Raw genomic sequence first — 139,312 nt, forward strand, 5'->3', positions numbered from 1 at the left:
TGGAACACCTTGTATTATATAAAAGGGAAAGATACTTTGCTTGAAGCATTGCTAGTAAATAAATATGGAAGAGTGTAAGAAGACTAAATCAATGCAGGAAAACGAGTGTTTCATCATCCTGGTTATTTCAAACAGTAAGTCCATAGTTACTGATTGTATTCGTGATTGTTTTTGAAAAGTAAATCAATATATGAAGATGAAAAACAAACAAACCCTACAAGACCTTTGTTCGTTTTGTTTTTGTTTTATACGTCACATCACTTCAACTCCCAATATTCTGCATTGCTATAGCCTTCTTACACTCTATATATAACAAATAAATAACAAGTCTATATTCCAGATTTCAAAATATTGATCATCTTACAATTTATTCCTTTATGCACAATTCTTGACAGTGCCTCTTTTGTGGTGCAAAATCATTCATTTAATTATGTCAATGAATGAATTTATTCTGCCCTTCAAAATCCAAACACTGGGAGAGAAATTGCAATTACTTTTTATTTTTTCTTTTATTATGCCATGTTAGAATTTTAAATTAAGTTTTTTAGTCAAAATTTACCTTCTTTAAATAAGTTGCCTTTATACAGCCCAGAAGCCCTATCTGTTATGAACTGTTGACAGTAAAAGTCTGGTTATGGAGACCATCATCAGAAAGAACTTTTTTTCCTCAGAGTTTACTTTCTCTTAGATGAACTGCCTTTACCACAACTAAAAGGCCTTATCCACCTAATTGGCTATTTAATTTATGAACATAGTAATCAACTGACCAGGATGTTTATTATTTGGAGTGGACATAAATTCTGTAGAATTTCAAGTAGTCTGCTTTTTATACATGGACCTTTTTATTTAAAAAAAACTTAATTTTTCTAAGAGATTAACCAATTTTTTATTTTTTATTTTTTTTTAACACATTGAATTGTTATATAATTCATAACACATTAAAGATCAAGCTAGATTTTTCTAGATCAATAATATAAAAAGTTGAACCATATAAAAACAAACCTCAAACAAAGCGCAGAAATGGCTTGTGTTGGCTCGGGTATGGTCCTGTGCAGTTCTAGGAGGCTTTACCTTATTATTCTTTGAGAAGGGGTTACTTATTGTTAATCGCTTGATATGCCCCTACCAAGGAATATCAACGGAGTTGCCTAAGTAATTTTATAAGCCAGTGTTTTTCTTCTCGAGCGTTAGCTTTTCAAATCCCACTCTCCTGATGGTATCACATTTTCCTGCCATGGAAGGTAGATAAACATCTGATATAAAAACAAATGGATACACAATTTGATGATATGACAAAATTTCTTTTAACTTAGACTTTTTGTGAAAGACAATTAAAATCATATTTAACCCAAATATTGAGGAGTGGGCTTTTTTCTTTTTCATTTTGATGCGATCGTTTATACAATCTTTAAATGCATAAAGAGACACAATATCACAAAATCGCCCCTCAACAAAACTGACATAACATGAAATAGCTGTAAAAAAAAAAAAAACTTAATGGTGCAAAAGAAAGAATTATACATTTATAAAGAGGAAAAAAAAATGGTAAAATTTTCTTTCTGAATTTTTGAGATGAGGATTTATAATTTGGATTATTTGGTCTACTGTTCTCATCTCTAGTGTTATTTACAGTTATGACCGATGTAACCTCCAATCTTCAGGTGTATCTTTTTTTTTTATGAAGGAGTGGTCATTTATCAAGGCCCAGAGACCACTCGAGGATAAGGATTAATGAGTGTATGATAATCAATGGGACATATTCTAGTAATCATTAGTAGTGGAAATTTGGTAAATTAGATTACTTAAGGGGACGACTCATCAAGAACTTGTTTACATTGAACTTCAAGATGACCATATTGTAGTCGGTTGGAAAGCAGGGAAATGAGTTCCACAGGTGTGCAGTTCTGAGAAAAGCTTTGTTCAGGTTTAGATACAGATGAAGTGGTGGAAATTATTGATAATGATCTTGTGAAACTTTGGGAATCTGCAAGAAATTTCGAACCAAACTCTTTAACTTGTTCTTGTTCCATCAACCAGGACTGGGTGGAAGTCTCAAGTAATTCATAATTGTATTCTTCATATCACCTGCATTGAGGATTGAACCTTTAACCTCCAGAAGGTCACTTTAATATTACAAGTTAAATTTTATTTACATCTAACTTCTATCGAAATAAACAAGATATTTTAAATTAAAGGTATTTTCACTGTATTTATCTGTTTTTACAGTTGGAACTAGACTGGTTTGTGATTCCTATTTGCTACTAGTAGGCATTTGTGGAGGGCCATTTTTTTTTTTTTTTTTTTTTTTTTTTTACTTGGGAGTTACCACTTATCAAGACCTGAAGGTCACTCGAGGATAAGGGTTAATGAATTTAAGGTTGTAGTGTAGTAATTGTTAAGCGTGTAGAATTTGATTATTTATGGGAATGGCTCAACAAGAACTTGTTTACATTGGATTTGAAGGTTACCATGTATTCAACTGGCAAGCAGGACCGTGTTCCACAGGTGAGCGGTCCTGGATATGACCTAAAACTATATCCGATGGTAAAGCCCCACCTTGCGGGCATTGGGGAGTGTGGAGCCACCCTTTAATTGCCATTGCTCCCAGGTCTACTCTGACCTGGAGGGGTAGTACCTGTTAGGGTCCCAACTATGGGTTAAATAGAATCTGACTTAAAAACAAATATACTCCATTAAAAATCGTTCCTCAAAATAACTAGATTCGGCATTAAATAACCTGAAAAAGGTTGATATGCTGTAAAACAAAACCAACCAACCACAGGTGAGCAGTTCTGGGAAAGAAACTTTATGCATGGAATCTGCATTTAGATTAAAGCCATAAACGATCTACTAGAAATAGTGTCAGAAATTTTGTGAGTGTAATTATGCATTCTTTTGTTCAAAATTTGACAAAATACGCTTGACATATTGTATCATCAAATTCTGTGTTTTCAGAAACTTGTAAGCTTAATCTGAAATATCCATCTCCCATTAATTTTTTTTTTGTCAATTGAACATGAGAAGCTACTATTTGGGACTATTCCTAGGAAAGATTAGCAAGATATTAGTTTGCGTTACATTTAAACTTCTGCATATCAGTACAGTGAGAGAAGCAGTTATCAGGAAGGGAATTCCAAAATCTAGCAGTTTGAGGGAAGAAACTGTAAGAGTACAAAGCTTTCTGGCATTTATGGACCTGAATAGTGAAGGGATGAAATTTTGTTGCTAAGCGGGTTTGTCAGGGATATGTGTCGAGGGGGCACAAGTGCAATGAGTTCATCAGAGCACGTTCCATTAAAATATTTGTAAAACAGGCACAGAAAAGCAACATTGTAGCAATGGAACGGGGATTGGAGCTTAATTAACAAAGTGGGACCTATTAGATTGAAAACTCTTTTTTTTTTTTAACCCTATCAAAAAGGGAGAGGCTAGTGGTAGATGCAGCAGCCTGGATGTGGCAACAATACTCCATGCATGGGTGATTGGTGGCCTTGTAGAGGTACAGTATACTCTCACGAATGCCTGCATGTTCAACTGAGCCACTATTACTCTCATGACACGCCTTGATCTTTGGTTCTCGCTAGTAAAATAATCAAAACAGGTATTCTGAAAAATACCTCTATTCAATCTTTTTTTTTATGTAAGTATTTCCAATGTAAATAGTTCAAGCTGAAGCATAGATCAAAGGACACTTCTAAAAATAAAACTACATCAATTAAAACGATTGCAAAATGTGTCAATAGATTTCTAGAACACTAACGACAAACACAAAGTGGGTGTGGCTGAAGTATTTATTCAAAGAACAATTAAGATATGCAGATACAAGAAATTTATTTGGATTATTCAAACTAGTATTCTCATCTTGGATGTTATCCTCACAATGTTTTGGCCGATGTAACCTTTTGACCTTCTTCAGGTGCATCTTGAACTTGGGAATTATACAGAATTCTGAATTAACACTTTTGCCTGGTCATGACTGACATAAGGAAAACTCTTTGCTCTCATGAATAAAATGCTCCAATTCAAAATTCCATATTGATTCTCAAATTTGAAAAGATGAACCTGCAGGAAGTTGGAGGTTATGTCGGCTGAAACGCGAGTATAACACCCCAGATGAGAATAGTAGTCCAAATAATAATTAGAATGATTCCTTTTTTACATTAAAGATAACATAAAATTTATCTCTCTCCCATGGCAGGAAGATGTGACACAAGGTTCGGAAAGTGGAATTGAAGAGCCAGTGCCATAGAATACTCTGGCTTGCAAAAAATGCCTGGATGGCCTTGTTGGCATTTCCCAATAGAAGTGCTGCAGGCGATTAACAATAACTTAATCCCTTCTCAAAGAGAGATGGCAAAGCTTGGGATTAGCAAGATATTGCAGTCAACTGGGAAAAGGTTATTAGGTAAGGGTCAAATACTGAGTCAAAGTTGACTTTTGAGCTGAAGAAAAATCTCCCAGCTAAGGTATTTAAGCAGAGGACAGATCAATGATGTGTAGAATAAGATTGATTAATCAAAACATGGATTCCATATAAGCTATGCAAATTTGCAGATGTATTATTCATGGTATGCGCAGCATAATGTTGATATATTGTTTAAATATCTTTTAAAAGAATTTAACTACTTAAATATTTGTCTATCTCTGCGATGACGTATTACGCTATTTTGGACATTTGCCATTTTTGCTATGTTTACAACAGAAAATAATGAACACAAAAAGGTACTTATTCAGAATAAGGACCGTGCTATTGTCAGAATTTTCCAGACAGTTTATATAAAATGCTGGAATGTGCTGAACTAAAATTTCATGAGTTTTATTTTTTGTACAAATGGTGGCTCATTTTTTCAATAAAAAAATATTTGTTATTACAAAGATAATTCAATGAAAAATTAATTGAAAAAATGAAAATTTTCTTTTTGTTACAAAGAAAATAGAACGATTATTCAACAAGTTTTACAAAATTTCAAGAAAATTAAAATTCATATGAAAAAAAAACTCATTGTAAGGTAAGTTTCATTTTTTGAATAGCAAACATAATTAAATTTTTAATGTTTTTTTTTTTTCAACTGAAGATAAATATTTAGTTTTTTTTTGTTTGTTTTTTAATAAATAAATGTAATAAATAAATATATTTGTTGCTACGATTTCACTGACTTTATCTCTTGGCACCTTTTGACATTTACATAAACTGGCTGAAAAATTACGACAATAGCATGATCCTTATTCTGCATAAGTACCAAAACAAAAATAAAAACTATCAGTATCTATTCTATGATAGAGATATATTGGAAAACAGGCAAAATATCTGTAGCGTCTATTCGTGGGACCAGTATTTGAAAGTAGTACAACTTTTAGAAGACATCTTAGGAGTTCCATTTCTCTTGGAAAACAAATGATAGTGTTATATAGTGAGATGCGTTAGGATCACTATAACATAAAATAGCTTATCGCAAGATGTCCAGCGTTCACATAGGTATGTTTGCAGCTCATGATGAAAGAATGGAATCATTATCAACAAATAAGAAAATCACTCGCTGTTACATAACAATACACGTTTATTATGAAGACACACACACACATAACAACAATTCAAACATAGTACATTAAAGGTTAGAAGTCCAAGTATGATAACTGGAACAAATGGGAACGATACTCAATTCTCCATTTTGAAAGACACACTCTGTTTTACTTCCACACTGTGTACTTCCGGTCATTGATCCCGCGAGAAGTTGCGAGAATTCCAAGTCTAAGGCTCTGACAAGGGAAGGCAATTTTGTCCAAAGAAGTAAAGAATTACTCCCCTTGCATTATACTTTTGTATCGTCCTAACAGATAGTTAGAAACACTTATGGTGTTTCTGCTTGAAACTGTTAGTGGGGGAGGGAGCTCTAAAAAACTATTTGAAACACAGTTAAGAGAAATTGAAAAATCACCATTTGTTTCATCTGGAGTCAATAGTTGGACGATAATAAATATAAAATCATTAAATAATTCTGAAACGAGGTCAAACCCAAAATTGAAAATGTTGTTTTGGAAATTGAAGACAAAAGAACTGATCTAGGCTAACTCAATTGATATATAAACATGAAAAAACACCTGAGGGTCAGATTGTGTCTCAAATAGTGGAAGACTTGGGTGAGAATCACACACTGGGTCAGCATTAGTGTTAGATTCTGAAGCATTTAATCAGCATATAGAAACAATTTAGCTGACATGCAACGCCTAAAATATTTCTGAGTTTCTCTCTTTAGACCTTGAGCATGTGCAGTGGAGCAAAAGGTGGCAGGTTAATTTTAATGCAACATATATATATATATATATATATATATATATATATATTAGTTGGATTTATTCCTAAACTAATGACCTGATCATTATGAATTATAAAATATATATTTTAGGTATAACAAAGCCAGATTATTATTTTTATTTAATTTAACCATTTAGGTGTTTTTCCTCAAACTAACCACAATCTCTAACTTTTAAAACAAGCTAGATACAAAAAATTTAATAAAGAAAAGAATTTCTTCCACATTAAATTTTGAGTTATATTCTATACTAACAGGGTGACCTGACATTCCCATGGATAGAAAGATCAACAAACATTCCCATATTTTATTGTCATCAAAATCTGTGAAATCGCCCCCCTTTTTTTTTTTTTTCTTCAATCAAATCGATTAATTGCCTGCTCTAGTTTTAGACCTATCACAGTGCACCGTTGGGGGGGGGGGGGGTTGCACATGCCTCTTGCAGTGACTTAGATCACAATACATTGTAGTCTACATTGCACTGTAGCACTGTAGAAAACCTGCTGATTTTATAAATTTTTTATATCTAATGGCTTGAATTAAAGTTTAAAATGCAAAAGTTAAGTATCATACACGCCCTTGTCGTATCAAAGAACCTATTGTTGATTTTATATCCCTGGCCTTACTGCTTGTGTGGTGATAATGGATTGAATTTAAGTTCCAAATGAAGTCAAGCATGATGGTTCAATTGTGCTTTAAACAGAAACATTCATTTCCAACACGTCTCTGTCATATCAAAGAACCTACTGTCGATTTTATATGTTGAACCTTTCAACTTGTGTGGTAATAAAACTTCTCAAATGCACTTGTGATGTTAGCCTGTGTAAGACGTTAACTTTGGTCAAAATCGCTTGTTCCTTTCATCATAATATTTTGATTATGGATTATCGATGCTTATCAAAGACATTCCGATACAAAAGCTATCTAAGAACACAACCAGGCACATAAAGTATCTTCATGTGAAATTTCATAAAAATGGACCCAGCTGTTTTCAAGTCCATAAGGAACAAACTCACACACAAAGTTCCTTTTATATTTATTTATATATATATATATATATAGAGAGAGAGAGAGATAAAGATAAATAAAACAGATGTATGTATATGTCTATGTGGAAATATTTAACTAATAAACTCTTAAACTACTAGTCTGATGACAATGAAATTAACAGTAAATACTAATACACAAAAGATGGTTTATAACAAGTAAAATCTTTTGATGGCTCAATAACACGTACAGAAATATGTTGGCAAGTTGAAATGTAAACTGTTCATTTTAACTTGCCAACATGTTTCTATTACTTTTGCGCATGTGCAAATTCATTCATAGCTTGAAGTGGTTTAGTGTTAAAGCTTTCTTATCTATCTGTCGATAGCGCTAAATGTGTTGGTTTTGATTCTAGTTGAGGGTAGTAAAGTCATTTAAAAAAATTTTTTTTAATTTTGAAATCGACGCTATCTATTAGGTACAATATAATATTTAATAGAGAATTGGCTCTAATAATAAATACAAAATCTGTATGAATTAAAATATATTTGAGCACGTTTTAATGAACTTATGAATTCTGGAATACATATTCTAGGCGTCTCAAGTAACAAGAGGGGCACACTTTTTTTATATAAACTTTATCATTTCCAGGAGCGGGGTACAAAACTGCAGTCTACTTTCTTTAAAAAATAAGTAAAGTTTAAAACTGAAACTATCTGTATCACTTATACTCATTCTGGAACAGGTATTCTGCAAGTGCTTTTATAAGAACTAAACAGCAGCATTTGTCATAAGAGATGCTTATTTTGTTTGTTTTTTCTGATCTATTGCCCTGATAGATGAATGCTTCAACTAGTATATAATACAGTAAATTGTTTTACCATTAAAAGACCACAGTTATCTATGAAAGCAATTAATAAATACTACAATTGGAGGAGAGGATAAGATTCTATTTCAGTGACAAACAGTTGGCTTTCAGTAATCACTCTTCCTCTCCTTGTGTGTAATCCACCTCTCACAAAACTCTGCTCCTACACCAAACTTTATGGATTTGTTAAAAGCCTAGTGTTATTAAAATTAGCACGAGATGAATTGTGTATGAGGCTTTGCGGATAAGCTTAATGTCAGATAAACTAGAGGAATGCTTATCACTGAAGTGTTGCTTATATTTTTGAATGAGATATAGTGTGTGTATTTACACACATAGTATGTTGATGTATATTTGAACACACATAGAGTATCTGTTCCAGGATAGATAAAGCAATAAATATAACGTTAGTTTTAAATTAAACATTTCTTTTTCCTTGAGGATCTGGTAAAGGTTACCAAAAAAAATGTCTTTTACTCATTAGGTTGTTGAAAATATATTCCAAAAATTCATAATCGATTCATATAAACTTAAAAAATAAACTAAACTTATATATATTAAAGTTTTAAAAAGTATAAGTGGAGTCATTGTTAGAATTACGTGGGTGGGAGGAACTAGACAGGGGGAAAATAGTCAAAAGACTATTCGACTAAGAAAAAAAAGAACCTTCACCACATGCTTTGTCATGGAAGTGCACACCAATCGATAACTCATGAATTGGTGAAGCGTATTCGGATGGCTGTTATCACATTGTACACAAGGCGCGTTCCAAACAGCATCTCAATATTTTGGAGGCCGTAAGTGTACTAATGCGCATACTATTGCTGTGTAGGCAAAAGGAGCTGTCGCATAAATTGTACCAGTTTAAAGAACTCTAATTAACCCCCCCCCCCAAAAAAAAAGAGTGCCTACATTGTGTCAATATTCCTGGTTTCTGCATTTATTTGCAGACCAGTTAATCCCCCCCCCTCCCGTCCCAAGTTCTGAAATATGGATGATATATCACAGATTATTCATTCATTTAATTTGCTCGGTGTAGTTTTATTTATTTTTTGTTTCACTCCTCCCCTCCTCTTGAAAAGTGTTGGTCGAAAGGTTCCTCAAGGTCTTTTTTTATTTTTTTTTATAGTTGAATAGTCTTTTGACTATTTTTCTCCTGTCTAGTCCCCCACCCCCGCCATTGATCTTCCTCATAATTCTAATAGTGGCTCCACGTATCCTTTTTAAAACTTTAATAAAATTTTGTACCACTAAAAACTTATATACACACACTCTACTAACTACAACCACGACATACGATTTCTCTCACTATCTATGCCTAAATTTAAATGCAGATTCCATGAATGAAGCTTTTTTTCTCAGAACTGCCTGTCTGTGGAACACTGTTCCACTGGCCTGCTTCCTGGTTGAATACAAAATGGTAACCTTCAAATCCAATGTAAACAAGTTTTTGTTGAGGCGTCTCCATAAATAATCACAAAAATCATAAATGACAATTGTTCGGAAGTTAATTTTTGCATATAAGACAATAATAATGAAGAAATAAGGAAGAAATATTACTACCATCACTACTGATACCAGGTATATGTAGAACAATAACAGCATGGAGCCAAGTCCGGCAGCTCTGCTACTATGAGTTGGAAAGTATTGTGGTAGGTGTAAGTAAATAAAGGGCAATGGTATGAGTGGAAGGTTATCTGACGGTATAGCAGTGCGTTTTAAAAGAATTTAACTTAGAATAATGGATTGTTTTCAATGGCATGTGAATATTGGTCCAGATCGTTTTTTGGTTTATGTGTAACGGGAAGTTGATATTAAGTGTTACGTCTCTGTTGGTAGGAATTATGTAAAATTACATGTAAATAGCAACTGGTACTAGGTAATTGGTCATATTTAATTTTTACATACTTGTTGAAGGAAATATGGATGCAAGTTTTGATTTTTGCGAATGGATGTAGTAAGCATTCGGCAAATATTTACTTTTTTTTTTTTTTTAAAAGGCGATACTGAACAGCCAATCAATATGCCTGAAAATAAGACTTGATGCGGAAGAAAATCGTGATTATTTTGCTGAGGAGTTCATAAATGGTGAAAAATAATGACAAGTGATTAAACAAAACAATTACATTCTTTTTTGAGAACTGGATTTGATGAAAGTAGGTTTCCTGATGAATGGTGAGTGTTAGGGTTTTTTTTTTTTTTTATTTTTTTTTTTTCCTCTAGTGAAATATACTCCTACCTCCTCTAAATATGAATTGTTTGGAAGAGTCACTTTCCCAGAATCAATATAGCAAATTACAAGGATAAATGAAACTGTTAATTTTTGGAAACCTGCTTCAGATACTGACAGTCAGCATGGCCATATTGGAATTATCTCTGGTGCCTGTTTTTATAGTCCTGTAATGTTTGACTGGAAAAGAGGAGCTATAAATTTATTAATATAGTAAGTATGAACATTTCTTATATATATAGAACTAGCAGGCCGCCTGGCATTGCCCAGTCGTAAAATACGCTTAAATATGATATTTTGATTAATGCAGATTTCATATTTATTATATTTGATTGGACCCAATATATAGTAATAATTTAAAAAGTTAAAAAAGGGTTCATGGGCCACCACCGAGAATCAAAATCAAAACGTTTAGCTTACAATTTACTTTTTTCTTTGACGTTAATGCCTGAGTTATGACGACGTGTGCTGGAAGGCTAAAAATTAAAACCTGAACCAATAGCTTTTATGTTATGCAAGCATATTCGTAATGTCGTTCAACCTTTATCTGGCAAATTCCATTTTTTTTTTTTTTTTTTTTTTTTTTAAATTTTCATACTTTTGTACCGATTTTCCTCAGCTAAAATCCAAATATAAAGTTTCCGCCTGGGTTCGAATATCCTATATATTAAGTTTTACCTCTGTAGACCAAAAACTGACAGGAAGGTAGGCAAATTTTTTTAACAAATATATATATGCATACATAAATATATATAGAAAGAGGTTTGTGTTTACTATAACCTTTTTACGCAAATATTATGCAAATATAAATCATGTAGAATATCTTCATGAATATAATTACACATAATAGTTAACTAAAGATGATCATCCCATAAGAAAAAAAAAAAAAAAAATAGGGAATTAAAATGAATGTTTAAAAGAATATTCTAATTAGCTAGATCTTTTGCAGATGAATGCAATTCCACGACCCATATATAACAAAGTTTTATTTTCATTTTAAATAAAAAAAGGGTTTTAATACACAAAAAATCCAAATTTTTGAGAGTATAGATTTATTTAAATATTATACATTAGTGTTTATTTGAGAAACCCAGGTTTCATCTAATCTTATTATCCTGATAGGCTGATGGAATTCATTTTTCTCCATTTGCATACAAAAAATATTCTGTTTAAAGGCTGCCTGTTTAAGTGGCAAGGAAGGTTTTATTGGATTAAAAAAATAAAAGAATTTAATATGTATGTTAATTGTACTTGCTTGGGATGCAGTGAAGTCCTTTTTAGTTTTTATTTGTCATATTTTTTTTTTTTTTTAGCTTAGCACAGCATAATCATGTTGACACACCAGTTCTTGCTTGATCACTGAAGTTAAGCAACTGTGAACTTGGTCAGTACTAAATGGGTGACCATTTGGGACTTCCATGTGCTGTATGTGCTCTCTGCTTATCTGTTTCCATCGTCCTGGTCTTCTTGCCACTGGACTCAAACAGTGCCGATTCAGGAGAAGTGTGATTGGAGATTGCGCAACTCTTGCCTCACAATTACATGTGCATCTGCCCCTACAGGGGGTATCCTTTATCTTTCAAGACTGAACGGAGGCATTGAGAATTTTTTACCTCTACAGAAAATTGTAAGGGAGATAACTCTTTATATTCTGTAATAATAATAATAAAAAAAGAAAAAAGTTGATTTAAATTCTTTTTGTAATCATTGAAAAATTTGTTCCATCAAGACTAAATATTTGAAAATAAACTCTAGCGAAAATAGTTTAGTGTTAATAGCATAATACAACAGTAACAAATAAAAATTTGCTAATCCAAATCAGTTTGATATGTCAGTTTAAACACTAAGTTCATTTTAAATCTTACAACGTAACTTCATATGTTCGATATTATGATGGTTCTGTGAAATCTGGCCAAATGAGCTCGGCATGTTCTTGTGCCATTGACCCTTGAATTTCTGGTCAAAATGAAATCTTATTTTCTTGCAAAAGAAATCTAAAACCTGCATTGCATACTGATAGAATCGCAGATTATGGAATAAGCTATGTTGAGTTTCAATCTCATTGCATTTATTGTGTTCAATTATGAACTACTGCCATTGTTGTTAAGTGAGGTCAAACTTCGGTCCATAGATAAATTAGTCTGGAAGTCAGTTTGTAAACGCGACCCGATAAATGCTAACATGTAACAGACATTACACTTAATATGATGATTTTACTTTGTAGTTGCCTGAATGCATCCCAATAACGGATCCATGATTAGATGTATCTGCTGCAATGTAAAATCTTACCAAATCCGACACATTAGATCTGAGTGATTGCTGAAAGCACTTCAATTATACAGTCTAGATATTACCATAAGGATGAATCGGTTGTGCTGATATGATTGTGAAGTATTCAGCCTTCTGTATAAACTGCTGGAGACACAAGTCTTTAATTGAAGGAAGACTAACAAGCAATAGAAGACTTGGAAACAAATGACTGGACAAGATGATACAAAATGGTGTTGGAAACGGTGCTTGCAAAACGTCAAATATCCCGTCTTTCAACAATGGAAAAGTGATACTAAATGTAGAGAGAGCATGGGTATTGTCATGTTGGCATCCACTTTGCTACTCTTTATGGTTTAAGGAGAGTTTTTCTTGTCTCCACTAGGTTTATGTAATAAACTGGAATTAGTTTTAGAAATTACTAGCCTGGGTGCCCGACATTACCTGGGTGTTTGGAGGTGTGTTGAGCAAAAAAAAAAAAAAAAAAAAAAAAATCGTAAGCAGGCTTGAACCCGTAACGCGCCAGAGGAAAAAGAGGTGAAAAAAAAAACAAAATGTCTTACTGATGTGCCTACTGTGGTTGTGACATCATGGGTGGTTGAAATAACACCTTTTAAGCGACGTCATGAAGGCAAGGGCTGAATGACTTACAAAAAATGTCAGAAAAAAAAAAAATCAACCCTTTCTGTACAAAAGTGCCCGGTTGAGGGTGAAGGAATTAATGTTTTTGGCCAATTTTTCGGTATTTGTCGTCCGAAGGGTCGAGCTTCAAAATGATACTGATCTCATAAAAATCCGTCACCTCTGTTGAAAGTTTTAGGCAGACATACAAACATACATACATACATACATTTAAACAGGCAGGTGAGATTTATTATAGACTAGCGGGGATACCCGGCGTTGCTCGGGTGTTTGTAGGTGTGTGTTGGGGGATAACTAAAAAGTTTTGGTAAGTAGATAGGATTGAACCCAGAACGTTGAGGTGAAGGTGGAAAAGAAAGTGTGAAAAACACCTGACAACTTACCACTCGCCCACAAAGGGAGAGTAACTAAACAGTTCAAATTTAACGATTAAAAAGTGAAATTGACAAGTGTGTGATTTCAATGATCACGCTATAGAAGCCCCGCAGTGAACTTTTACTGCGGGGTAGTTATTTTGGTTTTGTTTTCGTTTCCCAACTTTTTGTTTTGCCAAAATATTGGGGGGTAACCAGCTCCCCATTAAGAGGAGAGTTTCCGTATGAATAGCAATTGTCTGATATAAGGAGTTTCCCCCACATTGATCAAACGCCCATTGCTTTCTGGATGTTCTCGGCACGAAGGTTGGTAACCACATCTTCACTTCAGATCAGTTTCGCTTTTATACGAAAAAGCAGAACGAACACGTGAGAAGCCTAAGTAGCAAGAATTTTATAAAAGTTGATCAAAATAAATCTAGACATGACACGCATTCGCAAATTGTAGATATTATGATCTAGGGGGTATATAAATAGTTCTAACATATAGTAAATCCCCCCGGCCCGCCCCGAGAAGCCCGGCGAAAAAAAGCCTTTCTTGGACATACAAAAATGCACGCGCCGCATTTTCCTTTTATATATATATATATATATATATATATATATATATATATATATATATATATATATAATATAGATGACCATTGCGTCTCTCTTAGAATGTAATTTTTCTTTTGTTAATGAACAAAATCACTGCTTACATATTACACGACTAATTCTTTTTCTGTTTTGTTTTTTCAGTGCAGTGATGTTGTCGACCTCGAGAAAGTTAGTCAGAAGATTGAGATGCTAACAATTGATGCACAAGACAGAGAGCTAGACGTGATCGAGAAACTGACGAGGGAATGTGCGAAGGATGAGAAAAACATTCAACAAGTGATCAAAGTGATTTATAACAAGAGTCTGGTGGACATTGATTTTGCACGGACAGGGGCAGTAATCTGTGACAGACTCTCTAAGATAGATGGAGATGGCGTGAAATATCGAACTAACTTATTGAAACTTTTGCAGGCAGATTTTGCAGGTGAGATTCAAATTAAAAAAGAAAACACAAAAGATACAGCTAGTCTTAACATGTGTCCATTCAATGTGTGCATTTGGTGATGAGAATGCAATTTCAAACTTAAGCATGACAAACCGACCAATGGCAGAGCCTCTTATAGAGACATTTGGTTATGTCTAAAATGGAATGAATGTTGTCTTTGTGTTTGACTCTAATTCATAAAAGGTTTTGCAGTTGATCTTCTGAAAGGATTACCTTTGAATAGTGGTGTTGGACGTGTTTTATTCCCAATACAAAAACTTGGAAAATACCAAAGTGGGTATTATATCCTGAGTTATCCATTTGTGCTGGACATCCATAGAAAGTTTTATAAATTGTATTTTTTATTTGATTTGTAATTTAGAATCGACAGAAATTAAAAAATAAAAATACTAATATGGGAGTTCAGGGCTTGGAGTAGGGTTACACAGTGGTCCACATCGAGGTGTGTCACTAGGAAGTTAAAGATTATAAATTTACTGAAAATTATTTTAATATCAGTTTATATACACCTCCTCTTTTCACTCAATACAAGTATATAATTAAGTCCCTCTCCAAAAATTGAGGCTCTGTCGGTGGGGCATTAGAATATGCCGACTGCCCCCCTGCAGAGGGTAAAAGTCCCTCAATGGGGGATATGATATGGATATGACCTTAAACTATATCCAGTGGTGAGGCCCCAGCTTGTGGGCTTTGGGGAGTGTGGAGCCACCCTTTAATTACCATTGCTCCCAGGTCCAGTCTGACCCGGAGTGGTAGTACCTGTTTGGGTCCCAACTATGGGTTAAATAGAAACCGACGTGAAAACAACAAATATATTCTATTAAAAAGATTTTTCTTAAATCTTCGGATTCGGCATTAAATAACCCGAAAAGGCTTGATATGCCGTAAAACAAAAACAACCAACCAACCAAAAATTGAATACTTCAAATGTAAAAACAATTTAAAAAATAGAGGTATTATGTGGTGTTATGGGCCTAAAATTATGTAGGGTTCCTCATTTAATCCCAGACAACATCTAGTCATTCTCTTAATATTTAATAAAATGAAGAATGTATTCATGTGTAGCAGTTATGATCAAGATTATTTTTATTTTATTTATTTATTTATTTTTTTTTTTTTTATAAATTATCCTCGTTTGTGAAGTAATTATGTCCCAGGTTATCAAAATTTTTTTTTACTGTAGAGTTGAAATTTTTTGTAATGACTAAAATCAGGTTAGAATACACAAAAGGAAAAAAGTTATTCTATTTAGAAAGGGAAATATCGACTCTTCTAAAAGACGCTGGGTATAATCATGTTGATACACCGGTTTTCGTCAGATCACCAAAGTTAAGCAACGTTAAGACTGGTTAGTAACAGATGGGTGACCATTTAGGAATTCTAGGCACTGTATGTGCTCTCCACTTATCTCTGTATTTGTTTCTAGTCATTCTGAGCATACACACTCACATATATATATATACTTCACTTGCTACTGGTATTTTACAATGTCGAGTCAGGAGAGGTGTGGTTGGAGATTGCTCACCTCTTGCAACAAAAATTTTATATCTGCAGACACTCCTACGGTGGGTATCCATAGTCTGTCAAGACTGAAGGAGTCTTTACCGTACATGTGATATATTTTAGAAATCAAGAGGTTATACATTCAAAATAACTTACACATTATGGTAAACAGCAAAGCAGTTCACACAAAAAGTTACATTGTGCTTTTGGCAATGATTTAGTGGTTTATTATTGCAAGACTCATTTATATAAGTTCATATATCACTGAACAAATAGAATTTTAGCAAATTTCACAAGAATTTTTAAGAGGGTTTCAACAATTCTCAGAAATTGATGGATATAAGATGAATTGAGTTATTATGCAGTAAGCAGTACTATTATAAATTTTAAAAAGATATTATTTGGTGTCCTATTTATAGGACAGTATGACCTAATGGGTTAATTCTCTGAACAGAAAAGTTTTGCACCACTTTTATACCCCCTCCTCACGAAAATCAAAAAAAAAAGATAAAATTTAACTAAAACTTATCACTAGAATTCTTATGATTTTGATCAATATACACTACATAATTTTGATTCTAGAAATTTGCGATTTAAAGCTTAAGTTGCCATAAGAAGAAATTGTAATTCAGGAAATCCTGTTCAATTGGTATCTAGTCACTATGGATAAAATTTATTATAAATATGAAGTATTTGAATTTTCAAGTGGGAAGTTGTACCCATATTTTGTCCCTAAAAAAACCTTTAAAATATTAAAGAAAAGCTAAAATTTGGGAATATTTATTGTCTTATACCTATTGTGAAAATTTTACTTTGGGGCCCATGGCTCAGTGAATAAAGGCATTGAATCTATGGTTCCAGTTGAGCATTGTCTGAAGATAGAGGTTTCAATCCTACCTAAAGCAAGCCAAAGGTTTAGTTGGTCAAAGCGTGGTGAGACAACAATAACTATGGAAGGCAGTAATTACTGAGGATACGGTTAAGACTCAACATTCCTATCGCGTTGCAGTTAACCACCTGAAGAAGGCCAGAGGAATTGTTGGCCAAAACGTGGTGAAAAAACTATGAGGATGAGGGCAACAGTTTGCAAGTAAAAAAAATTCTTAAGTATTAATTTATTATGATTGGTTAAATAGTTTAAGAGTAAATCCTAGACATAAAAGGCTTCTTTCAGTCTTGACAGACTAAAGATACCCACGGTAAGGGTGCTTGCGTGTGAAATTTTTGTGGCAGGAGTTGCGCAATCTCCAACCACATCTCTCCTGAGTCGACATTGTTGAATACCAGTGGCAAGTGGAGGGTCAGGACGACTGGAAACAATGCCGAGATAAGCAAAGCACATACAGCGCCTAGAATTCCTAAATGGTCACCCATCTAGTACTAGCCAAGCTCAACTTTGCTTAACTTCAGTGATCTGACAAAAACCAGTGTGTCAACATGATTATGCCATGCACAGACATAGAAATATATAAACATACACACGTAATTTTATAAAAATAGACAAAGAAGTTAGTCATTCCCTATTTTATGGGTTTTTTATAAAATTTATCTACACAGCATTTGTGTGACAATAAAACAATTAGAAATCAATATTAACTGATTTCTATCAAAATCATTGTTTAAATTAGACTTCCCCTTCACTTTGATAACTGACGTTAAGAAAGAAAGAGTATAAATCTGAAAAAGATGGAGCAATTTCTGTAGGAAATCTCAAGTGTGAGAACTCTATGCGAAACAGTATACGTATGAGTTAAAAGAAAAAGCACAGCACAAATTTAGACCTATCTCAAATTTATTTCAACCTTTTATGGGTATTCTCAAATGAGGTGAGCTAGTCAGGCTTGCATCTGACTTCAAAAATGAGAAAATTACAATGAGCACTAGTATTTATTTGAAAAAGACGGAAAGAGTAAGTTGGGGATAATAGAGAAAAATGTATAGAGAAGCAGGAGGAAGGGGTGAAGGAATTTGTTGAATATTTATATTGCATGTTAACAATATCTACTAATGAATCTGTTTTGAATGAAATCTAACTTGGTGTGTGCATAGATGATAATAATAATAATAATAGCAGTCAGTCTTAATCTTAAGATGAAGCAATGATTCACACCGTTCTAGATTTTTCTTTCAGAATTTGATGCAATGTCTTTGATAAATGTCAAAGTTTTGGTCACAGACACCGAATCTCCATTATAATATTGTTTTGGTATTGTGGGAATGTGAATAACTAGATTCAGAAAAATAAATTGAATGTAAAAATAAAAAAACAGGCAGGGTTATTTGTGTAGACTTTGTGAATCGCGAATTGATTTGAATGAACACTAAAAAAAAGCAAATGGTTCTAATAATTTAGCCTCTTTCTTTCTCCGTTTTGTTTTGATTCCTAGTCACTTCCTAAAGCAAGCAAGTAAGTTTTCACAGGAATGTGTGCACTTAGTGTTTTCCACCAATGAAAATCATTTTAAACCCCCAAAAGTAACATGTTTACATGAAAATACTTGCTTTAGGAAAAACGAGGAAAATGAATTGAAACAGAGAAAGAAAGAGGGTAACTTATTAGAACCTTTTGCTTTTTAGTGTTGATTTGAATCACTTTGTGATTCAGTCACCACAAGGTGAAGATTCTTTTGGGGGAGTGCAAAGAAGAAATCGTAATAGCTAACAAAAGTTAAATTTTCAAAAATAAAATATCAGAAAATATACAGATGTGAAAAAGGATTTAAAGTTAGTGATGGTCAGAAAGTGGGTGATCATTTTACATTAAATTTATGTAGAAAAATGACCCTTGCTCAAAAATATTTGGTTAAAAAAATGAAATGTATACTATTGTGACATAATTGTATTAAAAAAGACTTGCAAAAAAAAAAGAATGATGGATAAATACAGCAAAAGATGTTTAAAGTTCTTGTACATAAATGTTCAAAGATGATAAATTGTTTTGTGTACAGTTCTTTTATTACAAAGCCAAAGGAGTTTGAGTCTGTGTTCTGAGTCCTTGTAGAAATGTGAAGATGTTCAATTGAACGAAGCCTAGCAATATTAGTTCATTCTAGGCACAATTTTCCAAAAAGAAAATCAGTTTCTTGTCCAGATTTGCCCCTATATTAAAAAAAAAACAAAAATATAGAAAAATCTGTATGAGGTATGTACTCGTGATGAAATGAAAATATATTCCAAAAATCATAAATTGATCAAGTAGTTTTACTCTTTATAAAGAAAATCATTTTTAGGTGATTAAGGGCAATTTGTAGGCATTACAGCATAAATTTCACAAGTTTGAATAATTCAGTTCCCCCCTTTTTTTTTTTTTTTTTTTTTTTTTAGATTGTTTTCAAAATGGCATACAAGACGGCCACTCTTCATAAAATTTGATTTTATTTAAAAATTTAATCAATTTATGATTTTTGGAATGTGATATTTTATCATGGTTATGCACATCATGCAGATTTTTATTTTTTATTTTTAATCTAGGGGGAATTCTGGACATGAACTAACATTTCTTTAGTATTCCATTCACTAAAGTTTTCAACCTGGATTATTTTTGTGAAAAGTAACTTAAACTCTATATTAAACTATCATATTGACAAGTGGTCATGTTTCTTTAAGATAAGACTATCTTTGTATGCATAATTACATAACATATTTCAACAGCTGACACATTGAATCTTTTGAATGATTCATAGCACATTAGCTTGATTTTTTCTAATAGAAAATCAATATAAAATAAGCAGTAAGATTCAAATCATGTAAAAATGGAAACATAATTTGATAGAATAAAAACTTAATTCAGTAACGTTTCAATCACATTTTCTTTTTGTATGAAAGACAACTTCAAAGCCAATGAAGCCAATTAATGAGTGAACATTTTTCTGTGAGACGAGACTTTATATGAATAGATACACAGCACCACAGAAACCACATTTTAAAAATGCGCTGACATTAAAAAATGAAATTGCAAATCGGCAAAAATAGTGAAATAAATAAAATTATTAATGACACAAAAGAAAGAATTGTGTGTGGTTTAAAATATAAAGGTGAATTAGATATTGTAGTAGAAGAAACACAATTGAAAGCGCATCTGTTTGGTCTGTCAGATGATTAAATCGGGGAAAGAAAAAGGAAGTAAAAAAATAAAAATAGAGTTTAGAGATGAATTCTTTTTATGTGTCATTAATTTGCATAAGAGAGGAATAGCTGCTTTAAGAAGGACGAATTGGAGAGGACAGATAGTTGAGTGTTTGACAGCTGAAAGGAGACGTCAAAGTTGAGTTTTTGTTGTGAATTATGGTTTAAGTGAAGAGTTCTGTCAATTGGGGGGGGGTATGAATTAAGATTTATAAAGATAAGACTAAATTTTGTTTACATCGCAAATTTCCTCCAAATTGAGAGCTGAAAATGAAGAGAATTTTCGTATATTAATCCATTTTCACATTGTAAACTTGATATGTTTGTGATGCCTACTGAAAAAGTAAAACTTTTTAGGAAATGAATACACAAGTAAGAAATCTGATTCTTAAAGTTAGCCACCAGAGTAGTGTATAAAATTATAGAGGCTATTATACCAGCCACATGCTTAACTCTCATTGTTGATCAAATCTAACAGACTCGTATAAAAATGTTTACAACTAGCTGTACTGACCTGGCATTGGCCAAAAATAAAATTAAAAAATTACTGACTTGTTTACAAAGAACTTGAAATTAATTTTGGTTACTTTAAACTGTAATCAAATAATTTTAAGTTTTTAATACTTTACCTTAATCTATATATATAAAAGCGAATATGTATGTATGTACGCTTTTCCTCGATGTCCACAAAAGGCTTCTTTCAGAAGCGCTCGCTCGGTTCACAACTTAAAACTTTTTATATCATCTGTAAATTGTAATATCTCACACTTAACCACGGAGCTCGCCTGTCTATTTAATTTTATTGACTTTCAAACGTTAATTATTCCACATTTCCCACATTGGCACGCGTTACATTCGGTTTTCGGTATAAACAAAAAGCGAAACTCGATTCTAATAACAGGCCCAGAGCCAGTGAAACATTTGTCGACTTCGTTATATCAGACGGGGGAGCGGGATTTTGAAAACAAACAAACAAACCGATTTATTGACCTCATTAAAAACTGTGCCGCACAAAATGCTGACTGCTGAATACCTATCGCCGTCACGTCAATCAAAAACGAGCACCTGTTTTTTTTTTTTTTTTTTTTTTTTTTTTCACACTTTACTATTTTCCAACTGCGCGTCGTCAAGGCTTTGTTTTTTTTTTTTCACACACACCTACAAACACCCGGGCAACACCGTGTACCCCTCGCTAGTTAATAATAAAGAACAAATTTAGATAATTTTTTTGTGTGTGTGTATATATATATATATATACACACACACTAGCAGTTCTGCCCAGCTTTGCTCGGGGCCCTATGTACTGTTCATAACTTTATGTGCATATGTATATATAAAAAGGTGAATATGTATGGTAGGGAAGTGTACACAGATATTTTCACTTTTATAGATATACTAGCGGGGGGTACCCAGCGTTGCCTGAGTGTTTGGAGGTAAATCAAAACGGGGGGGGGGGGTTAAAATAAAAAAAAAAGTTTTGGTAGGTGAGTATGAGGATCGAACCCGAACCCTTGAGACAAAGTTGAAAATTAAAGTGTGAAAAAAACACATGCGGTGTTAACCATTGGGCCACCGCGACATTAACGGAAACATGTTTGAATTTATTTAATTACTTAGAATTTGCAGGTGTACGTTTTAATGTCTTAATGAGGTCAACTTTAACTGCAGGGTTTTTATTTTTATTTTCCCAAGATGTTGCGGGGGGGGGGGGGGCAGCATCCCTTGTCCAATTTGAATAGCAATTCTCTGACATAAGGAAAATATTTCCATACGGATCAAAGCTGATTGCTTTTGGACATTTCCGGCGATGGCGACCAGAAAAATACCACCAAAATTAGTGTCACTTTTATTATAGGAAAAAGCCTCATCCACATGCGAGCGAAAACTGTTGAATATTTATCTTCCCGAAGTGGAGCAAATTAAATTGACAGGCGAGATCCGTTGTTAACTCGGAGATATTATGATTTATGTGATATAAAAAGTTTTAAGAAGTTGTGAGCCGACCAAGCACTTCTCTGAAAAAAAGCCTTTCTTGGACATACACAAAAAGTGAACATACATACACACATTTTCGCTTTTATATATACAGATTTATATATTAGACTAGCTATATAGAAGATAGATATTGGATGCAATATATAATAATTTAAAAAGTAAAAAAAAAAAAAAAAACTTGTGCGCCATCACCGAGAATCGAAACCAAAACGTTCAGCTCATGATTTATTTTACCTCTGTCGTCAATGACTGGGCTATGAAGACATTTATAATGCAACGCTAAAAATTAAAACATAAACCAATAACTACTACATTATGCATTCGTAATGCCGGCGTTCAACCTTCACCAAGCAAGTTTCTTTTTTAATTTTCACACTTTTACATGGAATTTTCCTGGGTAAAACCCAAATATAAAGTTTCGTATGAATTCAAATACCTTACATATGAAGTTTCCTGTCTGTAGACCAAAAACTCTAGGAGTTTGGTAGGTAAAATTTGTTAAACAAAAATATATACATAAATATATATGGAAACAGTTTTGTGTTTACTATAAACATCTTACGCAAATATTATGCAAGTATAAATCATGTAGAATATCTGCATAAATACAATTACACGTAATAGTTAATTAAAGATGATCATCCCATAAGAAAACCGAATAAACTAATAGGGAATTAATTAAAATGAATGTTTAAAAGAATATGCAAATTAGCTAGATCTTTTGCTAATGAATGCAATTCTACAACCAAGATATAAGAAAGTTGTATTTTTTTAAATAAATAGAAAAGAGGTTTTTTAATATGGATATCAATACACACAAAAAAAACGAATTTATAGGAGTGTGTGTGTATGTATATATATATATATATATATATATATATATATATATATATACACACACTTATTTTGGAGTAACTCAAGGAATATATGACACAATCATATTGGTACACTAATTCCCATTGGATCACTAAAGTTAAACAACATTGAGCTTGCCCAATGCTAAAATGGTAAGACTAGTTGTTGTATGTACTCTGAAGTCTGGAGAGTTATGTGCGATGCCAGGCTATTCTTGTCTAAGACATACTATATGAAATAATTCAGCCCCCCCCCCCAATCTCTAAAGGGTTAAGGGATCCATCCATCATCCAACTCAAGGAAAAGAATTTAGTATAATTGCACACAATAATTTCCCTTCAATTTGACTCAAAGTAAGAGAAAATGTCTCCATTCTAACAGTTTTCTTATTTGGAATAAGTACTTTCAGAAAAATTCTGAATGAAATGTGTTTGGCTGCTATTATAGTCGAAGGGCAGGGGGGGGGAACGGGTTAAATCCAATATCGATACAAAAGATAGACTGCTGATTTTAAATATCCAACCATATAACTTTATATCTTAGAAAAATGCTCCAGTAGGTAGCTTAATAATTAAGTCTATCACTGTCAACAAGTTTTATAAGAGGCTTTGAATGATCAGGTAGTCAAATCTGAAATAACATTTTCACCGCTAAACATGCAAATTAAATGGACACATCTTAAGAATTTGATCTATTTTTGTTATACTAGCAGAACCTTGGAAATTCCATGGCAGCTGTAAATTTTTAAAACTAATAAATAAAATTAATAAAATAAAAATAAAAAATAACAAATTTAAAACCATTTTTTAGTAAATTCTTTAACCTTTTAAAGCTAAAAAGAATTGATTTAAAAAAAAAAAAAAAAAAAAAAAAATTCTATGAAAATTCAACACAGAACAGATTTTTTTTTTTTTTTTTTTTCCCTGAATAATTTTTTATGTAAATTTGTAAAGGAACAGATGTCAATTCATTTGCACATTTTCTTTCAATTAAAAAAAAAAATAAATAGAAAAAAACTTAGTCTACTCTCAACGTGCCTTTTTTATTATAAAATAGTCAATTTGAAACCATAAACAGGCAGCCGTGTGTGTGTGTGTGTTTTTTAAAATTTTTTAAGAGGAACTAGTTTTAATTTTTAACTGACTGATAAAAAGCAACTATAAAGGGAGGTAATTCGTTTCTCATTAATTAATGTTTATGATGATGATGATGTTTTTTTTGTGACCCTGGACATTATGGTCGAATAAATTAATATTTAGATTATACTTTACAGACTGTTTTTGAGAGGAGGAGGTGGGATGATGGGTGTGTTCATACTTCTCATGGTGAGCAGAGATCAAGATTAATCTCTTTTCAGACATCTCCACTGCTCCTAAGGTTCAAATCAATCTATTAGAAAACCTCTAGATGGTATTTGCTGAGGAGGCTGGGGTTAATATTTTTTGTTCTTGCATTCAGCTCATATCACTTGTTTTATTGAAATTTGCTGACAATACACAGCTGTCAAAAAGCAATACAAATTTGGCATTAAATAGCCATTTAGGGGTTTAGCATCAGTTTATCTATTTTTCTCAACTTCCAAATTGTTAGAAACATGAATGAATTTCGTTAATTTTTCATGACAAAAATATGTGCTTATGCAGTATGGGACAAAGATAAAATTTACACAGGTGAAAATCACAGTTCCAAATGAATTAATAGAAAAATTCTGTTATATGTATGAATCGAGGGGAAAAAAGTAGATATCTACATTAGACATTTGGACAAATTACTGAGTAGAGTTTTAATTTTTTTAAAAAATCAGGTTTATTACATTTTGATGATCTGCCATTGATAAGGGTGGAAATACTTGTAAATCAGGGGAGATAAGTCGGTCTGTTATTTAACCAATCATCATCATAAACATTAATTAATGAGAAATGAATTACCTCCCTTTATAGTTGCTTTTTATCAGTCAGTTAAAAATTAAAACTATTTCCTCTTCAAAAATGAATGACGGATTAGCAAAATACAATGAAATTCCTCTTTTTAAAAATTGTAATTAAGATTCTACTCTGTCATTTTTTCCAAAATTTTGATGAGGATAATGTCGTATTTGGTATATGAAATAATCAATATATTTGCTAAATATCGATTAGTGAGACATCAGGATGGGTCTTGATTAAAAGTAGATTGAAAAATGAATACAAGTGTCTAGTTTTTCAGAGATAGCAAAGCCCCCGAATGTCCCTAGGGACCATAACTTTTGTAACACCCTTTTATTGTTTTGAAACATTACAGATACTTATTTTTGCTTGATACGTAAGTATATCACAGAACTTCTAGTTGGAATGCGATTTTATCTCATACTGTAGAAGCACCAATAAATGTATTTGCATAATGTCATGTAAATCATTAAAATAACAAATGTGTATGAAAGAAAAGTTTCAGTATAAACAATCATAGCAGTCATCAGTAATATTTTTAATTGCTTTTTTTTTTTTTTTTTACCTTGTCTTATATTTCAAGATTTTTTTTTCTAAAGATGTGTAACAGAAAAATATACCCAAATCACTTAGTGATGGGACGATTCTAAAATTTTTACTGATTCTGATTGTTTTAAAGTATCTAAATGTTTAGTTATGTTTTTGGTATTGGTGCATCTGTTATTGTGCTATTTTGTGATAGTATTTTCAAGTTAAATTAAATTTTCATGTTTTTTTTTGTTTAATAAATTGTTAGATGAAAGTACAAAATAGTTACAAAACACCCTCTCCTCCCCATGTTAACAATGGGTTTCTAAATATTTCAGCACGGTAACGTGCACAAGTATTTTACTTTTTTGATTACAGTTAAACCTCTTGTATATATATTTTCGCAAATGTAAAATACATGGGTTAGGAGGGTGATCTATAGATTTTGGTTTTATTGGCAGCTTAAAATCAATAAATACTTATTTAATCATTCGCACTAGCAAGGAAAAATGAACAAAAATAAAAAATCATTTTTGGCATCGGAAAATAGGTGCAAAATTTTCTGATAACTATTCCAAAACCCTGAACAAGCTTGATTTTTATAATTCCCAATTCTGTTCAATTGTTTCAAAGCTAAAAAAAATAGCAGCCTCCATTCAGTATTTTTTTTTCTAAAATTTGAGTAGTCTAAATTCAACCAGGGTCGTCTGTTTAAGACCTTTGTGCTAGAATAAATCTTACCTGAAACATGTGTAATATATCTTGCACAATGCTTTATTTCCATAACTGGATTTAACTTTAATTTGTGCAATCCTCAAATAGGATTATTTAAATATTGAAACTTTTTATCTTTTTTTTTACGTAAATATTTAAAGACATAAATATTAACGTAAATGGTTTTTAAAGTACATTTATTGTGCACATTTTAACAATGACTTTTTTTTTTCAAACTAAAAGTTGATAGATTGACAAACCAAATTATAGACAAATCGGTTCTTGTCTAGAATTCCCCCTATAATAAAAAATCTGTATGATGTATGTATCTGTGACAAGATGAAAATATATTCTAAAAACCACGTAAATTGATCAAGTAATTTTATTTTTGAATAAGAAAATCAAATTTTATGTGCAACAGAAGAGTGGCTGTCTTGCCTGCCATTTTGAAAATAATTTTTTAAAAATTAAAGAAGATCAGTTAATTATTAAAAATTGCAAGATTTATATTGTAATGCTTACAAATTCCCATTAATAGCTTAAAAATCATTTTCTTTATAAAAATAAAACTATTTGATCAATTTAAGAAATTTTTAGAATATATTTTCGTTTCATCAGGAGTATGTACATCATAAAGATTTTTCTTTATTTTTTTTATATAGGCGGTAGCTCTAGACAAGAACCAGCAAATGTTCTTATAGAGACTGGAGAATGTATCTATAATTATAAAAATTGTTTTGTCTTTATTTATTGCCCAAAGTTTTACAACATAAATGTTCATAGACGTAAAAATTTAACAACCTCTTTCCCACAGAAGAGATGTTGCAAGCTTGTCTCTGCTTTATCATTATTTCTATGGCAAGTGCTCGTCTGAGCTCCAATCTATGCCGCCCCCACCACCCACCGCCGCCAAGCTTTCACGAAAAGCACCGGTCTAGTTGAAACCCCTGTCAATAATTTTCCCCACTCTTTATCTGTGGCTAAACCAAAACGTAGATTCCATGAATAGAGCTTCTTTCTTAGAACTGCATACCTGTGGAACTCTCTTCTGTTTGTCTGTTTTCCAGCAATTTTGTTGTCTTCAAGTCCAATGTAAACAAATTCTTGATGAACCATCCCCTTAAATAATCCAATTTACCAAATTTCCGCTACTAACCAATTGCTACAAAATTATCCAATTGACTACTGTACACTCAATAACCCTTATCCTCGAGTGACCTCCTAGCCTTGATAAGTGGTGACTCCTATATAAAAAAGAAAAAAAAAATTTTTTTTTTACAAATTAAAAAAAAAAATTGCATATAAATAAACGCTTATTTTTGTCTAGTGTCTAAGATTCCTTTAGTGAAAGAAAATATTTTAGATTCAGGTGTAGAAAGCATTACGAGAATGAGATGCACAAAGCTTTCAAACATAAAAAAAGTGAGCATTTTGTGCTGCCATAGTTTTGCACAAATTTAAAAGATCCTGTATGTTTATCCCCCCCCCCTTGCTTCTCCAAATAAGGCATATTCCCACTTGGAGTGTAAGGGGCTACTATTTAGGATCGTGTCTAATGGAGCACTGTGTTGGGTGAGATGTCTGCTCACATGACATTTGGATTTCTGCAGATTAGTACATGGAGGAAATTCAAAAGTCTAGCAGTTTGAGGGAAGGAACTATAAAAGTTGAAGGCTTTCTGGTATCTACGGACCTCAACAATGAAGGGGTGGGATTTTGCTGCCCATCGATTGGGAGTATGTATGTAGAGGAGGCAACTGGCCCTGACGGCATTCCAATCATTGTGCTGAAAAAGCTTCAACTAGAACTTGCCCCCGTACTTACAAAACTCTTTAAGCGTTGCCTAAAAGAGAAGTGCTTCCAAACACCCTGGAAAACCTCATCGGTATGCCCTGTATTTAAGAACTCAGGTGATAAGTCCTCTCCCTCTCAGTACAGACCAATAAGTCTCCTTTGTGTCATGAGTAAGCTGCTGGAATTCATATTAGATAGAGAAGTAATCAACCACCTCAGCAGAAATAACCTTCTTAGTGACACGCAACATGGTTTCCGTTCTGCCAGATCTACAGCAGATGTGCTAACAGTTATATCTCATAGGATTAGCGAATCTCTTGACAAAGGCTTCCTCTCTAGGGCAATTGCTCTTGACATATCAAAGGCCTTCGATAAGGTATGGCATAAGGGCCTACTTCACAAGATTTCCAGCTACGGTATAAATGTTTTCTTGATCATAAAATCATTTCTCTCCGATAGGCTCATAAGAGTAGTAGTTGATGGGCAGAAATCAGAAGCCATCAATATTAATGCTGCAGTCCCTTGGGTCCATCCTAGGCCCAACTCTCTTCCTGATCTACATCAATGATCTCCCAAAACACATACTTAAATCATTCGTTGACATCTATGCTGATGACACAACCATTTATGGCAACACATCAAAGGCCGTAAATGACAAAGTTCTCTCAGATTCTCTCTCCTCTGATCTTGAGCGCGTGGTACAGTGGGGGAGGAGGTGGCTGGTTACTGTTAATGCATCTAAAACCAAGCTCCTATCTTTACATCATCAACGTTCTGATCCCCATCTGGCATCAATTGATATGGGTGGCTCTCGTCTAGGGGAAGCTCCATGTTTTGATAATCTTCTGGGCTTGACCTTTACCCCTGACCTGAAATGGAATACGTACATCAAGTCAGTTGCCAAGATCGCTGGAAAAATGGTAGGATCCTTTACCACTCCAGAAGATATCTCACCCCGATGCAATTCTCTATCTGTATAAAAGCCAAGTACGTCCAAGGATGGAATACTGCTGCCACATCTGGACAGGAGCTGCTAAAAACAGCATATCCTGCCTTGACAGAGTACAAATTGGACTTCGTGGCTTAGTGGGTGGTGCCTTTTTCTCTTCTCTACAACCTCTCTCCAACAGGAGACGTTACGAGCCTGTTTGTTTTATCGTGACTTCCATGGCAGGTGCTCGTCTGAACTCCAATCTCTGGTCCTCCCTCGCCAATCTTTCACGAAAAACACCCGTCTAGCTGAAACCACTGTCAAAAATTTCCCCCACTCCTTATCTGTGTCAAAATCAAAACATAGATTCCATGAACAAAGCTTCTTTCTTAGAAATGCACACCTGTGGAACTCTGTTCCGGTTACCTGTTTCCCACCTGACTACAACCTGGATGTCTTCAAGTTCAATGTGAACAAATTCCTGATGAACCGCCTGCTTAAGACACTTTATCAGATCTCAAACTGACGTACTGTACACACAATAACCCTTATCCTCGAGTGGCTTTCGGACCTTGATAAGTGGTGACTACCTTGTTAAAAAAAAAAAAAAAAAGGCACAAGTGCTATGAGTTTATCAGAGCACATTTAAACTTGGAAAACAGGCACAGAAATGCAAAATTGCAGCAATATGACCTGCAGAAATTCAAATGTCATGTGAACGGACATCTCCCCACTAATCCTCCTCTATTCTGGCATTATTTCCATAGAAGGTACTTGATGAGTGCTAACGTGAAGTAAAAAAAAAAAAAAAAAAAAAAAAAAAAAATGGTATTTAGCTCTAATTTCTGGGTTCTACTTTTAAAACATTAACAAAAAGTTAATCTTGTTCCTATCACTACAAAGAAATATTCCTTTCTTCTTCCATGTGGTTAACATCAAGCTTTCCAAAAGCATCCCATATATGAAACACGTTATCGTAGGATAGCCTCCCTCCAGGCTACAACATTGTGGTTTTCAAATCCGACGTGAACAAATACATGTCATAAACCATCTTCATAAGTAATCAAATTTTTACATTCCGTTCATCATATTCTTCATCATTCAACTGATGATTTATCTATTTCATTGTCCATTATCCTCGAGTGGCTTTTAGTTTTGAGACGTTTTGATTTATTAGTATATATAAAATAAAACGAAAGTGATTAGATCATGTAATAACTAAAATTTTAAGGGAAACAAAAAGAAAAACAAAACAAAAACTTCATAAACTATTTGTTTGATTCATTCATTTCGTATGAATAAGATGATTCAGTTATTAGTCCCCCCCCCCTCCTGACAAAGGAGGAATTGAACCAAGTAATTCACTCCCGTTCGTTTGTTCACACTTTCCTCAATAATCACGCCTTGGATTTTTAAAAAACTTTGATAAACATTAGTCATGGTGAAAGTAAATTTTTGCCAAAAAATATTTTCCAAGATAACTCTGGTTACCCACTTGGGAGCCGTTACAGGGGTAAAAATTGCCTCCAAATCGTTCGTCCGTTCATTTGTTCGCACTTTTCTCAATAACCACTTCTTGGATTTTTTAAAAAATTTGTACAAACATTAGTCATGGTGAAAGTAAATTTTTGCCAGAACAGATTTATTCACTCGTGGAGGGGTGCCCTGTATGCTCGGCTTGTTGGCATTGGTTTCCATATCTTTCTAATTAGAATTTTTTCCTACGAAGACATTGGGTATGTACAGGAAGGATACTTGCATGTAGGTTGCCAACATCCTAAGTGAAAGTTTCTGTGGAATGAATTGGATTCAAACTCGGCACATCCACGTTGTCAGTTCATATCATTAACCATTTAGCCACCATCACCTGCCATTTGTTTGATAACAAAATGCAACAAGATTTTTCAGGAATTTTATTTAGAAATCAACTTAATTAAAAAAAAACAAAAAAAAAGTATAGACAGATCTTTATGATGTATTTGACGGTCAGAGAATCGAAGATGTTGTATTCCAAAAAATTGCGTACATTGATCAAGACATTTTTTTTTTTTTTTATAACTAAGAAAATCAAATTTTATGATGAGCGATGTGGAGGCCGGGAGTAACCATATTGCTTTAGAATGTGTTAAATTCAAGGCTAACAACTTAACTACTGAGATTTTGTTTGTCATCAAAATAATTAAAATTTTTAATCATTAAAAAATTGTAAATTATGCTTTTTTTTTTTTATTTTTTTTTTTTTTAGTTAAAAAAAAAAAACTACTTGATTAATTTACATGATTTTTGGAATATAACATCTTCGTTCTATAACGAGTACATACATCATAAAGATTTTTTTTTTTTTTTTTTTTTTAATTAAGTAAAATTTTAAATAGGAATCTTTGATCAATTTAAAGTTGATTTTTTTTTTTTTTCTTAGTATATAATTGCAAAGAATTTTTTTTCTTCCAGTTCACTTTTAAAGAAGCCAGCAATTTTTTTCCAACTTCCAAACTGGCCATTCTCCACAGAAGAACCATTCTCACTTATTCCTCTCCTTGTTCCTCCTCCTCTTCTTCTCCATCATATTCAGAGTATTTTCTTTTTTCGCAAATACCATTGTCTCATTTCAGATCTGCAGCAGCGTTTGGTCTCTGTGGCGAATAATGATCATGAGCAAAATTGTGAGTTAGTTTTTTGTTCAAGTAGAAAAAAAAAAATCTCACAATCTCATTGATTGACTAAAACCCAACCCAACCGGATTCATTGTAATAATTGTTTCTCTTAAAATTTCAGGCATGAACTCTTCTCTCCCTTTTTCTTTCATGTCTGTCAGTTATCACTATAGCTTGATTTCTTTTCTGCTTCCTATTTTTTTTCCACTCAAACGGTTCCATTTCAAAGTTGAACGCCTTTTGAAAACTTATGCATTTGTCCCATCATCCAGTCAAGCTTTATTTTTTTCACATTAACTTTGCGCAGCAAGTTGAACTCTCATTGAAGTCAATGTTTGCGTGTTATAGAAATCAATATTTTAACAGATCATTGAAATAAATTTCAATAAGTTATTTTTTTTTTTTTTTTTTTTTTTTTACAGAATATAAAGATACCATTAAAATTTTCCTTCAATTACATCTGGGGTCACTGGGGTAACTTATCAGTTTAGGTCCATAAAATGGAAATATATTAGAACAAAGAAAACAAAATTTATTTTATTTTTAAAATAGATTTTCTTAGTTTTGTCAAACAAAAATAAAATTAAACAAAGAATATGTCTGTGAAAAATGTAAAATAAGGTTTAAACATGAAAATGATTATTTTTTTAAATTTATTTATTTATTTATTTTTGGTGAAATCATTCCTACTAAATTTCAGCTTTCTGCAGCGGTTTGGGTGTCCAGCGGCTTTGGACACAGACATTATTAACTTTATTAAATAGATTAATTTTCCTTAATTCGTGAGATAACAAAAAATAATAAAACATTGAAATTTCATGTGTTGATTCACTATTACCCAAACATACTATCTCATAGGTACTTATTAGGGTTTACAGGATATCTCTTATTGGCAGGCTTTACGATTTGTTGGTCTAAATTTTCTTTTCAAACATGTGCAAGAACAAGCAGTAATTATCACTTCCTACACTGATGATTGCGAAAGCATGAAATGCTAGTATATTGAGGTATAAAAATGATTATGAATATTTATAATTATAAAACCCTTTAAAAGTTGAGCCCTGTCTGGAGAATTAAAAAGAAAAAAAGGCGACCAACTAGCAATATTCAATATTCCGACTTCCAGTCATTAGAATACTCTCTGATTGCTTACTGTATTATGCTTGCATTTGGCATTTATGGATGTTTAATTTCCTTTAAGTCCTGTGTAAATTGCTGATAGCCTAGAGGTAACATCCTAGCCAATGAAGTCAAATATTGACTTTTTGACTAAGTTCTAATCTCCCGACCAACACTAATTATCACCTTCTATGCTGATGATTGCAAAAGCATGAAACGCTAGTGTCTGTAAGTATAGAAATAATTATATATTTAAATGAACAACGATTCTGCTATATTCCAAATTCCAAAGTTTTATTGATCTTGTCAAGAATTTGTTTCCAGAATATTAAACTTTGGTACATTTTACAGATCTATTTTGTTCATGGGGAGTAATCGTTATTTGTATATGAACATTGAAAATTGTTTTCCATAGATTCATCAAAAAAATTAAATTTTTTTAAAGAGAAAAGTGCATAATAATGTAATGCGGAAAATTCCTGAAAAAGCAGAGAAAAATTACGTCAGTTGTATTATGTGGATGGCATTTTTGTCTTATGGTGAAAAGCTATCATCTTAATATTACTGTATTGACTTATATTGTATAAGATTTCTTGTTTGTTAGAAGTTAAGGAAAAAATTTTATATATAAAAACCCCTTCATCTATTTTAAACTAATAATTATTATATATGTATTTCATGGTAAATACGGCACAATCACATTGATACATCGGTTCTTGCCAGATTACCGAAGTTAAGCAACGTTGAGCCTGGACAGTACCAGATAGGTGAGCATTTGGGAAGGCTAGGTGCTGTGTGTACCTCCTAGGAAGGTTAGGCGTGGGGCCAACATCCTCACCTAAAAAAAGAACTCCTCACTACAAAAGCATCTACAAAGTTGTGGATGGCCTATGCCTCTCTAGGGGCTCAAGGCTATGGATGGATGAATTTTATGGTAAACAACCTGCTATTTTGTTTATTATATTTTTCTTTTTATTTTCTAGTATAAATTATTCTAAGATTATATCATAAAATCTTAAAATAAATCCATTTATAAGCTTTATTTAATTGCTAAATATTACATTTTTCATTTGCCAATGAAATTAGATCTTTGTGAATCAATCTGAACTATATAAATTTAATTCATATTATTTCTTATATATAGTTTGTTTTTTTGGGTAGAAAGAATCAGTGCAATGTGTGATACTTCTATAAAAGTAATATTTATCGGGTTAATGATTGGTGATCTAAACTTGTATAAAATCATACACTCAGATACGCATATCTTGAATCTTGAAATACTTTCTTAAAATGTTTCAAGAGAAATCTTCAGTGATAGACTACCCCCACCTTTTGTATCATATATACTCAGACAGAAATCCCAACCTGACTCAGAACATGCCAGGTTGTCTCCTCGAAAGTTATTTTGCAGTGTTGACTTTGCAAAAAATCCCGTTTTGACAATCTTCGGCTTTTCTTTTCAGTAATACGACAGCAGGTACCATGCTGATGCATCATTAAAAAATGAGCCTAAATAAATGTTGGGAAGGACACAAAAAAAAACTCCAATTTACTTTTGAGTCTGGATTTTCTTCATTTCCTAATAAATTATTTTCCATGGCTCTGATCTTTATATGATTTAATATATATGTACTAGCATATGTACTCAGCGTTGCACGGTATTACATGTAAAATTTTAAAAAATGAAGTGAAAAGAAACGGAAAGAAACTGGGACATGTGCATGCAAGTATTATGCTTTTCTAAACAGTTCACTTCTTGTAAGTAAAAAAAAAAAAATACTCAAGTTGAGATTGAAACCAAAATCCAAAGACAGTGAGTTAAGTACGACAACCATTAGACCATGATCTTAGTGTTTTCAAACCTAATTATTTTTAACATAATGAATCTATCATGTAAATCATTCACATGTGCGCATTCATGGAACAGTCACTAGAAAAATCTGACGACCTCCCCCTCCCCACATACTAATTTTTCAATTTCCATCCCCTAGCAGCATATTTTTCAGGATGAAAACCAATTAGTTTTGCACATGTCTGAATATCCTATATTCCAAATTTCAAGTTTGATGATCAAAAATCCATTGAGTATATAGGTTGAGAAGTGTGATCACACACACATTCTCACTAATATATATTTTTTTAAAATAATAAATAAAAATGTTATATACGTCCAAATTAAAAATGGCGACTTTCTAAGTAAATAAAAAAAAATGAGCTCCGAGGCAGAGCCAATATTAACCGTATGTATCGCTTGAAAAAACAACAATAACAAAATATATATATATATAAAATATATATATATATATATATATATAATCTGACGTTATTGTTTTTCAGAGGTTGAGTAACCGATGAAGTTTAACGAGGTTAATGAGTGCCCAATATTGAAATAGGGCAAAGTATACTTTCTATTTGTTTTTACATAAGCAGTAATATGTTGCTACACAGTCATGAGCATGTTTGTCAGCTAGTTACCAGTAACTAGAGACCTCTAGTAACTAGCTGACCGAAACATGCTCATGACTGTGTAGCAACATATTACTGCTTATGTAAAAACAAAATAAGTGTATGTATATATATCTCAAGTAAAGTGAGGTTTGTTTGCTTGTTTTTTTTCTAATTTCAACTTTAGGAATATGCTAACAAACAAAATTAAAAAAAAAAAGAAATTTGGACATTATCATTTGCCACATGATTGCATGTTTTCAAAAACAAAACAACAAAAAAAAAAAAAAACATCCTAAATCAATTTGCACTTTAATCCTGCTCAATATTCTATTCAGTTATTTTTAAAGGAAGATAGCAGTCTCTTCCCTCCTGCTAGAATTTATGTAACACCATTGAAGCATGTAGACCTCCATTCATTACGATCAATCAGTCTTTGAGGGCAGCTAAGAGATTGCTTTTTGATTTAAATATTATGTGTAGAATTCATTTTTTTTTTTTTTTTTTTTTTTAGATTACTAAATGTCAACATAATTAAGTACTTAACCCCCATCCCCTCATCTTATTTCATTTATTCTTACCAAAATAACCTTGAAGTTGTTGTCTTCCCCGTTTGTTCCTTGCTTGTCTATTTCTAACCGATTTTCTCTAATTCCCAAATGTCTAGACTTCTTCTTGTTTCTGGTCTTTGCTTATCTTTCCTTTTTACTAACCCTAACATTGTTTTATGTTTGATTGCACACATTAATCATATTAACATTTTTTTAATCAAAACACTCATAAATGTGATGACTGGGATTTGTGTCCTCTTGATTTTGTCTTTTACCATATGAACATAGAATATACTAAAAACTCGTATCCTTTTATTACAACCATGGTTTCACTATATACGGCTATATACGTGTTATAGCAATCATACCTACCTTATTACATTCATGAACATCTCTCTGCTAAATACATTGAGCATGTGTACATTTTTTCTTTCTATTGTAAAGTAAGCTTTTCTTTTTTACATGTTTAAAATTTCTATACCATAATTTTCAATAATATTTTAAAGAAACAGTTTTTCTTACCATTTTATAAAAAAAAATTTTTAGTTTCATTTACTGATGTACACAATAGATTATTAAATGGGAGATGAGCTGTATTATAAAAATTCCCATTTCTTTGTGTGATTCAAATAATGAATATGTTCCCGTTGTTGAAAATATAGGACATAATTAAAAAAAATATATATGGTGGCTGTCCAGAATTTCCCCCTATGTATAAAAAAAAAAAAAAATACAGAAAAATCTTTGTATCTACTCATAATGAAATGAAAAGACGATATTCCAAAAATCATATATATTGATCAGGTAGTTTTATTTTTATAAAGAAAATCATTTTAAGCAATTTTAAATGATTAATGAGAAATCGTTGGTATTACAAAACTGATCTTGCAAGTTCTAATTATTGTAGAGTTATCCATCCTTGTTTCCTCAAGATGGCGATAAGAGACTGTCTCCTTTTGCTTACTTATAAATTTTTTTTTTAGTTAAAAATAAAACTACTTGATCAATTTGCATGAATTTTTGGAATATGACATTTTCGTTCTGTCAGGGGTACATCGGGCAGGTTTAAAAAATGTTGGTTTTCTAATATGGGGAAATTCTGGACCCTAAAATATAAGTCGGCTTTGAAAATGAACGTTTAACAATGTTTAGTCTTATGTATGCACATTTAAAAAAAATCTTATTTAATTACATCAGAATAAAACTTGAAAAATTTTCATGGTTTTTCTCATGCGCATATCAACATTATCAATTACAATTCAAATAATTTTCAAAGTATAAAAAAAACATTAATCACAGAAAATGGCAATTCACTTTTTTTTTTTTTTAATTTGATCAAGCATTATCATTTTTTGGTGTGTTTTGTTATTAATGTATTTCAAACAACCTATGCCTTTTAATTTTTTGTAAGTGACTGCTAAAGAACAAAGGTTGTTTGAATATATTACTCGCCAAAGAAAAAAAAGCTATTTATCCTCTCGATCATCCTTAAACAGTGCAGTGCAGTTTTCTATAGTTTATTTATTTTAAAAATTGTTGGCACTTCGAAACTATTAGAACAAAATTTTATAGTTGATAAAATGGAGTTTTCAGATAAAATTTTTTTTTTTTTTTTTTGTCAATTTTAATAAATTACAATGGTAGCTTCCAAATTATGCAGTAGCAGGTGAAAAATTGTGGCTATCTTTAAATTGAAACGGAAAATTACCTCCCTTATAATCGTCTGCTTCAAATCCTGATTTTTTTCTTTAATAAATAATTTTCTTCCATATCCATTTTTCGTAATTTTTGGATATAATCATCTTTAAAATACGAAGAATACATAGATATTGTTTTTATGTGAAATTTAGTATTATGATTTCCGAAATTTTGTCCTAATAGTGTAGAAGTGCAAAATTGTTTATTAAGCTTCTTTTTTTTCTTTTTCTTTTTTTTCTTTTTCTTTTTTTTCTTTTTCTTTTTTTTTCTTTTTCTTTTTTTTTTCTTTTTTTTCTTTTTTCTTTTTTTTCTTTTTTTTCTTTTTCTTTTTTTTTCTTTTTCTTTTTTTTCTTTTTTCTTTTTCTTTTTTTCTTTTTTTCCTTTTTTTTTTTTTTTCCTTTTTTTTTTTTCTTTTTTTTCCTTTTTTTTCTTTTTTTCCCTTTTTTTCCTTTTTCTTTCTTTTTTTCCTTTTTTTCCTTTTTTTCTTTTTTTTTCTTTTTCTTTTTCTTTTTTTTCTTCTTTTTTTTCTTTTTCTTTTTTTTCTTTTTCTTTTTTCTCTTTTTCTTTTTTTCTCTTTTTCTCTTTTTCTTTTTTTTTCTTGCTTTCTTTTTCTTTTTTTTTTTTTTTTTTTTCCTTTTTTTTTCTTTTTTTCTTTTTTTTTTCTTTTTTTTCTTTTTTTCTTCTTTTTTTCTTTATTTTTCTTTTTTTTCTTTTTTTTTTCTTTTTTTCTTTTCTTTTTTTTTTTCTTTTTTTCTTTTTTTTTTCTTTTTTTTTTTTCTTTTTTTTCTTTTTTTTTCTTTTTTTTCTCAAAAGCCAATACTTATATTTCCAAAGTACATTTTAAGAAAAGCAACAATTATATCAAGTTTGCTGGAACATACTTTTCATTAAAGATATTAACATTCTTATACAAAAAGTATCCTACAACTGTTATGATTTTTCATTCAGAATATAAACAAAATCCGTATCTTATTTTTTGTGGCTATTTTAATTTCCTTCCTTATGAAGGTCAAGTTAGACACAAGGTCAGTTTTTAATGTAGGAAAAATCTAGTTCCCTCAAAAAGGGCACTTTAAATTGAGACAAAAATTACTTCAGTCTTGAAAGATTTCTCCTTCACTGACTGAAGACAGCAAAAATGAAGTGTAGTATTAGAACAGATACTACACTTTGATCCTAGCTAAAGTGTGATTGTACTAATATTAGTTCATTTTTTTCTTTCTTGCAACCTGCAAAGGTAAATTTTTCAGTTCAATTATTTAATATTTTTACCTACAAACTAATCTAACATATGAAGTTATCTTGTAATTTTAAAAGTTGGACATAAATAGCATTTAAGCTGACAAATCAAACTTTGATTCTGACTAGTCAATTTTCATTTGTTATTTTTTGTACCATGTTATTGGTACTATGATAATCACTTCACTACAATTTATTTATTTTTTGGAGTAATGTAATCCTACCCAGACAACTGGTAATATAGAAACATTTTTCAACTAAATTGAAAAATCAAGCAAGGGAATAACTCATATTTTTTTATTGAAGAATATAAAGAGTTGTCTTCCTTGCAGCTAAAATATTGCTTTTCTGTATAGACTTAAAAAATGTGCAAACAAACATAAAAATTAAAAACTGAGAATTATTTTATTTTTAATCAAATATTTTTGTGAAATCAAAACATAAAATAAGGGAAAGTAAGGCAAATTTTTTAATTTTATTTAAAAATTTTCGTTTCTTGCCCAGAATTCTTCATATATTAAAAAACAAAAATCTGTATGACATATGCATTCATGGCAGAAAGAAAAAAATCATAAATTGATCAAATAGTTTATTTTTAAATTTAAAAAAAAAATAAAATAAAAATAATTTTGTAATCTAGCAAACAGCGACACCATCTTGAAAACAAACAACTCCAAATTCAAATTTGCAAGATTTTTGAAAGCTATTTTTAACATGGAGACATTGGGATAAAAACTCAAATTTCCTTAATGATTTTTTTAATTAAAATTAAACTACTTGACATGATTTTTTTTCAGAATACAATATTTTTTCCATCATAGGAACATACATCGTACAGATTTATTTTTCATTTTTATTTTTTTTAGGAGGAATTCTGGACAAACACTAAGGTTTTTGCAAATATAATTATATTTTAAATTATTTTTCACAAGGCCTTCTACCCTGGCAACACTGGAAAGATACAGCAAGTTAGATTGTAAATTTACATTTTCTAACTGGAACCTTAATCAATTACTGAGTAATATAAGCAAAAGTATATAAACCAATCAGATTTTATGGTACTTAATTTGGAAAGATCTTTTCTCTGTATTAATTTTGTATAATATTAGTAAAATCTTAGCGTCTTCCATATTTATTATCACTCAGTGATTTTGATCACTCTGTTTAGTTGAGCATTAGTTGTCCTAAAATGAGCCATTCATGTTTAAAGAGTTCATTTTCAATGAATGCAACTGATGTGTAAGCGAGAAGAAAGAAAAAAAATCTTTTAAAGATTTTAAAGAAAAAAAAAACTTGCAGTAAATTGGTGGGAGTGCTCTATATCTCTGAAAATAAGCATGACAATGAGTAAAGGTGTAACATTTGTTTATAATAAGTTTAAGATGTACATTTTAAATTCTAAAAAAATATTTTTCTGGAGTTTCTGTGAATAAATCTTTATATATATATATAATGTAAATTTATTCACAAAAATTCCAGAAAAGATATATATATATATATATATATATATATATATATTACAAACTTGTAGTTGCATTCCAATGACCAAAGAATCGGCCCACAATTTTTTTTTTTTTTTTTTAATGGGACTTTGTTTGGTCATTGGGATGCAAATAACAAGTATATATGCTCTGAAGCTGAAAATATAACTTTATTGAGCTTGTTTAATGAAAAAAATTGGATCTTATAAAGGATATATATTTAAAATGTTTTATATAAACTCTGAAACATATATGTATATACTGAGAGCTTCAAGAATTGGCAATTTTGGGCAGTTCAAAGTTTTGGTTTGCACTTGTAAAAACAGTACAATGATTTCTCAGAAAAATTAATTCTACTTAAAAAAAAATTATTTGTAATTCAAATATGCTGTCAGCAGATAGTGTGCGTGCATGAAACCATGGTTACAGTAAATTTAAAAAAAAGAAAAACTTATACTTTTAAGTAATATGTAATATAAAATTATAATTACTTTAATATACAAAAATCACTTACCATAATTGTATTACTAAATATTTCATATTTAAACACATAATTGATAGATACAAATTTTTTTTGCATCTGCTGGTTCAAAAATACAATGGTTTCATGATTCCATAGTGACTTTTTTTTTCTTTTATTTCCTATGATTTTCTGCGGCTTTTAATTATGATTGAGTATTATTTAACGGTCTAAGTTCTGAACTAGTGTAATGTACCTTTCCTTGAAAATGTTATACTTTGATTTTAAATGCTTTTTATTCTATTTTTTTCTTTCCAGCCAAAGATACCTTAAGGACCTCCTCTCCTGAAAAGTTCAATGGTCTGATTGTGTTTCTCTGCCAAATTTACGTAACCATGCGGACGATGAGTGGAGAACATTTCAAAGCTTTGGTCGGGCCGATTTTTCAATGTTTAGAAATGCTTATTAATTCTGACACCAGTGATGAGTTAGATATTCTTAGTAGTTTGGTAAGAATATTTTTCTTTTTTCTTTTTTTTTTTTTTTTTAAAATATATTTGCATAAAATGTGCTTAGTACGTGGGCAAATATTTGATTAATTTCCTACTTTTCTCTATGAGAGGACAATAATAAGTAATACCCTTGACCCACTTCTCATAGTAGTAGAGCAATGCAACTTGGCACAGTTATCTTTACGTAGTAACCACTCAGAGTTCTGCATTTCTCCCATCGTTTAATGTAGCTCTAGTGACTTTTCTTGTAGTACATCTTCCAATGATGATGTGACTTTGGAAATCAAGGTTGCATTATCTGGGAAATGCTTTTCATTTTAAAACAACTTCACGGCTGGAAAGAGCTGAAAGTCAGAAGGTGCATAGTTAGGAGAATAGAGGGATGGGGGAGGATTTCATAGCCACAGGCGTGTTGTGGACCGGAGCATTGTCCTGTAGGAGGAGGATAACTTTTACGATAGCAATCAGTTGGTAAGGGAAGGCGAAGGAAGTGTATGGGAGGTAGTGATAGGATAGATTTGTCGAAAGAGGTATTATTAAAGAACTTGTCAGAGCTAAGTTTGGAATTTTTTTTTTTTTTACTATTATAAAGGTGAAGAGTCTCGAGGATGAGAAATAAGATCGTTGGATAATCAGTTGAATCAAGAATATAATGAATGGAATGAATACAATTAGATTACATATGAGTATTGCTTATGACAAGTATTGATTGATATTGGATTTGAAGATGACTGTTGTAATCCTCATGGAAGTAGTCTTGTGGTAATCTGTTTTCCAAATTATTTTAATTTGTTCTTGTTATTGTTTACCTTCTAACTAATTTTTGAAAGTGTTCTCATAATTTAATCTTAATTATAGGCAAGTTCAAATCATTTGATCATACGATATGAGTAAATCAAAACGTATATGATGCTGAGTACGATCCAGTGGTAAAGCAGTGGTAAGATTCGATATCCAAAGAGCTTGTCATGACTACCAAGAAGTACCGTGCTAGTCATTTAAGCACCCTTTTGTGCTTGTGCAAGCAAAGCCTTATTCAAATGCTAGTTATGTAAGAACTGATCAATGAATATTTCCTTCTTTGTATTTTTGGATAACACAGTAGCCATTTTTAAGGACAATTTAGTTCTCATCACATCAGTGTGTTAAGGGGTAGTAAAAAATGCAAATTTGATATCAAATATGGCTAATCGATGCAGATTTAAAAATCAGAGGATATATTATGTATTTCAAACTAAATCCCTTAACATTTGTATTAATTTTATAATTTCCTTTTTATTATGAATATTTGAAAGATTGCAGATCCTCTTTCATTCAAAATGAAATAGTCATGATGGTTTATTTCCAAAGTCATAGGAGTTCGTAAGCTAACACATAGGAACTACAACTTTATTATGTAGACATTTCTTTTTTAATTCTTTAATAATAAAAATCCAGCAACAATACTCAAACGTTTCAAATGAAATCTGCAAGGGAGACCATTCTTGTTGGAGTTGCCTCCCTTGCATATTCTTCCCAAAACTTTTTGCACCACTAGATTATTTATTTTATTAATAATTAAAAATTTATCCACAAGTTGGTAGTCACAATCACACTCGCTGACTTGAGCAGGAACAGTGTGAATAGTTATGGCTGGCCTTCATGCTTTTGGTATTCGATTTTAGACCTGGGAATGGCTGTAGTATGTTAAAGTCTCATCAATTGGAGTGAACCACCTTGACACAAGATGTGAACTTATTTGGAGCTGATTCAATCCCCTCATCCTCTTGATTTCCAAAAATTCAAACTCAACCAATTGGCATATAATCGTATATATACCTATAAAGTTGAAATTTCTTTTCACTCTGACATTAATATTAAAAACCTACATTTCTATTTGGAGATTATTAGAACAAACTCAGTCATATCGGTTAACTAATTTGCATATTCCTTTGAAAAACGAGCATTCATTAATTCATTTTTTATGGTTTCTTATTGGATCAGTGGTTTCATTTAACTATTACACTTTTTATGCATAGTTTCTATATTGTGCATAATTGCATAGAATTTATGATGAAAACATTCAAGCACATGGACGTGTTATATATATATATGTGTGTGTGTGTATATATATAACAAGTGAGGACAACTCAACTTATATACTCAACAATTTTTTTATCTAAAGACTTGAAATTAGGTATATAGGGTATTCAAACATGTGGAAAACTTTAATCAGTTTTCATCCAGAAAAAAGGGCTGCTGAGGGATCAAAATTGGTACTTGGTCATCACACTTATCTGTTAACTGTTTTACGACTGTGGATGCGCAAATTGTTCACATGAACAGCTTCCTTGTGTTAAGAATAAGTAGGTTAAAAAACACTTAAAGATCGTGATAAGCTGGCCTAATGATTGTTGTATTTTACTCATTGTCTAGGTTTTGGTTTCGATCTCAGCTAGAGTATTTTTTGCTTTTTTTACTTGCAAAAAGTGAACTGTTTAAAAAAAAAACAATACTCGCCTGCACATGTCGCAATTTCTTTTCGTTTCTTCATTTTAAATTTTTTTTAAGGAATTTAATGTTATGCTTAATACCAGGCAACGCTGGGTACATAAGCTAGTATGTATTTGTGTGCATGTATGTAATATATATATAAAAAAGTGACCTTGTCGGTGTGTGTGTGTGTGCGCGCGCAAAACGTCTCTACCAAACTCTTCTCTGAACATTTGGTCTATAGGCTTTAAACTTAATGTATAAAGTATTTGGATCTATAGCACACTTTTCATTTGGTTCTTAGTCTATAAAAATAGCTGCTTTGGGGGTCAAAATTAAAAAAAAAATAATAAAAAAAAAAATAACCTCAGCAGAAGTAAATTGACTAACTCTTGAGCATGCATACGTATACATTTTTAGCTTGATGTTGCTTAATTTTTAGCCTTTTTTTTCAATCTGCTGATAGCTCTAATGGTAATGACAAAAGAATGTTTTGGCTTTGATTCCAACTGATGGCATAAAGTAATTTCTTTGTTTGTTTTTTTTTTTAACTTTTGAAATTATTGCTGTATATATTGGGTACAATATAATAATCAATGGAGAATTTGCTCTATTATAATTCAAAATCCGCATAAATTAAAATATCAGTCCTATTTTACGACTGGACAATGCCAGGCGGTTTGCTAGTGTGTGTATAGGATATGATTATGAATATCTCCAGTATCAAATAATCCTTATACACTAAAATTTACTTTATGTATAAAAACCAAAGAGGAGAGATATAACATGAGAAATATTTGGAATCAAGTCTCCATCCAGATTATCTGAAACCATAGCAGCAAGTTTTAGTCTCATTTCCATCAAGGCCAAAGGTTTTGGGGAAATATCAGATATTTTGTAATTCATATGCAAAACTAGGAAAACAAATAACTATAATTGAATGGCTGTAAAAAAAAAAAGTGCCAAAAATAGGCTCTGGATGATCCCCTTAATGTGCAACCTTAAGAGCAAATGTCACATAACGACTCCACAATTCAAGTCATTACCTTTCCAACGCATCTTCATTTGTTGGGCCCCCGATTTATCGGAGAGGGACCTATGTTTTCAGTGGCATGCATCCAATAGTCTGGATGATTGTCAGATAACTGTCCATTAGTTTTTCCTGAAATTTTGCCACAAATTGTATTTCATTAAATAGATGTGCACAGTAAAAAGTTTTTTTGCAAAATTTCCCGTTGCATCCTCGGGGCTCAAAAGTGGTCAAAAATGCCCCAAAATGGTCAAAAATGACACGTTTTGCCTCATAACTTTTGATCCATCCATTAGATTTTTTTGAAACTTGGGGAAAATGTAAAGGCAATGTTGGCCCTCCACACTTCTCACATTCATCATTTCTTGACTATTTTTTGTGGCGTCACATTATGAATTCTTCTTGCCTAACTAAGAATAAGTTTCTTTCGTTTTACATTATTCTTACGGCTAACATGGAAATGAAGAGTCTGATTATATTGGTTATCTGATTTATGTGTGCGTTTATGGTGTGTTTGAATATAACATGTAAATTATCTAAAGAGACACTTTTTCTTTGAATGTTCACGAAAACATTAAGAACATTAAGCTCAACAATATCAAGAGGAACAAAAACAATATTAAATAAAAGATGAGGAATAAAAATTATATATAACTTTATTATATCATCAGAACTATAAGGAAAAGTTATGGGGAAAATTAAGACAAAAAAAAAACCCTCTTCATCAGGCAGAATTATGCAAATATATATTAAAAAAAAAAACTAGCTTAATGACATTTAGATATAAATTGAAAATGAAGGAATAGGATAAAATGGTAATGATTAAAAGTAGGTACAATATATAAGGGTGAATAGAAATGTTAGTATATATGTGGAATATTTTAGCATGTATATTGTGATTAAAATATACAAGAAAGATGCCTTACGCAAACAAATGTTAACTCAGTTTTAATATAATAATGAGATATCAAAGCCAATACCTTGAACAGTATACATTTAATATTATTAATGATTGTGTCGTTCTAGCTGATAAGTATACTTAAATCTGATAAAAACTACTGAAATGTGTACGAAATCAAGATTTTTTTTTTTTTCTGCTACAAACATTCGGATTATAAGGGACTACTATTTGTGTTAGTGTCTAACAGGGGTCTGTGGGAAGCAGCGAGATGTCTATTCACATTACATTTAAACTTTTGCAGGTTAGTATAGTCAGAGAAGCAGGAAATAGGGAGGGAATTTGAAAGTGTAACAGTTCAAAAGTTCAACGCTTCTTGAAATTGAAGATTCAATCAATCCTCCGTGAAGGAGATACTAAGAATAAAATTGCGAATTAGAACTTCACCCGCAGCTGATGGAATGAGAACATGCTACCCCCTTCCCCATCTGGATTAAACAAAGGGTTCCATCCGAAATTCCATGCAAATTCCTGAGTTCATCAGAAAGATTCTAGAGTTTGAAAGAAAGATTACAGAGTAAACAAGATACATATGAAGAAGGTCAGAGCTTACATCGGTCGAAACATGAGAATAACATTCAAGATTAATCCAAATTATTCAGACATTTTCGGAAGGGATTGGATCTTGTAATTCACTCTTGTTTGCACTTTTCTCAATAACCACTCCTTGATTTTTTTTTTTTTAATTTTGCACAAACATTAGTCATGGTGAAAGTAAATTTTTGCCAGCACGGATTTTCCGGGATAACTCTGGTTGACACCCTAGGGGTAAAATTACCCCTCAAATCCATCCATTCTTTCTTCTTTTTTTTTTTTTTTTTTTTTTTTTTTTTTTTTTTTTTTTTTTTTTTTTTTTTTTTTTGCACTTTTCTTAATAACTACGCCTTAGATTTTTTTAAAAAAAATTTTGCACAAACATTAATCATGGTGAAAGTAAATTATACTCGTGGAGGGGGACTCTGCATGCTCAGCTTGTTGTATGTAAACTTTGGAAGTCCGTACACAAAATTTTAATGTAGATTTTTTTAACCTCTTTTTTTTTTTTTTTTTTTTTTTTTTTTTTTTTGTTGACATCTTTTATAGCTTCAATCAGTCGGTAAAGAATTGCAGCTGCAAGAACCCGATAAAATGCAAGAATTACTGGATAAGATTCGATTGAAGATTATTCAATGGTAAGTTGAGATTCTCATTCTGTAAGATTATCTTTTTTTTCTTGAAAATTATGGTGCTCATATAATATTGAACACAAATGAGAATCGCATTCCAAGTAAAAATTCTTTTTTATATTTACATACCATTAAAAAAGAAGTATCCTCACCAAAAATTAGGGAAAAAAATAGAATTTTAATTTAAAAAAAATTTTTTCATATTTTGCGTATCCGCCATATATTATTACTTGATTAAATGGCAGAATACTCATCTCTCCCTAATTTACAGGATAGCTGCTCTTATCAGTGGCAGGATACAATAAAACTGACTTTTATTTTTAATTAAAATTTTACTCCATTTTTCCTTAATTTCTAGTGTAGTTTTTTTGCTTGATACGTAAGAACTTTGGAACTGTGATTTTCAGCTTTATGTTTGATACTGTGTAAGCCCCCCAAATCGTTTTTACCTTTGAAAAAATCATATTAAAAAAAATATGCAATGAAAAAATCATAGCATTATCTATAAATATAAAAGCGAAAATGTCTGTATGTATGTATGTATGTATGTATGTGTGTTCGCTTTTTCTGTGTGTCTACAAAAGGCTTTTTTCAGAGAAGCAGTCGGTCGCTTCACAACTTTTTAAAACTTTTTATATCACATATAAATCGTAATATCTCACAGTTAACAACGAAGCTCGCCTGTCTATTTAATTTGCTCGATTTCGGGAAGATAAATATTCAACATTTGTTGCTCGCCGCATGTGGGTTAGTCTTTTTCCTATAACATCTTGGGAAAATAAAAATAAAAAAAGCGTTCCGCAGTAAATGAAATACTATCCCGCAGTCAAACTTGACCTCATTAAAACGGGCACCTGCCAAATCCAAGTAATTAAATAGATTCAAACATGTTTCCGTTAGCATCTCGCGGTGGGTCAATCGTTAACGTCACAGGTTTTTTTTTTTTCACACTTTAATTTACAACTTTGCCTCAACGGTTCGGGTTCGATCCTCATACTTACCCCCAGGAGTTTCCACACACACCACCAAACACCTGGGCAATGCCGGGTATCTCTCGCTAGTCTATAATATAAATCTCACCTGTCTGTTTAAATGTATGTATGTATGTATGCCTGGCTAAAACTTTCGACAGACGTGATATGCTTTCACAAGATCGGTATTGTTTTGAAGCTCGATCCTTCGGACGACAAATTGAAAAATTGGCCAAAAAACATTAATTCCTTCACCCTCAACTGAGCACTTTTCTACAAGGAAGGATTGTTTTGTTTTTTTTCGCCGATATTTTTGAAAGTCATCCCCTCTTTTCAATTAACTAGCCTTAATTTAAACATTTGTCACTTCTGGTTTGGCAATGGGCGCAACAGCAAAGACATCACTTTCTTTTTTTTCACGTTCTTTTTTTTTTCACGTTCTTTTTTTTTCACGTTCTTTTTTTTTCACGTTCTTTTTTTTTTCACGTTCTTTTTTTTTCACGTTCTTTTTTTTTCACGTTCTTTTTTTTTCACGTTTTTTTTTTCACGTTCTTTTTTTTCACGTTCTTTTTTTTCACGTTCTTTTTTTTTCACTTTCTTTTTTTTTCACGTTCTTTTTTTCACATTCTTTTTTTTCACGTTCTTTTTTTTCACGTTCTTTTTTTTCACGTTCTTTTTTTTCACGTTCTTTTTTTTCACGTTCTTTTTTTTCACGTTCTTTTTTTTCACGTTCTTTTTTTTCACGTTCTTTTTTTTCACGTTCTTTTTTTTCACGTTCTTTTTTTTCACGTTCTTTTTTTTCACGTTCTTTTTTTTTCACGTTCTTTTTTTTTCACGTTCGTTTTTTTTCACGTTCTTTTTTTTTCACGTTCTTTTTCTCCTTCGCGGTATGGGTTCAAGCCTCCCTGCCTACTACCACTTTTTTGCTCGACACCTAACACCTGGGCAATGCCGGGCACCCCGGCTAGTTTCTTATGAAACAAGGTTTTCTAATCCATTTCTGTTGATACGTGAAAAGTGCTTAGTATTAAAATCGGGTTTGGTTTTGTCTACATTCGTAGCTGCTAATAATACCATTCTGGACAGTTGGTGACTAAACTGGCACCTCTATCAGGTGGCTCTTGGTTTGTTCTTATGAGGTTTATGTGCGGACATCCAGCAATACTAAAAACAATGGTTGTCAAAAGATGGATGAACTTCATGGCAACCAACATCCATTTATACTGCTGGAAAGTATAAAGTGTACCTTTTGGTTTACTTTCAGCAACTTTGTAACTATTTCCCTCCATCTCATTAATCCTTAAATTGGTCTTCACGCTTAATAAGCAGTGATTTGATTACTAAAATAAAAAAAGTGGCTTTCAATATAAACTTTAGTTGGAAGAAAGCTGACATTTTGAAAATGGAGAGATTAAAGTGCAAATGACTGCCTTATTTATCTGATGATTGATTGAGGACGGATGTTCTTTGTTGTAAATTACAAGAAAAATATTTCTTGGTTCTCTGACAAAGGAGAGATTGGACCTAGTAATTCACTTCCGTTCGTTTGTTCTCACTTTTCTCAATAACCACGCCTTGGACTTTTTAACAAAAATTTTGCACAAAAAGTAAATTTTTGCCAGAACGGGTTTCCGGGATAACTCTGGTTACCCCTTTAGGGGGCATTATAAAGGTAAAATTGTCCGCAAATCGTTCACTCATGGAGAGGTACTTTGCATGCTCAGCTTGTTTACAAAGAAAATATGGGGAATTGGAAGAATTTATCCTTTTTCTCTAAGCCTTTTTTATTTCCTTTATCGATTAAAATCATATTTTATTTGGGATGTACTCCCTTTTCCCCATATTTAAAGGTATTGCATGAATTATGATACCATAAAAAAGAAATTGCTATTAAACTATAAAAACATGGAAATGCAAGTTTTGTTTTATTTTAAAACTTAGTGAAAACATGGTTGGTATATATTACTTTGCTTGATATAGGCCAAACAGTTGAAAAGTGGGTCTCATAACAAGTTGTTGTCCTGAATTCTCCCTATATTAAAATCATGTGGCTCTGTCAGTGAATAAAAGTCCCTCGATGGAGCCAGTGGTCCATGAGTGGCAACCCATGATGCCTTAGGATGGGATCCTGGTAGTTGAAGAACTTGGAGCTCAGGGTTGTGCACCCCCCACTTCCCAACACATCACTTTGGCCCTTACCTGGGCTAGACAGGTGCTCAGAAATTGGCAAGTTATGTCGCCCCCCCCCCCTTTTTTTTTTTTTTAGATCTACAGAATCAACTAAACATGTAAAATCCTTCATTTTGCAAGAAATATTAAATTTCTTAAAACGTGCTAATCCCCTCAACAAAATATAATGAATGAAACAGTTATAAAAACCTTATACCCTAATAACAAAAAGAAAAATTAAACCTTTTCTTGGCATCAAATGACCTATACTTAGAAATGCTGTTAAACAAAACAAACTCACTTATTCCAAAAATCATATAAATTTTTCAAGTAGTTTTATTTTTATGAAGAAAACCATTTTTACATTTTTTTTTTGTTTTAACAAAACTACTTGATCAATTTACATAATTTTTAGAATATGATGACTGTTGAATAGATGCCACTTCAGCCACAGTAAAAAGCTGTGATACAGAGAAACAGCCTATTTGTGGATGAACTAAATATACAGATAGATGATATGAATCTTAAGAAATTAGAAAACATCACTATAGACAAAAAAAAAACTATCATATGGAGAAAACAATAAACAAATTTCATTTGAATATAAATGAATAAAAAAAAAATTTTTTTCTTTTCTTCAGTTCCAGTCCTCAAGTTCGTTGTTCCTTGTTGGAAATTGTGGAGATCCAAGCGCACAACTGGGAAACTCTTCCTTCTGACATTACCAGATTCTACTGTGATACTTCGGCTGACATTCTAGCTGGAATGGTGGTCTGATTGATGAACGACCCCTTCCTACTCCTCTTCCTCCCCCTTCTCTGCCTCTCTCACTTCCTCAGTGCCCGCATCCCCCCAACCCCCACCTATCGTCTCTTTTTTGGTCACTCATTTAGGCATTCATCATCCATCACTCGGTCGATGATTACCACATTGGCCATTCACAGACTCTTTTATTGATGGCCTTTTTATCTTTTTTTTAACAAAAAACAAATTGAAACAAAAAAGAAAACAATGACGAGAATATTGTTATTGTACACGTGTGCGTGATTGAGCGTGTGTGTATGCGTGTGTGTGTGTCCTTGACTGAGGAAGGTGACACACCCACTTATGCTTTCGAAATGTGCATCCTCATAAGACTGCAGCAAGAAAGTCTCAGTAATCACCTTCTGCCAGTCTTTATTAAATTTGATGCAAAAGTTATTTTGTTGTTTTATATTTTTATTTATTTTCAAATTCTTCCTTTTCTCTTTACTGTCTTTATTTTTTTTCTATATTTGTTTTTGTTTTTTTTTTTGTTTTTTTTTTTTTTTTGGTCTCCCGACAAGAGGGATTGGATCTAGTAATTCATCCCATTCGTTTGTTTGTACTTTTCTCAATAACCATGCCTTGGATTTTTTACAAATTTTTGCACAAAGATTAGTCCTGGTGAAATTAAATATTTGCCAGAATGGATTTTCCAGGATAACTGGTTGCTTCCGTAGGGAGTATTATTGGGGGAAAATTGCCTCCAAATCGTTCATTTGGTCACACTTTTCTCAATCACACCTTGTATTTTTTCAAAATTTTGCACAAACATTAGTCATGATGAAAGTAAATTTTTCACTCGTGGATGGGGATCCAGCATGCTCGGCTTAGTTGTTTTTCTTTTTTGAATTTAGGTAACATTCCCTCATAAAAAACATAACAGCCTGACTGTTTGCAGCAGCCAAGAGAGTTATAGGCAGCCAGTCCTGGAACCAGCAACAAACATGGACCGGAGCTAGATTCAATATTGACTTTAATGATGTGTAACCATTTCTTCAACTGGCCTCCTGGGTGTTTTCACTAATCTTGAAGCAATTCTGGAGCTATTGTTTTGTGGATGAACTCTGCATAACCAAATCAACAAAATCTCTTTAAAAGAGCTTGTTAAGAGGAATGATTCTGCATCACATCACAATTTGGATATTGGAGACAATACGATGCTAGTGGACTTGTAGAATTTGGCGGAAGCAATATAGCGTAAACACTACCAACCTTTTGAAGTTTGCAGCTCTCATTGATCAGATCTCACAGCTGTAAAGAAAGATTGTTTGAACAATCACCTGATAAATTTGGACTTTCATCGCTATCATGATCTCGAATCAAACATGGAGTGAAGTGGGAGTGAGATGTCTGTAATTTTGTGTTTATGTTTTATGTTTTTCATTGTTTTTTTTTGTTTTTTTTTAAGTTCATGTGACATTAATTTGATTATTTTATTTGATATTTTTAATTTTGTAAGAAATTTTCTTGAAAGTGGATCATGTGTTGGATTTATGGAAGCATAAAATACATTAATTTTCACCTATGAAAATTAAACGGGGGGGGGATTAAAGGGGAAATAACTCTCACAGCTTAAATAAACTGTTTTTTAAAGGCAACTGGTGTAGTCTGATAATAATTGAAATTAAATTGAATATAAATTTAAAATAAATTGAATCAACTTTAAATATTTCTGCACAGACAATTTTATTCCAACAAACAATAACATGGAGCTAATTATTAAAATAAATTTTCTTTAATGTAATATGCAAACTAGATTATTCTTTGAAGGTAGATTTCCTTCGAATACATCGTACATATAGAAATCATTTTGGAATATAAATGTGTATATATTCATTTTCAATATGAAAATTAATTAGTGAAACAGTGTACATATCAAATTGTGAACAAACAAATTGACAGGAATACAACTTTATTATAATACAAAATTCAAGGATGCTGGTATGGTCCACAGCGTTTTATAAATATACTAGACCACCCGTGACCCGTTGGGTCAGTACGTTATATTAGCTATGGAATTCATGTATGAGCGTGACACTTGTGGCATAAAGAAAATAGTTTTTTTTTACATAACAGAAGCATTTCTATGAAAGTATATTAAAATGAAAAAAGAATATAGATAGATTTCTATGAGTCGTTCTGTTTATTATAATTGTTATTTTTTTTAAATTACAGTTACTGAATTATAAGTGGTTGGTCATACTTATAGGTAAATATGCACTGAACAGGTATCATAATCCTTATTATAGTTAAATTCAAATTTTGATATATCATCTTTTAAATGAAATTGTTAGTTGAAAGTACAGAATAATAAAAAAAACACTCTCCACATTTTAATAATGGCTTTTTAAATAGAAAATGAAAATAAAATGTAACTTTTTTCATTTAATTTAAGCAAACATTCAGTACCCATTGTGTAAAGGAAAACACTATTTAATGTAATAGAAATGTGTGCATTTACCGATTCAGCTTTCCGTTTGGAAATGTAAGCAGACGACTTTAAAAAACATGGGAAGAAGAAAAAGAAATTATTTTGTAATAACGCCCTCTAGTAAAAAGGTCTGCATTAGTTAAGGGGGATAACTCTATCCAGTTTTACATCGCTCTCTTTTTCTTTCTCTCACACATACACGTAACTATTTCTCGCGTACGTAACGAAAACAGAGGGAGTAGGAGTGTTGAAATCTATTAGAGGGAAAGTGAGAGGTGTTTTCTTTCCATAAATTGTATAGGGTAATATTTCATATTATTAATAGATTCATAGATAAATAGATTTTATAATATATATTATAATTATCTATGAATCTATGTATTATTTGTATATATAAATAACTATTTGATCAAATTAAATGAAATTGTTTGTATTAAAAGCGATATAAAAATTCCGGAATTGGAATAACGGATTGAAGACGTTGCTATTTACGCATGCGCAACCGGATGTTGAAAACCGGAAATCTGATTGCAAACATACAAGATCCATAGACTTTTAGTATTATATAGATATATATGACGCATTCAGTGGAAGAACGACGTAAGTGCCAAAAGTTGAAATTTTGTGATTTTTGTTGCAAAACGCGTAAAAAAAAAATCCTTGCTGAATTCAGAGTATTTATGTAAAAAATAAGTGTTTGAATATTTGGTATACATCTGTTGAAATGTGGATCTTAAGATCATAGATGCTTTTAAATTCTCTACCTAATTATGTTCTATTTGTTTTGGTTTTCCAGACTTGCAAATCAACGAGCACTAACATCATTGTTGGTCATTAAAAGTTGAACATCTAATAAAATTTAATTTTGTAAACCTCATCGAATTTATAGCATAGATAAATCAATATCTTCAATAGAAAATGTTCTCTGTTCTATGTTATTCATTTCACTGACCTCTATATGGTTTATAACTAGATCTGGTTAAATTTGTACTTTATGGTAGAATGATATTGTAAGATTGTTTTTGCATTTAAATAGTTAATATTTTCTCCCATTACACAATTATTAAACCCCCTTTAAAGGCTCAAAGAAGTATCCTTATGCTCCAAACATTTAACCTTTTTTTTTTTTTTTTGTGTGAAAAGTATCAAGTATCGCTTGTCTTCCACCAAATGCCTTATTTATATATATATATGCTGTCCTGTTTTTAAGTCTCCGAAACAGCTACATGGTAAGCAGCTGATGATCCCCATTTTCTATTTACAAAATTTTAGTTAAGGTTTTCTCTTTTCATCCTTATGTAGTTAAATTCTGTTTTTAAAATTGAAGACTTTTGCAAAATCGGCTTATGCAAGTGCTAAGTCGATTTCTATTTAACAATTTTAGTTAAGGCTTTTTTTTTCTCATCAAGAGATGAATGAATTCTCTTTGGTCATTATAAACTTTTTAGAAATCGGATTATATAGTTGCTTAGTCTGCAATAGGTTAAAATTATTTTTTTTTATCCTTTCGGGAATCTAAACTACATTCTTTATTTTTATTTTTGCATTTTTTTTATTCAAAGCTTCTTTAGACATATATATATATATATTTCATGATGTTTTTAGAGATACAAAATTTAAATATTGCAATTAGGAAGGGAAGACTTTTATGATTCATGATTTAAAAGTAAATTTGTATATATATATATATATATAAATATATATATCTTCTCTCCAAAATGGGAATGAAAGGGGGAACAGGAGAGGAAAGAAAAAGGAATGGGGAGCCAGCTGACCGGTTTCGACCCTCGCTTCACAGACAACATGTACCCAGTAAAATTAGGAATGGAACCTACCAGGCAACTGATGTTGTTACTAACACATACGGGTCCTCAATTACTGATCATTTACTTAAAAACCCGTCTTCTGCAGCAAACTTTAGCACGGACTCTTTTACTATTATTAGTCGTGCTCATTCTTTATACCATTTCAAGATCTTGGAAACCATTCATGTTCGACTCAGAAAACCTTCTCTTTGCAAGCAAAGGGAATGCCTCCTGGGTTTGAACGTAATTAATCTTTAGGGTATTCGTCCATAACACTGTTTTATTTTAATCGTTTTCCCACCTTTTTTTTTTTTTTTTTTTTTTTTTTTTTTTTTCTCCCCGTAAATTAAATAAAATGCCATTTTAATCGCTTTCATTCTTTATTTTAAAAATTCCCTCGATACAGCTTTGAGAAGCAATGGTCGAAACCAGTCAGCTGGCTCCTCATTCCTTTTTCTTTCCTCTCCTGTTCCCCCTTCATTCGCACCTTTTTGGAGAGAATATATATTTATATATATAAAAATTTACTTTTAATCATGAATCATAAATCTTCCCTTCCTAATTGCAATATATATATATATATATATATAATTAAATTAATAGAACTTTGTCTTTTGTAGCCCTGTCATCCACCGGTTCATCAGATTATGGCGGGTCTGTTTTTTGGATATTATGAATCTATATTATTCACATTTCTGAATTTGAGATGTGAATTAATTGGTTATTTGAATTCTTCAAACTACTGTTCTCATCAATTGTCATTTTCACGTTTTGGTCAATGTAACCTCAGACTTTCCTTAGGTGTATCTTGTCGAACATGAAAATCTGCATGGAATTTCAAACGAACCCCTAATTTAATCCACGGCGGGTAGCATGCTCTTGTTCTGTCAGCCATGACTGGCTAGAAATCCTAAATAATATGCAATCGTATTTTGAGTGTTGCCTGCACTGAAGATTGAACCTTCAAGTTCTAGAAGACTAACTTTACAACTGAATTATATCAAGTATTTTATCCACTATGCTATGGGTCTTTGCAAATGTGGTTTCAGTTTTTACATGAAACTAACTTGGTGGTCATTTTCTTTCTAGGTCCTTGTGTTAATGAGATAGATGAAGAAAACAATTATCTTAACTTGTTCAAAATAAATTATTTGTTTTAAAGGTAATTGTGAATACAATATAGTAGCCTTCAAGTCCAATATAAACAAGTTCTTAAGCCATCGTTTTACATAATCCAAATTCTACCCAATCTACACCATTTATGATTACTAAACTACCACCTTACATTCATTAACCTTTATCCTTGAGTGGCCTTTAAGCCTTGGTAGGTTGTAACTCCCTTGTAAAAAAAAAAATAAAATAAAATGAGGGAATGTATGTAGAGGGGTCTTCTTCGTGCTTTAAATACTTTAATATTTTGAGTATTTGGTCAGCGTTTACTTTTAAGGCGCAGTATTCTTATTTCGGGTTGTCTTGATAAGCCCCTGTACAGAGAAACCGAAGATACTTGAGGATGGTGTCTCGTAGGTAATGCCATTTTTACCAATGTAAAGATGCTGCATGTTTGGTGGGATGGATAGATGAAGAAAATGTGTCTTTTCATTGTTTTGACTCTCAAGTATATATATCCAACACAGTTAATCAACCTAGAACCACATGATTCTATATAAAAGCTTATAAGATATCAACAGATACACACTCGAGAGTCAAAAGAATATGCTGTTGTCCTAGCCCTAGTGATAACAGTGTGGAGAGACTCAGCAATAAGTGCACACTGTTGGTGTGTGCTTATTGTAGAGACATATTGACATTCGAATCTGGATTCCGTCCGACACAAAAAATAGGATTAATGCAAATTTGAGCACTGTCAGGGTTCTAGTGTTAGCAATAAAAGACGTTTCCCTTTCTTCTTTTTTGTGTGTGTGTGTCAGAAATGATATCTCTTGCACGAGATGGGGCGTGAAGAAGAGGAATAAAAAGAGAGAAGTACAACTGCTGCTGAGCAAAGTAAGACGTAAGAAAAGTACAACGCTGACAGACCTTTCTTTTTTTTTTTTTTTTTTTTTTTTTTTTTTTTTTTTTTTTTTTTGAGAGGAAATATTTTTGTGACACTTTGAAGTTGACAATGTGACCAATGTCAAAATCAAGCACCAAATTCAGACAAGCCCAACAAGTGGACGATCATGGCCTGTGCAATGAATGCACACAGACTCCTACCACCATCAGATAGAAAATTATAAAAATAATGCATGTTAACCTCATAACTTAATATCAACATGAAAAAAATGTATATTAATAATTTAGATACATTTTCTCATTCATTTCTTTTCTTCTGAAATGAGCTTGATCTAAATTTAATATTAAGTAATCTTTAACCACATCCCAAATGCCACAAAAAACACACAATGTAAGTTTCTAGACTTGAAGTATTTCTTATTCATTGGTTGCGATTGTTTAGACACATCCTTCATCGTCCATTCACTCGTCTGATTCACAAGGCAATAACACTAACACTGCTAAGAGAAGAGTGGTGGTCAACTGATTCGTGGCTCACAGTGGTTAAACTTGACTTAAAACCTATGACTGGTTCTTGCATCTTCGGTGTACAACAATGAAATTGTGAATGGATGCAATATGCTGAGCAGTCCGCAGCAAACAGATCTGGATTAACTGCCTTGACTCATGATGCGACAAATTCACTTGGAACTGGCTGAACCCAACCCAGACGAATGCTGTCACAAGTACAAGTAAGAAAAGTAATATTACATTAAAAATAAGTTGAATGAATAACCGGTGATAAATATAAAGTGCTTCATCTATCAGATCCGATTAAAACGAGATTCATAAATCGCATTCACACACACAGTTTTTACAATTAACTGAATTATATCAGTAGTGAAAAAATATTTAAATAAGAAGGTTGTGGTGACCAATAACCCCCCCCCTCTTTTTTTATTTTTTTATTATATATATATATATATATATATATATATATATATATATTCCTTCTTCCTAACTTCAGGTGATATTGCTTAGTCTGGATTAAGGTTTTTTTATAAGCAATGTCGCCTGAAGAGGTTTCTAGTTACTTGTAACTGGCTGACTAGAACATGCTCATGAATGTGTTGAGATATATTAATGCTTATGTAACAAATAAAAAGTGTATGTATGTATATATATATATATATGTGTGTTATAAACAGAACTGAGCATATGGAAAGCAAGAAATTGACAAACGAATAGGGTTAAGTTCAAACGTTTATTTAAAGTTAAATGATCGTGAAAAGAGACCGCTAGCGTGTCAGGAAGTTGGTGATGGCAGCGGCTACTTGTTGATAGAACGGTGTTCATAACGCAGTTCACAGTAGTTGGTGACGACGTCAGCTACTTATTGTTGATAGCACGGTGTTCACAATGCGGTTCACAGTAGTTGGTGGCGATGGTGGCTACTTGTTGAAAGAACGAGCGGATAGCGCGGCACACATTAGCCTCCCTCGTTTTTTTGTTGAGAAGATTAACATTTTTATAATGGTGGCGCGGACGTAGTTGAAGACAAAGGGCAAATTGATAATTAGCTTGCATTTTGCTTTTTTAATTGTTTGTTTATTGTGTCTTGATGCGTAGTAGGGAATCATCTGTTTGGTGTATGTATGCATGTGTTATGTTGATTTAAAGCTGAAAAAGTTGTGAATGTAACCTAGTCGGTGTTGAATTGTTGCAATGTTTCGTGTAATACTTATTTGCGTTAATATGCTGCCTGAGTTGCATTTACTGCAATGCTTGTGTTTTACATTTTGGTTTTCTCTTGTGCATCCTTATCTGGCGGTTTTCTTGGTTGAAGTGATGTGTGAGCTATTCTATTGATGTATGTGAGAGAATTGGCTTTGAAATTGTTGTGTGTATTTATTGAGTTCATTTGTATTAACTTGATGAACATCTTTGTCTTAGCGTCGCCATTATTGACTGTCGCAGCTGCTGCTACTGCTGCTTTCTGGATTATTTGTAAATATGAAGAGATATGCGATATAATATATATATATATATATATAGAGAGAGAGAGAGAGAAAAGGATATAATTTGCCTTAAGCATTGTATGTAGGTTAAAAGATGTGTTTGAAGTCTTAACAGTGCAGAAAGTGAGGTGATTGTTGAATACAGGATGGGTAAATTAATAATTGATAATCAGAAATTCAATAATTTTCAATTAAAATATTTACTGGTGTGAATGGCTGTACCCAGTTGTTGTTGATAGTATCAAGTTCCTGAATTTTCGGAAATATACTCCCTTATCAAGGGAAAAAGAAAGAAAATAGATCCAACTGTCAGGACTGTTGTTTTTATTTTAAATTGACTGTTGAACTTATCTGGGGAAATAACCTATTATTTGAATGTTTTGGGACGCTGAGCTATGAATATTTTTAAAAAACCTGTTGAAATCAAGGGAAATAGCTCCAGTATCTGATACTGTTAAGAATTGTATAAGTCAACTGAATTAAAGGAATAAATTATAAGATGGTCAACATCATGAATTTTGGAATATAACTTTTTGTCATTTATTCTATATATTGCTTTGTAATTACATTGAACTTCTTAAAAAAGGATTGGTATATATTATAAGAAAATATATTTCTACAGAAATAAATATATATATATATATATATATATATATATATGTATAATGTATATTGAAAAAATAGTTATTAGCTCCTTTAAGAAAATTAAAATTGAGCCCTATCTGTGAATTTCAAATAAAACAATGATTTAGCTATGTATATGATTCCAAACTTCCTGTTTGTTCATATACTCTCATCATTGTTTGATTATGACAAACCTGCTTACATGGCTTCATAAGTTACTAAATTCACTTCCATTTAAAAGTTAATTCCTGATGGCCGTGTGGAAGAAAGCTAATCTGCATAGACAAGGTTTTGTTGATTCGGTTCGAATCCCATGAGCAGCAGTAATTATCACTTTCTAATCTGATGACTGCATAAACATGAAACAGTAGTGTCTGTGGGTATAAAAAAAAAATCAATATTTATTAATAAAAAAATATAGTTATATATGTACTATCTTTTGGTAAAAACTAAGAGAAAACATTCTCATAGAGTTTAAAACATTTTGACAAAATAATTAGTTTTGATGTGACGTCATAGATTTGATTTACATCATGGTTCAAAGCATGAATTCCAACACAGGCGAAGATAAAAAAAAATTAGATTGTTAAAAACATTTTTTTTTTTATTTTTATTTTATTTTATTTTTTTTTTTATTTTTATTTTATTTTATTTTTTTTTTTTTTTACACAGGAATCACCACATTATCAAGGCCAAGAGGCCACTCAGGGATAAGTGTTAAAGAGTGTACAATAGAAATTGGACAATATAGTAATCATTAGTAATGAAAATTCGGTTAATTTGATAACTTATATGGAACGGCTCATGAAGAACTTATTTACGTTAGACTTGAACACAACCATATTGTAGTCAGCAGGAAAACGGAAGACAATTCCACAGGCGTGCAGTTCTAAGAAAGAAGCTTTGTTCATGAAATCTACGTTTAGGGTTAGGCACAGATAAAGAGTGGGGGGAATTATTGATAGTGTTTTCAGCTAGACGAGTGTTTCTTGTGAAAGTTTGGCGAGAGGGGACCATAGACTTAAGCTCAGTCGAACACTTTCCATGAAAGTAACGATACAACAGAGACAAACTCGCAACATCTCTTCTGTGAGATAGAGGTTGCAGGGAAGAGAAAAGGACATCTCCTATGAGGCTACGAAGTCTATTTTGAACTCTATCAAGGCAGGACAAGTCCTTTCTAGCAGCTCCTGTCCAGATGTGGCAACAGTATTCCATCCTTAGACGTACTTGGCTTTTATATAGATAGAGAATTGCATCAGCAGTGAGATATCTACTGGATCGATAGAAAGATCCCACCATTTTTCCAGCGGCCTTGGCAACAGATTTGATGTATGTGTTCCGATGGCTTTGGAGCTTATTTCATTAATCCAAAACCATTTATTTTGCTTTTACTATGCATTGTCATTAAAAACAATCTAATATTTAATCTAATTTATAAAACTGTGTCTGTCTGTTTGTCTCCATTTTTTCAAACAGCATTTTCTCCAAAGCACAAGGTTGCCGAGCGGCACAAGGCAGATCAAATGATTTTTTTTTTTTATTACATTTTCACCCCAAACAGGAACTCGCTTCCCTCAGCCAAAGGCACTGGAGAGGAAATGAGTATATGTCCTTGGGTCCTTCGGTGTGGTCAGTTTTGAGGAATCTGATCTTGACCAAGTACCTCTTTTTTTATAGATACGGTTAATTTAACAGGCTTGTTAGATTTGGAATTTCAGACTATTTTCATTAGTTGAAAATTCTTTGAGTTAGCACGTTCTTGTGAAAACTGACTTGCGTTTTGAAGTCAAGAGGAGAGCAAATCCTAACGAATCACAAAAAGAAAGTGGGTAGCTATTTAAGCTATTTTCTTTTTAGGGTTTGTTGGAATCGGCTCAGTATCACTACAAATGTATTCATTTTGTTTCATCAGCATAAATAGTCATAATCTACCTGTATAAGTGCCAAATATGTCCTAAAATGAAGTACTTTTTCTACATTTGGAGAGGAGCTGCTCGGAGCACCATTTTCTACATTGACAGGGTTCAAACCAGCTTTGAAATCTTGGGTGCTATCCTTTTCTCCTCCTCTTTGCCATAGAAGGGATTTTTTTTTTTTTTTAAATTTTTTTTTTTTTAATTCAATTTTCACCCTAAACAAGGCAAGTGCCACTTTGAAGTAGGGGGCGATTATCGGGGACATAATTTGTGGGGGCATTATGAAGGGAGATGAGTAGAAAGATGTTTGTTCACATTACACTTAAACTTCTGCATATCAGTACAGTTGGGAAAGCAGAATCCCGGAAGGGAGTTCCAAAGACTTGCAGTTCTGGGGAAGAAACTATTGAAGTAAAAAGCTTTCTTACACCTAGGGATCTCTACTGTAAAGGGGTGGAACTTAGTTGCTTGTCGGGTTTGTCAGGGGTAGTCACGTCGAGGAGGTACAAGTGCTTGCAGTTCGTCAAAGCATTCACCATTAAAGTATTTGTAGAACAGGCAGAGGGATGCAACATTTCGTCGATGGGACAGAGGCTGAAGCTTAGATGACAGTTCAAGACCTATCAGGTTGGCGACTCTTTTTTTGAACCTTGTCTAGGAGTGAGAGACAAGCAGCAGATGCACCAGCCCAAATGTGACCACTGTACTCCATACATGGGCTAATGGTGGCCGTATAAAGGTACAGGATACTTTCAGGTGTAAGTAATTTTCTGGCACAGTAGAGAGCCCACCTTCTTTGGAGCAGCCTTGGTAATGCTCTCAATGTAATTTTGTTAAGGAACAGTCGCCTGTTCTTGTAAGTGAGTAAATATGAGATAGGATAGCCGAGAATTCGAACCTGGGAAGTTAGATTTGGAATTGAGAATTCCGATCATAAGTTAAAATAAATAATACAGAATGTTATTGAAAAAAGGAATGTGATGATACAATTGTGTTAATGAAATGAAATTAAAATTGAGGTTATCTAAATTCTAACAATAGAAAATGTTAAACATATTTGCAAAGTGGGTTAATCGAAAATTAGGTTAGGGAAATCGGTCTTTGTAAACATGTGAGGAACAATGCATGTTTAGACATGGAGGCATGCCAGGCCATGGGATCGATATGCACGTTGTTTGGTCATGAAATGATGTCATGAGTTCTCAATATAGTTAGAGCTTGGCAGAGAGAAGGGAGTCAGTAAGTCAGGAGAGAAGTCAGAGGTCGGACAGGGTTGGACAGACGGAGCCGACATCTGCCTTGGAAGCGAAGGTAGAAGTTGAAATAATGTAGAAACTTTGAATTCCTTGATGCGAAGCCATTGACCGGTCGAATGGAATAAACGAACATCATGATATTTTTGTAACTGTCGTCTTCATGCTTTGTCATTCAACAAGAAAGGTATTGTGAATTTGTATTATAAGACTTGTGTTCCACTCATCTGTATTATAAAAACTTTGTGTATAAACTCATCTAAGAATGGGTCTCTATCATCTTAAGAATGTGCCCCCCCCTCGGCTATTATAAATAATGAAGGTTCATTCATTATGATAAAACACTGAAAATCCTCATCTCAAAAATATGTGTTAAAGAAAGATAATGTTTATAGAAACACTCCCGGAACTGTCAAACGGTATAAATGTCAACCAATCTCCCCTATCAATATCTATCTATCCATATCTCCCTATCAAAGTCTATTACATGTTCCCGGCTCTGTATTAAAATGTCTCTGTCTCTGTAACAAATATATATGATCTCTCCACAATATGAACACTCAAAGACGAAACGCAACAACAAATATATAAGTCGTCATCACTAATAAGAACTACATAACAATTGTTCCAACTCATGTTCCCTGTAAATGTTAGACCGAGGAGTTTAAAGGAAGTATTTCAGGCAGTGTGTTCTTGGCCATTGCTATTGGTGGTAGAGAAGGTTTCTTGTAATTATTGAAGGAAACAACCTTAATCTTGGCAGCATTGAATGTGACCATCCATTTTTGACCCATTTCCACTAAAGATTGGAGGTCATTCTCCAGTATTTCTGCCATTTCCTTAGATATGTGTTCATTTGTTTTCCCCTCATGCCTGTTATAGAGAGTGGTGTCATCGGCAAATATACCCATCTCTGAAACAATTTTATCAGGGAGGTTGTTTATGAATATCAGGAATAATAAAGGTCCAAGGATAGACCCCTGAGATACTTCCGCATTTATGTCATATTGTTTAGATGTTCGACCGTCGCGGACAACTTTGATTTTTCTCTTACTTAAGGATTTAATTACATTATGTGTTCTTCCAGTGATACCATATGATCTAATTTTCCTTAGAAGACCATCGTGCCATACCCTGTCAAAAGCCTTAGATATATCGAGGGCTACCACTCTACCCTCCCCTGTTTTGTCCAGTGAACAGTATATACGTTCAGAGACTACAGTTAAAATATCTGCTGTTGAACGGGATTGCCTGAATCCATATTGTTTGTTGGTCAGGAGTTTAGCAGCTGTTAGGTGTTGGACTAGAGCTTGGTTAACTAAGGACTCAAATATTTTGGCAAAAAGTGGGAGGAGGCTAATGGGGTGATAATTTAGTGGGTCAATTCTTTCGCCAGGATTCTTGAAAACTGGTACCACAGAAGCGGTTTTCCAGCAGTTAGGAAAGCAAGATTCGTTAAGGCATTTATTGTAAAGTTTAGAGAGAACTGGAGCAACCTCAGCAGAGCATTTTTTTATTAGCACAGATGGGATGAGATCTGGTCAACATGCTTTTGAGGTGTCTAGGTTTTTTATGATAGCATGCACCTGAGAAGGGGTGATTTTCAAATTGTCTAGTGTGGCGTCTATCCACAAAGGAAAGTCGGGCAGGGAGTGGTGTGCCGGGTTCAGTGTGGAGTTTGAGGCAAACTGACTGGCAAGCAGATTATCCTTGTTGGTTGCCATACAAGCAACCTCATGATTGTTTGATAGTGGGGGAATCGTTGACTGCCCATTATTTACTACACTGTTGTAGATTTTCCAAAAATCACGGGTTCCTAATTTCTTTGCTTCGATGTGTTTCCTGGTGGTTTCAATGTAATCTGTCTTAACTGCCGCTATTACTCTCTTACAATTATTTCTGGCTTCTATATACTTCTGTCTGTTTGAACTGGACTTATGTCAGTTGAATCTGCAGAACGCATGCTGCCTTTGAGCAATAGCAGCTGCACAAGCAGAGGTAAACCATATTAATTTATTTTTATTTCGGACTATTATTCTCATCTTTATTAGTTGTTGTTTTTGATCTTTTATTGGTTTTTGTTTTATTCACAACGTTTCGGCCAACTATTCCTCTGGTCTTCGTCAGGTGGTAACCGCGACGGATAGGAACTTTGAATCTCCTAACTGCATTCTCAGCCATCACTGCCATCCGTAGTTGTTGTCGTCTCACCACATTTTGGCCAATTAACCGCTGGCACGCTTTGGGTGGGATTGAAACCGCTATCTTCAGACAATGTTCATCTGGAACTGTAGAGATTCAACGTCTCTATCAACTGCGCCACGGGCCCTGAAGGGCGATCAAGGTTGGATTCTTTGATCTTATAAATCCACGTTTATTTATCTGATCTTCTATAGTCGGGTCCATACCGATTGTTGTATATATATATTATTCCTTAATTGGAATTCATTTTTTGAGATGAGCATTATATATTAATTTTTCTTAATTGGAATTCATTTTTTGAGATGAGCATTATTAATTAATTAAAGCGTGCCAGAGGTTAATTGGCCAAAATGTGGTGAGACGACAACAACTACGGATGGCAGTGATGGCTGAGAATGCAGTTAGGAGATTCAAAGTTCCTATCCGTCGCGGTTACCACCTGACGAAGGCCAGAGGAATAGTTGGCCGAAACGTTGTGAATAAAACAAAAACCAATAAAAGATCAAAAACAACAATTAATAAAGATGAGAATAATAGTCCGAAATAAAAATAAATTAATATATATAATGCTCATCTCAAAAAATGAATTCCAATTAAGGAATAATATATATATATACCAATCGGTACGGAGCCGACTATAGAAGATCAGATAAATAAACGTGGATTTATAAGATCAAAGAATCCAACCTTGATCGCCCTTCGGGGCCCGTGGCGCAGTTGATAAACGTTGAATCTCTACAGTTCCAGATGAACATTGTCTGAAGATAGCGGTTTCAATCCCACCCAAAGCATGCCAGAGGTTAATTGGCCAAAATGTGGTGAGACGACAACAACTACGGATGGCAGTGATGACTGAGAATGCAGTTAGGAGATTCAAAGTTCCTATCCGTTGCGGTTACCACCTGACGAAGGCCAGAGGAATAGTTGGCCGAAGCGTTGTGAATAAAGCAAAAACCAATAAAAGATCAAAAACAACAACCAATAAAGATGAGAATAATAGTCCGAAATAAAAATAAATTAATATATAATGCTCATCTCAAAAAATGAATTCCAATTAAGGAATAATATATTTATATACAGAGGTAAACCATTGGGGAGAGTGAGGCTTGCTATAGAATTTCCGTGTAGGAACATGTGCCTCAATTGCAGTTTTGAACCATTCAGTGGTCTCATTTGCACACTGTTAAGCTGGAAGAGAAAAGATATTTCCCCATGGAGCATCTCTGATGAGATCCCTGATGGCTTCCCAGTCAGCCTTTTTGTAATACCTCGTTATTTTGAGCAGTGGGTCTTCAGTTTTAGAGTAAGAATTTAGGGTGGTTTCTACCATTATTACAGTGTGATCAGCATTCCCGAGTGGGCTGTGGGGCATTTGTTGTACAATCATCAAGAACTGTTATCAGTAATAGATCTAAAAGTGAGGCATGTTGATCTTGCTGGTCTGGGAAATGTGTCGGGAATGTAACTATCTGAGATAGGGAATGGGATATAGAGAAGCTATGAGTTGTGCTCGGGCCCTATATACTGTTCATAACTTTATGTACATATATATATATATATATATATATTAAAAATTTAACTCACTTCCAGGTAATCTAAATCTAAAATTTCGAGGGTTTAGACCCAAAATTGGTGGAGGAGTTTAGTAGAGTTTGCAAAGGTCAACTCTTTCAACTTTGACCTCTTGGCAGCCAAATTTTTGCCTCAAAACTGATTAAAAAGCTTGCCCTTTGTCTGAATACCCTTTAATTTAATTTAATTTCAAATGTTTAGACCCAAAATTGGCTGAGTAATTTGGTAGAGACTGCAGAGGTCAAATTTTTTTAACTTTGACCTCAATTTTCACCCCTTAACATTTATAGTTTTGGGCTCAAATCAAATTAAAAAGTTTGATCCATGTCCAAGTAACCTACATCTAAAATTTAAAGTGTTTAGACCCAAAATTAACAGAGAAGTTTGGTAAGGTTTTTAAAGGTCAAATCGTTGAACTTTGACCCCTCGACCCCTTGACTGTCAAATTTCTGTCCGAAAATCGATTAGAAAGATTTTCCCAAATCTCAATACCCCTTATGCTAAATCTCGCGTATGTAGACTGAAAATTGACAGAGTAATTTGTTAGGGAAATGTGCACACACACACACACACAAGTTTAAACTTGTGTGTGTGTGTGTGCACATTTCCCTAACAAATTACTCTGTCAATTTTCAGTCTACAGACTCGAGATTTGACATATATAATTGTTGGTCCCCCGATTTATCAGAGAGGGACCTATGTTTTCAGTGGTGTCTGTGCATCCGTCCATGCGTCCGTTAGTCCGGACTATTGCTAGATAACCATCCATTAGTTTTTTCCTGAAATTTTGCCACAAATTTTATTTCATTAAATAGACGTGCACTGTAAAAAAATATTTTTTGCAAAAGTTCCCGTTGCATCCCCAGGAGCTCAAAAGAGGTCAAAAATGACCCAAAATGACACATTTTGCCCCATAACATTTGATACATCTATTAGATTTTTCGGAAACTTGGCCAAAATTTGTAGTCCATTATTCGTAATATAAATTCAGTATGGGTGACCCTGGCAAAATTCTGATTCGCGTCCCTGGGGACTTTCAGTGCTAAAAATGCCCCTTTTTGTGTCTCTTTTTTTCATATTTCTCAACAAAAGCTTGATATGTCTTACTATATAGAGGTTTTTCACGGTGGTCAACTCAAATATACATGTGTAAAGGCCTGAAATTGCCCCGTTATCCATTTACACTTGGATTCAGCGTCCCCAGAGGCTCAAAATTCTAGTTCGCATTCCTCTGGGCTAAAAAAAACATGCCTTTTTGGAGCTCTTTTTTCATATTACTCAAAAACTTGATATGTATGCCTATATAGTGGTTTTCTATGGTGCTGAATTCAAATATACATGTCTTAAGGCGTGAAACTGCACCGTTCGTCCATTTTCACTGGGATTCGGCGTTACCAGGAGCTCAAAAGGGGTTGTAGGTCTGACCTGAGTCACCTCTAAAAACCAAGAGTTAGGACGAAAATAATACCATTCCCCAAGAAATAATAGTTTCTTAGCCCCTCTCTTTCTCTTTCTCAAAAACCAGACACAAACCAAGAACTGCTATCCAGAGTCCTTCATCATCTCCCTCTCCCCCCTTTCTCTCTCTCTTTCTCCTTAACCAATCCCTAGCCAGCATGACAGGCGAGTAGGCAGTACACTCTTAGCCCCAGAACCAATGAGACGTATGTTGCCAGTGAATATTAACAAGAGGTGTACTCACTCCAAAATGTAAAAAGGCAAATAAAGTTCTTTCCTTTTAAAGATTAACATTCGTATTACTTTTATTATTCAAGCAACAACTAATGAAAACAAGTACCAGCCAGTGTTACAGGGTGACAAATGCTCCCACATTGCAAAAAAATGCCACTTTTTACCCCATAACTTCTGCCCCATCCATTCGATTTTTCTGTAACTTGGCAAAAATGTGAAGGCAACGTTGGCCCTTCACACTTCTCACATTCATCATTTCTTCAATATTTTTTGTGGCATGATCTCACATGCAGAACCAGAGGGAGACCACACACGCGCGGCTTGTTTTAGACTAATTCCCCAACTCGGTATTTCTGCATAATTTGAATCGGACCAAACCGACTTTTGTCAAACTAGACCTAAAACTCGGGTTAGGTTTTACAAAAAAAAAAAAATCATTCAATTTAAATTTTGTATAGTACTCCCAAATTTCCTTTAAAATGATTCATATCGCGAATAGTAACTTTTTCCTAAAAATATTACCATGAAAAGCGATTCTATGTGTAATATTTTAAGCAAAAGGGACAAAAGAAATCAAAGCGTAGAGGACTTCTGTTTACCGCTTTAATCTTAATACGCCTGTAAGCGGACGGAACCAAGACCGTCTTAAAAGGCCACGACGGAACACTTACATAAATGTTTCGAACCCGAATTATCTCCCTTTACGAGCGCGCTCTCTCTCTCTCTCTTTTTTCAACTGTATGAAAATGTCCACCAACGTTGGCACGTCTCTTTCTTTTCCTTAGGATTATTACATTTTAAATCTACATCTACGACTTTTAACATTTTTGAAGGTTAGTCGATGATTGCTTATTATTTTACAACATTTCATCCGGCGAAATCTGTATTGTTAAATCATCAAAAACAACGATTTCCCTTGTGTGTTATTCCACCTTCCGTCGTTTCCTGCACGCATGTTTTTATTTTCACTCTTCGGAACGAAAAAAAAAAGAAAATCATACAATTTTAATTTTTGTTAAATTAAAATAATAATATTGTTTGCATTTATTGTTTTATTGTTATTTTGGATTGACCTTCTCAGTTGCCGTTTTTTTTTTTTTTTGCCAAAATAGGGGACCTTCTAAATTCGAAAAGATACACCTGAACAAGGTCGGCGGTTACATTGGTCGAAACGTTGTATATATTACAATCAAGATGAGAAATAGTCAGGCAAAATTATCCAAAATAATACATTTAGATTATGTTTTGAGATTTTTTTACACGAGGGTTGATAAGTTGAACAGGCATTTAACAAAGAAGCCAATAAACGGGGGGGGGGAGATTTAAAAAATGTCACGGTAATACTTATTGGGTGGATTTCTATCAGTATTGTTTATTTTTTGACTTTTGGTCCATTATTGACACTCCGAAATTGGCTATGTTCGTGTCGGTTTAACTTACCAACTCGACACTAGTTCTTTTTCGAACCGAATAAAAGCTTTAAAATACGTTAAAACACTTATTCAGGTAGGTAGAAACCCTATTATTTCTGCCTTTGGTATCATTTGTTATATATTTTAATTTTTTTAAATCTTTTTTTTTTTGTTGTTGGCTTTGCTAAATACACAGTTGAACTGTTTTTATTATTATTTTCACGATGTTTTTTAAATTTTTTTCAGTGTATTATTATTGATCGGACACTAATAAATCAGATTATCTAAAAATAAATCTAAAAAAAAAAAAAAGATATCGTGAAACTTGAATTTAATCTGAAAAAAAAAAAAAAAACATTACGCGTACAACAATGGCCACCAGTGCAGTCCACCACTCCACCAGTCCACCACTTATAACAAAGAATTACATTGTTTAATATCCGGAAAACTACTTGTTTACGGTAAATTTGTGATATTCGTTTTCAGCATACCTGAAAAATCCTACTTCTGTGTTTACAAAATAGGAAAAAAGTGCTTATGCACGTTCGATACTGCCATATTTTTAAATAGTTTTTTTTTTTATATAGATTAAATGGTTCTAGTGCAGTGCACTTATTGATCCGTGTTGAAATAATAACGTTATTTAAAAAGCCATTCTTAACATTTGGGGGGGGGGATTGGCCTTTTGGTCAAGATCAAAGTGTAGTATCTGTTCCGGCAGATACTGCAAGCTATGACTAGCAAAGACCAGATGTGGGGGCAACCCCACATGCCTGACCTTTAACCAGCTCCCATTTCCCACCTCTCGGGAGCTGATCTCCTTTTTCCCTTCCCCCTCCCTTTACTCCTCACATTAAAAATTGGCCTTGTGCCTAATTTGCTCGGTGAGGGAGCAAATAAATACCATCTGTTCTTCGCTGCAAAATAAAAATTGTCTCAGTCGTAAAGGATTTCTCCTCCACCGAAAGAGTGCTGCAGCTGCACTGGCCACTGCACTTCCATTTCTTGTTCTCTTTCGGTGGAGGAGAAATCCTTTACGACTGAGACAATTTTTATTTTTTGTACCTTTTCTCCACGTTAAAAAACGACCCTGGTGTCTAACTCTGTCCCGTGGGGAGGCATAGTAAATAGGTACAATTAAATAATAAAAAAAACCCCATAAAACTTCGGTGCTAGTGCAGAGTCAGAGAGTGCGCGCTATTTGTTTAAAATCGTATTTCCAAGTTTTATGATAGTTTTTTTTTTTTTTTTTTTTCAAGTGTAAGGTATAGAATAGGTACAAAACACCCTCCCCTCCCCATGTTAAGAATGACTTTTTAAATAAGGTACTTGTACAGTTTAGTCAAGACATTAAAAAAATGAAAATACCGAAAATAGTTTAAATTGTATGTATCCGTTATAGAACGAAGTTCTCCGAAAAAAAATTTCACTTAATATCAAGTTTTTTTCTTTTTTTTTACAGCGGAAAAACACGTTTTTATCAGAGCGCGTTGAAGGCAGCCATCTTGGATTTAAAAAAATTGTTTGAATTTTAGAAATGCCAAAGGGAGATAACTCCAGTTAAAGCGCTGACACCCCTTCCCATCTTTAATACTAGCTTTTCTTCCTAAAAATCGAACATTTTTTTTTTTTTTTTTCGGAGAACTTCGTTCCATAACGGATACATGCAATTTAAACTTTTTTCGATATTTTCATTTTTTAATGTCTTGACTAAACTGTAGAAGTACCTTAAATAATAACGTTATTATTTACGTTCGGATCACTCTGCACTAGTGCACTTCAAGTGCACTAGTGCAGAGTGATCCGAACGTAAATAACTGCACTAGCACTTGCACTAGTACCAAAACTTTAATTAAACTTGGAAATACAATTAAAAAAAAAATAGCGCGGATTAGTAAGTGCACTAGCAGTACCGATTAAAGTTTCACGATATCTTTATTAAATTGTTAGGTGGAAGCACAGAATAGTTACAAAACGCCATACCCTCTCCATGTTAAGAATGGCTTTTGAAACAGTGCACAAGCACAAGTACCAAAACCAATTCCTTTCCGTGTTTACAAAATGGGGAATCGATTTACTATAATGTCGGAACAATAGGTATTATTATACAAACACCGTGACAGCGTTAGGGTTAATTCGCTGTCACGGTGTTTGTATAATAATACCGAACAATAATTAAAAAAAATTTATTTTATTTTATTATCATTATTTATTTTTTTTTTTTTATTTATTTATTTATTTTTTTTTTTTTTTTTTAGATAATCTGGTTTATTAGTGTCCGAATCCACTGCAAAAAAAAAAAAAAAATAGTGGAAGTGACGCTCGTGCAGGTCCACCCCACCGATAAGTCTTCATTGGGACGGTAAATGCCGATATCAGAATACCCTGGTTAGATCACCTCTAAAAAATCGTCCGCGTCCATCAAACATAAACATCGAATTGGAAACTCGAAAGCAAAAAAGATGTATTTCCCCTGTTATTTTAGTAAGAACGAATGGTACTTGTATAGTTTAATCAAGACATTAAAAAATGAAAATATCGAAAGAAAGAAGTTTAAATTGTACGTATCCGTTATGGAATGAAGTTCTCTGAAAAAAAAAAAAAAAATCACTTAATTTCATCAAGCAGTTTTTTTTTGTTTTTTTTTTTTTATAGGGGAAAAACAATTTCTTATGATACCGACCAAAAGGTTCGATTTTTAGGAAGAAAAGCTAGTATTAAAGATGGGAGGGAGTGTCGGCGCTTTAAATTGAGTTATCTTCCCGTGGCGTGTTAAAAAAATTCCAAGATGTCTACCTTCAACGCCTTGTCACAAAAACGCGTTTTTCCGCTGTAAAAAAACAAACAAACGAACAAAAAACTACTCGATCAAATAAAGTGAAAATTTTTTTCGGAGATCTTTAGTTCAAAACGGATACGTACAATATAACTTTTTTTTTTTTTTTCGATATTTCACTGCATGTGAACCTGATCTCATCCCGGCTGTGCTATTAAAAATGTGCTCCGCCGAAGTTGGTCCAGTTCTCTCTAAACTTTACAAAAAATGCCTTAATGAATCTTGCTTTCCTGACTGTTGGAAAACTGCTTCTGTGGTACCAGTTTTCAAGAATTCTGGTGAAAGAACTGACCCATTAAATTATCGCCCCCATTAGCCTCCTCCCACTTTTCACCAAAATATTTGAGTCCATGATTAACCAAGGTCCATTGCCTTACAGATGCTAAACTTCTGACCGACCAACAACATGGATTTAGGCAAGCCCGTTCCACAGCAGACATCCTAACTGTAATCTCTGAGCATATATACCATTCACTGGACAAAGCAGGGGAGGGTAGAGCTAAGGCTTTTGACAGGGTATGGTTGGAGGTCTTCTAAGGAAAATCAAATCATACGGTATCACTGGATGAATACTTAACGTAATTAAATCCTTCTTAGAGAAGAGAAAAATCCAGGTTGTCCTCGACGGTCGTACATCTAAACAGTGGTCTATACTTGGACCTCTATTATTCCTAATCTTCATAAATGACCTCCCTGGCAAAATTTTCTTTGAGATGCTGATGACACCACGCTCTTTAACAGACACAACAGGAAAACAAATGAACACATATCTAAGGAAATAATGACCTCCAATCTGTAGTGGAATGGGAGCAAAAATGGATGGTCACATTTAATGCTGCCAAGACTAAACTTGTTTCCTTCAATAACTACAAGAAACCTTCTCTACCACCAATAGCAATGGCCAAAGACTCTTTATCTGAAAGTACATCTTTTAAACTCCTTGGCCTAACGTTCACAGGAAATATGAGTTGGAACAATTACATTGAGAGCATTGCCAGGATTGTTGTGAAGAAGATAGGTTCTCTCTACCATGCTAGAAAGCGCCTAACGCCCAAAAGTATCCTGTACCTCTATAAGGCCACCATTCGCCCATGTATGGAGTATTGTTGCCATATTTGGGCTGGTGTATCTGCTACTAGTTTCTCGCTCCTAGACAAGGTTCAAAAGAGTCGCCAACCTGATAGGTTCTGATCTGTCATCTAAGCTTCAGCCTCTGTTCCATCGACGAAATGTTGCATCCCTCTGCTTGTTCTACAAGTATTTTAACGGTGAATGCTCTGATGAACTGCAAGCACTTGTACCTCCCGCAACGTAAATATCCCCAACAAACCCAATAAGCAGCTAAATCCCACCTCTTCACAGTAGATTTCCCTAGATGTAAGAGAGCCTTCTACTGCAGTAGTTTCTTCCCCAGAACCGCTAGACTTTGGAATTCCCTTCCGGGTCCCTGCTTCCCTAACTGTACTGACATGCAGAAGTTCAAGTCTAATGTGAACCGACATCTTGCTACCCAACTCCCTACATAGTACCTCTGTAGCTTATGTCCCTGATAGTAACCCCCTACAATCAAAGTAGCAATGTGCCTTGTTTGGGGTGAAAATGTAATAAAAAAATTTTTTTTTAAATATTTTCTTATGCAAACTTTTCAATAAATGTCTTTAGAATTATATTTTGATATATTTTTATACAATGTTTTGATTTTCAAATTGCGTTCACCCAGTTTAAACAATTATGAATGTCATTTTCATTTTCTGTTTTTAATATATATATATATATATATATATATATATATATATATATACACGTGAAACTACTGTGTGGATGACTATATATATATAGTCATCCCCATACAGTAGTTTCGCTGTTATACAGCTCATCAGTGCGGCTAGACAGGCAACTGTCTCAAGCCAGGATCGAAACCCGACCGCCCAAATGACAGTCAAGGCTTCTCACCATTGCGCTATACGGCTGCTGCTGTGTAGGTAATGAATTAACGATGTTTTGACATCGTCCAAATGCTTCCGCTCGATTTGTTTATACAAAGAGCGTCGCTTCATATGCTAATGGTAATTTGTATCACTTCCCAATATGCTCAACCCAAGATAGAAAGCATTATAGTCATCTACAGCAGAGCAGCACTCAGCAGTGCTGCTCAGCAGCACAGCAAGCACCGTTTCGTTTCGCAGCTCATCAGAGCGGCTTTCATTAATTAAATCGAAACATTTCCAATTAAACAATTACGGATATGTTTTCTTTCACTTTTTTTAAATAATTCTTTCCGGAAGTAATTAATATCTAGTTTAATTTTTTATTATTTATTTCATACTTCGGCCATAGTTTAAAGTACTGATTTCTCCCTCTCGACTGGTGCCCGAAAAAATGGCGTCTCCATTTACGGCGATAAACTGTAGAAGTACTCGATTTTTTTAGCGATGATTTGGCTAGGGTATTCCGATATCGACAAAAGTCGTCATTTTATGTGTTAAGGTGGAAAGAAAGTAAAAATATACCAACCCCACCATCTTTTTTTAATTTTTTTTTTTTTTTATCGTTTTCCACTTATATTTTGCCTTCTAATAGTTCGTAAACATGCTTACCTTATTCTCCCTTCATTTGCAATCGTCTTCCTCCCTTTTCCTAGATAAGCACTTGAATTCTACCACTAACCCTAAGTCCAATTGGCAACTGCGAACTGCGCTGCCCTAAGATACACAAATGAAGCGAAGTCTGCCAGACAAGTAGTTCAAAATGTGGCTATCCTTCTTTCCTAGGTTAGAAATTACTTTCTAAAACTTTTTAAAAACTCGCCTGTCCCTTTTATTCAGTTAGAACGAAAGGAAATCTATAATCGCTAAGAAATCGAAAATTAAAAAACAAAAATACTGCTAAAACATTACATTTTCGCATGATTGGCGACATTTATGACAAATCAAAAAACGCTTTAAAATGTTAAAATAACAGGTACTTATTCACTTATTGCACCGCGCTGAAATAATGTTATTATTTAGAAAGCCATGCTTAACACGGGGAGGGGAGGGCGTTTTGTAACTGTTCTGTACTTTCACCTAACAGTTTAACAATAATAATAAAAAAAATATAATGTAAAACTTGAAAATACTATTCAAAATAACACGGTACAATAAGTGCATAAACACCAAATAACAAAACAACTTATCGAGTTAAGTGGAGGCGTAACTTATCTTGCCTTTGGTAACATTTATTATTTTTTGTTGCCCCTTTTTGTTTTGTTTGTTCTTGTTAAAATTGCCCTAATTTATCGGCCTCCTCGTAAAGTAGGTCGTGCCTACATGCTCCATTTTCAGCCCCCCCCCTCCTACAAAAAACTGGGATAGCAACGAAAAACATTTTTACCAACATTGCCTTCGGCACAAGTGCAGTTTAGCATACTTGTGCCTTGTTTTCTTATTTACAACTTAAGCTACTTAAAAAACAAAACTACAAAAATATCTTGGTAAATGTGTAGTTTAGCGGCGTAAATTATTTGAAAGACAAAAATTATAAAAAAAACTATTTTTATATAAAACATTAGACCCAAATGCTGAAATAAAACCAGAAAAAAATTCATTTTTACTATTTTTATCATGTTTATTAGACTAAATATGCTACATTCGAGGTCGCCATATTGCTTTTAAAATTTGTCCTTTCTAAAGTTTGACAGATTGGCCTTTTTACGCTCTTTTATTACAAGAAAATTTTATATATATATATATATATGGCGGCCAAAAACAGGGTTTCATGTAAGAGCGTAAAAAAAAAAAAGGCTAATCTGTCGAACCATAGAAAGGCCAAATTTTAAAAGCAATATGGCGGCCTCGAATGTCGTACATTTAGTCTTTATAAAAAAATGATGAAAAAATAATACAAATGAAATTTTTTTCTGGTTTTATTTCCAGCCTTTACTTCTAAAAATGTGCTTTATATAAAAACAATTTTTTTTGTCTGGCAAATAATTTACGCCGCTAAACTACACATTTACCAAAATACTTATGATGTACGTACCCGTCATGGAACAAATGTCATATTCCTAAAATCACGTCAATTAATCAAGTAGTTTTATTTTATATTATTTTTTAATTGGAATTCATTATTGAGATAAGTATTGTTTATATTAATTATTTATTGCGGACTATTATTCTCATCTTTATTAGTTGTTGTTTCACGATGTTTCGGCCAACTATTTCTCTGGCCTTAGTCAGGTGGTAACAGCGACGGATAGGAACTTCGAATCTCTTAATTGCATTCTCAGCAATCACTGCCATCCGTAGCTGTTGTCGTCTCACCACGTTTTTGGCCAAGTAAGCTTCTGGCCGGCTTTGGGTATAATGAATTCCAATTAAAAAATAATATAAAATAAAACTACTTGATCAATTGACGTGATTTTAGGAATATGACATTTGTTCCATGACGGGTACGTTCCTATCCGTCGCGGTTACCACCTGATGAAGGCCAAAGGAATAGTTGACCGAAACATCGTGAAACAACAACTAATAAAGATGAGAATAATAGTCCGCAATAAATAAAAATTAATATAAATAATACTCATCTCAATAATGAATTCCAAATAAAAAAAAATAATAGATATACAATTCGGTACAGACCCGACCCGACCTGACCCGACCCGACCATGGAAGATCAGATAAAAAAAAAATAAACGTGGATTCATAAGATCAAAAAATTTAACCTTGATCGTCCTTCGGGGCCCGTGGTGCAGTTGATAGACGTTGAATCTCTACGGTTCCAGATGAGCATTGTCTGAAGATAGCGGTTCCAATCCTACCCAAAGCCGGCCAGAGGCTTACTTGGCCAAAAACGTGGTGAAACGAAGACAACAACTACGGATGGCAGTAATTGCTGAGCATGCAGTTAGGATATTCGAAGTTCCTATCCGTCGCGGTTACCACCTGACGAAGGCCTGAGGAATAGTTGGCCGAAACGTTGTGAAACAACAACTAATAAAGATGAGAATAATAGTCTGCAATTAATAAAAATTAGTTTTATTTTGTTATAAAGAAAAGCGAGTATGCTTTACAATAGACAACAGAACAATAAAAAAAACAAATACATAAGTAAATGTTACAAAAGGCAAGGTAAGTTACTTTTCTAGCTAAGTTTTTGGTGTTTTAACTTATTTTAAAGTGTTTATTAAGTTTGAAACGCAAATAGTGCAGACCACTTTAAGTTAAAAATGAAAAGAAAGATGGCGACATGAGGCTCTCACATTTTTAGAGTCCCGAGAATCGCTCAAAACTCGAAAATAATTTAAAAAAAAAAAGAATAAAAAAAATAGTACTTATTCACCTAATAAATGTCACGGTGACATTTATATTTATTTTTAAAATAAAATGAAATAAACCTCCTTATATATATTTACTAAATTTATTAGGTTCTTAAGATAGACTCAACAGATCTATTTTTTTTTTTTTTTAAATATATGGTTTTGTGAAATATTTTATCTTGCCTGTTTTTGCTCTAAGACAGTGGCAAAAATTAACAAAGCATACCTCTAAAATTCAACACACATTTTATTTCTTTTCTGTTCTAAAATTTTATTCTTTCTTTCTTCGTTTTAAAAAAAGAAATTCTTAATTTGCCTCCGAATAGAGCTAGTAACAATCTTGAAAGGTAATAGTTCTATCTTCAACAGGAACTGGTATTCGGGTACAGCACTGTTCGAAGATTTGATTAATTACAGCCGTTGAAGGGGTTGGTATGATGCCTTCTGATAAAAAGATTCAATTTTCGACTTTAGTCGACATCGCAGAAGTTCATAATTATTCATTTGAAGGAAAAATCATTGACAGGTCGATAATTCCAACCTTAAAAAGTCTGTGAGAGACACAATATAATAACTTAGCCTAATCATTTAGGCTTTAAAATAAAGTCTCAAAGAGACGAAAGTTAGAGGCGTTCAAATGCCTCATATCCAGAGAGAGTTGTTCCATCCTTCTGGTTCGGCTGTTTTACTGAAACTGCCTGTAAAGAGAAAAGGTATTCAAAAGTCTACCAAACTCATTGCTGGCGGTTAAAACATCGACCAATTTGATTGGTCTAAACAAAGAAAGTATGTGGCCAAATCAGCCAATGAAGAGTTTGCTTATAATTAGAATTTTTCAGTTTTAAGCAAAAACAGTAATTGGCGGACCTGTTCAAGAGTGTGTTTTTCATCTTTTTAAAAAAAAAATTTTTTTCCGATTATCATAGATTACAGAATCACGTGACACATCGGTAAAGAAATGGACAGTAAGTCAGGTAGCAATGAAGTAGAACGTTATAACGAGAAAGTGAACCCCTTTCTTAAAAATCATTAAATTTTTTTTTCTGCTAATATGATACTTAAGTCTGTAATCTGATAATCGTCGGAAAAAAGTTAAAAAAGGTGTAAAACACATTTTTAGGGGGTAGATTTTGTGTGCTCATAGATTTTTGCCAAACAAACAAACAGTACGAGGGGCGTGCAATAAGTAATGCCCCTGGCAGTAGAGCAACAGAATTTGGCAGTTATTAGTCTTTCTCTACATAGGAACCACCCAGAGTTATGCATTTCTCCCATCGTTTGATGCAGCTCTGGAGACCGTCCTCCAACCACGACGTGACTTCAGAAATCAAGACTGCATCATCTGGGAAATGCTTTCCTTAAAAAAACCACTTCATGGCTGAGAAGGGGTGAAAGTCAGAGGGTGCAAGATCAGGAGAGTAGGGAGGATGGGGAAGGATTTCATAACCACACGCCCATGCTTCTGATCTGGTGACAGGCGAGTTGTGGACCGGAGCGTTGTCCTGCAGGAGGAGGGTATCTTTGCTGATCTTGCCCCACCTCTTGATTTTGATAGCTTCCTTTAATTTCCTCAAAAGTGAAGCATAATAGGCTACTGTAATTGTGGTACCCTTTGCCAGGAAATCTGTCATCACTACTCCGTCCTGGTCCCAGAAGACTGTGAGCATGACCTTGCCAACGGAGGGCTGCACCCTTGCCTTCTTTGGAGGTGGTGAGTCTAAGTGCTTCCACTGCATTGACTGAGCTTTGGTCTCTGGATCATAGTGATGGACCCAGGTTTCATCCTGTGTAATCAGTCTTTTGAAAAACTTTCACTCATCTTCTTGGCACATCTCCAAATTCATCCTTGAGCACTCGACGCGTTCTCTCTTCTGGAATGGTGTGAGCAACCTGGGAATCCATCTGGCAGACACCTTATGCATATGCAAATGGTCATGAATGATAGTTTCCATAGACCCTGTACTAATCTTGACATCTTGGGCTATTTGCCGAATAGTAATGCGCCGATCTTCCAAAATGGCAGCCTGAACTTTACGGACAGATGCCTCATCAATGGCAGAAGGGGGGGAGGGCGACCAGGTCTGGGAGCTGTTTCCACAGACTTCCGGCCATGTTTGAATTCACGATGCCAGCGTTTTACAAGGTCATATGATGGGGCTTTATCACTATAAGTTTCTTTCATTTCATCAAAAGTTTCCAGTGGTGTGCGTTCTTTCAAATACAAAAAACCGGATCACTGCTCGACATTCAACAGACTCCATTTCACACCTGACTCGGTTCAAACACCTGTAAAACAGAAACCTCAATTAGTTCAGGGCTGTAATTTGCCACATAATCCGTAGAGATATAAATCATTGCACATGCAAAATTTCAGCTAGATCAGATAACTGGAAGTGGGTCAGGGGCATTACTTATTGCATGCTCCTCGTAGGTTTCTTCATCATTAATAGCAAAATTCGAAAATCAAAGTATTGAATTTCAAATAAAACCAATGGTATCTAATTTTTCTTTGCATGTCACAGTAATGAACATATCCAAAAATTGCCAAAAATGATTAGGTAGAAAAATAAGGATTAATGAAAATAGTTTTTGAAAACAATTTGTGAAAATTGAGTTTTGCTAAATTGACTTAAGATTTTCAGTTTTCAGGAAATAATTACCTCCCTTTTGTTACATTTCAAACTTTTTTTTTTTTTTTTTTTTGCAAAACTCAATTTTTTCTAGTTGTCTTTGTTGAAAACTTTTTTGGGTATATTCATTTATTCATTACTGTGACATGACAATCAAGTATATCCCATTGGTTTTACTTGAAATTTAATGTTTCGAATTTCGCTTTAATAATAAAGAAGAACCAACAATGGTATCTAATTTATTTCGATAGCTCAATCAGCCACCAAATTATGGCCATTCAAAGTTCGTTGGAAATTAGAAAACTTGTAATTTTGCTATTGGTGCAGAAAACAATTTTCGCATTGTAAACTTGCACGCTTTATACAAAGTGAAAAATTCTTGCACATTTCATTTCATTTCATGGTAAATAAAAATTAATCTTAAAAGCAATAATCACCCCCCCCCTCAATTTTAACCGATATTCGTCACTTGGTATTTTTTTACGACCTTAACCAGCGTAGTATAAACACCCCCAACCTCCCCATGTTAAGAACGGCTTTCAGAATAAACACCCCTCGACCTCAAAAACTATACTACATACTAAAACATACTATAAAAATTATTCGTTTAGGTTTGCGCAATAATTTTAAGATCAGACCAGTCTAAACATTGGCCAACATTCTATTGCTTCCAGAAAAAACACACACAAAAAAAAAAATGACATAAAAACATTATTTAACTGTTCATAATATACAACATTATCACAGTGACACACTGCGTCTTATTAGATCGTTAAAATTAAGCAACATTGAGTCTGGTTAATACCAGATGAGTGACCACCAAGCACTGTATGTAAGAGGTCACCGACACCTTTATGCATGAACTGCGAAAACCTAACGGTATCATCTCCCCTGACAGGGATATACTCATACAAGAACCTGAAGTCCTACCTAACTAATATTCCTGGTGAACTAAGTGCAAGAGAAATCAAGACGATTGCACTTAAGGGAACAGCAAGGATACTAAAAAGAGTTCTCGGTTGGTTTCAATAAAAAGCAGAGCAATGTTGGCAGCTGGTTTGGCTGCCCCAATCTTCAAAGAAAGAAAATGAAAAAAATAAAGTGACTAGGGACTACTTGTGAATCTAATACCCCATGAAACTTCCTCATTTGGAGAAAGCCAGTTCAACTTGCCTAGGGTGAATTCTGTTTCGGTATTCAGTAACTTTATTTCAACAGCTAACACAGTGAATCTTCTTGATATGATTCATAGTGTATTTGAGATGAAGCTTGAATTTTCTGTCGATACTAAATCAATGATCAAAAAAAATCCTCAGATTTGGACCATGTAAAAAACGATGAACACACTATCTGATGATAGAGCAAGCATTTCTTTTACTATTTAATTCATTATCACTCGTCTAGCTACAACCACTATCACCCCCACCCCCACTCTCTGTGCCTAAATCTAAACATGGATTCCATGAACAAAGCTTCTTTACTAGAACTGCCCGCCTGTAGAACTTTCGCAGTCCTGCTTTCCAGCTGGTTGCAATATGGTCGTCTTCAAGTCCAATGTAAACAAGTTCCTGTTGCGCTGTACCGTTAAATAATACAATTATACCAAATTCTTACTACTTGTGATTACTATGATGTTGTCTCATTGATTACTGTACACTCATTAACCCTTATCCTGGAGTGGTTTTCGGGCCTTGGTAAGTGGTGACTGTAAAAAGTCCCCCCCCCCAAAAAAAAACTTTAAAGAATTTATTTATTGATGTATTTATTTTTTTTGTGAACGAGAATTTAAATCATTGTATTAAACCACGGCCACCGATATATATATATATATATATATATATATATACACACACACACACATCTCGGTAGCTGTGATTAAATCTACCATATTCACAAATGACACATTTTATTTAAAAATAGAACTATTTTATATGCATTGAGAAACACAATATCTCACACACCAAATTTGAAAAACACTAACATTTGTTTTTTTTTTATATAAAAAAAATTCCCCGTCTTAAAAAAGAGTGACCTAATTTGAAGTAACCTAGATAAAAAAAAAAAAATCAAGACAAATGAGAAAAAGAAAAATGTATATTTATAAAAGAGAAAAGGTTAAATTCTTTGTTTACATACCAAAGTTTTATCAAAATAACTAAAATGAATAAATAAACCAGATATCGCAAGTTGAAATCTAAAAGAAATTTCACAATATTTACTCGTTTTCACACTGAACTAGGCTGGTTTGTGATGACTATTAGAAGCATATGCGGCTCATTAATATTTGACTTTAGTTTAGGCTAGGCATCATTTTCCAGTTTTTTAACACTTATGATCTAGCAAGCAAGTAGCCCAATCCAATTAATCCATGAATAAATGCGAACGTTTTTATCTTTTATATCTATATTTATACCATCAAAACAGTTCATTGTTTTTAAATCAATAGAGCATAGTCTTTGGAAATACTGTATATCTTTTTTCTTTTTTTTTTCTTTTTACATAGGCATCACCACTTATCAAGGCCAAGAGGTCACTCGAGGTTAAGGGTTAAAGAGTGTCCAGTAGAAATTGGACAATATAGTAATCGTTAATAATGGAAATTCGGTAATTTTTTTTTTAACTTATATGGAATGGCTCATCAAAAACTTGTTTACGTTAGACTTGAAGACAACCATATTGTAGTCAGCTGGAAAGCAGGAAAACGGAAGATGATTCCACAGGCATGCAGTTCTAAGAAAGAAGCTTTGTTCATGGAATCTATGTTTTAGGCACAGATAAAGAGTGGGGGAAATTATTGATAGTGTTTTCTGCTAGACGGGTGTTTCTTGTGAAAGTTTGGCGGGGGGGGGACCATAGATTGGAGCTCAGCCGAGCACTTGCCATGAAAATAAGGATAAAGCAGAGACAAACTTGCAACATCTCTTCTATGATAAAGAGGTTGCAGGGAAGAGAAAAGGACATCCCCTATGAGCTATCTATCTATCTCTATAAAGTAGTAGCGTTTGTGTGTGTTTGTCTGTGTGTACAACTCCCAATGATCAGAGAAATATAAAAGCCATATTTGTGTACACCTCTCCTGGTCAAAAAATATTAACGCCCATGATAATAGGATACTTCTGTCAAAGGAGACATTATATTTTATACGTAATGTCTATATATAGCATTCTTCAAGCCACATCTATATTGATTGAGTTACGATCATTAGCATATCACATTAAATTAAATCTATTTAAATAATTAGCTCGATGATATTACTTATTTGACATAATAGCTTCGTATCAATTGTACTAATTAAAAAAAAAAAATTAATTAATTAGTTTATTTAAATTTCAATTTATATTTGATTTAACTTATTTTATCTGAAATCTAAACCCGTTTAATTTTCAAACCAGAAAATCAAATAAATGTGATAGTTTAATTGAAAAATTGTTTTAAACAGAGTACGTTATTAAATATTTTCTGTAATAGATCTGTTTTCATTTCGAAATATTCTTCTAAGCTGAATTATTATTTTTATTTTTAATTCGGAGGAAATTTTTTTTCGCTTATTTTTAATTTTTAAGTAACTTTTTTATTTGTTAGAGAAAAATAATTAAAACTAATGTCCTCATTTACTTGCATCACCACGAGGGCAGAGTTAGTCAGACACAGGGTCAATTTTCCATGTGAACAAAATCCATCATCCCATACATTATCTGCTCCTTTTTTTTTTTTTTTTGTTTATAAAATTTAATCGGTGTTGCCCAGGATTTATTATAATAATTATACCATAGCAAGTGTGTTTAATTGCCTGTGAAACAGATTTTCTTTAATTTATTTAATATCTTAAATTAAAAATGGTCAATTTTTACGATGTGATCCAGCATTGTTTAACCCCTAAAAAAAAAAATGAAGGCCTACTTTTTTGGGGCCTAATACGTTTAAACAGTCTTTATAAATAATATGAAAGAAGAAATTTTGAAAAAAAAAAAAAGAAAATTAACATTTTAGCGTGGGGGATCATAACATAAAATGAGCACACCCTTTTGGCCACAAAGTGTTCAATGAGACATGTCATCTCTCGCATTTTTTTCAAGTTTGGTGACAGGGGTCAAAACATGACATACATTTTTTTTTGTTGTTTTTTTTTTTTTTGTGGTGGGGGTGGGAATTACATTTGAAACATAAAATAGCGATAAATTTAATTAATTTTTATGAGACCATTCTGTACTTTCACCTAACAATTTTATAAACAGAACGAACCCCAAAATATGACAAATTCAATTTTTTGGCGGGGAGGGGGTGTGTGGAGGATTACATTAGAAATATAAAATGACGAAAAATTTCATTTGTTTTTGGAATTAATTTTTGGTAGATTTTTTTTTTTTTTTTTTTTTTTTTTTTTGCGATCGCACGGGCATTCGCTGCTGTTTTTATTGAAACAAAAGTTGTAATGATTTATTTTAAATTATTTTGTTTGGGGAGGGGGTTCTTTCCAGTGCTCAATATCCAGAGAATAGTTCTTCTCTTTGTAGCCCTTCTGCCAAAATATCTGATGGAGAGGGTATCACATACTTCTTTTTTTGGGCAATTGCATTTACATGTTTTCATCCATTATTTTATTTTTGTTGTGGGGGTATCCCCGTTGCCCACTATGAAAATGATTAGTATACAGGTGTGTTTCAAACGGAACTTCATGTCAACCCAGGCAACATATATATATATGCAGCGTTTTTTTTTCTCTTAAGCATATTTCATTAAATAAAATATCAAACAAAATAAGATATTTCTAACTTCCGAATAGCAGTTTTCACTTCTGGCAGAAACTGGCTGATGTAATCGCCATATTTGTTAAGCCCGAGTACGTTCCAATCCTTCTGGATTTGTGATCAGGGATAAATTAATTGCACCGTTTTTGAACAATTTATATAATTTTGTTTTTCTTTAATAACGTATGATGGTTTATATAATAACGCATGTTTATTTCATTGGTTAATTATTTTAATAAAAAATTTTATTATTTTATTTAATGAAATATGCTTAAGATATATATCCTAGAGATTAAAAATCCAAGCACAGCTATTGGTATGCCGGATGTGCGTAATTTAAAACAGTTTATAATAAACTGTTTGTTGTTATTCATTTGTAATTTTATTGTTCTCTCTCTCTCTATCTATATATATATATATATATATATATATATATATATATATATATATATATATATACTAGCAAATGCATTTGTGATGTTAGTCTGTATAAAAGTGTTAACTTTGGTCAAAATCCAACTGTTCTTTCTTTAATTGGATCTTTTCCGATTATTGATTTTCATCAGATGCATTCCAATACAAAACCTATCTAAGAACACTCCCAGGCACATGAATTTGTGTAAAATTTTTGAAAAATTGGCCCAGCCGTTTCAGAGTCTATAGGGAACAAACACACACATACACAGTGCTTTTATATCTAAAGTATATATATATATATATATATATATATTCTTCGGAGTAGTTTTTATTTAACAATCAGTGGTTATGTAAACGTGAGATTGTAGGTTTACAAAATATTACTGGCAGTAATATTCTATAAGTTATCCCATCTAAACGAGAATTGCTCGATATTCAAGATAGAGCAAATAAATTAAATTGTAATTCAATGAATTTCAAAAAACTCTCATTGAAATGAAATGAAGTGGTTGAGTTTCATATCAAAGAATTTTTATTATTCTAAGCAAGACAAAGAATGTTTTAGAAAGTGTATCTCCTTAACCTATAGGGTTTCGATGTCTACCATCTCATCAGAGGAGTGAAAATATTAGCAAATAGTTATAAAGGTATGCACCCTATTTGCTAAAGTCAGTGAGACATGGAAAGTCAAAGTGAAAACATTATATTTATCAGAAGTTCTGTGGCAGGAGTATTTGTAGAAAAAAAAGCATATATATATATATATATATATATATATGCAATAGTTTTGTCAATATTAAGTTTTTAAATTGACTTAATAAAACAAAAAAATCTTAAAATATGCCGTTCATCTTCAAATGAGGTAAGAGTTCACAAAGAGAAGGGAAGGTAACGATTCTCTCCCTTGCTCTCTCTCCTTCCTTCCTCTCTTTGTTATTAGTAATGTCAAAATAAAAAAACACAAAGTTTAATCAATTTTTAGTGCTTATGCAGCTTAAATACATTTCTATTTTTTTTTTCTTTAGAATGGTTAAAAATCCTGCTTGTCTCTCCATGAGAATGGCTTTTTAAATAATAATGTGATTTCAGCAATGGTTCATAAACTGCGCAAGTGCCCAATTTTCAAATGTGATTAAGCACAATAAATAGTGGCAGTTGTTATTACCCAGTATGTCATCGAGTCTATGTAATATTTTTCTTGCTCCTTGTTTAGTTGGTTTGTACTTTATGCTTTGAAAAAAAAGGCCAAATACAATTTTTTTTTTGGGGGGGGAGACCAAGCTGCTTCAAAATAGGCTAAATTTGTGAAATTTGGCTGTAAAAAGTCAATCTGACAACCCTGGACAAGAATATGAGAGTGACTTTCCTTTGATGGAGCCTTGTTTTCGAATATCATAATATATGACCATTGTTGTAATGGTGTGAGAAACGAACTTGTAATTTCGACGTGCAGTGGTTTAAAAAAGAAAAAGATAGCTAAATGTTGTATAATGGGGGTAACATTCGAAGGAAACAGCAAAAAAAAAAACAGAAAAACATTGTCAATAGGTACTCAGTACCTATTGACAATGTTTAAAGATTTCATCTTGCAATGTGATTTTATTTGTATTGAACTATGTAGCACAATATTACTTTCTGAATATTTATTAGTACTTATTGATTTATCTGATTTGGGTTAGTTCTATATTTAAAATATAATGGACACTTAAAAAAATATTAATATACTTTTTGTTGCTTGTTATTCGTTTTCCTGTCAAAAACAAATTTTTTTTATGATATTCAGAAACATATCAGCTTTATCAAAACATTTGTTGATCAATTATATTTCTCATTCTGTGAAATTTCCACAGGTCCTGCTAGTTATTATTAGATACAAATTTGAAAATTTTCTTCAATATTTCACAGTAATCTATTTGAACTCTAAATATAACGTAAAGGGTTACTATTTGGGATCGTGTCTAACACAAGGCTGTGGGGAGTTGAGCAGCAAGATATCTGTTCACATTAAATTTAAACTTTTGCAGGTTAGTACAGCCAAGCAAATAGGAAACAGAAAAGGAATTTGAAAGTCTATGGCAACACTTTAAAGGTCGCAATGACTAAATTTTCTCTGATTCTCTCTCCTCTGATCTTAAGTGTGTGGTGCAATGGGGAAAGAGGTGACTGGTTAATTTTAATGCATCTAAAACCAAGCTTCTATCTTTACACCATCAATGGTCTTATCCCCATCTGTCATCAATTGAAATGAATGGCTCTTGTCTTAGGGATGTTCCATGTTTTAACAAGCTTCTTGGTCTGACTGTTACTCCTGATTTGAAATGTACATCAAATCCGTTGTCAAGGTCGCTGGAAAAATGATGGGATCATTCTACCGCTCAAGTAGATATCTCACTGCAGATGCAATTGCCTACATCTATAAGAGCCAAGTACGCCCAAGGATGGAGTGCTGTTGCCACATCTGGGCAGTAGCTGCGAGAAGCACTTATCCTGCCTTGACAAAGTTCAAAATAGACTTCATAGTCTAGTGGAGGATAGTCTTTTCTCTGCCCTGCAACCTCTTTCCCACAAAAAAGACATTGCAAGCCTGTCTCTGCGTTATCGTTATTTTCATGGCAAGTACTCATCTGAGCTCCAGTCTATGGTTCCCCCCTTGTCAAACGTACACAGAAAACTCGTCTAGCTGAAACCACTATCAATAGTTTCCCTCACTCTTTATCTGTGCCTAAACCTAAATGTAGGTACCATGAACGCCTGTGGAACTCTCTTCTGTTTCTCTGCTTTCCAGCTGACTACAATATAATTATCTTCAAGTCCAACATAAACAAGTTCTTGATGAGTCGTCCCCTTAAGTAATCTAATTTACCAAATTTCCACTATTAACGATTACTACAAAAATGTTCGCATTGACTACTGTACACTTGTTAACCCTTATCCTCGAGTAACCTCCAGGCCTTGATAAGTGATGACTCCTTTGTAAAAGAAAAAAAATAAGTCCGAAAGAAGAAACTATTAGAGTAGAAGGCTTTCTGGCGTCTGGAGCCTCAACAGTGAAGTGGTGTGATTTTGCTGCTTGTTGGATAAATCAGGAGTATGTCGAGAGGGGCACAATTGCTATGAGTTCATTTGAGCACATTCCATTAAAGTACTTATAAAAACAGGCACAGGGTTGCAACATTGCAGTGATGAAACAGTGGTTGGAGGTTGACTGATAGTGAGGAACCTATTAGATTTGAAACTCTTTTTTGGACTTTTTGTAATAGGGAGAGACAAGTGGTAGATGCACCAGCCTAGATGTGGCAACAATACTTAATGCATGATTGAATTCTGGTTTTCTAAAGATATAGGATGCTTTCTGGTGTAATTGTCTAATAGGAGTTTATTTTCTTTGCAGCAGTTTTGGCAATGTTTTCAATTTATTTGTTGCTTTCTATTTGTGGATTATCGTGAGAAACTTTATTTAAATGTAGGTATATACTGGGTCAATTTATAGTACAACATGCACAATTGAAAGAAAGAAAACTTAAACAGTATTAAGTAGGGTTGGATCAAATACTGACTTTTAACAATTGAAATACAAATACAAATACTTTCGTTTAGGTTACCAGAAATACAAATACTTTTATTCCTCAATCTCAAAATACAAATAAAAATACGATAACTGATTTAAACAAAAACAAATATAAGTACTTTTTTTTTCAAAGTAATAAAGAAATCTGAAAATATGCAAAAAAAAAAAAAAAATATTTCCTTCCAAATTTGACATCTACATTACATTCTATATATCATGTCCGCATTGCATTTTATTATCATTAGAGATCTGAAAGTTTCCTTCTGTGTCTCTCTCTCTGTCTCTCTCTCTCTGTCTCTCTCTCTCTCAAATACAAAATACTATTTTCCTGGATGCCATAATACAAATTACTTTTTCTTGTGATGTTAAAATACAAATACAATTACATTAAAATTGTATTTAAATACAATTGAAATACAAATACAATTGTATTTGATCCAACCCTAGTATTAAGACACTATTGAAGTGTCCAAGAAGTTTTTCTCACATGAAACCAAAATTATTTTCAGCCACCCTTCACAAGCACAGACCTAGGCATGCATGTGGTTAAATCTGTAACCAATACGTTTAGCTTTCAAAATCATTTAGGGTTTACCTACTTCTAACCAACATTTTTCAAGCTAGAACACCATTTGTATGAAAAATTAACAGAAAATGGGCCTAAAATTGTGACAAAAATTTTTAAGGCCTCCAGAAAAAAAAATCATATTTCAAATTTCACTTACCCAAGACACAAAATAAAGCATTTATCAGAAAAGTACCATACGTAGATTGAATTTAGCAAAAAAAAAAAAAAAAAAAAAATTGAACCAAAACGATTATTGGGGATTAGTCATACAAGAATGCGCATTTTTGTCTGATATTTTGTTTTTCAATTTTTTTTCCAAATTTTACAATTCTTTTGGCTTTAAAGGCCCACAGATGCATACATGAAGTGTGAAATATTAGTCATTCCAGAACAACATACCATCCACTGATCAGAAAACACCAGTTTTATCAAAATCTGATGCAAACAGGAAAAGTTACAATTAATTTTGTAGAGAATGTTGGCTTTTGAAGCCGAAAATAATTTTTTTTGATAAATTAAATCACAAGCTCTAAATAAGTCTAAATAAAAAATCCAACTCATAGAAAAGTTTCTTACCGATATTTATGACAATATGTACGAGCCAATTTTTTTTTTTTTTTTTTCTTTTTTTTAGTAGTATTGAAATTCAGACTACACATTAATTTATTATCTAGGTCAAATTTTAAAATTTTCTGAAAAAGTGCACTTTTCATGGTATGTATGCTGGAAAACCCATGAATTATGTCCAAAACAATGTACCCAAAGTCAATCACAGAATTGAAGCTCTGGGAAATTCCCATGGTATGTACTACTTAGACATATTCTACATTTGTTATGATAATGATGTTAGATTGTTTTACTACATTGAACACAAGAGTTGAATTGTTCCCTTTTTACTTCATGCTGTTGTTGTTGTACAACATTATCAAAAAGCCATTTTGATGGCAGTTCATATTCAAATAACGTCTGCAGTTAAATGGGATCAATTGAGTAGCATTTACAACATTTGCAGAGAGATAAACTGATTGTGAAATGGGTTGGTGAGGACAACTACAACCAGAAACCTGTTCATCATATCCAGGAACTCTGTGAAAATTAAAGTGATGCTGCACTGGCTTCAAAATCAAAGCATATCATGCAACAGTATAACATTATCTTAGGGATGAGATTGTCATGCACTCTTTGATTAACGGTTTTTCTTTGTAAAGTGACTTATTTTGTTTGCAGTCTCTATGATTGCACATGTTATTTCTTAATTTAATAATCAGTAAATCTTCCAGCCTCTTTAAAAAAAGTATCTTTTCAATTTTAGGTTCCAATAAAAATCAGTACAAGGACTATGGTTTTATAATGTTCGGGGGAAACCGGTCAAAATACTAATTTTCAATTTAGCAATCTGAAACACTTTGAAAATGCTAGAATATCTCTAAAACTATGCCAGATTTTGTATTTTTTATTTTTTTTTTATTTTTTTATTTTGAATTCCCCATTGAAATTGGACCCAGAAAAATGGTATGACAAGCCATATAACCTTACTTTGAAAAATGACCTAAATTGGCCTCCATAAGAAAAACTTCATGGAGACTTTAATAGTGAGTGTCTTAAGCCCTATGCAATGTGTTTTCTGAATTTTGTAGCATCATAAGTAATAATATTAATATGGTTTCATTATCTAATGTATAAAACTAGCATGGTTACCCGGCATTGCCAGCAAACATTAACAACAAAATAGAAGTGTTAAAAAGTTTGTGATAACATCTTTGTTTTAAAATTTATTTCTATCCTACCCCCTCTCTATCCTTTCTCTCCTTACTGTCCGTACCTCCCTTCTCTCTCCCTATACCTCCCCCTCCCACTTTCTCCTCTCTCCTGGGTTGGTATCTGATTATTAGTTTGCGACTTCTAACCAATGATACACACATACACCAAGGTATAACTATAAATATATAATAGAAATGGGCAATGAAAAAAAAAATCTCTCTAAATGTTGATTCTCCACCCTCACGACTAATTTTGTTCTTGTTGATTCCCAAAAGAATGGATTTTACAATAAACAACAAATATGTCCATATTCTTGCTGATGTAATGCTTAAAAAGAATATATCAGTGTTGTGGTTGTCTTATGTAGTTTATGACTTTTAGATGAATGCACACACAGATAACTGACCTTTTCTATGATGATTGTTGATAGCAACAACCTGCTTTCACTTTGTGCATCAGGGTTCGTAATACTTTGACTCATCCTTACATGGTCAGTCAGAGGTAGGCAATCTTTTGCAGAGTTCGCACAAACTTGAAAAATCCTTGAATTTTGACTTTTGCCTTGAAAAGGCCTTATTTCTATTATTACTTTGATAAATCCTTGAAAATATGGAAAATGTCTTAAAAATTTCTTAAAAAGACCTTGAAAATTATATTCTTTATGTTCAGTAAAGTTTGTGGAAATATTAAAAATAAAATTGAAATAAATACTGTTATATTGCTTTTTAAGTATTACTAAAAATGCCATTGAAATACATTGTTCTGAAATTGCATAGTATTGTACATACAAGAGTTATGTCCCTTTATCATGAAACCACCTTGTGTAGTTTTGTGATAAATGGACGTAAATCCATTTTTTTTTTTGGGGGGGGGGTCAAATATTCCCCTGTTTTTGTTCTCATAATTTAATTTTACAGGGGAAGAGTAATGGTGGCCACCATAAATAAAATTGCCCCCCCCCTCTTTCTAAAAAAATACTTTCCTCGCTTGGATGGTTTTCTCCAATGATTACCACCCTCTTCCCCCAAAAATGTACTAATTGAAAATGAGGCCAACCAGGTCAAAAATAATGGACAATATTGCAGCCATCTTGGTTGGAAATTTAAAAGCCGTAAAGAGAGTTAATATTTGAGATCAAATAAAAAGCAACTACTTAAAAATACCAAAAAAATGATGCAGGTAGGTTGCAAAGTAACTTTATACACTATAGAGCACAAATGAAAATCGCATTCTGGGTAAAAACTCTTTGATATATATATATATATATATATATATATATATATTTACGTCTCATTCAAAAATAAATATCCTCATAAAAAATTAGGAAAAATTGAGTAGAATTTTAATTAAAAATAAAAACCAGTTTTTTGCATTATTACTTAGTTAAATGACAAACTGAGTTATCTCCCCCTGCTTTACAGGTGTTCCTGCCCTTAACATTGGCAGATCGGCAAAATGTAATAAAACTGATTTTTATTTTTTGTAGGGAAACTTGTGACTTACCTTACTAGCATGTGTGTGAGCTTTGCGCTAATCAGAATGTTGAGTGTGTTCTACCATTGAGATTGCGAGATGGAGCTCTGGCCATATACAGGCAAGCTGCAGAATAGATTAAACAGGCCCTCATAACTGCATATTCTACTGATGCATTTAATGCATATGACCAGTTCGTCACTTGACAACTTCACCTAGATGAGGCAGTAGATGTGCTTTTTGCTGAGTTGCAACGCCTGGCTCGGTTGGTTGGAGGACTATTGCCTGAATGTTGGTTAATATGCGCATTGATCTCTGGAATACTGCAGCATGTTAAACATTTACTACGTGCCTCATCCAAGATGGAAACAACGAGTGTGGAACAGCTAGACCTGAACGTAAGCTGTCATGACTGGCAACGATAGCTAGAAATAATGTAGGCAGAAAAGATCACAACTTTATTGAAACTAACTTTTAAAGCCGAATTTTTGATAAGAAAAATATACTCCAAATTTAACTTGACAACTTTTCCTAGTCTTTGGTGTAAATATTTATTTCTGTGTTACAAGGACCCAAGTTTGCCCAGCTGGGCAAACTTGGGTCCTTGTACTGGAAAAATATCCAGTAAATAAAACGTTTAGTAAATTGTTTTTTTTTTTTTTTTTTTTTTTTGCATCTTTTTTGCATTTCCATACACCAAACATGGATATAAATATCACTAAAACATCCGCTGGGTCATAAGCTTCATTTCGGTACCTAACTTGCCTGGGTGGGTTGCCTGTAGGCTGAGATAAACCGCGTCACACACACACAGTAGGAAAATTTATAAGATACGTAAGTATATTATTTGGAACTGCGATTTTTTTTTTTTTTTTTTTTTTTTTTTTTTTAATCTGTGGAAACACGATTTTCACTTGTGTCCAATACTGTATAAGCACCTAAAATACTAACAATTGGTTTTCTCTTTTTGTGTTTTATTTTAATTAAGTATATCTTATCAATTCATTTTCAGACCCAGCCTCCTCTGCACATGCCATTTAAAAATGTCTTGAAATATAACTGATTTTTTTTTTTTTTTTTTTTTTTTTTACAGAAACTTTCCTTCTGAGAGAACCATGGTGAAATACTACACTGGCATCCAAGTCTTAAAATTTACTTGGGACCAAGTTGCATCATCATTCTGGCAGCGTTATCCAAATCCTTACAGGTGAGTGGAATCGTTTATTGATGTGAAAACTAACGGCAATGATCATATGTGGTTATCACACGAATCCTCTGTTGGAGGTGATCTTTTTTTATTTACATGTGTATGCAATTTCTGACGGAGTTTGTCTTGTTTCTCTGGCCAGATGCAGGTATGCACCTCGAGAGCGCATACCGATTGTTACCGGAAAGTGTCTATTTTCTGAAATAAGAAGTAGAACATTACTTATTTGTGATCTCATATAGTGTTGCAAATGAAAAATAACCGGTTCTTGACACGAAAACCGTTGAAGGGGTCGATCGGTTCAAACATCTTGGTTCTATCATCACTGCAACAGGTCAAGGGAAAAAAGAGATTCTCAAACTCATCAGCAATGCTCGTACTGCCTTCTATTACGTATACATAGTTACTGGTTGACCTGTAACTAGAGATCAGAAATTGTTCCCAATCCAAAATTTCATTGAACGCGTTAGTTTATTACTTACGACTTCTACCCATTCATGCCTAATGTAATAAGAACGATCTACGCCTGTGGATGAAATAAAAGGGCTCCATTTGAAATTCTGGACAAATGCCAAAGTTCAACACCAGAAGAAGGTCAAAGGTTAAATTGGCCAAAATGTTGTGAGAATAACATCCAATATGCGGACAGCAGTCTGAATAATGGAAATTTAAAGAAAAAGGTAAATTATCTTTTATGGCTGAACCCATGCATGCACCAACCGGGCCTTTTTCCTTGGGGCCCTAAAACAATCAGAATCTTAACGATTGTCGTTCTCTGTTGGTTGAAGTATGGTCCTGTGAAGTTTTAAAAGGTCCATCCTCCCAGGGTTTGCCTTGTTATCCTTTGAGAAGGTGTTAGTTTATTACTAATTGCTTGAGGCACCCCTACCAAGAAGTGCTAAAAGGGCTGCCCAGGCAGTTTTTGCTGACCAGCGTGCCATTCCTATAGGGTGCTAGCTTTTAAAATCCCACTTTCCTGACCTTGTGTTACATTTTCCTGCTGTTAAAGGGATATAAACATGCCACACACACACACACACACGTTACCCCCCCCCCCCCATTTTAGCTTAATTCAATGCAGAGTCGACTGGATAACACCCTCAAAAAACTTATTTCCAAATATCCAAGTAATTTAAAAGAAACGAGCTGTTAGGCAATAACCATCACTTGCCTAAAGAATCATGAAAAAAGATAAAACCAAAGCGAAAATGGAAATGAACGATTAAAAACAAATGGCAGAATATTCTATAATATGAGGAGTATTCCAAAAGTAATGCTTCCTATTTTTTATTCCACCTAAAGTAATCAGAGAAGATTGTAAATTGCAGTGTTATGATGACTGAAATTATGCATTCATGACCTGAAATTTTCATTTCTCTGTTGCAGGTATTGGCGGTGTGAAATTCTGAGAGAGCAATGCCTGTCATTGAATCCCTGACAAAAGTTCATTGAAAATGTTGGGGGACTATGTAGAAAAGTAAATTCAGGAGCATAAAATGTTGCTTGTTTCAATGATACCACTCCCGTTTTTGTAGCTGTTCAACTTTCCTAAAAAATTAGGAGGCTTCACGTTCGGAACAACCTTTTATATACAATAACTGGTACTTGTACAGTTTAATCAAGACATTAAAAAATGAAAATATCGAAAAAAAGGTTATATTCGTTTTGAACTGAAATTCTCCGAAAAAAAATTTCATCTAATTTGATCGAGTAGTTTTTTTTTGCAGTTCTCATATAACGTTTTTATGAGAGCGCGTTGAAGGCAGACATCTTGGAAATTTAACAAAATTTTGTTTGGGGTTTAGAAACGCCACAAGGAGATAACTCAATTTAAAGCACCGACACTCCGCAAAAAAATAAACCACTTTATGGCAAAATATTTAATGATGTTAAAAAGAATGGGAAATTTAAAACAGAATTGGTAATTCTATCGGAATTGGGAAAAATATTAGAATCATCCAATCACTAATATAATGTATAATATTAGGAAGAATTTACGTGGACCAAACAACATTTTGATATTAACATGTCTCCTTGAAACTCTGAAGTGTTTCAAGTAATCAAAAATTAAAATTATTTAAAAGACAGAACAAAAAGTAACAGCCGAAAGTTAATCCCATTAAACATGTCATTTATTCTTCCTATGATTAAGCTGCCCCTTATATATAGTAAACTAGTAGTACCTAATTAGTGTTGCTTGGGATTCAGTAAAGTCATTTTAGTTTTTAATTTCTATTTGCATATTTTTAAACTTATACTGAAAAAGAAATAAGGTTAAACTCTTGATATCCTTTAATTAAAAATGAGTTGTCTCCCTTGCCAATTTTTAGTTTTAGATAATTACTAGCGGGGGGGTACCCGGCGATGCGAGGTAAATCAAAACTCCGGGGGGGGGGGTTAAATAATAATAAAAAAATGTTTTGGTAGGTGAGTATAAGAATCGAACTCGTACCCTTGAGTTGGAAATTAATGTGTGAAAAAAAAAACTGTGCGATGTTACCATCGAGCCACCGCGACATACAGTGTAGACGTGTTTGAATTTATTTATGTAACTATAACTATAAAAGCAGGCATGCGTAATAAAAGTTAACTTTGCTGCTTCCATTTGACCTAATTAAGAAGGTCAAATACAAGTTATGCAGCGTAAGCGTCTGTTCCCGGCGCATTGCCGCGAACACGTCCGTTTGAGTTTAGTTTCATTTTATTTATACTAAAAAGCCCAATCAACACGCGAGAAGCCAAAATAACAATAATTTTGTAAAAATTGACGTAAATAAATCTATACGCTACACGCTTTCCTAATTCATAGATATTATGATATAGGACCTATATACACAGTTTCAAGCGATAGTAACGACCCCGGGAGCGCGTGCGAAAGAAGCCTTTTGAAGACATACACGAAATGATCACACACATTTTGCCTTTTATATATATAGATTAAAAAATGTTTCATATGGGTCAGACTAAGTGATTTAAAAAAATTAATTGTTGCCAGTTACTGCCAGTAACCTGGTATAACAATAAAAATAATTGGCTAGTCAAAAGTAAGTTTTTATTTGTCATTTTACATGCTATTTGGGCCTGACTTTGAAAATCTGACAAGATAAACTTATGTTAGATGCACACATATCTGTTGTGGGGAGGGGGTATTGTTTTTTATTTAGTAATTTCTTAACAAACTTTGCAAGTCTCACCTCTGAAGAGAATAGACTTGACCATTTATTGTATCCTTTTCCTTTCAAAATATGTTAGGGTTCATATTCCATCTGCCTTCAAATGAGGGTTCGATGCAATCATGCAATTTATAAAGAGGGAAATGTGTTTGCTTGAAAATGAACGATGTCATAAAAGATGAACGGTAGTTGCTAAAAAACAGTGTGACTTCATAAAGGGTGTTGCCAAAACCTGTGGATATGTATGTTTGGTTGAAAGCAGCAGCAACAACAGTCATAACTGTCAAATGTCAAAACTAGAAATGATATATTTAATCTATTTTATAAATGGTTGTTTGTCTGTCTGTCTAGTTAAGTTAAAAACTACAAGTTGGTAGATTCTTGATCAACATTGCTAAAATATTCATTCTTCAAAGGTTTTATATATGGCATAATCGCACTGACACCCTGGTTCCCATTAGATCAGCGAAGTTAAGCCTGGCCAATACTAAATGGGTGACCACTTGGTAATACCATGTGCTGTATGTGCTCAGAGCATAGAGAGATGGGCTCCGTCTAGCTATTCTTTCCTAAGACACGCTGCATGAAATAATAGTGTCCTCACGCCCCTAGGCCAGGTTTTGTCAGAGAGGGTAGGGTGCACGTTGTTTCTTTTTTTTTTTTTTTTTTTTTTTTTTCAGCTATTTTCAATGTTATGCACTAATTTGGAAAGAAAATGCATACTCATCACTTCATGAATCTTGTTATATAAAGGAGAGTTGTGTGTGTGTGTACGCATCCAGCTAGAGAGGAGTGGGCTGGGTGGAGAGAAAATGGGAGAGGAAGGGGAGAGAAGAGAGAAAGATAGAGAAACGAGAGATATAGATAGAATTTTAAATAGAAATATGCTGAACTTTTGCCCAGAACAATGCCAAGTAGCCCTAACAAATATCGACACAATGAATTATGGGGTGTTCTTGTAAATTTTGTTCAAGTTAAATGCATTGTAAAATTACTCCCTCTCTCTCCTCCCTCCTCTCTGAATTACTTACATCCTTGCATTCCTCTCACTACTACTCATCATTCACCATTTATTTATATACTAGTCTGGGTGACCGGCATTGCCTGGGTGTTTGGAGGTGTGTATTGGGCAAAAAAAATTTTAAAAGTACCGCAAAGGAGGAAAAGAATGTTTAAAAAAAAAAATGTAATTGCCGTTGCGTCCATCGGCAAACTAGAAGTGGCGAAGGTTTAAATTAAGGCTAGTCAATCGAAAAGAGGGTATCACTTTCGAAAATATTGGTGAAAAAGGTGACCTCCTCCTTGTAGAAAAGTGTCCAGTTGAGGGCGCCAAGTTCTTCTTCCACACCCAGGGTCTGCCAGTGGCCACCTGATTGCACTAGGTATCACCACACTCAACACATCCAGGTACACTTTGGTGTCGACTTTCAAGTCAACTTCGAAAATGTGAGGTGAAATGTGAGGTGGCCCTCACTTGAAACCACACCAAAGACCATAACCTGGGCCAGAAACTTTGTTGAGCTTTGTCCTCAAGCGTCAACTGTTTGGATTTGCATTTTGAGGGTGTTGGCAATGGTCCTGTTGTCATAACTTGGATCAGTAGAGAGCGTGAGTTGTACAGTGGCACATCTCCGATCTCGCTCGTTGAACATTGTGTCACTTTCAGACATGATTGAAGGCGCCTATCGCTCTTGGGATTTGTACACAACTGGACAACTAGTAGATGATCTGCAACAAAGAAGAAAACCAGTTTTCATCAAATGGAAATGGAATCATGTCATCTTTTTTAGGGCAACAATTTTATCGTTCCATCCTGTGGGAATCACTTGAGACTTCTAAGTGGTTATGGCCTACATAACAAAAGCAAGCTATCTCCGTAGATTAAATGAAGGGTTCCAGTCAAAATTCTGCATAAATTCTCAGAGTTCAAGATGTACCTGAAGGAGGTTGGAGATTATAGCGGCCAAAACATTGTGAGTAACATCCAATATGAGAACAGTAGTCCGAATAATACAAATTTAAAGAGAAACGTAAATTATTGCTTGTAGCTGAACTTGTACACACATCAGCCGCAGGTTTTCATTCAGGCCCTGAACTTGTGCTACCAGATTAGGCTATCTGAAGATATTGGCTTCCTGAGACGAAATGCACCTAACATTGATGCTTTTTGTTTCTCTACTTCCTTTTGCAAAACTTTATTATGTTCTGCAAAACCAAAAACGCACCTTTCCCCCTTTTTCTTTTTCTCCTTTCTCTTTCTATCTCCCCCACTTCCTGACTGGTTTCCTAACTTAAAATGTACCAAAAATTAATACTGTGACCCTTTTTCCCCTCTTCCATTGCAAAACTCATTCATGTTCTGCAGGACAGTGAACAAAAACGATAAAATTCACTATAAAACAACCAACAAAACACTACAAGCTAACAATTAAAGATATAAAGAGCTTGAACAATAAAAACCTTCTACAAAATAACTGGATACAACATGAATACCATTTCTAAAATAACAGGATTCAGCATTAAACAACCTGAAAAGGGTTGATGTGTTGTAAAACAACCTAATCTAAGCTCAGGCCACTAGAGTCTCGACCATTGTTGAGATGGCTTGTTCTGTGTTTGCTGACATATGGTCTGTATGATCTTGGGCAGTTCTAGGAGGTCCAACCTTTCCAGGCTTGGTCTTCTCACCCTTTGAGAAGGCGTTAATTTATTGCTAATTGCCTGAGGCGCACTTTTCAGGGACTGCTGATAGGACTGATCAGGCATGTTTTTGCAGGTCAGAGTGCTGTTCCTCTAGGGTGCTAGCTTTTTTTTTTTTTTTTTTTTTTTTTCAAATCCCTCTTTTCAAATCTTCCTGCTGTAGGAGAGAGAGAGAGAGAGAGAGAGAGAGAGAGAGAGAGAGAGACAAACAAACAAACATGTAATACATACAAGCACTTATACAAAAGTTGCTCCCCAACCCCAGCTTAGCTTAGTTCTATCTAATTAACCATAAATATAACTTAGCCAAAATAAACAAAAAAATCAAAAATAAAAAAATCAAAAAAATCTAGAAACAATAATTTTTTTCCTTTTTGCATCACAAAGGAGAAAAAGAGAATAAAAAGTCTCACATGTTTGGCCATGTTATTGATAAGTGTGTGGATGAAGTGTGAGGTTTACAGTGGATGTTGATACCCAAAGTCAGAAGTGTGCATGACAAGTAAATCTAATTATTGCTACACCTGAATTAGGCTGCTTTATACGAATGGTTTATCCTCTTGGTTTCTATTGTTATTTAGAAAAAGGATTATGATTCGTAACTGCTGAGAGTTGCTGTACACTTTTTATTGGCGTCAGTAGGAACATTGCCAAGCAGGTGCTTAAGCGGCTGCATTGATTAGTTGGTCATATTGTTATTGCTGACTCTTGGAGAACGTGCATGGCATTTGGTAAATATGTAATTAGCAGTAACTGTCTTCTTCTAACAGTTGAAAATGAACGATGGGTTTACTTTTAAGCAGCCTCGTAACTTGCTTCCTTTATTTTGTCCTTAGGTTCTCATATTTCATTAGCAATGTTTCTAACAAAAAGGGAAGAATTGCTGTTTTCTGGGTTGGAATCTACTCATCTGACACTTTTATCATGGCTGCATTTTGATCTTAAAGCATTTTTTTTTTTTTTTTTTCTTTTTTTTTAGCTCATTACATCAAGTTGCTTCATGCCTTGTCTGGAGTGATTTCGAATTGCTTATTAGTTTGGAAGTGTTTGTCACTGTTTAGGTCATAAATGAAAAATGGCTTCAGCCTAACAATCTTCCTAGCGGGGGGTATATTTTTGTAAGCTGGCAATATTACAAGCCCCCCTCCCTCCCTATATTTTCAACCTTGGATATCTATTCTCATTTCTCTTATAATTTAGTTCACATTTTTTTTTTTTTTTTTTTTTTTGTTATCCAGTTTTAATGAACAATTTGATGAATAGTCAACTTTATATGTAACTAGCAGGACCTGTGTACCAGCGTTGCCTGATTGAAAGGTGGCACAAAACCAGAACAGATTCGTTGAAAGTATCCCATCTCCTCAAAAAAAAAAATTACATCCACTTAAAAAAAAAAAAAAAAATTTGATAGCTAGAATGTGACAATGTGAGACAGTCATTTATCTTTTAATAAAATTTGATTCTCTTAGGTAAAAATAAAACTACTTGATTAATTTTGTATGATTTTTAAATATATTTTTGTTGCATCATGAGTATCTAAATCATATAGAGTTTTCTTTATTTTTGTTTTTAACTAATAAGTTATGACTTATCCAGGCTTAAAAGGCATTTGATGGTGTCAAAGTTTAAAAGGTTGTCAGTTCGTGATGAAGGAATGGAAATGATGCGTTAAATGGTCAGAATTGGATTGTTTAAGTAGGCGTCCTGACAAGAATTTAACATTAGACTTAAAAACGATCATGTTGCAGTCAGTTGGGAAGCAGCCCCATGGTATTGTGTTGAACAAATAGAAAGTTCTCTGAAATAAACTTCTGTTTAATTTTAGGTATGCAGGGAGAAAAGGAAAAATTCTTTGCAATGGTTGACGCACGATGAGTTTTTTTTTTTTTTTTTTTTTTTTTTTTTTTTTTTTTTTTTTTTTTTTTTTTTTTTGCTGTAAATGTTTTATAGCAGAACCAGGGATTGGAGCCCAATTGAGAATAGAATGAAAGTAGTAGGTGAATTTGTAGTTTTTTTTTTTTTTTTTTTCATTTAAAAATGCCAGAACGACTGCGATATTAATTAATTGTCTTATGTTAAAGCATTTATATTTCGTATCGATTTTCACAATAAAATCGAAAAATTATTTTTGGTGCTTGTTTTGTCCTTTAGTCCTCACATTCCATGATTGATGTTTCTGACAAAGGAACAGAACTGCTGTTTTCTGGGTAGTAATCTATTCATCTAACACTTATCGTAGCCATGTTTTTTACCATGAAGTAGTATTTCTTTCTTTCTTTCTTTTTTTTTTTTTTGTGCATAAAGTGGCTTCATGCATTGTCTTAAATAATTTTCATTAAAAAAATCCTACATTGTTTGTCTGTTATCTATTTTTATATTGCGAAAAATATGAGAAACATACAGGTGATATATCGATTTTTCAAAACAAAATGTCCTTTCAAGTTAAAAACAATATTGCTTACTTAATTGTCATGTCGAAAATAGTAATATACCCAAAAATTCATTGAGTAGAACAACTGCTATTGTGTTTTTAGTAAACAGTATGGCCACCATTACAATGGTAAAAACAAAAAGTAATTTGAGTTATGTCCCCTTTTTCTGCAGTCTTCACTGTCTAAAACATCTATAGTGGGGCAGATTGCTGAAGCAATCTTTGACTTGGTGCTTGTATCACTAAGTGAAAGATACTTATGGAATATTGAAATAACCAGCCTCACTACTACAAAAAATGCAATTTTCCTTAAAAATTACTTTTAACTATAAATAACTTTCTGCTCAATAAATTTTCATAATTTTGGGTATATCACTATTTTCGACATAGCAATTAACTTTTTGCTTAAAATGACATATTTAAAATAATCGCTCTGCCACCTCTCTTTGTACAAGCACCATGTTTTCTAATTAAGATTTTTTTCTTTATGAGTGGATCAGAAATATAACAAATAGATTATCTCTTTAAAATAACAGATAATTAATTGACATTACAGTCATCAGCTAAAAGTGAAAAGCTATAAATTTACCAAGATGAATACAATATACAAGGGGCGTTCCAAAAGTAATGCCTCCTATTTTTTTTTTGTATTTTGCCTGAATGGATCAGAGGGGATTGCAAATTACAATGTTATGACAGAGCTTAATGCATTCATGCCCGGAAAGTTTCATTTCTCTGTTGCACATATTGACAGTGTGAGGCTTTAAGAAAGCAACTCTTGCCATGAACATGTGTCAGAAGTAGAGATGCATCACTGAATTCCTGGTAAAAGTCCATTGAGAATGGTGGTGACTATGTAGAAAAATAAATTCTAAAGCATAAAATGTTAAGAAGTATAATTGTAGTTTGCTTGAAGCATTGTTTATCGGATGAAAAGGTGTTTGATGGCTTGAACAATTCTTATATTTTCTTCCTTTCTTTTGCAGTAAGCATGTCCTGACAGAGGATGTTATTTCTCGAGAAATTATTGATCAAAAGCTCCACACCAAGAGATTGCTAACTAAAACGAACCCTGTTCCAAAATGGGGTGAAAGATTCATTCGAGGTCCTCCTCAGATCTGCATCGTAGAGGAATCCATTGTTGACCCCATTGCGAAAACTGTCACAACGTACACTCGCAATATCGGCCTGCAAAGACTCATGGTGAGTTTTTCTTGTTTCATAACCAACAATCCTTCCCTTCTCTAGTCTTTTTTTTTTTTTTTTTTTTTTTTTTTTACACGGTGGTCACCACTTATCAAGGCCCGGAAGCCACTCAGGGATATGGGTTATTGCAAGTACAGTACGTTAGTGTGGAGATTTGATGAAGTGTTTACTTAAGGGGGCGGTTCATTAGGAATTTGTTAACGTTGGACTTGAAGACATCCAAGTTGTAGTCAGGTGGGAAGCAGGCAGATGGAACAGAGTTCCACAGGCGTGCAGTTCTAAGAAAAAAGCTTTGTTCATGGAATCTACGTTTTGATTTAGGCACAGATAAAGAGTGGGGGAAATTTTTTCACAGTGGATTCAGCTAGACGGGTGTTTATCATGAAAGATTGGCGAAGGGGGACCAGAGATTGGAGTTCAGACGAGCACCTGCCATGGAAATAACGATAAAACAAGGATAGGCTCGCAACGTCTCTTCTGTGGGAGAGAGGTTGCAGGGTAGAGAAAAGGGCATCCCCCACTAAGCCACGAAGTCTATTTTGTACTCTGTCAAGGCAGGATAAGCTGTTTTGTCTGGTCATAAAAACTGCATTTCATTTCGATCTAAATTATTTAGACGTGGACTTATGTAGAAGCTTCCAGAACTTTCACCTAAGAATCCAGGAGGACACTCTACCGAAAGTGCCAGCCATGGGCAATCGACTTAAGTCGCTCTGTGATTTTATTTTTTGATGCTTGTCCAGAATTTCCCCTATGATAAAAAAAAAAAACAAAATAAAGAAAAATTTACATGATATATGTACATCTGACAGAAATAAAATATCATACACCAAAAATCATGTAAATTAATCAAGTAGTTTTATTTTTAAATGATGAAATCATTTTTAAGCAATTAATGGGAATTTTGAATTATTGAGTTATCTCCTTTTGTTTTTAAACTCTGGAAAGTGCCAGCGATTGGCAATTGGTTTAGAAGTGTTTTTAATTTTAAAAAAAAAACAATTTTTTTTTTTTTAATTTAATTTGAAAATTAAAAAAAACTGAGTATTGCTGTATAAGTTTTTGGTGTTGTTAAACTATAGTCGACAAATTGATTTCTTAAATATATCGTTTTAAGCAAAAACAATATAAGATACTTAATTGTCATGTCGAAAATAGTAATGTATCCAAAAATTACGAAATTTCATGGAGTAGAACTGCTATTGCGTTTTTAGTAAAAAAAAAAGAAGTCTATCGCTATAGACAACAAATATTGCAGCAATGGAGAAGTAACCTAAATTATTCGCTTCTGAGTTATGTCCCCTGCATTTAGCCTCCTACTGACTACTAATGTCTAAAAAAGAATGTGATTATACCCAATTTTCAGTTAAAATTACTTTTAACTAGAAATAAATTTCTACTCAATGATTTTCATATTTTTTTGATATATTACTATTTTCGACATGACAAGTACCTAAAATTGTTTTTGTTTAAAACGACATATTTAAAAAAAAAAAATGAATCTGTTGACTGTATCTTAACAAATGCCAATTATTTTTTATTAAATGAAAAATCATTTTATTTAAATTTTTTTATATTAAATGAAAAATCATTTTTTCATTTAATAATTTTTTTATTAAATGAAAAATCATTTTTCATTTAATATTTTTTTATTAAATGAAAAATCATTTTTCATTTAATATTTTTTTATTAAATGAAAAATCATTTTTTCATTTAATTTTTTTTTATCGGCAAAAAAAGCGACCCCCTCCCTGTAGAAAAGTGCCTAGTTGAGGATGAAGAAATTAATGTTTTTAGCCAATTTTTCAATATATGTCGTCTGAAGGGTCACGCTTCAAAATGATATCAATCTAGTGAAAATCCATTGCCTCTGTCGAAAATTTTAGGTAGACATACAAACATAAATACATACATACATTTAAACAGACAGATGAGATTTATCGTTTGACATATCCCAGGCAGAGAGATATATGCATTGCATATACTATTGAGAGTATTGTCTCTTGTTTTTAGAGAGTAGAAAGTGGACTTTCGGTTTATTTTCATCAGTCTTGTAACTCTTGCTTCTCCTATTTTGTCTTTTAGTCCTCGCATTCCATGACATTTAGTCCTAACATAAATTCGGATATCTGGTATATGGGATCACATCTGATGGAATGTTCACGACTGAAATACAAAGTCGCATAGCCGCAGCCAAAATCCCCTTCAAGAGATTGTCATCAACCATGACCAACAAAAACATTAAAATAGACACAAAATTCAAAATACTCCGAATGTCTGTTCTATTATATGCTTGTAAGTGCTGGACAATCACCAACACCATGAGGAAAAGACTAATAGAGGGAACTGAAACTTGGTTCCTCAAGAGAATTGTGAAGATATCTTGGACAGAGAAGAAAACAAACCAGGAGCTACTAGAAATGGCAAACACAGAAAAGTCTTGCTACACATGCAATAAAAAAGGGGATGAGGTAATGAGGAAATTAAATAAAAAGCAAACAAAGGGATATAAAGAGAAATTTATGAAAAGCAAATATTTGTTGCACATGTGATAAGGGTAAAAAATAAAAGGGAGACACAAGGGTTTGGACACAACCGAATGCGAGAAAGAACGAAAACACGAACGCAGTGGTAACGTTTCAGATAATTTTATTATAAAAATAAACTACGATGGGGTGGGGTTAAATAAAATTTAAAAAAACAAATTACAAGGATGTGGAAGGGTTATCTTAATCTACTATCTGAAAATGTCGACAAGAAATATACCGATACAAAAAATACATTAATGCAAACAAAACAATGGCAAAATGAACTCACTAACTTAATACACAAGAGAGATATGCAGAGAGAGGGGACTTACAGTCTTTACTTTTCTTTTTCTTTTGTTTCATGCGATTGGTTAAAACAGATGTGTTCAACAATCATCTCTTCGTTAGTCCATAATTTGAATAATGTATTTGTAAAGTTTGCTGTTTCCTTGTCATTTTATGGTCGGCATTATCTCCTTTCTTTCGCTGTTAGAATGGGTTTTTCCCCAGCATTATCTCCTTTGTCAAGTTGTTTCTCTTTTCTCTGTTGTTGTCGGGTGGAAATTTTCCACCTCCTCCCGGCTCTGTGGTTTGGCCAAGTGTCCAAAAATGTCTCTTTTCCCTCTTTCCCTCTCTCTTCTCAGTACTTTTCTTATCCTTCTTCTTCTTTCTTTGTTCGCTTTGTAATCAGACCTAAAAGGGGTCAGAAAGTGTGTTGCTGACCTGGTGACCTGTCAACTGGCTAACTCATCTGCTAAATGTCTTTCTCACCTCTCTCTCTTTCTCCTATACTCTCTCTTTCCATTTTTGCCTCAGCGACAGTCAAACAACAAAAAAAAAAAAGATACATTTTTTTGTTGGCCTAAAATGAAATTTTGAAATTTCCTTAAAACACAATCTAATTTAAGGATTATGTCACAGTCTCTAATAAGAAGAGTACAAAAAAGACAAGTGAGATTCATGGGTCATGTCTACAAAAAAAGCAGAATAGAACAGATTAGCTTGACAGGAAAGATCATTTGTAGTAGAAGAAGCCGAGGACGACAGCGAGAAACATACGTTGACAGTCTGAATATCTGGCCAACATCAAAAATGATGAGCAACAATGAATTCATGAATGCCTCGAGGGAGAGAGAGATAGATGGAGAGTCATAGCTGTCAATGCCTGTACTAGGCAGGACACCACTTGATTATGATGATGATGGTGATGATGAGTCCTAACATTCCAGGAATCATGTTTCTGACAAAAGGGGAAGAATTGCTGTTTTCTGGGTAGGAATCTGTTCATTTAACACTTATCGTTGGTTTTCGACCACAAAGTAATATTTTTTTCTTGCATCAAGTGGCTTTATGTCTTGTCTTAATGAAAATTAAAAAAGATCCTATGTTGTTTGTCTAAGTCATCTATTTCTATCTTGTGAAAGATATGAGAAAAATATAGGGTGGAACGATAAATTTGTCAACCTAAAGAAAATAACACTACCGCTTTATTTTAAAACTTTTATTGAAAAAAATCAGTTCAGGTAACTAGATTATGTAGTAGAGCTGACATCTATTCAATGTAGCCGCCTTCAGCCTCAATCACCTCCGAAACTGGGAGCATGCCTTTTTCACAAGCGCTAGCGGGTGGACGGTGGCGATCTGGCTGGCTTTGGTGTTGTGCGAGGTTATGTTGGTGATGTTCTCGATGTATAACCAAATGAAGTAGTCCAGCAGGTTCAGGTCGGGGAAGGATGAGGGCCAGTGAGAGAAGGGTACAAAGTCAGAGCACTATTTCTGAGTCTCTAGCTCCGAATCCTGCTGCCACACCCAGGGTCTGCCAACGGCCACCTGAATACACCAGTGGATCACCAAACTCTTCAGCACGTCCAGGTACACTTTGGTGTTGACTTTCAAGCTGGCTTCAAGATGTGAGGTGGCATGATGTGGCCCTCTCTTGAAACCACACCGAAGACCATGACCATGGCTTAAAACTTTGTTTTTATCACCTGTTATTCGTGATAATCCAGCGATGCGCTTTGAGGTTGCTGGCAATATTCCTGTTGTCATAACTTGGATCTGTAGAGAGCATGAGTTGTACAGTGGCGCATCTCCGATCTCACCCGTTGAACATTGTGTCACTTTCAAATATGATAGAAGGCTCCTATCTGTCTTGGGATGTGTACACAACTGGCTAACTAGTAGATGGTCTGCTGCAAAAAAAAGAAAACCGGTTTCCATCAAACGGAAATGGAATCATGTCATCTTTTCTAGGGCGACTATTTTATCATTGCTCCCTGTATACGACATAATTATGTTGACACACTGGTTCTTGTTAGATCAAAATTAAGCAAGGTTGAGCCTGGTCAGTACTAGAGGGATGACCATTTGGGAATACCAGGCATTGTATGGAGGAGGACCATAACGCTTCTTTACAAAAAAAATGCAAGAACCTAATGTTGTCATCTCCCTTGATAGGGGTATACATGTGACTGGGGACTACTTGTGAATTGAATATTCCCTTGATATTTCCTCCTACGAAAGAAGCCAGTTTAGCCTGCGTAGAGTGAATGCCGTACACAAAAACAAATCCTGTGAAAATTACATCAAAATATTGACAATTCTAGCCATCATGTATCTTGATCTATGAAAAAATTTTTTCAATTTCTCAGATGTCTCGCTTATGATGTGTAACCTCCATTGATAGTCAACTTGCACCTGATTGGTCGTATGTGACGGAATGATTGTCCAGTTACCACATTTAAATTTCAACTTTGTCTCAATTGTATATAGTGTCATGCTTGGAAACAATTCACTGAACTTTTATTAGTTATTTTTATAGATATGTACCAGTGAATCTATCAGTTTATTCATTTAAAAAAAAAATTTTTTTTCCTGTAGCACAAGTAGTTATAGCTGTATAGTTGCCTAACATTTTTTATTTTTTAATGGCACAAGTAGTTAAAGCTGTATCATTACCTAACATTTTTTAATAGCACAAGTAGTTATAGCTGAATCGTTGCTTAATATTTTAATTTTTTTCAGTAGGACAATTAGTTATAGTTTCATTGCTGATTAACATTTTATTTTATTCACCATTTCTTGGCCTTCGGAACCCATCCCGCTTAGGTTCTAGCTAAGTCATTTTAAGAAGACTCTTGACTGGTGGTACAAATGAGATCCTGTTCCTGATTTTATTTTTTGGTACTAGAGAACCTCTGAGTCTGCCCATCCCCTTTGTGCCACATCCTTGCTTTTTCAACATCCCCGGTCACTCCCCTACGCAGAGGTCACCTTCCAACCCCCCTCCACCCGTTGCTTTGTTTTCTCCCACTTCCATTAAGATATTTTTCCCAATCCCCATTAGGGATCGCCCTGCTTGTTTTCGGTTCCCCGGAAAACAGTGGGGGGTCTAGTCACCTAGATTAGTATAGGGGGGTCTCACTAACAACCCAGTAGGATTTATTTTTTGTTTTTGATATGAACACTTTTAATTAGTTTTCCCCTCTCCACGAGCAATCTTTCTCTTAATTCAAAAACTTTTTATTTTCTAATGAAATTGAACTTTATTTTTTCACACATGCACACGCACACACACAAAATTAATATAAAAAAAGAAAAAAAAAAAAAAAAGATGCATACACAAACACACAGACAACTGTTTATAAATTGTAAATATGGTTTTGATTCTTAAACGCTGGGGATTTATTAGTTAGTTTAAGATCCATAGAGTGAATGAGGTATTTTGGTAAATGTTGCCAGTCAAGAGTAAGACTCCAAAGTCTACATTTATTACTTTTAATCACTTTAGTCACAAAGACCCTGAACCCTTCCCCTCCCCAATTTCTTGTAGGACCTTGTGCCTAATTTTGTTGTTTGAAAATCTTTTGTTTTTTTACTTAATTGTATTTACAAAATTTTTAAAAGCAATAAAATATATAAACAAGATCAAAGTGTAGTATCTGTTCCGGCAGATACTGCAAGCAAAGACCATATGTGGGGCAAACCCCACATATAAGACCTTGGTCAGTGTAGGGGCAACCATTCATACCAACTGTCACTATCCAGCTCCCCTACTCCCCGGGGAGTTGGTCCCCATTTCCCCTTCACTCCTCACTTTAAAAATCGGCCTTGTGCCTAATTTGCTCAGTGGGGGAGCAAATAAATACCTCAAAGTGTAGTATCTGTTCTTCAGATGCTGCACTTCAATTTCTTGTTCTGTCAGTGGAGGAAATATCCTTCACGACTGAGACAGTTTTTATTTTTGTTCCTTTTCTCCATGTTAAAAAACGACCCTGGTGTCTAACTCTGTCCTGTGGGGAGGCATTGTAAATAGGAACATTTTATTGTTTTCAAGGCACAAGTAGTCATAGCTGTATCATTGCCTAACATTTTATTTTATTATTTTCAAGGCACAAGTAGTCATAGCTGTATCATTGCCTAACATTTTATTTTATTGTTTTCAAGGCACAAGTAGTCATAGCTGTATCATTGCCTAACATTTTATTTTATTATTTTCAAGGCACAAGTAGTCATAGCTGTATCATTGCCTAACATTTTATTTTATTGTTTTCAAGGCACAAGTAGTCATAGCTGTATCATTGCCTAACATTTTATTTTATTGTTTTCAAGGCACAAGTAGTCATAGCTGTATCATTGCCTAACATTTTATTTTATTGTTTTCAAGGCACAAGTAGTCATAGCTGTATCATTGCCTAACATTTTATTTTATTGTTTTCAAGGCACAAGTAGTCATAGCTGTATCATTGCCTAACATTTTATTTTATTGTTTTCAAGGCACAAGTAGTCATAGCTGTATCATTGCCTAACATTTTATTTTATTGTTTTCAAGGCACAAGTAGTCATAGCTGTATCATTGCCTAACATTTTATTTTATTGTTTTCAAGGCACAAGTAGTCATAGCTGTATCATTGCCTAACATTTTATTTTATTGTTTTCAAGGCACAAGTAGTCATAGCTGTATCATTGCCTAACATTTTATTTTATTGTTTTCAAGGCACAAGTAGTCATAGCTGTATCATTGCCTAACATTTTATTTTATTGTTTTCAAGGCACAAGTAGTCATAGCTGTATCATTGCCTAACATTTTATTTTATTGTTTTCAAAGCACAAGTAGTCATAGCTGTATCATTGCCTAACATTTTATTTTATTGTTTTCAAGGCACAAGTAGTCATAGCTGTATCATTGCCTAATATTGTATTTTATTGTTTTCAAGGCACAAGTAGTCATAGCTGTATCATTGCCTAACATTTTATTTTATTGTTTTCAAGGCACAAGTAGTCATAGCTGTATCATTGCCTAACATTTTATTTTATTGTTTTCAAAGCACAAGTAGTCATAGCTGTATCATTGCCTAACATTTTATTTTATTGTTTTCAAGGCACAAGTAGTCATAGCTGTATCATTGCCTAACATTTTATTTTATTGTTTTCAAGGCACAAGTAGTCATAGCTGTATCATTGCCTAACATTTTATTTTATTGTTTTCAAGGCACAAGTAGTCATAGCTGTATCATTGCCTAACATTTTATTTTATTGTTTTCAAGGCACAAGTAGTCATAGCTGTATCATTGCCTAACATTTTATTTTATTGTTTTCAAGGCACAAGTAGTCATAGCTGTATCATTGCCTAACATTTTATTTTATTGTTTTCAAGGCACAAGTAGTCATAGCTGTATCATTGCCTAACATTTTATTTTATTGTTTTCAAAGCACAAGTAGTCATAGCTGTATCATTGCCTAACATTTTATTTTATTGTTTTCAAGGCACAAGTAGTCATAGCTGTATCATTGCCTAATATTGTATTTTATTGTTTTCAAGGCACAAGTAGTCATAGCTGTATCATTGCCTAACATTTTATTTTATTGTTTTCAAGGCACAAGTAGTCATAGCTGTATCATTGCCTAACATTTTATTTTATTGTTTTCAAAGCACAAGTAGTCATAGCTGTATCATTGCCTAACATTTTATTTTATTGTTTTCAAGGCACAAGTAGTCATAGCTGTATCATTGCCTAACATTTTATTTTATTGTTTTCAAGGCACAAGTAGTCATAGCTGTATCATTGCCTAACATTTTATTTTATTGTTTTCAAGGCACAAGTAGTCATAGCTGTATCATTGCCTAACATTTTATTTTATTGTTTTCAAAGCACAAGTAGTCATAGCTGTATCATTGCCTAACATTTTATTTTATTGTTTTCAAGGCACAAGTAGTCATAGCTGTATCATTGCCTAACATTTTATTTTATTGTTTTCAAGGCACAAGTAGTCATAGCTGTATCATTGCCTAACATTTTATTTTATTGTTTTCAAGGCACAAGTAGTCATAGCTGTATCATTGCCTAACATTTTATTTTATTGTTTTCAAGGCACAAGTAGTCATAGCTGTATCATTGCCTAACATTTTATTTTATTGTTTTCAAGGCACAAGTAGTCATAGCTGTATCATTGCCTAACATTTTATTTTATTGTTTTCAAGGCACAAGTAGTCATAGCTGTATCATTGCCTAACATTTTATTTTATTGTTTTCAAAGCACAAGTAGTCATAGCTGTATCATTGCCTAACATTTTATTTTATTGTTTTCAAGGCACAAGTAGTCATAGCTGTATCATTGCCTAATATTGTATTTTATTGTTTTCAAGGCACAAGTAGTCATAGCTGTATCATTGCCTAATATTGTATTTTATTGTTTTCAAGGCACAAGTAGTCATAGCTGTATCATTGCCTAATATTGTATTTTATTGTTTTCAAGGCACAAGTAGTCATAGCTGTATCATTGCCTAATATTGTATTTTATTATTTTCAAGGCACAAGTAGTCATAGCTGTATCATTGCCTAACATTTTATTTTATTGTTTTCAAGGCACAAGTAGTCATAGCTGTATCATTGCCTAACATTTTATTGTTTTCAAGGCACAAGTAGTCATAGCTGTATCATTGCCTAACATTTTATTGTTTTCAAGGCACAAGTAGTCATAGCTGTATCATTGCCTAACATTTTATTGTTTTCAAGGCACAAGTAGTCATAGCTGTATCATTGCCTAACATTTTATTGTTTTCAAGGCACAAGTAGTCATAGCTGTATCATTGCCTAACATTTTATTGTTTTCAAGGCACAAGTAGTCATAGCTGTATCATTGCCTAACATTTTATTTTATTGTTTTCAAGGCACAAGTAGTCATAGCTGTATCATTGCCTAACATTTTATTTTATTGTTTTCAAGGCACAAGTAGTCATAGCTGTATCATTGCCTAACATTTTATTTTATTGTTTTCAAGGCACAAGTAGTCATAGCTGTATCATTGCCTAACATTTTATTTTATTGTTTTCAAGGCACAAGTAGTCATAGCTGTATCATTGCCTAACATTTTATTTTATTGTTTTCAAGGCACAAGTAGTCATAGCTGTATCATTGCCTAACATTTTATTTTATTGTTTTCAAGGCACAAGTAGTCATAGCTGTATCATTGCCTAACATTTTATTTTATTGTTTTCAAGGCACAAGTAGTCATAGCTGTATCATTGCCTAACATTTTATTTTATTGTTTTCAAGGCACAAGTAGTCATAGCTGTATCATTGCCTAACATTTTATTTTATTGTTTTCAAGGCACAAGTAGTCATAGTTGTATCATTGCCTAACATTTTATTTTGTTTTATTAGTAGCACATGTATTTATAGCTGTATTGTTGACTAACATTTTATTTTATTTTTTCAGATGTTGGAGGAGAAATGTGTCTACATCACAAATCCTGAGAACAATCGTTGGACTGTTTGTGAGCGGTGGGCATATATAAACTCTACGATATTTGGTTTCTCAAGGGCCATCCAGGCGTTTGCATTGGAGAGATACAAGAAGAATGTAATAAAAGCACACACAGGTTTTGAACATATTCTTGAAAAGTGTTTCCTCACCCCAGAGAGCACATCAGAGACTACAAAGTCACAGGGGAAGGTTAAATTAAAGCAGACGGCCATCAAGGCTTCTCAACTAGCAAGGCACCCGGTCCTGTCAGCTGCGGGCCAAGCATCATGAGATTTATAAAAGTTAGATCAATAAAAAAAATGTTAAAATTATCACACAAAAAACAGAGAGCACAAATGATTTCATCATAAATAAAAAAAATATTATCATGAAATTAATGTATATAACTATGCACATGAAACTTTTTTGTTAATTAAAAAAAAAAAGGGTGCTTGTTCAGTATTTTCCCTATATTAAAAAAAAAAACAGAAATATAGTATAGTGTTTGATGTATGTACCTGTCATGGAATGAAAATATTATATTCCAAAAATCAAGTCAATTGATTATGCATTTTTTAAACTAAGAAAATAAAATTTTATGAGGAAGTGAGAATGAGTGTCTCTATTCCGTCATATTGAATTAATAAAGGGTTACCTCATTCTTAACAACTTCTCCAGAAATTGAGATCCAAAGCAGCCTTGTAAAAGCTACAATTTACCATTAAGTGCTAAAAATTAATAAAAAAAAAAAAAAAAAAAAAAAAAATTGATTAATTTACTTGAATTTTGGAATATTATATTTTCGTTCTGTGGCAGTTGTGTACATTATAAAGATTTTTCTGTATTTTTTTTTTTTTTTTATTAACATAGATGGAATTCTGGACAACCATACAAAAAAATTATTTTCTAACTTCTAGACTTAACACAGATCCTCTATCTATAGTCAAATGAATAGGACCATTTAGGAGGTTGATGGTTAGGGTAATGGATGCTGTCATGGAGTATGGAATCAATTATGCCGTTTTAGTTCTTGTCTAAAATTACCTTTATAGTAAAATACAAAAATAAAGAAAAAAAAATGTATGATGTATGTACCCATGACTATATTAAAATGTATTCCAAAATGTAAGTGATCAAGTAGTTTTATTTTTATAAAAGAAGATCATTTTTAAACAATTAATTGGAATCTATAGGCATTACAACATAAATCTTGCAAATTTTAATTATTGTTGAGTTATCTCCCTTGTTTCTTGAAATTATTTCAAGATGACAATGCAAGACAGTCATTTATCTCTTAATAAAACTTGATTTTCTTAGTTAAAAAATAAAACAGCTTGATTAATTTACATGATTTTTTTAAGTTTCATTCCATCATGGGTACCTACATCATACAGAAATTTTTTTATTTTTGTTTTTTAATATCGGGTGAATTCTAGATAAGAACTGCTGTTTTCAAAGCAGATTAAATATTTTGCTTTTACTAATATGTCATTACCACTTTATGAAGACTAAAAAACCAGTCGAGGATAAAGGTTAATGAGATGGATAGATTGACAGTGTAGATATAAAGAATTTAAATTTTTACAGTGAGTCTAACAGTTACTTTTTGTAAATAGCTTTTTTAATGCAAGATGCATACATAAATTTGTCCTGTCAGTTATTTATGGTAAATATCGATCCATGTTCTTTAAAAGAAAAAAAATTAAAATTGTATTTCTAATCGATTTTACTATTTTCATATTTAATCCTGATCAATATTTTATTGTTTGGCTAGCTGTACATACCCAGGGTTTTCAAGTGAAAAATATTGCTGGATAGAAGGTTTAGTCATATACTATATAAGATACACCAAACGTCAAAAGTTTTTACTATTTTCTTAAAAATTGACCATATATTGGATTTTTGAAAGCATAAAACAGTGATCTTCATCTTTGAAATTCAATCAGGGAAATAAAATCTCCTTGCTTAAAGGGAAATAACTCATAGATTAGATGAAAACTACTTCCGTTTTTAAATGCAGCTGATGTTGGTTATAATAATAATAATAATAATTAAAAATAAATGTAAATCAAATTAAAAATAAATCAACTTTATATCATATTTCTAAATAGGATACTTAAAATAATTCTATAACGAATTTCCATTAAAAATTTAGAGCTAATTATTGAAACCGGTTTTCTTTAATGCAATATGCAAATGAGATAAGCTCTTGAATGTTGGTTCCTTTTGAATAACTAGTATATGCAGAAACCATGCAGGAATAAAAGTATGTAAGAGTTTGTTTACAGTATTAAAGTTTATTGTGAAACAGTGTAACTTTTGTGTATATTAACCGAATTATGAACAGACACACGAATATGGTTTTATTATAATAGATTAATTATAAACAAAGGAAGAGGGTGAAGCTAAACCTCGCACGGCCAAAATCCTCTTTCTATCACTCATGAACACGGGGAACAAATTTAACAAAAGACAGTTTTTCGAAATTCACTGTTTACTCAACAAGTACTAAAATAAATTTTGTATTTTATTGTAAAAAAAAAAAAAAAAAAAAATGCTTGATCTGATGAATACTTCTACAGACTAAGTAATCAGCCATGGCAGGTTCAAATCCTGTCTGATCTAGTGTGTTCAATAATGCACCAAAAATGTTAGTTCACCTATCTATGGATGAAATAGTGATTTGTGTTCAACAAATTGTATACAATTGTTGACAATGGAGTGGATAGTTTTAGTGCAGGGAACTTCTGCCTTGACTTACCAGCAGAGAATTCCTGCTGTTGACCAAGGGAAGAGTCTATCAGATTTGTCTATATATAAATAATGATAGTACCTTTTAAAGTACGTACATACATGTTTCACGGTTTCTAGATTATAAACTACTAGCAGGGGTGCCCGGCGTTGCTCGGGTGTTTGGAGGTGTATGCTGTGCAAAAAAAGCAAAAAAACAAAAAAAATGGTTAATTTTTTAAAACTTTGACCCCTATTATGACCCCTTAAAATTTATAGTTTCGGGCTCAAATCACTTTATTAAGTTAGATCCAGGTTCAAGGAACCTATATCTAAAATTTCAAGTGTCTAGACCCAAAATTGTCGGAGGAGTTTGGTAGAGTTCTTAAAGGTCAAATCGTTGAAATTTGACTCCTTAACAGCCAAATTTCTGGCTGACACCCGTCACATCGATTTTCCCAAATCTCAGTACCCGGTATTTCAAATTTCGAGTCTATAGACTAAAAATTGACAGTTATTGCGTAGGGAAATGTACACAGACACACAGACAGACAGACAGACAGACACATTCACTTTTATAGATATATAGAATAGATTCAATCTGGAGATCCTATTTATTAAAAAAGAGGATAGGTGATAACATACTTCAGACATTAAATTAGTAAATAGATACGCTAATTTAATGTTTGTAGTATATGATCACCTGCTATCCTACTTTTTAATAAATAGGACCTACAATCACCGAAGACGCAATGTAAAAAAAAAAAAAAAAAAAAAAATGTCATTTTCAGGCCATACATGAAACTAAAATACACCTTCGTGGTCAGGACCCAAGGGTAGTATCTGTTCTTTCTAAAGATGGGGGTTTGTATTACTGTACACATAGATTTGAAAAAGTTGTCAAAAAACAAATATATAGCAAATAAATGTTATCAAAAGCAAGATAAGTTACTTTTCTTCCAAACTGGATATATTTTTCGTGTTTTTATTCAGCTTGAAAAACATAGTGTTTACCGATGTATTGGAAAATTCAAAATGGCGCCCGACTTTCTCTTTAACACAGTAAGTTTGGGAAAAGGTGTTATAAATAATAAACTAGACAAAATACTATTAAAACCCCACGGAATATATGTCAACCTATGTCACGGTAACATATATTGAGCGAGTTTCTAACAGTATTTTGTCTAGTTTTATATTTATAGCACCTTTTCCCAAACTTACCGTGTTAAAGAGAGTCGGGTGCCATTTTGAATTTTCCAATACATCGGTAAACACAGTATGTTTTTTTAGCTAAATAAACATGTTACATTAAATAAAAACACTGAAAACATATCCAGTTAGGTAGAAAAGTAACTTATCTTGCCTTTGGTAACATTTATTTGTTATATATTTGTTTTTTGACAACTTTTTCGAATCTGTATACAGTGATACAAACCCAAAGATGGTATACATACGATGGAAATATATCACAGACTCCTATAAGGATATTGGAGATAAATCGTAATAACCAGATATATTCTGACACTACATTAACCAGATTACTTAGATAAATGCTTTAAAGTTTTAACAAAAAGGCTACAATAATATCACACGGTCTCCATTCATTTTACAGTTTAAACAAATGGGCTACAATAATATTGCGGGGTCTCTATTTATGCTAAACGTCCACAGAATGCCCAGCTACAGTAGGTCACATATGAAAAATGCTGCTGTGGAATTTCCACAGGTCCCACAAGTTATTATTTTAGAAAAAGATGAATGGGCTGATTGAGGTGAAAGGTAGGGATGTGAAAAAAAAAAACCTAGGAAAGAGAAAGATTGAGAGATATACAGAGGATTTTTAATGTAAAGATGTTGCACACTCTTTTTAAACTCTTCTATTTTGTTTTATTGTATACAAAATATATAAAAAATTTTTAGCTAGCTTGGAGTTTCGACTAAAACTGGTCAGAGGTTAGAACCTTGATCCCTTCCTTTCTTTATAGGTAAAAAAAAAAAAAAAATCCTTCAGTCTAGAAGGATCTCCTTCACTGACTGAAGACAGAAAAGATGAAGTATTATCAAAAAAGATACTACACCCTCATCCTAGCCACTCAAATCTGGTAATGAGATACATAGCTTTCCCCAGAGTATCAGAAAAGGTGAATCGGCATGCCAATTCCATAATCCATACTGCCAGTAACTGTTACTTTCACTTTTTAGTATATTCTTAAAAATTACATTCACTTTTGTTTATAGTTTCACCAAGCTGAGTACCATTTTTTTTTTTTTTTTTTTTTTTTTTCATTTAAATTTTTATAAGAAATTAGGTACTTATGCAGAGAAGGTACCGTGCTACATTTTAAAATTTTTTTTTAGTTTTTTTTTTTAATAGTTTTTTTCAAGTTTTATGGTATCTTTCGTTTATTAAATTCTTAGGTGAACATAGTTACAAAAACATCCTCCCTATGTTAAGAATGGGTTTCTAAGTAATAACGTTATTTCAGCACAGTAGCTTCTTTGCTTAAATACCAAAGATTAATTAAAAATGAATGTGATTAGTTCACAATAGAAAAAAAATTTTCTCTTTACAGTTTTCTATTCCTTGCATTCTCTCTTTCTCTCCTTTTGGCCATCCGAACTCAAAAGTGTGCATACGTGCGGTGGAGCTATTTCTTGTGCCAACAGACATGAATCTACAGTTGATGTATTTACTTATCGCATAAGATATTAGTTGAAGTTTCTTTTCTGCACATCACTTCAACTAAATTTTTTTTTTATTATTACTCTGAAATTGTAATAAAAAATTTTTTTAATTACTTTTTTTTTGTTTTTTAAAATTTTTGTGGATTATTTAAACTATTATTCTCATCTTGATTTATATATATACTAGCAGTTCAGCCCAGCTTTGCTACTGTTAATAACTTTGTGTTATATATATATATTAAAAAGTTTGACTCATGTTCAGGTAACCTACATCTAAAATTTCAAGATTTTAGACCCAAAATTGGTGGAGGAGTTTGGTAGAGTTTTCAAAAGTTAAATCGTTGAACTTTGACTACTTAACAGCCAAATTTCTGGTTGAAAAACCAATTAAAAAGATTTTCCCAAATCTCAATACCCCTTATGTCAAATCTCGAGTCTGTAGATTGAAAATTGACAGAGTAATTTGTTAGGGAAATGTACACACACACACACACACACACACACACACACACACACACACACACACACACAGACAATTTCACTTTTCTAGATATATATATATATATATATATATATCACAGTGTGGTTTTCGCTCCCAATGTGACATGATCTCACTACTCCAGGAGAAATGCAGAGAACAAAACAGGCCATTGTACCTTGCCTTCATTGACCTTACTAAGGTATTCGACCTAGTCAGTAGAAATGGGCTATTCAAGATGCTGCCTCGCATTGATTGTCCTTCCAATCTTCTGAGCCTTATAGTCATTTCATAATGATATGATGAGCACCATGCAATTTGACGAAGACACCTTTGCTGAGTTCGAGGTAAAAAGTGATGTCAAATAGGGATGTGTACTCTATTTGGCGTTCTTATTGCCCTTCTCCTGAGACATGCTTTCAATTCGTCAGAAGACAGAGTTTACCTTCGCTCCAGATCGGATGGCCGTCTTTTCAACATCAGCCCAGGACTAAAGTCCAGCAAGTTACCATTATGAACCTACTGTTTGCTGATGATGCAGTAGTAGCATCTCGCACTGAAGAAGGACTTCAAAGACTCAGACAGGTTTTCCAATGCTTGTAAAGAATTCAGCCTCACCATCAGCCTGAAGAAAACCCAGGTCATGAGCCAAGGAACCTCATAATCTCTCATCATCACTATGGGCAGTGATAAGACGTAGCCTATTAGTTCCAATATCTCGGGTCTACAGTCTCAAACAACCGATTGATGTAGAACTGAACAAGTGCATCGGAAAAGCATCCACCATTCTTGCAAAACTGACAATTCAGGCATGGGAAAATAAACATCTCACTCTCTCTACAAAAGTGAACGTTTACATGACCTGTGTTATAAGTACCCTTTTGTATGGAAGTGAAGCACGAACAACCTACAAGAACGGAAACTGAACACATTTCATATGCATAGTCTGTGGAGAATTCTTGCTGTGTTCACAAGGGCGGCTGGTATCCCCTCCATGTTCACCCTCCTTTGTCAAAGACGCTTACGCTGAATACACAATGGGAGAATCCCAAAAGACATTCTCTAGCGTAAACTCACCATTGGCAAAAGGAAAACTAGCCGTCGTTACCTTTGCTATATCGACGTGTGCAAATGTGACATGAAAGCATGTGATATTGACCCTACCAGCTGAGAGCCCAAAGCTAAAGTCCACAACATCTGGAGACAAACGGTAACCAAAAGCCTGACCACTAGCAAAAGAGCCATTGCAGAATGGGCAGAGACCAAAAGACTATTCAGGAAGGCTAGTCAACAAAATTCAACAAACCACCAATATGATGCACCGACCTGCATCTGCGATGTCTGCAACCAACAATGTAGATCGAAGATAGACTTATTCGGCCACAAAAGGCCGTGTACAATCACCTCTACAGGCGCAAAAAAAAAAAAAAAATATATATATATTTGATGGAATGATTTAAATATTTTTCCCCGATTCTGGCACAATTACCAATTCTGATTCTGATTTTTTAAAAACATTTAACTATTTAGTTGGAGAGTTTTCTTTTAAATATTTTTATTTCTGGATTACCATAACAGCCGAAGTAACACGTGCATATATTTTTGTAGATGTAAAAGATACACTGGGGGAGGGGATTATGTATAGGTTTTGTTTTACTGGTAATGTAAGTTCATGAAATATTCATCATTTAATTATTAGCATCAATAATGGAAAATTAAGCTTTAAACAAAAACCAAAATAATTTTTTAAAATTGTTTTTTGCATTGGAAAATAAGGACAAATTTTTTAAATTCTGATTAATCGTCCCAACACACACACACACACACACACACACATGTTTATGGGGAAATATTCATATTCAATTATATTTCACTATTTATTTATACAAATCCTTTAATTTATGAAGCTCGATGTAACTACAGAGCATATACAAATAAATGACAAGTCTTTATTCCAAATTTCCAGATGTTGACAATCTTACTGTTTATTTCCTTAAGTACGTTGAGATGCACAATTCTCGACAGCACCTGTTTCGTAGTGCAGAATCATTCACGTAATTATTATGCAAATTTTTTAATTTATTCCGCCCTTAACTAATAAGAAGAAACTTAAAAGAAAATAAAGGTAAAATGGGCAGGAATACAAAATCCAAAAATTGGGAGAGAAGTTGCAATTATTTTTTCAATTTGTTTCACAATCTTTGAATTTTAATACATGGTGACCCAAAAAAAACAAAAGAGGCCATCTAGAACATATGCTGTAGAACGAAGAAAAAAAGGCCAAAGACCGTAGTGTTTTGATGTGATGTTTTGAATATAATAAACTAGTTATGACCAAAGTTTCATTTCATTCAAACAGAACACTAAGAAACAGAGCCTAACTAGAGATGGGGCCCGTTTTTTATGGGTCACCCTCTGTGCGTGCGTGTGTGTGTGTGTGTGTATATATATATATATATATATATATATATATATATATACACACACTAGAAAATAAAATTATCTAACGATCAACTGGTATGGAAACCTGTGATTATAAGGGTTACAAGATATTACTGGCAGTAATATTCTATAAGTACTATCCCACCTAAATATATCCTTTTCATTAACTTCCCTTACTCTATGACATTTAAACACAGTATGACTCCTATAATTTGAACATCCGTTTTGTTCAAGTTACATGATAAAAAAAAAATGTGCTTCAGTTAACTTTAATTTTCTAAGAATTAAGGAATAGTAAATGAAATTCATTGCTATATGATACTTCAAGTATATATTAAGTTGAGTTTACGATATATTGCAAGAATTGTTAAATATTATTACCAGGAACAAAAACATTGAAAATAAATTAAATCTACTCTTACTTGTTAGGTATTTATTACCTAAGTTATCATCTACAGAAATCATACATTTATGTAAAATACAGTTTTTTTTATTTATTCATTGAATGAGTCTCATTGCAGTTTCTATTTTCATCGATTGAGCTCTCGGGCACTGCCATTGTATTCCGTAAGCGATCACGAAAATCTACAATTTCTTGGTTCTGTAGCTTCTTTATGATTATATCTCTTCGGAGTGACATTGCTTGCAAAACATAGTTGTCACTAAAGTAAAGACTTTTTTTTTTGGAAATTTTATAACCGTCTCTATAAACTTTTCTGCATCATCCCATGATATTGCTTTATCAGAGTGTTCTTGGTTATTTACATTAGGGTCAAGAGAATGGGAGCTGTCGCTATTTTCATCACCATTACTGCCTTCAGGATATTGATCAGTAGTTTCTTCATCTTGTTTCACCCACATTTCAACATCATTTGCATTAAGTGATTTAAGAACAGCGTGGTTGGTCGGTAACCGTTTGGTTTCAAGATTTTTTTCTAGACCAGATGTATTCTATGATTCTTTCAGTTCAGAAGCCTTTGGCACTGGGCATAATTTACCCCATGCTTTTTTTAATGTGCTTGCTCGAACTTGATTCCCTGCACTTGCAAGAGAAAATATGGCATCTTTGATAGTAAAATGTTGCTTAAAATCGCTTATACTCACGGTACTATTTATTATATTCATCATGAAATCATCTCTGTAGAAACATTTTAAGTTCCAAATAATCCCTTTATCCATAGGTTGGATGAGAGAAGTCACATTAGGTGGTAAGTAGCACACAAAAATATTCCCGCAAGATGACACTAGTTCTGACTCAGGAGGATGTGCTCTACAATTGTCCAACAGAAGCAAGCACTTTGAATCAGGTTTCAAGAAAACGCCTCTGGACAACTGGCACAAATTCTTGCAAAAACCATTTTTTAAACAACTGTTGATTCATCTATCCATTTTGTGAAGAATAATAGGATACTGGCAAAGGCGAAACTCCTTTCAATGCTCGGGGACACTTTGATTTGCCGATGACAAGAAGTTCAAGTTTATGAGTTCCAGAAGCATTAGTGCATACCAGCACTGTTAGTCTTTCTTTATTTAATTTGAATCTTTTTATTTTCTGCTTCTCGGATCCAGTTGTTTTTGTAGGTAAACACTTCCAATTTACGACACTTTCATCAGCGTTGTAAACATCCTCTGGTGTTAAACCGTAATTGGCAATTATCATCTTGAATTTGTCACAATAATTTGATGCTGCGTGTGTATCAGCAGACCGTTGTTTGCCTGACATTGTTAATTGTCTTATACCATGTCTACTCTTAAAGCTCCTAAGCCAGCCTTCACCGAATTTCATATCTTCTGTGATATTCAACTCTTCCTTTAGCAATTAACATGGGCCCAGATATTGCTACACCTTCATTCCGTTTTGCTACAAACCACTCATGCAATATTCAATCGAATTCAACTTGCTTTGGTCTGCGAAGGTTCCTTCTTTTGATATGTCTTTTATTTGAAGAGAAAGGAGCAGCCTTCAATATTTCCTCCTATGTATTTTTTATGTAAAACAGTGTACTTCAACCAATCTTATAATCTCTCAATATAACGCTATTTTCAACTCCAGCATCTAATTTTTCTATAATTTGATATTTTTCGAGTAAAGTCAGTGTCACTTGTTTTCTTTTAGAGTTGCAAGCCATTGTGATGGGTTGTTTTACACTATTTTAAATATAGCAATCTGAAAAAAAATTTACAATTAGTGTAAATTAATTATCAATAGCTAATCTACCTTAATTACATAGTACCAATATTAAAATTTCTGCGCAATATCTGACTAAACCCTGTAAACAGTTTTACTGCAACTACGCATCAAATATGCTAATATAATTTCAATGACGAGACAGTTCAAGTTTAGAGAACGTCCAGGTTTAGAAGTCCAAATGAGAGGAAGTCCAACTTTAGAGCAAGTTCAAATTAAAGGAGTTTTACTGTACTTAACAACTTTTAATTGTGATTTTCCATGTCTCACTGACTTAGCAAATAAGGTGTAAACCATTATAACTATTTGCTAATATTTTCTCCTCTGAAGAGATGGTAGACATCGAAATCCTATAGGATAAGGAGCTATATTTCAAATATATTCTTTGTCTTACATAGAATAATAAAAGTCTTTTGATTTGAAATTTAAACATTTCATGTCATAAATTCATTGAATGACTAAAATTTTATATATATATATATTAATTAATTAATGGACTTTCCCATTGATTTCGACGTATAAGGTTCCGCCACAAAAACTAAGTTGCTTGGAAATTCACACGGATGATTTGCTTATAGTGGTGAAGCTATGTGTAGAGCCATCCACACTTTTTGGTATTGCTGCTAACCTCTGTCGGTGCAGATAACTGCCACAGGACAGAGTAAACAGTGGACTGCAGGTTTGTACATCAGAGTTACCTTCTCCTAGATGCATGTCTTAATGAAGACTGGGGGTGCATCTCTCCCAGTGAATTAATGTGTCTCCAGATACCAACCTGGAAATGTCTGTGACTATGCGCGGTACATATAGCACCTAACCTTCCCAAATGGTCACCCATCTGGTACTGGCCAAGCCCAACGTTGCTTAACTTCTGTGATCTGGCAAGAACCGGTGTGTCATCGGGATTGTGCTATATATATATATATACACACACACACACACACACACACTATAATAATTAAATACCTACAGACATGAGTGTTTCATCCTTTCGGGAATCTTCAGTGCAAGGTGTCACGATTACCACCAGTCGCTAGATTCGAACCCAGCGACACAAGCCATCTCTGGCTTGATTAACAAAGACCTCATCCATTTGGCTACCGTTAACCGCGTGAAATAATGTTGAAATTTAAACATTTTATTTTTAAATGTTTTTTTTACGTCAGTCAGAATGATCTAATCATTATATGATGATCTCTGCATAAGAGCTAAATTGACCGACTTAATTCAACTGAAAGTGCTCAACGATAAAAAATGAGTTTCTTAAAGGTGCTGACATAATTATTTACTATAATAATTAAATACCTACAGACACTAGTGTTTCATCCTTTCGGGAATCTTCAGTGCAGGGTGTCACGAATTAACACCAGTCGATAGATTTGAACCTGGCGACACAAGCCATCTCTGGCTCGTAACCACCAACTTTCTTCATTTTGAACTTGTGAATTTTTATGTCCGGTTTGGGAGCCTGTATAGAATTTTGAACAAGTTGTAGATTGTTCTTGTTTCCTCAGCCACAATAAAGTTAATAAAGTATTGTTATGTTTAATTAATATTGCCTGTAGTAAGTATTGAACCTACAGCTTGTAAAAGACAATCACTGAGGACTAATTGTTAATCTATGTTTTCATCTGTTGCGTCCTGTTTCCAACTCTGATGATATGTATGCACATGTGGAAGCAACTAATGATGTCACATTGAAGAGCAGTGATATCGGGGGAGGGGGGAACAGTGGTTGTGGATGAATCATATCTTCTGAATAGTAAAGTAAAGCCAGTCTATTCCTCCACTTTTGTTATCATTAGCTTTCATTTACTAAATAAATTCTTTTAATCTGAATAGCCAATTTTGACCAGCTTGAAAGTGAAGAAGAAAAAAAAAAGAGACTAATTATGTATTTAGCAATACATATTTACTTCCCCTTTTCTATGTTTTTATATTAAAAAAAATTTGTTTTTGTTTTTTTGAATGCTGAAGTTGAATTATAACAAATGCTGATAATTCAATAACTTAAATGATTAGAAAAAAAAACACCACCACTCACTCACATACAGTAAATATTAACATACAGAATTGAGCATGTGAAGCTTGAAATATTCTAATTGTTAGTCTTATAGCAATATTTAAACATATTAAATATTAGTTTATACTAAAATTTCAAATTATAAATAAAAAAAATGGTAAATATTATGTTAAAATAACAACATTAAAAATAATAAAAGTAAAATCATTAAATATTATTTTAATTAATTAAAATAATAAATTATTATATGATTAGTGCACTTTTAAACACAAATACAAGTGCAAATATTATTTATTCAAGATAAAAAGTTGTACTAAACAATTTAACTAGTTTGGAAAATTATTATTAATAATTGATTGAAGAATGTTTGAACATAACAATCATGGATGAACAAAAATTATAAATTAAAAGAGTTAATCTTTAAAGAAAAACTTTCAAAACAATTCAATTAAAATAAATAGATTAATAAAATAAATAAAAATAAAGTAGTATTAATTAAGTCAATAAAATTTAATATTAAGCCGATCAGGTTATAAATATATAATAAATGAAATTAAAACAAAAATTAAACTTTTTTATTAAAGGATATAATTTTTTTTTTTTTAAATTCAATTTTCACCCTAAACAAGGCACAATGCCACTTTGAAGTAGGGAGCTTCTTTAGTGGAAATAAGTTGCAGGGGTATTATGAAGGGAGATGAGTAGCAAGATGTCTGTTCACATTACACTTGAACTTCTGCATGTCAGTACAGTTAGGAAAACAGATTGAACAAAATATACAAATTAATGAATATATGATAGATTGAAGTAAAATATGGGGACAATAATCACAAATAATATTAATACAAAAGGATAGCTTAAAGGATATCAAATTCTTTATTACTTTTGAATTTACTCATAAAATATAATTAAGTATGGATCTTATTTAAATATATAAGGATACAAGTAAAATAATAAAAATTGGGATATATTTGAATTCAATAAATTAGAGTAGATGAAATATAATTATGGAGGGATAACTAATAGACATACCAACTTATCGTTGAATTGAATCTTATAATTTAACTTAGATCATTGATAAATAAAACTCGTAAATATATATTAAATCATATTTAAGTGTTTTAAATGTTAATATTATTTAATTTAAATAAATAATTTATTCAATTTATAATACAAATTGAGTTAATAAATAAATAATATATAATAAAATAACAATAATATTTAATTTTGGCCTTTGGTAGGGTATGGCATAAAGGTCCACTCCAAAAAATCTCCAGCTGCGGTATAGCTGGAAATATCTTTTCAATTATTAAATGATTTCTCTCTGATAGGTTCATAAGAGTAGTAGCTGATGGGCAGAAATCAGAAACTCACAGTATTTATGCTGGAGTCCCTCAGGAGTCCATCCTAGGCCCAACTTTCTTCCTGATCTACATCAATGATCTCCCAAATCACATCCTAAAATCATTTGTAAACATTTATGCTGACGACACTACCATCTATGGCAACTCTTCAAAGGCCATAAATAACGAAGTTCTCTCTGATTCTCTTTTGTCTGATCTTGATCACATGGTACAATGGGGAAAGAGGTGGCTGGCTAATTTTTATGCACCTGAAACCATGCTTCTATCTTTCCATCATGAATGCTCTGATCTCTGTCTGACATCAATTGAAAAGAATGGCTCTTGTCTTAGGGAGGCTCCATGTTTTGACAAGATCCTGGGTCTGACCTTTACTCCTAATCTGAGATGGAACACTCACATCAAATCTGTTGCCAAATCTGCTGGAAAAATGGTGGGATCGTTCTACCGTTCTAGTAGATATTTCACTGCTGATGCAATTCTCTACTTATATAAGAGCCAAGTACGTCCAAGGATGGAGTACTGTTGCCACATCTGGGCAGAAGCTGCTAGAAGCAGCTTATTCTGCTTTGATAGATTTCAAGATAGACTTGTGAGGGATTCCCTTTTCTCTTTCCTGCGACCCCTTTCCCATAGAAGAGACGTTGTGAGCCTCTCTCTGCTATATCATTATTTTCATGGCAAGTGCTCGTCTGAGCTTCAATCTATGCCCCCCCCGGCCTGACTTTCACAAAAAACCACTCGTCTAGCTGAAACCATTATCAATAATTTCCCTCATTATTTATCTGTGCCTAAACGTATGTAGATTCCATGAACAAAGTTTCTTTCTTAGAACTGCACGCCTATGGAATGCTGTTCTGTTTTACTGCTTTCCAACTGATTACAATATGCTCGTCTTAAAATCCAACATGAACAAGTTCTTGATGAGCCATTCCCTTAAGTAATCCATTTTACCAAATTTTTACTACTAATTATTACTATAATATTTTCCCATTGTATACTACTGTATACACATTAACCATTATCCTCAAGAGGCCTCCGGGCCTTGATAAGTGGTGACTCCTTTGTAAAAATAAATAAATAAATAAAACTAGATAAATATATTATTTTATCAATATAATAAAAAATATTTAATATAACTAGGTTTGACAAAAAAAAAAAAATACCTCATAAATAACTCGTTTAAACATAAAAGTGAATTATCAACTTTTAAATGGTTTTAAACAAATTACAATAAAATATTACAAAAGGAAATTTTATATTAAAATTAATGAAAAATAATTAAATGACAATGAAAGAATTATAATTCATGTAATGATAAATTTAATTAAAATAGTAATAAAAATGAATTTTAAATTTCGTTTTGCCCTCAAACTGAACGTTCGAACATTGACCCACGCAATGGAAACAAAAAGGATCGCAATATATTGATGTGGTAGGATCCTTTTACCGCTCCAGAAGATATCTTACTACTGATGCAATTCTCTATCTATATAAAAGCCAAGTGCGTCCAAGGATGGAGTACTGCTGCCATATCTTGGCAGGAGCTGCTAAAAACAGCCTATCCTGCCTTGATAGAGTACAAAATAGGCTTCGTGGCTTAGTGGGGGATGCCCTTTTCTCTTCCCTGCAACCTCTCTCCCACAGGAGAGCCGTTGCGAGCCTGTCTTTGTTTTATCATTACTTCCATGGCAAACGCTCGTCTGAGCTCCAATCTCTGGTCCCCCCCGCCAATCTTTCATGATAAACACCCGTCTAGCTGAAACCACTGTCAAAAATTTTCCCCACTTTTATTTGTCTCAAAACCAGAACGTAGATTCCATGAACAAAGCTTCTTTCTTAGAAGTGCACACCTGTGGAACTCTCTTCTGTTTGCCTGTTTCCCACCTGACTACAACCTGGATATCTTCAAGTCCAACATAAACAAATTCCTGATTAACCGCCCCCTTAAGTAAGACACTTTATCAAATCTCCAATACTAACGTACTGCACACGCAATAACCCTTATCCCTGAGTGGCTTCCGGGCCTTGATAAGTGGTGACTACCTAGTAAAAAAAAAAAAAAATTCTTGTGAATTTTCGGCATAAATAGAAGCATCCTTATATTATTGTAGCTCTTTTGTTAAAACTGCAAAAGTATCTATCTTAGCTAGCAGGGACATCTGGCATAGCCCGATCGGAAAATACACTTACATATGATATCTTAATTCATGCAGATTTTGTATGTATTATTATAGAGTCAATATTGTATCGATTTTTAGATATTATAAAGTTCTGATTTGGGTGCATCAGCTTGAATCGAAACCAAAACCAAAACTTATGAAGAATTCTTGTTAAAATTATTTATTTCAAGAAGTGGAAGGTCATAACAATTAAACGATAGTCACTCAAAAGGAAAGAAAATTGTAAGCGTGACACACAAAATAACACACGCTATCATATTATATTATTGAAAATCCATGGATTAAGAAAATCAACATAACTCCCCTCTAATATATTCCTTTTGTCAAACAATAAATTCTTAATTCGAATATATGTGTCTATATTTTGATTTTCAGAAATTAACTTTGACCACAAAACTTATATATTGCTCTATTTTTAAATATTGAGCTTTACCTTTTTGGCTAGGATCACCCCGAAAGTATTACCTCAAAGTAACATCTATCAGGATATTTCACTTGATCTTTAATCTGTGACTTATCTCATATATATATATATATATATATATATATATATATATATATATATATATATATATTAATTACTTCAAATGAAGACCTTTGCTAAAATCGGATTGTTACAAAGTACTTATTTTAATCTTGTTTCATCAGACATCAATTTGGGACAAACTGGATTAAGCATAAGCTAAATCAGTTGGTTTAATCAATAAGCGGAATAAAGATTTATTTTTTTTATTAGTATGTATAACTGCTACCATTTATATATTAATACTTATCCATCTTTTGTCTTTATGCATTGAACATATAAAGTTATCGTATCGTATTTTCAAAGTCAGACCAAAATAGCATTTGAGCTAACAAATCAAACTTTGATTCTGACTAGCCAGTTTTTATTCGCTATTGTTACCTCTACCAGTTAAATTTGTATCTATGTTTTGTTTGTGTATAGCTGAGCATCCATATCGCTTGACCAGCCATCACCAAAGTTGGGCAAAATAGCTTAGCAAAAAAACAAAACAAAAAGAAAACGGTCAATTTTTTTAAACTTTGACCCCTATTATGACCTGTTAACATTTATTGTTTAGGGCTCAAATAAAGTTATTAAGTTAGATCCATGTCCAGGGAACCTATATTTAAATTTCACGTGTTTATACCCAAAATTGCCGAACTTTGATCCCTTAATCGCCAAATTTCTGGCCGAAAACCGATCACATCTCAGTACCCTGTATATCAAATTTTATCAAATTTCGAGTTTGTAGCCTAAAAATTGACAGAGTTATTGCGTAGGGAAAGTTTACACACACACACACACACACACATACACACACACACACACACACGTTCACTTTTATATATATGTATAGATATATAAATGATAAAAGTCTATATTCCAAATATATATATATATATATGATAAAAGTCTATATTCCAAATATATATATATATATATATATATATATATATATATATATATATATATATATATACTAGCATTTCAGCCCGGCTTTTGCCCGAGTGTTTGGAGGTGTATGCTGAGTAAAAAAAAAACAAAAAACAAAAAAAAAGATCAATTTTTTTAACTTTGATCCCTATTATGCGTCCTTAACATTTATTGCTTTGGGCTCAAATCAAGTTATTAAATTAGATCCATGTCCAAGGAACCTATATCTAAAATTTCAAGTGTTTAGACCCAAAATTGTCGGAGGAGTTTGGTAGAGTTCTCAAAGGCCAAATCGTTGAACTTTGACCCCTTAACAGTCAAATTTCTGTCCGAAAACCGATCACAAAGATTTCCCCTCAGCTCAGTACCCTGTATATCAAATTTCGAGTACGTAGACTAAAAATTGACAAAGTTATTGCGTAGGGAAATGTACACACACGCGCACACACGCACACACACACACACACACACACACTTTCACTTTTATAGATTTATCTATCTATTATATCTATAAAAGTGAGTATGTCTGTGTGTCTGTCTGTCTGTCTCTCTGTCTGTCTGTGTACATTTTAGATATAGGCTCCTTGGACAAGGATCTAACTTAACAACTTGATTTGAGCCCAAAACAATAAATGTTAAGGGGTCATAATAAGGGGTTAAAGTTAAAAAAATTGACCGTTTTTTTTTTTTTTGTTTTTGTTTTTTTTTGCTAAGCATACACCTCCAAGCACCCGGGCAACGCCGGACCGAAATGCTAGTATCTCTATAAAAGTGAACGTGTCTGTGTGCCTGCCTGTCTGTGTACATTTCCCTACGCAATAACTCTGTCAATTTTTAGTCTACTGACTCGAAATTTTATATACTGGGTACTGAGATTTGGGAATATATATATATATATATATATATATATATATATATATATAATGTACAGTGGTCCCTCTACATACGGGATTAATTCGTTCCTGGATGGAGCTCATATCTAGAATTTCTCGTGTCTACAACGGATTTTCTCTTAAATAACTGAAGACCAATTAATCCGTTCCGTTAACTCCAATGAAGTATAAAACACATTCAAATAATAATTAAACATAAAAATACCCTAATAAGATAAATAAGCCGATATGACTAATGTATACCTATTAACCCTTATCCTTGAGTGACCTCTGGGCCTTGATAAGTGGTGACACCCATGTAGAAAAAAAAAGAAAAGAAAGATAAATAAGCCGATATTAAGGAAATAAAAAGCAAGTTTATTACGAGCACTTACCATGGAAGAAGACGACGGCAGACAATGAAGGTGAATGCGTGGTGGTGGAGTGAGGAAGCGTGAGAAACTATTGACTATATGTACGTACTTACTAGGTACGTGCAAAATGAATGCCGAGGCTCATGACGTATAAACATTTTGACCCCTCCCTTTACTTAAAAATTCACAAAAAAAATCAGGAAATTAACCAATTTTAATGAAATTTTCAGGATTTATTAAATATTGATCATGGAATATATTTAACTCATTATTTTTATTTAAATCTTCGTGGAAATGTATTATTTTGTTTAAACAAAAAATAACTTTACTGAAGTTATGGTTTTCTGTAATAAAAAAAAAAAATGAATGAATTTATTTTTGCTATTTTATGAAAATAAAGCATCGTAAAATATAACAATTAAACAATATATTTAATTTTTAAAGGAACATTACTAAAAAAGCCCCTAAATCTGTATTAATGAATTCTGTATAACTCAAAGAAATATTAATTTCTCAAACTACCGATATTATCATTGAATTAAGCATTGTTTATTTAATATTTTCACACAAAAAATTATAATAGCAAAAACTATTTCTACTTTTTTTTTTAAATTACAGGTTTCGCATAATTTTTATGTGTAAGATTCTAATATTTTCCTGGCTTGCATGAATGTGAAACTTTCGGCGTAACATAATGTTTATATAATTATGAATAATAATTAAAAGAAAAATAATTTTAAAACAGGAATATAGAAAAATAATTAAATTAAAAAATGATAAAAATTATACAAACGTTCAGGATAGAAATGTACGGATGCATGTCTTGAGAAAAAAGAAAACTAGCATCCCCTTTCTCCATTTTAATTACATGATGTAATTTTCACGCAGTCTTTCGACTGGCTGAAATTTTGGGCTTCCATATATTCTGTGTTTACAAAACTTCCGTTTGTTGCGATTTTGCGAAGCTTTTGGGGCTAATTAAGCTATTTTTTTTGTACAAATAAGGTGTTATTTTATTTAATTCAATATCTTAAGACTTTACTTTACTAATTATCTTTGAAATAGACCCAGAAAACTAATATTTATCTTTTAAAGGATTTTTAAAATGACTTTATGTAACTTCAAAATTTAGCTGAATTGGTTAGCTCGCCATGAAAACATGTTTCATAACTTTTTTTTTTTTTCACGTGTACAATTTTTTTTTTCTTTTTCGAAATTAAGTTTAGTCCTTAATCTTTCAAATACATTCAAAAAGTAGTCGGAAACCTACAAAAAAAAATAATGATAAATCAACTTTCAAAACTACGTCCCCCTATGTTGATTAATCCATTTTTGGCCGTACCTAGTACTTACACTTAAAATTAAAGTTAACTTTAAATGAACTTAACGTAATTTTTTACTGCTATAATTTTATTTTATTTTTTTATTTTTATTTTTTTTGTTTTTGTATTTTTTTTTTCTTTCCTTCATTTCACTAGCAGTAGCATCTGGAAACTCTCGTAACTTGGATTTTCTCTCGTATGGATGTTAAGATTTTTGCTCAGAAGACATCTTATGTCTCAAATTTCTAGTAAAAAGAGTAGATCGTATGTAGAGGAATCACTATATATATATATATATATATATATATATATACTATATTGCGCACAGAAATCACTTTTTCCACTGCTTCAAACGTAATAGATGTATGGAAACTAAAGCCGTTTTCAGGACTGCCAACAACCATTGTAAGAAAGTAATAAGGAACGCAAGAGAGTTGTATGCTCAATCTGTTAAGTCCAAAGTAGCTGAGCAGCGGCTTGGTTCCCACCAGTTTTGGCAAATAGCAAACAGAATGCTGAACAGAAGCGTGTGCTCCATCCCAACTATTATCAATAGACCTGAGGTAATCTCGTCAGCATCAGACAAAGCCAAACTCTTTGTCAAGAACTTTGCAGCTAATTCTACCCTTTGCGACCAAGACCGCCAACCCCCAATATTTCCTCCTGTATCAGAAAACACGCTATGTGATATACGTATATCTGTACGTGATGTTGCCAAGCTAATCAAAAACCTTGATTCCAGCAAAGCAACTGGCCCTGACGGTATTCCAATTATAGTACTCAAAAAACTTCAACCTGAACTAGCGCCCATACTTACAAAACTGTTTAAACGTTGTCTTAAGGAGAATAGTTTCCCATCTCCCTGGAAAATATCATCAGTATGCCCTGTATTTAAGAATTCAGGTGATCGCTCATCCCCCTCTCAGTACAGGCCAATAAGTCTCCTGTGCGTCATGAGTAAGTTGCTGGAATCTGTGTTAAATACAGAAGTAATCAACCATCTCAACAAAAATAACCTTCTTAGTGACACTCAATATGGTTTCCGTTCTGCTAGATCTACAGCAGATGTCCTTACATTAATATCGCATAGGATTAGCAAATCTCTCAACGGTGGCAATCTTTCTAGGGCAATTGCTCTTGACATATCTAAAGCCTTTGATAGGGTATGGCATAAAGGTTTACTTCATAAGATCGCTAGCTATAGTATAGCTTGAAAAGTCTTCTCAATTATTAAATCATTTCTTTCTGATAGGTTCATAAGAGTAGTAGTTGAGGGGCAAAAATCAGAAGCTCACAGTATTAATGCCGGTGTCCCTCAGGGATCCATCCTGGGCCCAACTCTTTTCCTGATCTACATTAATGATCTTCCAAATCACATCCTTACATCATTTGTAGACATTTATGCTGACGACACTACCATTTATGGTAGCACATCTAAGACAGTAAACGACCAAGTTCTTTCCAATTCTCTCTCCTCTGATCTTGATCACGTAGTACAATGGGGAAAGGAGTGGCTGGTTACTTTTAATGCATCTAAAACCAAGCTTCTCTCTTTACATCATCAACATTCTAATCCACATTTGGCATCAATTGAAATGAATGGCTCTCGTCTTCAGGAGGCCTCAAGTTTTGACAAGCTTCTGGGCTTGACCATTACTCCTGATCTTAAATGGAACACGTACATCAAATCTGTTGCCAAGGCTGCTGGAAAAATGGTGGGATCTTTCTATCGATCCGGTAGATATCTCACTCCTGATGCTATTCTCTATCTATATAAGAGCCAGGTACGTCCAAGGATGGAATACTGTTGCCACATCTGGGCAGGAGCTGCTAGAAAGGACTTGTCCTGCCTTGATAGAGTTCAAAATAGACTTCGTAGCCTCGTAGGAGATGTCCTTTTCTCCTCCTTGCAACCTCTATCTCACAGAAGAGATGTTGCGAGTTTGTCTCTGATGTATCGTTATTTTCATGGAAAGTGTTCGACTGAGCTTCAATCTATGGTCCCCCCTCGCCAAACTTTCACAAGAAACACTCGTCTAGCTGTAAACACTATCAATAATCCCCCCCACTCTTTATCTGTGCCTAAACCTAAACGTAGATTCCATGAACAAAGCTTCTTTCTTAGAACTGCACGCCTGTGGAATTGTCTTCCGATTTCCTGCTTTCCGGCTGACTACAATATGGTTGTGTTCAAGTCTAAAGTAAATAAGTTCTTGATGAGCCGTTCCATATAAGTTATCAACTTTACCAAATTTTCATTACTAATGATTACTATATTGTCCAATTTCTACTGTACACTCTTTAACCCTTATCCTTGAGTGGCCTCTGGGCCTTGATAATGTGGTGATGCCCATGTAAAAAAAATAAAAAAATATATACTAGAAAAAGTACCCGTCGTTGACTGGATTCAAAAACAGCCTACAGAAAATGGACACTGATTTATGAAAGTATGATAGGTTATGAAAAAGAAGGAAAGAAGGGTTGTAAAGAGATAGTTCGAATTTGGGGGTATCAAAACCAAAGCAAAATATGATGAAAGTAAAAATAAAATAGATAAACTCCATAATTTATTATACCACACCTGTTAAAACTGAAACACTTATCACAATATTCTGTGGATTTATATTAAAAAACCTTGTTAAACTTTGTGACATATTTCCATTCTATGGAGGTCAGGTGCGAACGAACACCTCATAATTTTATTATACCATATTTCTTCAAACTGAAACATAATTATCAAAGTATACTTACGCAGATAGATATGAAAAGTCTTTATTAAAGTTTGTGTCTATTTCCATTCTATGGAGGCCAGGCGCGAACGCAGACCCCACAATTTTATTATGCCATCCCTATTTAAGTTAAAACATACTTATCAAAGTATTATTATGTACATCTATATCAAAAACACTTGTAAACGTTTTTTTTTATTTTTACATTTTTTATTTCCATACTTTGTGGACCAGGCGCGTACGCAGACCCCACAATTTTAATAAATCATCATTATGCCAGATCAAACATACCCATTCCTGTATCTTGATACATCTTCTATCATTATATGTGATCAGTTTTCTATAATAGTCAACCATATAGGAGCTTATTCGTGACCAGACACACACACACAGAGGTTCAGCTTTATAATACACTGATACGTATTTCATCGTCTACAACTCATCAGAGTGGCTTAATCTTAGGGTTACCAAATTGGTAAAAGGGGAAATTATTCTCAACTCGCATTTAGGTAAAAATGCACTTACGTCTAAATAATTGAATTCATTTAAAAAGTATCGCGAACAAATACAAATAAATAACACACACACACACACACACACACACACACACGTGTCTTTCTTATATAAAATACATTTTTCAGTTATATTTCAGTCTTTGTGTATTTTTTTTTTTATTAGATTTTCACCCCATACAAGGCACATTGCCACTTTTGTGTAGGGGGTTACTAACAGGGGCAACAACTACTGGGGTACTATGTAGGGATTTGGGCAGCAATATGTTGGTTCACGTTGCACTTGAACTTCTGCACGTCAGTACAGTTGGGGAAGCAGGGACCTGGAATGGAATCCCAAAGTCTAGCGGTCCTGGGGAAGAAACTACTGGAATAGAAAGATCTTTTACATCTAGGGATCTCTACAGTGTGGGGGTGGGATTTTGCAGCCTGTCGGGTCTGTCGAGGGTGTTCACGTCGTGGGGGTGCAAGTGCTTGCAGTTCATCAGAGCATTCACCATTATAATACTTGTAGAACAGGCAGAGGGATGCAACGTTTTGTCGATGGGACAGAGGCTGAAGCTTAGATGCCAGTTCAGGGCCTATCAGATTGGCGACTCTCTTTTGAACCTTGTCAAGGAGCGAGAGACTAGTAGCCGATGCACCAGCCCAAATATGACAGCAATACTCCATACATGGACGAATGGTTGCCTTATAGAGGTACAGGATACTTTCAGTTGTTAGTAGTTTTCTAGCACGGTAGACAGAGCCCACCTTCCTTGCAGCAGCCCTGGCAATGCCCTCGATGTAATTGTTCCAACTCATGTTTCTTGTGAACGTTAGACCAAGGAGCTTGAAAGACGTACTCTCAGATAAAGAGTCGTTGGCCATTGCTATAGGTGGTACAGAAGGTTTCTTGTAATTATTGAATGAAACTAGTTTAGTCTTGGCGGCATTGAACGTGACTATCCATTTTTGTCCCCATTCCACTACAGATTGGAGGTCATTTTCTAGTGTTTCTGTCATTTCTTTAGATATGTGTTCATTTGTTTTCCTGTCGTGTCTGTTATAGAGTGTGGTGTCATCAGCATATATACCCATCTCAGAGGAAATTTTGTCAGGGAGGTCATTTATGAATATCAGGAACAATAGAGGTCCAAGGATAGACCCTTGGGGCACTCCCGCATTTATATCATATTGTTTAGATGTACGACCGTCGAGGACAACCTGGATTTTTCTCTTATCTAAGAAGGATTTAATTATGTTAAGTATTCTACCAGTGATACCGCATGATCTAATTTTCCTGAGGAGACTCTCATGCCATACCCTGTCAAAAGCCTTAGATATAAGGATGGAATACTGCTGCCATATCTGGGCAGAAGCTGCTAAAAACAGCCTATTCTGCCTTGACAGAGTACAAAATAGACTTCGTGGCTTAGTGGGGGATGCCCTTTTCTCCACCCTGCAACTTCTCTCCCACAGAAGAGACGTTGCGAGCCTATCCTTGTTTTATCGTTATTTCCATGGCAGGTGCTCCTCTGAACTCCAATCTCTGGCCCTCCCTCGCCAATCTTTCACGAAAAACACCCGTCTAGCTGAAACCACTGTGAAAAATTTCCCTCACTCTTTATCTGTGCCTAAATCAAAACGTGGATTCCATGAACAAAGCTTCTTTCTTAGAACTGCACGCCTGTGGAACTCTGTTCCGTCTGCCTGCTTCCCACCTGACTACAACTTGGATGTCTTCAAGTCCAACGTTAACAAATTCCTAATGAACCGCCCCCTTAAGTAAACACTTCATCAAATCTCCACACTAACGTAATGTACTTGCAATAACCCTTATCCCTGAGTGGCTTCCGGGCCTTGATAAGTGGTGGCCACTGTGTGAAAAATAAAAGAAGCTACCGCTCAGCCCTCCTCAGCTTTGTCCAGTGAATGGTATATACGTTCAGATTAAATAC

The 139,312-nt window shown here is 33.3% G+C and overlaps 2 protein-coding genes across 3 annotated transcripts in view; both read left to right on the forward strand.

Moving 5' to 3' along the window:
• Nucleotides 1-51,220, forward strand: part of LOC145245836 (CBP80/20-dependent translation initiation factor-like) — a 101,184-nt gene extending 49,964 nt beyond the window's left edge. The window contains exons 2-6 of one of the 2 annotated variants that reach the window (XM_080107488.1): nt 14,422-14,704; nt 31,708-31,758; nt 41,061-41,251; nt 46,798-46,886; nt 50,662-51,220. In XM_080107488.1, the coding sequence (XP_079963614.1) occupies nt 14,422-14,704; nt 31,708-31,758; nt 41,061-41,251; nt 46,798-46,886; nt 50,662-50,797 (750 nt within the window). In that variant the 3' untranslated portion in view covers nt 50,798-51,220. The remainder of the gene's footprint in view (nt 1-14,421; nt 14,705-31,707; nt 31,759-41,060; nt 41,252-46,797; nt 46,887-50,661) is intronic. The other variant, XM_080107489.1, reaches the window with a different exon arrangement.
• Nucleotides 51,221-69,034: 17,814 nt separating this feature from the next.
• Nucleotides 69,035-114,379, forward strand: LOC145245837 (PRELI domain-containing protein 1, mitochondrial-like). The gene is made up of 4 exons (XM_080107490.1): nt 69,035-69,168; nt 94,138-94,251; nt 103,542-103,758; nt 114,009-114,379. The coding sequence occupies exons 2-4, from the start codon at nt 94,160-94,162 to the stop codon at nt 114,324-114,326; spliced, it is 627 nt and encodes a 208-aa protein (XP_079963616.1). The 5' UTR covers nt 69,035-69,168; nt 94,138-94,159; the 3' UTR covers nt 114,327-114,379.
• The last annotated feature ends 24,933 nt before the right edge of the window (nt 114,380-139,312 follow it).

The sequence above is a fragment of the Euprymna scolopes genome, chromosome 23, assembly GCF_053919585.1.
Source record: "Euprymna scolopes isolate OS-2025 chromosome 23, ASM5391958v1, whole genome shotgun sequence".
Taxonomy (NCBI): Eukaryota; Metazoa; Mollusca; class Cephalopoda; order Sepiida; family Sepiolidae; genus Euprymna; species Euprymna scolopes.

Excerpts from the sequence above, each read along its gene's own strand:
- LOC145245837 (XM_080107490.1), top strand. The coding sequence starts at position 94,160 with ATGGTGAAATACTACACTGGCATCCAAGTCTTAAAATTTACTTGGGAC. Across the intron at positions 94,252-103,541 it reads CGTTATCCAAATCCTTACAG|TAAGCATGTCCTGACAGAGG; the intron begins GTGAGTGGAATC and ends TTTCTTTTGCAG. Across the intron at positions 103,759-114,008 it reads TCGGCCTGCAAAGACTCATG|ATGTTGGAGGAGAAATGTGT; the intron begins GTGAGTTTTTCT and ends TTATTTTTTCAG.